Raw genomic sequence first — 123,141 nt, forward strand, 5'->3', positions numbered from 1 at the left:
ACGAGCGCCATCCGCCAGTAGCCCTGACGCACAACGAGTCGCGAGGGCCCGCCCAACGCTGCTTGCAGCTTTAATTTGTAGTTGGTTATTTGTCTGAGCCCGCTCCAGAAAGAAACCGAGTTATTAGCTGAAAACTGTTGTTGGAGTTTCTCAGTGTACAGTTTTATTAGCATCTCTCACCGCCTTGCTAAACCTGTATTTTGACTCATTAAACCAGTTCCTGTCTCCGCTCCTAAACGCTTATTTATAGAATTACTGTTACATCGTTACACAAGCCACTGTTAATGTAAAAGTAATGGTTTCACGGAAAAATTTAGCATTACACTGTTGTAGGCCTACCGTAGTTTTTTTATCTACTTTAGTTAGTCCAGTGGTTTCCAACCTAGGGTTCGGGTCCCCTCCAAAGCACAAGATAAATCTGAGGGGTCATAAGATGATTATTTAGGTAGAAACAAATACAAAATAATTTGTATTCATTGTTAGGACTTTTTCATAATTGTTGATATTTTGTGAAATACTGGATACCTTTAATCTCTTTGGTCTTTAAAAAGGTATAATAAATGAACTGCTGACAACTCAAAGACCTAAAACATGGCCCCAATGCAATGCTGCCTTTTTATAAGGGGTCACAATCCAAAAAGGTTTGAAACTACTGGTTTAATCCTTGTGTTGTCTTCCCGTCAACCTTGAAAAAAACCGTTTTTTACGCCCTTTTTTTTCACAGTTTGTTTTTGCTTTTTCCAATGTTTTAAATTGTAAAATTTTTCTTCTTTACATTTTCAGTGCATATTTCTACGTCCCATATTTTCTGATATAAAACTAAAATTGAAAACGGGTCAATTTGACCCTAGTCAACACAAGGGTTTTAATCATCTTTTTTTTTATCTGAAAAGTAAATAGTAGCCTAACTAGAGCTGTCAGGAAAATAGTTGCCTTTGAAGTGTAGTGGATAAGAAATATTAAGAAGCATAAAATGTAATTAATCAAGTACCTCAAAAATAGTATGCTACTTAGGTATAGTAGGCCTACTTGAGTAAATGTACTCTTTCCTGCTTGCAGACAGATGTGTTTTAACTTGATACAAAAATATACAGAAAAAATACATAAAAGCAAAAGAGAAGAAAAACATAAATGAAACAAAATAAATAGGCTAACACAAACATGCCAGGGTCAGCTAAAAATAAATAGAAAATAAATTAAGTAAAAACATTAAATAGGGAGCTCAATCTTACAGTTTCATAAACTTTCAATGTTTTTTTTGTTTTGTTGATGTAACAGTGGATGAGCACACACACATTCGTGTGTGGATGTGCGGGTCTTTGACAGGAGATGGGCGTTGCCCGTCCAGCCAAATGTCAGTAGCTTTCGCTGACACGCCTCCTAAAGGAAGACTTCCTCTCAAGCAAACTTGGGAATTTAACCATCCAGCAAAGGCCCGCCTTAAACGCCCACAAGTTCTGGTTTCATTCGCTCTGCCTCTGCCAATCAATTATATCCCAAGCGACGTCAGCAGCAGCACCACACACACACACACACCGGGGCTGAGCGAGTGGGTGACGAAGAGCAATCACCACCACCAGGAAAAAATACCAGGAGCGATAAAATGCACGGACTACAAGGGTGCATTTGACTGTCAGTTAGACGTTTGAGCATTTTCAGAGTTTGGTCCTGGCAAGGTCTTTTGGAGAACATTAGCTTAATACAATGAAGGTCCTCCTCTGTCAGGCCGAGCTTTCTGGTTTTTAGCCAGTTGGCTGTAATTCCAGGGATGGCTAGCTGAGCTAACTTAGCTAGCTAACAATTAGCCTGCCCATTTAGCTACACTGGGCAGTGGGTGCCTCCGTCTGCGAGAGGATAACTGCCCTGAGCGCAATTGTAAAGCGATATTTGGAGTCTGGTTGCTACAAGGGTTATCGTTATAGTCGAGTGCTAGAGACAGCGGGCTAGCCTATGTGTTTGTTCAGTAGATGGACAGTTTGACGGGCGCTCATTGTCACTGCGCGGGCGTACAGTGTTGGTTTCGGGGCGGCTAGCCTTGTACTCGGCCACCGGGCCACCAGCAGAGGGATTGTACTAATGTGGCAGCCAGTAGTCTCCCACTGTCTCTGGGACCCAAGTCGGTAGGTGTATTTTTTTTTTTTTTATGCTTTACCGAAACTAATGTCAGCTAAGTGCATCAAATAAAAATGGTTATTTACACCTTAGGTAGTCATCCAAGATGTTTGCGGACATGTTGCATTGCACATTTTCTGTGATCAGCTGTCAGTTCCTGTAGCCCGAGGACTCACAAAAGACTTTGACTGAGCTGTCACACATTTGACACTTGACAGCAGTTCATCAACCATCAACAAGAAGGCCAGATTCTGCAGCAAGCATTTCAAGCTCGATTATTGGCTGGATATAACTTGTTGGAAACGGACTGTTGCTCATTTATTTGATACTTTGTGTGAGGTGTAGCCCGGCGCCCCTTGTCAGACGGGCTTTTCAGCTCATGCGGTGATGACTTTAGACTCCATGATGGCTTGTTGCCTGAGTGAAGAGGCGAAGGAGTCCAAACGAATCAACTCTGAGATTGAGAAACAACTCCGGCGAGACAAGAGGGATGCAAGAAGGGAGCTGAAGCTTCTTCTGCTGGGTAAGCCTGCATGATCACAGACAGTTTCACCTTGGCATGGCTGGACACGTACACTTCTTCTCTAACCTCTTGATAGTAACAAAACCGATACTAATGGCTACTGATTTTGATTGTATTGTAAAGGTTTGCACAATGCAAAACACTGCACCCACAATTGCACAGGCCATATTACCCTGGTCACCACAGGATTTGTGTGTGATGTGATATGCAAATCAAATTTCAGATGGTGGTTCAATGTGTTTCCAGTCTTATGGGAGCCAGTAGTGGAAGCGCTAAGTGTAGCCATTGACCCAGGAAGCTTATTAATAAATGTATATAATTTTCTTTTACACAAAATGAAATTTACACCAACAAAACTGCCATCTTGGTTCAGAGAAGTTTACAGGAAAGGATGGGAAACAACTCCTCAGATTTTTGTCCCAGTCCTCTTGTTTCTCTTTTTCCACCAAAGTAAAAGTAAAAGCCACTTGACATTGACTGTCAGGTTGATGACTAAACTTATAAACAAGAAAAGTTAGAAAGTTAGACGAACACTCGCAAGATAACAGAGGCATGAGATTGTCTTCACTTCCTGATGACTCTTTTATTAGATTAGATTCAACTTTATTGTCATTGTGCAGTGTACAAAGTACGAAGACAGCAAAATGCAGTTTGCGTCCAACCAGAAGTGCAAAAAAAGTAGAAAAATGTAGTAAAAGTATAGACAGGTGGTGCATAGGCAGGACAAGAAATATATTGCAGTGTTATAAGAGCAGAATAAATATGGCTATGTAATATGAACAATGTATGAACAACATGTACAGATATGTGCAATGTAGTAGCAGTGACATTATACTAGTAGTAAGAATAATATAGATATATGCAGTGTATTAATATATATATATATATATATATATATATATATATATATATATTAATACACTGCATATATATATATATATATATATAAAAAAATTGAAAAACAGAATAAATATGGATATACTGAATGAACCATATAGACAGATATGTACAGTATGTACATCTATGTGCAGTGTGGTGACATTATAAGAGTAGTAAGAATAAGTGTATGCAGGATGAATAGTATGAAGAGCAGTAGAATAAGGCTATGTATAGGTGTAATTACAGTATGTACATCTGTAAAAAAACAGTATAGGTAGGGTAGTACAAATTGTCCGGGGGGGGGGCTTAGTAGGTTAAATTGTCACCGGGATTCAGAGCAAGAGTTCAGTAGGGTGACAGCCGCAGGAAAGAAGCTTCCTCTGAGCCTGCGGGTGCGGAGAGACCTGAGACGCCTCCTGGGCGGGAGTGGGGTGAATAGGCTGTGGTTGGGGTGAGAACAGGCTTTGATGATGCTGCGCGCCTTACGCAAAAATCGTAATGTGTAGTTGTGTTGGTTTGAGGGTATTTGACTTAATGTCATGTATGTGATGGTTATTCAGGCTTCATTTGTTATGGTTATGGTGTGCCTTTGCTACAGCTCACAAAACAATTAACCGACACACTACTGCATTAGAAAATAGGTTGTAACATTCTCCTGCTGTAAATCAACTCATTTCATTTACATTCATACAAATCTACATGGTTATCCTGTGAATTTAAAGGTGTTATGTGTTTGTTAGAAGTCAACTAGTTTCACTTTGCCAGACCTTCCTCCACCGCGGCGCTGCGGAGGAGGCCCTAGTCCACACAGCATTCCGGGATGGGAGAAAAACGTGCTCTGGTTTATTGGCATTTCTTTAAACCAATCACAAATGTCTTGGGTGGCACTAAGTGCCGTATGAAGCCACTGCAAAATAGCCTCTCGGGAAGGAACTAGTTTGGGTGGAACGTGTACGTTCAAAGGTTGTTTTAGTCGTGCAACAGAAAACTCAGACAGATAGTCTTGGACAGATAGTCTAGCTAGCTGTCTGGATTTACCCTGCAGAGATCTGAGAAAAGGTTAACCAGTCCTCCTAAATCGACTGGAGTTTAAAACACAACACAAAGGAAGCCCAAGGCAACGAATATCCAGCCTAAATGAGTGAAATCCGGCGGAATTTCCGTCAGCAATGGAGCAATCCCGGAAGTGAAAAGTCAAGGATATAGACTAGAAGGCAACTGACTTATTCTATATTACATAGATTAGTAAGTTAAAGCTTCTCACAATCAGCTGTCCACTAGAACTGCGAAGATTAATCGATTAGTTGTCAACTCTTAAATTAATCGCCAACTATATTAATAATTAGTCGGTTTGAGTAATTTTTTAAGACAAAAGTAAAAATTCTTTGATTCCATCTTCTTAAATGTGAATATTTTCTAGTTTCTTCTCTCCTCTGTGACAGTAAAGTTAATAGCTTTGAGTTGTGGACAAAACAAGACATTTGAGGGCGTGATCTTGGGCTTTTGGGTAACACTGATCCACATTTATCCCCATTTTCTGACATTTTAGAGACCAAACAACTAATCGAATAATCGAGAAAATAATCAACAGATTAATTGACGATGAAAATAATCGTTAGTTGCAGCCCTACTGTCAACAGTTTCCTTTTATTTCTGTAGTCGTCCACATTACTGCAGTTTTATCTGCCTGTAAAACGAGGCTTAAAAAAAGAACAAGTGTTGGGTTTTTAATTAAGTCTGTTAAAAGGGAGACTGCATTCACTCGGTGTCTGGTCTAGTAAAGGCCTTTTACTGAGGTGGCCCACTCTGGGAAATAACTGTTCTCCAGAGAATAGACTGTGCCATCCACACACTAAATTTCGTGTGCGTGCGTGCGTGCGTGCGTGCGTGTGTGTGTGTGTACATTATTTTGACAGTTATTTTGTTTATTTCACACTACAGTCAGCTAAATGACATGTAATGTACAGTTAAGTCCAATTTCAGTGTTGGCTACAAACAGCAGCACTAGCAAGGATTCAGTATCATGCTTTAAAGTACACACTTTAGTAACTCTGAAGTGACTGAATTCTCACTTTCTGGTTTTAAGGATGCTCTCACTCACATCTGCAGCAACTTTAAACTCTCAAAGGAATAGCAGCTTATAAGAAACAACTGTTCTTGACTGTTCTCAAACAATTATGAGTCGTATCATTGTCAGAACCTCAAGGGGGCTGTACTCGTTAAATGCTGAAAAAATAAACAATTGTTATAGCTTTGTTAACATAAGGAGATGTTCAAATTTTATTATCTAGTAGAGTAGTGGATGCCTATTAAGCTTAGAATATGACCACAATAGCTTTTCAGAAAGATCCATTAAGAAACCCTCTGTCCACAGCAACATTGTTAAATGGTTGTCAGTGGAACAACAACTAGCCTGGAGGTGGGACAAGATCTGATCTCCATAACTGGCCTTTACACTTAGCCACTTTATGTGTCTTGGGCCGACTGGAGAACTCGGGTAGTGGTTTCAGCAATCTAGCCAGATGTTTAAAAGGTGTAAATCCGTCCGTCTCTCCAGGATGCATCCATAATGTTTACTCTTTTCACCTTTTAACTACATCAGTAAGTGGTATGTGGAAGCTAAAATGAAACCGAAAACAACTGAAATTAGCTGTCGTTCTCCCTCTCTCATTAAAGCGGCTCAGTGGTTTCCAAACATATGGTCATCGAGCTGTTGTAGTGTTTGTCTAATTCCTGATCAGCGCTGTATGATCTGTATGGGCGAGAGCATGAGCTGTGTAGGTGAGGAAGTGGTGTGAGTAAGAAACTTTTGTCTCATTCGTACTTTATAAATGCATTTCATCTCTATGTTTTTTCAGACTGTGATTAGTTGCTAGCAAAACTGTTATTAAAAGTGAGAATGTGAGCTTTTTTTTTTTTTTTTTTTTTTAAATGTCTTTACATATTTTTGTGATGTGTATTTATTACATTTTATAGAAGTCTGTTCTGTGTTTAACTTGCGAGACAAATTTCCCCTTGGGTACAATACAATTAATGTTGAAAGTGCTCGTTATTTTTTCTTTTGGAGGTTTTAGCCATTACCATGCAGCCTCACGTGCCTCAAACCGCCGTCTGGACTGAAGTAGGAGCAAACGTGATTTGCACGTAACCTGGAAAACCATCAGATACCGATTTTATCAGTTGGGTTCTAGATACCACTAATCGTATCATATGAATAAGTCAGAGTTGGTTATGAATGTTGCTAACCACCAGTTCCTATGTCACCAAGACCTAATTAACCAGATATACGCTAAGCTATGTGCCTAATATAAAATAAGAGATATCAAACTGCTGGAATCTGTTGATATTTTGGTGTGATATGACATCTCCGCTTAACTGAATGCTGCGTGATATCGAAGCACTGCTTCTTGTAAAATGGCTAAAATAATTAATTGTTGGCAACACACAAAAGCATCTGTTGATTCAGTTGGCAAACATTGATAAGAAATGTAAGTGTTGGCGGAAAAAAAACTGTTATTGTCCTTCTTTTCCTGTGCACAGATGAGATGCAGTGATGGTGACTCATTGAAAGAGATTGATTTGGATGACATCCTTTTTCCATCCGTACAACCTTTTTTCTTTTTTTTTTTTTCTTTTTTATAAAAAATGCTAAAGTACAAATTGCAGGAGTCATTTTTGTTTCAGCTTGTGGTGGGAGTCTGCTGTCACATTATTTAAGCTTGTGTGAAAAGGATCTAAGAACTATGTAGCTACAGTGTGAGTTATAGTGCACTCTGGTTGTCTCACCTTATTTGCAACCTATTATGGACCTCTTTGATCCTTTTTATAGACCTTCATGCATAGTGTAGCTTTTTATTATGTTTTTTGGGTGCATATCTCGTTGAGTCTTTTCTCTACAGTGGCTTGTGACTTCCTATATCCACTGTTGTATTTCATATTTTTGTCACTAATAGGGAAAAGAAACTAACAAAAAGTTTTGGGATGTGCTCAATAATTTGCTGCTGGTAGAGCAGAAACATTGCAGCTGTAACCAAATATTTCTATCCTAGAAATCTAGACGCACCCTAGTGGCAGCAAATTTATTTTGCAGCCAGGGGGGTCTAGGCACTCTCCATTGACTTGCGAGCTGGAAAAACCAAACTCTGGTCAGGCCAATCACATCGTGTATAGAGTTGGTGGGCGGGGCTTATGGCTGCCGCTGGGAACAGTGGTCTTTTGGAAGACTTGGAGTTAAGCTTTTCTTTGAGAAAAGAACAGTACAGAATTCATTCTTAAAAATGGCAGATGTGTTCGCAGTTTTGCCGACCGGATACAGCAAAAGTTTAATCTATCAACTAGCTTTGCTACCTTGTCTCGTTGCTCTGCCAACATCTCGATGTGGGTCTGGCTTCTCAGGCTAAAATATTTCAGTTTTCAGCTGGAAATATTCAACCTTGCTGTTGCTTACATTTGTTGATTACGATGTTCTAAATTGCATAGGAAGCTAGGAACCATTTTATGTAAAGGGTTACAGTTTGGTTTGATGCACTGTGAAATACTTATCTGCGACCTATAAGGAGCATTGCTGGGTTTGTATGATGTTGTAAGCGGAGGCAATTATTCCAGCTGTTTATCAGCGACAGGCTGGCTTTACTCAGTGGTGCGGTTAGCTAGTGCATGGTAGACATGCTGGCTGAGGAACAGCCAGGGTCAGAGGAGTGCTCTGCTGCCTGCTCTGTAGCTAATGAAAGTCACAAGTAATTAAATGTACAGCCAGAGCCTAGGGAGCTTCAGTAACAACACCAGTTTGTGAGCTGTCTACAGGAAATTGGACCTTTTTTTTTTTTTCAAAATGTGGAAATGGCTGTTTTTGTTAGTGCAACCGTGTCATGCTGCTAATGTTGATTTTCAATAGTTTAGTATCTTCACTAACTGAAATTGGCAGATGACCCTTAAGTGTACAGGGGATTTCCTGTGCAATGGCATGTCCATTTCGTTACCCCCTGATCTTGAATTTGATCTTTTGTCTTTATGACAATATATTTTCATGTTCTTGTGATACAGTTTTCTCAGCATTATGTCATTCCAAGTTATTCTATTATAAAAAAAAAAAATGTCATGTCATAACCATCAAAAAGCTTGTTGTGATGACAAATAAGATAGTTATAGAAAAGTTCATGAAGTGCGTTGTGGCAGTGTGCAAACATTGACTCGAGGCAGTGACTGTAACTTTTAAATGTGGATCCACTGTTGACTGAAGGTCAAGTAATTCATATGGATGAAAAACCTGTAAAACGTGTACTGCACAAATACTACTTATTTTTTCTTCTGTGAAAGTGTGTTCCTATTGTACATAAGGAACATGTGACTTGTATCAGCAGGGCTCCAGACTAACTTTTTTTCACTAGGAGCACAGTGGTCCCCAACTGAAAATTTTAGGGGCACAACCAGAAAATTTAGGGGCACACACCGTAAATCAACATGCTAACCAAATATTCACATTTCTACTAATTTCCACTGTATTACTAATAAATACTTTGATAGATGCAGAAATTACAATGTGCTGTTTCAAATTCAGTGACACTTTTGAAGATGCAACATATAAGGTAAACTGACAGCCCCATTGCTGTCGTGACAGTAAAAAAAATATATAATATATATAAATTGTATATTATGTTTTTTTTTTTCATCATGACAGTTTTTAATTGCTCTTTAATGTTTCATGTAAAGCCCTTTGCATTGCCTTGTTGCTGAAAGGTGCTGTAAATAAAGTTGCCTTGCCAGCAACAGCACCGCGACCGCTTTCGGCTCGCCATTAATATCAAACGCTGTCTGCGTGAAGTTATGAAAAACTGTAACTACACTTGAAACCACTTTATCGGCATTTACGTGACTCGCAGTGACTTCAACAAAACTGCAGAGCCGACGTAGTTTGCATCGTCTGCAGCTCTGCGTGTGTGTGAGTGTGTGTGTTTGTGTCAGAGCTCTGCTCTCTGTCAATATCCTCTCTGTCAATGTCAAAAAAGAGGACAGATAAGCTTGCGCGCTCTCAGGTACCGAAATTTCAGCGTTTTAATGTGTAAAAAAAAAAAAAAAGGCAAATTTACTGATCGCACAATTTTGGTCGCAAAATGCGACCATTTGGTCACAGTCTGGAGCCCTGATCAGTTGTGGTTCCTACATGTAATAACAGAAAGTCACACTTTTTTTTTTTGAGTAATGCATTTTCGTCTAAAATGGTCAAGTCAGCATTGTGTCATTGAGGACCAGTCTCTGACAAATTGATTGCCAGACAAATGCAGAGTATCACAGCGGAGGTTGTTGCCTGGGATTAAGACCACCAATGCTAATGTCCAAAATATAACAAAAAGAGCAAAAGATCATATCGCCCAGCAAAAAGCCATATATTTAATGCCTAGACCATGGATTTTTAAAGTCACTGTGAGTCCCCTCAGACAAAATCGAGACACCTGCACCCCCCAACAATCCCCCAAAACCAGTGATGCCAGTAACGCGTTACTGTAATCTGACCACTTTTCTCAGTAACGAGTAATCTAACGCGTTACTATTTCCAAACCAGTAATCAGATTAAAGTTACTTATCCAAGTCACTGTGCGTTACCATTTTTGTCATTTCCCTTAGTAAAAATATATATTTTTGCTTTCTTCTTGCGTCTCGGGGAGTGAAGTCACGTATGCGACAAGTCACGTTTCAGCATGTGGACAGTTCACGTGTACCACGCAGCGACACAAACGTAAACAACAATGGAGGGACGAGAGAGATGCGCGTTTTCTAGCTGGAAATACAGTCACTATTTTGAGTTTGTCAGTTAAAGATGGCAATATTAAGGTTCGTTGTACACTCCTGCTGGTGGCGACAAAGTGCTATCTAGCTACAAAAACACTACGTCAAATTTGAAGAAACATTTGGAGTCGCAGCACTGCAGTCAAACTTACAGAGCAAGTCCCAGCAGGTGGTGCGAAGCAGAGAGAAGGAGGTCCCCCACCACCCAAACAACAAAAGCTGGACTTCAGTGCAAAACCAGTAAGTGGGGGAGAGTTGAAGAAGTTGGTCGGGCAGTATGTTGTAGAGGAAATACTGCCCTTAAACACAGTTGACTCGCTCTCTTTCGTGCCATAATCAGTCCTTCCAGAAAAACGCAGAGTTTTTTTGTGATTGTTGCGGGCAAAAATCCTTGATTATGCGGCACGTTTTCTTAAAAAATGCGATGGAATATGCGGGATATTTATGCAATTTTATGCGACGAAATTGCAGGAACTTGCAAAAAATGCGGGAACTTGCAAAAATTGCGGTTTGATGAAATAGTGATTCGCCCAACACCCTGCTTTTTTTAAACTTAATTTCCAAAAATTGTTTACAGATATTCAGTCATTGCAATAAGTTAAAAAAATAAGATACAACAATACATACAAATAATATAATATTAAAGTAAAAATAAAAGTAAGTCTAAACAGAGAAATAAAAGATACAAAAGAGACAGACTTTCAAAAATCGTTAATAATATAGACAGCAGGAGCACTTAAACAAAGAAATTTCAGATAATATCAGATATTAAGATAGCTTTCTTATCGGATACCAACTTAAGAGACTCGAAGTACATGTCAAATTCAACCTCCAACACCCTGCTTTTCGAATATGTTCACTCAGAGCCATATCACTCTGATCCATGTGTTCACGTCGCGTAATTACGTCACTTCATAACGTTCCCATGGCAACAGGGGAAAATGGCTGCTCTTGTGTGAAGTAAACGCAACATTTTTTCAACTTTCTGCTAAGATATCATATGTGACTTTTTTGCAACGAAAATGCGGGGATTATGAAATCATGCAAGCACCGCATATTTTGCGCGGAAATCGGCAATTTATGCGGCGAAAGTGCGGCATATTTGAAAAAATGCGGCCCCCGCATGAATATGCGGACTTTGGCTGATTATGCATTGAATTATGCGATCGCATAATTGCGTTTTTCTGGAGGGACTGCATAATAAACAAGATCCTACTACTGGCAATGCCGAGCTGCCTCACAGTAAACCGGTTGTCATTTTTATGTTGAGGCTGTGGGGGTGTTATCGGCAGTTGCTGAATGTAACTAATAAAGTAACTTGTAATCTAACTTCGTTACTTTTAAAATCAAGTAATCTGTAAAGTAACTAAATTACTTTTAAAATCAAGTAATCTGTAAAGTAACAAAGTTACTTTTTCAAAGTAACTGGCAACACTGCCCAAAACATAGACGTAGTCCTGCTGATTGTAATGACGCTTTTTACTCTGCTGCTTCTTCTTTTTCAGTGTATATTGAGTGTTAAAGGTCCCATGGCATGAAGATTTCACTTTGAGTTTTTTTAACACTAATATGAGTTCCCCCAGCCTGCCTATGGTCCCCAATTGGCTAGAAATGGTGATAGGTGTAAACCGAGCCCTGGGTATCCTGCTCTGCCTTTGAGAAAATGAAAGCTCAGATGGGCCGATCTGCTCCTTATGAGGTCATAAGGAGCAAGGTTGCCTCCCCTTTCTCTGCTTTGCCCACCCAGAGAATTTGGCCCACCCATGAGAGAGAGACATCAGGGGCGTTTCCCAATATGTGTTCTTCTATTGTCTTGTGTGCTTGTGTCCCTGTGAAACGTCATCTCGTGTTGCCAAAGTACTGTCCCAATACACAAGTTCGCATTTCGCCAAGAACAGTTAAAATTCCCGGATGTATTCTTGACACGCCCATTTACCGAGGATACGTCGGTTGGTAACTTGTATGAACTTCGCAGCACCTGTATCCCAACATTCATTTCGGCATTCAATAATGGTTGGATTTCCAGTACATAGACAGCCCAAACAACTTATTCATCACTAAATTCACTTCTGAGAACATTTTAGGCGAGAAATGAACGGTTTATATTTCTAATATAGGCAGTCTTGCGAAAATCTTTGCCGAATTGACAATTTGCTCCAAAGTTTTCGGAGTTTTTGGAGCTCCATAAAATGACGCAGCCGCCAACTTGCTCCTGCCGGGGCCGCTTGCTCGCCGCTCGGACAGTCACACTCGGGGATCCCGCTGTAAGACGGAGTTCTTTTAGACCGGTCCCGTAAATAAGAGGCTTTTATTTCACCGTTTCGGATCGTTTGTTTAAATATCACAACACATGTGGTTAACTGTCTTTTCGGAGTTAAACTCAACACACACACACACACACACACACACACACACACACACACACACACACACACACACACACACACACACACACACACACACACACACACACACACACACACACACACACACACACACACACACACACACACACACACACGCGCAGCAGGCAGAGGAGAGATATAGCTACCATAGATAGACTGTATATTATTAGTCTATGAGATATACCCGTTTCTTTTCGGGAGACTTGTTTAAATTATGCCATAGGCTATGGCCTACATTATATTTTGTATTTTGGTGCATTTGTTTTCTGATTTATTAGAAGTTGAGTTTCAGTCTTTATGATAAATGAACAGTTGTACATAAAGTGGTAACATGCTATGGCATGTTATGTAGACTAAAGGGGAGACACCAACCTTTATAATTTGAATTTCTAATTTCCATCTCCCTGGGCATATACAGTGCACTACAATAATATAGAAATGATAATTCCACATAACACTAATAGGAACACATAGGACACACCAGTGCATATGCCTATTTATTTGTTTAATTTAAACTGACTTAAACTTATATGCTAATAATAGTAGGGATCACGTTCCACTCTTTTGAGTGTTTGAGCTAAACCATAAACAATAAAATTAAAGCTCAATTAGTTTTATTTTTCAATATTATTGCAATAGTTGTAGCATTATGAGGTTTTCTTGTCCGGAGATTGTTTTAATACAAAGTGGTTATATTGTTGTGGTTTTTATTTCTAGCTGGTATTTTGGAGCCTTGCAGGTAGCCTCTGTGCTGGGAGTGTTGAGCAATAACAGGAAGAACGCATCGTCTCAAACTGTTAACAGCGTTTTTTGTGCTTGTGAACTTGCGAGTTAATTCTTCCAAGAACAACCAGCAAGAATGTTCTCCCCAAGAACACAAGTCCGTACTTTGCATTCTTGGTATTGAGAAATGCCCTATGGCTTTCAAACGAGAAAAGTGGAATTTGGTCAAGGCCACACCCCCACCCTCCACCTTGCCCCCCCCCTCTCTCCTCCTCAATAGCTACAGACACAGAAATGGCATGTTCTGAGGAAAGCTCATTGTGGGACTGGCTCCAATGGCTGTAATTCTGCACCAAGGCTGAATTTTGGGAAAGAGACTTCAGATACAGTATTAGGGGACCACTAAGGTCTATATAAAAGCATCCAAAGAGCACCATGTCATCAGACCTTTTAAGTGGACACTCTCATTCATGGGCTCTCTCAGTTTCACAATGTTTAGCCTATATACACATGCAACGTTCCACTTCCGGGATAGCTCCGGCGCCAACGGAAATTCCGTCCCCATTCAGACATATGTCCATTACCTTCCGCTTTCTTTGTGTTGGCATTTTAAACTCCGGTCGATTTATGAGGACTATGGTTAACTGCTCCTCAGATCTCTGCAGGGTAAATCGAGACAGCTAGCTAGACTATCTGTCCAATCTGAGTTTTCTGTTGCATGACTACAGCGCTTCGTGCCACCCAAGACATTTGTGATTGGTTTAAAGAAACGCCAATAAACCAGAGCATGTTTTTCTCCCATCCCTGAACTCTGTGTGGACTTGCCAGACCCTCCTCTGCAGTGCTGTGGAGGAAGGTCTGGCAATGCGGGACTGTGTTATGTTCAACGCTCCTCCACTTAGCGACTGCTGAGTCAAGTGTAACACCTACTGATGAAATTCGTTATACCTGTCCGGTGTTTGGCTTAAAACCAAACCAGTTTCAAAATCTTTACACCGCCACCTACAGAACAACAACACAAATATCAACACAATGTCAGACTGATCATTCAGCTCCCGTCGGTCCAAAAAGTGCCTTGGAACACACAGAAGCGAAGCCAACTTGAGCATACGTTCTGCTGTAATGTATTGTATTGTTGCCCAAAAAATGAAAACCGGAAATGACAAACGCATCACGTGGGTCTGGCTTCTCCCGAATTTCAAAGCCGACCATAATGGCGGCTCGTTCGGAATACGATCTCATATATACTATTACGAAAATAGTTCACAGTTTTTCTGAAAATGTTTTAAGCGAGAAATAGGCGATACAGTTGCTGAATCTGTCTGTTTTTTTTGATCGACAAAGGTCAGCTTGAAAGATTTTTGTCAGAATTTTTTGTCATTTCCAAGTGTTTTAACATAAGTGCACTGATTCGCTAGTCAAGGGCTAGCACTCCACCAATCAGATTGGTCATTGAGTCCAACTGCCCACTGGCCGATTCAACAAGTCAAATCGGCCCAAATTAAAGCCGACGACGGCACAGACCACAAACCGACTCGAGTCACCGACCTCGCAAGACTGTCCGACGGCCGATAATCGTGTTGGTGTGTCAGAGCCTTTAAACAGACATTTTCATTCGGAATGTTTCCACAAAATACAACAATACAATACAGAATATTCCTTAGTATAAAAAAATGTTGAGTGCATTTAAACGCAGTATTGTAAAAGTTGACATATTTACCAGAGATACAAAATATTTTACTATTGAATTCCAGAATGTATGAAACACAACTATGACCTATCACCTTAAAAGGTTCATATGGCCAACTTGGTAGCAAACTGTTGCCTATTTACACATCTAGCAGATACATAAGGGCAGAAATATGTGTCACTAGAAACTGAATTTGAAGCATTTACATTTAAATTTGAATTGCTCAACGTAAATAATTGCATTAAAAACTGATTTTGAATCCCATAGTTTTGAATTTGTATTGTTTACCTTGAATAATTGCATTGCATGATTTTGAAATGGAGTGTATTAGTATTGCATTGTCAGCTCTATCTCCACAGTTGCTCTTACCAGTGTACCTCTTCTATAGCAATCTCACCAATCGTTCCCAAAATGTCCCGGTTAGATAGTAAATGCCGTAAACATATTCTATGTAAATCTTTACAATCAATCACCAAAAGAACCAAGCGGGTCTGCTTTGTTGCACGATCCAAATTTTCTTAAAAACTTGCCATTTACAGTTGCCTGGATGTCAGGCTTTATCCTAGAAATGTATTTCCGTTGATCCAGACTAAATTCCAATAAACTTGAAACTGTATGTTATACAATAACATTTAATTCAGTTGCTCTAAAACTGTGTTTGATCCTCACTGAAAATTCAACTCTCTATAACTTCCACATTCAGTTCTCACAATTCAAATTCAGCTCTTGCAATTCAATTTCAGTTTACTGAGACACCCATCCGGTTGTGGAGAAATAGCAATCGAGTGCAGATTCACAGAACCATGGCCCGTGTACGTTTATCAGACCACAGATGAGACAAGAATTAGCCCGCTAGCGCACTCTGTGGTCCCTCTGCCTCACTCCCCACTGCAAAGAGACTATTTCACCAGGAGTTAAGCGGGCGGCAGCTCCGGAGACTGACCTTCAGTTAGCAGCTGTAGCAACTCAAATTCAGATCTAGTTTTGTCGTTCACCTTTTCAAACGTGGTTACCTAGTTTCTTCTCATGCCTACCTGGGTATTAAACGCGATGAACGACGGCAGAGAGAGGGCACACTATCAGCGGTTATGAGCTGGATTCAAATCCCCGACATAAGGAGCACATACTGTACACCTGAACAAGCTAAGGTCTGGGGCCTTAGCTCGCACAAGATATTTACCTGTACTCCTAATTGAAATGGGAGTCAGGAGTGTGTGTGTGTGTGTGTGTGTGTGTGTGTGTGTGTGTGTGTGTGTGTGTGTGTGTGTGTGTGTGTGTGTGTGTGTGTGTGTGTGTGTGTGTGTGTGTGTGTGTGTGTGTGTGTGTGTACACACACACTCTTCATCTGTCAATGTACACTCAAACAGGTCGCTAGTATCTAGGTTAATGAGTGTTTGTTTTTTGGCAACGCCCAAGGATGTATCATGCATGGAGCCTACCTACGCCTATTATGGTTTCTCTTAGTAAGTCTTTCAGTAAGCCAAGCAGATAAGCTCTGTGTTGGCCATATTTATTTGGATCTGTTAGCTGCTGCCAAGGTAACTGCCGGCATGGCAGAGTTTTGTAAAAACAACAAATTTGCAGACCGTACAGATGAACAACCCACACACAGAAAGGATAAAATGACACAAAAGAGATGTGTGAGAGTGTGTGTATGTACAGTGACATTGTGTGCCATCATACGGCTGCCTCACAGGGCTGCCCTGTGATACCCCAGCTATCCTCATAGACATAATAGCACTGCTGAAGGCATAGTTGGCAGATGCCTACCTGTATTCTTACTCCCACAACTGTATGTCTATTACAGCACTGACTTACTCTCAGCCAAGGTTGATAATGCTAATCATCACCCACATGAGCCTATTTCCCAGAAATCTCAAATTGCTAGACTCATGCAGCCTGACCTGGCATTCTGGTGTTACTGTGCCAACTAACTGCGAGTTCGTTTAGCCAACTGGTTTATTTTGGTTTATGTTGAAATAGTTTTTTATCTACCATGAAAGTCACATGCATTTCAGTTATGTTGCACTTAGCAATAAATTGTGTCTAAACCGATCAAACCCTTTCAACCTGGCTGTACTATCTATCATCGGGATACTGAATGTGTTTTCCTTTCGCAGTTCAATAAATTACAGCCAGGACATCTCTATATTTCTTGACCCAATATGACTTGTGTATCACCTTTTTCCTGTCAACATGAAGCATTGAAATTGGTGGTCTAACATTGTATTTATGCAGTGGGCATTAGGTCATTATAGTTGCTTGTAGGCTTTGCTGTCATATTTAATTTAATGTAAATACTTTGGGTTTTTTGACTGCTTGTCAGACAAAATAAACTTTAAAAACTAAACTATGACATGTTAAAAAATAGCGAAAAAAAAGCCATTTACAATTCCTCCGTAACGCACTGTGAAGTCTTTAATTTGCATGTATTGTTCAACCAATATTCTGTATCATATACAGTGCCCTCCACAATTACTGGCACCCCTGTTTAAGATGGGTTCATGGACTTCTAAAAATTCTCCTTTATTTTTAAACAACATAGAACTCAAATGCAAAAAAAGAGAAAAATCCAACCTTTTATTTAAGTACATTACTTTGGTGGTAAAAAAAAAAATCGCATTTAGAAAAAGAAAACTTGAAATCATGTGTCCCACAATTATTGGCATTCCTGATGTTAATACTTTGTACAACCCCCTTTTGCCAACAAGACAGCACTTAATCTCCTTCTATAACATTTCACAAGATTGGAGAACACAGAGAGAGGGATCTTTGACCATTCTTCTTTGCACAATCTTTCTAGATCATCCAGAGTCCTGGGTCCTCTCTCATGCACTCTCCTCTTTAGCTCACCCCACAGGTTTTGATTGGGTTGAGGTCTGGGGACTGAGATGGCCATGGGAGGACCTTGAGTTTGTGACTGCTGAACCATTTTTGTGTAGATTTTGCCACATGTTTAGGATCATTATCCTGCTGAAAGACCCAGTGACGACCCATCTTCAGCTTTCTGGCAGAGGCCATCAGGTTTTTATTTAAAATGTCCTGGTAGTTCAAAGCATTCATAATGCCATGCACCCTAACAAGGTTCCCAGGGCCTTTGGAAGAGAAACAGCCCCAAAGCATCACAGATCCTCCACCATACTTCACGGTGGTGAAGGTGCTTTCGGCATACTCATCTTTTGTTTTACGCCAGACCCACTTAGAGTGTTTGTTGCCAAAAAGCTCAATCTTAGTCTCATCTGACCAAAGCACACGATCCCAGTTGAAGTCGCAGTGCCGCTTAGCAAACTCCAGTTTACGTTTGTGAGTGTTAGTGAGAAAAGGCTTTTTCCTTGCATGCCTCCCAAACAGCTTGTTGGCATGTAGAGAGCGTCTGATGGTTTTTTTTGAGACTTCGTGACACCAAGATGCCACTCTTTGATGCAATTCTGTGACAGTGAGCTTAGGACTTTTTTTTTACTTCTCTTACCATCCTCCTCACTGTGCGTTGTGGCAAGATAAACTTGGGACGTCTTCCAGCCTTGTTTGTCACTGTTCCAGTTGTTTTAAACTTCTTAATGATTCCTCTGACTGTAGATACAGGCAAGTTAAGGCGAGTGGCTATTTTCTTGTAGCCATTGCCTGACTTATGAAGGTCGACACACATCTGCCTTACTTGAATTGTGTGTTCTCTTGTCTTTGCCATGTTGACAAATGGGTAAGAGAATTAGGACTCTGTGTCACGTCATATTTATACCCCAGGGAAACAGGAAGTCATGAATTCCTATTTAAAAGTTTCTAGATACCCTGACCAACTTTAGCAACTACAGAAAAATATATTTAAAAAAAATATTAATTACATTTTTCAGTGAAATTGTTAGGGGTTCCAATAATTGTGGGACACATGATTTCAAGTTTTTTTTTTTCTAAATGTGTGACTTTTTTTTTTTACCACCAAAGTAATGTACTTAAATAAAAGGTTGGATTTTTCTCTTTTTTTGCATTTGAGTTCTATGTTGTTTAAAAATAAAGGAGAATTTTTAGAAGTCCATGACCCCATCTTAAACAGGGGTGCCAGTAATTGTGGAGGGCACTGTATTGTAGGGGTGCACGATTCAGAAAATGTCATGATTCTGTATCGATTTTTAAGCTCAAGATTCGATTCAAGAACCCGATTTAAAAAAATAAATAAATAAAATAAATAAAAAAATAATAATAATAATAATAAAAGATTCACAGTATGTAAATGTAGTTACTTTTCCCCATGCTATTGCAGTAGACATACAATTTGCAAAAAAAACCAAAAATTCTAATTTGATTTTGGAATTCTATTACCGGTAATCGATTTTGAATTGGTAGAGCTTGAATCGCAATATGAATGTGAATTGTTTTTTTGTTTTTTGTTTTTGCACACCCGTAATATATTTTCATATATGACAAAATAAAATAAGCAAATCCTCACATTTGAGAAGCTGAAACCAGAGAATATTTGTCATTTTTGCTTGAGAAATGACTGAAACAATTAATAGATTATCTTAATAGTTGCTGATTAATTTTCACAACACACATACAGTATACCACGGCTTTTACAAGAGCACAAGACAGTAGTTTATGGTAATAATGTAGCCCTCTTTCACATAGGGAATCCAGCATATTGCCTGGTTTAGTTATCTGGGTATGGTAGTAGATTTCTCATGTATCCTTCATAATGTGTTGGGTTTGTTCCAATGTGACATTATGGCTCTTTATACATACGGCAGTGCTTGTGCGAGATTGGCATCTAGCTGGCAAGACAAGTCAGTGCAGTGTGTGGCTACACTAGCTCCATAGTTACTCCAGTTTCAAGCTGTTTTTCATAATTATATTGCTTCAATGACAAAGCAACTGCTACTATGCCATGAGCTATGAATAAGTCAAAAATGTGATGACTAACATTCTCTGCATCGCCTGATTGGTGTAAAACTTTCATACATAAGAATGCTGAAATATTTTGCATGGTTTATCTTGAACTGTATTTGTTCCCATAAGAGCATATGTAAAGTGCACTGTGGTCAGTATATTGGGTACACCTAGATAAAACTAATGCAGTCTTAAGGTTTAAGCTGTTTTAGAACTTTATGGTCATTTTGGGGGCTGTAATGCGTGTTGCTATTGTATTGCATTTAGGGCTTTGACTCCGAACTTCGTTATTTGAATATAATTCGAATATTTAAAAAAATATTAGGACGAACGAATATTAGGCAGCCCTTAATATTCAAACCTGTTATGGGCATTATTTTTTGTATTATGAATTTGAATTATGTGTTTGCTTGTAAACATTGTTTTCAATTCAGATTCCGAGGCTTTTTCACGCATTTCAAAATGTAACTACACGTCGCGGGGACACACGTCTCTCGGCTGTGGGTGGCATTTCCCCCAGACTCATTTCCTGGTTCTTTCTCCATAAACAACGTGAAATCAAGGAGAGGGTTAACTTTTCCTGCTACAGATTTCCCACCGTGGTCAGAAAGAACAGGGGAGACACTTTGTTTCTCTCGCTGTGACTCTAGAGTCGCTACTCACTCTGAAGCTACCGGTAATCACCGTCACTCTCTCACTCTATTACACACGCGCTGGCGCACAAGGGCCGTTACAGAGTCAACGCGAGCAACGCGAACAAGCAAGGCGAGCGAAGCGCGCCCTTTCATAGTCTAAACAGTGGACGCAAGTAGACCCAAGCGTCGCGGGCGATGTGTGAAATGCAATACACCGCCCACGCAACAGGGGGTAGCAGAGTGCTCCACGGTGTTCGGTCGGCAGAGCCAGACCCTCCCGGAGAGTGGCTCTTGTCAGGGAGCAGCTGGCTGGCTGACTTCTTTTTATCAGATGCTGGCGTGTTTCCCCACCAGTACAGTATGCTACGATTGGGTAGCACTGACCAATACATTGATAAAAGGTTGCTTAAACATGGTTTAGCAGGTTTTAAAAATATATAGATAAATTTGGGTCTCTCTCTCGCCTCTTGAGGAGGGCACACAGCATAGACTACACACAACGTTGATACATACCGAAAATAATGTGACTCAGTAGTCCTATGTTTGATGAAATTGCACAGATATGCTGATTCAATATTTTTAATGTACAATACGTGCAGTGTCGCCCCCACCGACAACGCATAGTATTGTGCGCATCGCGTATCAAAAACTGGGACGACACATTTGGCTACGCATCGACGCATAATGGCGGCCGAAGCGTAGCGATGCGTAGCCTTGCGGACGCGTATACGTACCGATGCGTAGACTCTGTAACGCCCCCAAGTATAAACATCAGACCACTTGCGTAGGCTACGGTGAAAGCACCGAACTTCCTGTCGAAAGTATACTGTTTGTGTTTGTGTCCAGGGTCTAACTTTTAATAATATTAACAATTTTAATAAAAAATTTTATTTTGACATTGGCTGATACGCTGCCCTCTGGTGGACAGAACATATACAACTTAAGTTTGATAAAAAATATAGGTCTTACTGAAGGCATGTAATGGTCAAAATATTATTAATAAATATTTGAATATATTTGAATATTAATAAACAAACGAACTTCGAATATGATTTTATTTTATTATTAAAAAACTTACTATAACAGTGTTACTCGCATGGCTCCCATTATCCTCCGTGACACGCTCTCTTCCACTTCGCCTGACAACTCTTCTCCAAAACAAACCGCTCTGAGATAACAGAGCCCAGCCCAGAGCTTCACTCACTCAAAGCAGATAGTATGTGTGAAATAAAAACAGGACACGTAATTTCACTGTGTGTAGTGTTTAACTACGCTAACTAACCGTGCGTTGTGAACCGCATGTAGTGATTTAAAAAAACAATCAACAGCTGTGTCTCAAAGACCGGGCAACAGCAGCCGGGACGTTGAGGATCCATGCGCGAGAGGTGATGGATAGTTCCAGTCACTTCGTCATGTATTCACTTCGTTGAAAGGAGAGAAAAAAGCCTCACTGATGTGAAGAACAGGACAGAGATACATATAGAAATGCTCTCTGCCTGCCAACGCTCCGGTAAGTTCACTCACCCCGTCTCTGCCCGGCGTGCCCCAGCACATGCAACGATGAAATGGCGATTTATTCCTTTTTAAATGTGAATAAACGACAGTTACACTCACCGCCAGCAAAGGCTCTTTCCGTTGTGATTGGTGGTATCTTGACAACTCCTACGGACTGTGTTGATGCGACTTGTACGTTACAGCCACTTAAACAGGACAGAGCAACACGGCGGATATATATAATTTTTTTTTTTTTTTAACGACTTAGTTAAGGCGGCAGGCGCATATTGTTAAAGCGCCCGCCTTAACTGCAAAGTGCTGAGGGAAACCCTGATGCTGTGAAAAATGCTGCAGATGAACATTATAGGTTTATAGAACTTAAAATCCTCTTAAACAAATGTTTATGCTCCATTGGTTTTAGTTGCTCTGACGTATAAGAAGGACTTGTGGATCTGTCCTGTGACATGTTGAATTTACATCTACAATTACTATTGTATGGAACAGTATTGTTTGCCTGTTTGTTTTATAACTATGTAAAAAAAAAAAAAAAAGGACTTGTGGTGTAAACCTGTACTGTAGCAGCCATCCCAACTATTTTTCCCCCCAAAGCTAGTCTACTGTATATGTATGCAGTCCTGAGCTTCTGTGCCTGGTAGATGAAAAATGGAGTTTCACAGTGTGGTACGAAGGCAAGACAGGTAGGTGTTTGTAGTTCTGCGCTGTTTGTCAGGCGGCTCTGTTGGTTGAGCAAACTGATGTTGACACACCCAGAGTTTCGGCAGCTATGTGGCAGTCAGACCTGTGAGAGACTGCCCAGTGCTTCTCATATCACCGCCTGTCTGGCTCGTTATTACAGATGCATATGGTCCTGTTAAAACCTTGTCATATCGCTCGATGTCTTCATTTATGTCTCAAGTCTATGGCAGAGGGTTGGTAGATGTGACACAAAGACAAATGTTTATTATTAAAAAGAAAAACTGTCGCTTGTTTTTTTGGATTGACTCTGAGACATACTAATGACCTGATCTTAATAAGCATAGCATATGAATAGCATAGAGTTGTAGCACTTGTTTTATCAATTGAGTGCCTGTTCGTGTGTGCATATGGAAATCTAACGGGTCTGGATACCTTAAAAAAAAATAAAAAAGCTTCAAAGTTCTTTTGTATGTTTACACAGCAACACAGCGGTGGGCAAGTTCCCAACTAGGTCTTGGACTAGGAAGAAGGAAGTGAAGTTGAAGACTGATCACAATTAGTTGAAGGGTTGCAAACTACAGCAAAACCTCTGTCCAGTGGGAAATACAGCTGTTCCAGTACACCTAGTTTTTTGAGTAAATGGGACCCAAACAGGCAAAAGGATTGAAATGACATCTAAATCCTTTAGAAGGTAAAGTATGCCAGGGATTTTTTTTTTTCTTTTTCTAAACTGGAATAGAGATCCTGTGCTTGCTGCCCCGCTCTCTCTTTCTCAATCTTTCTCTCAGCATAGATCTAGATGTGCTCTTATAGTGCACTTGCTCAACACAGACACATTATAAACATTCAAATGTAGCACAGGAAAGGCTCTGGTCCTCATTCTTCCCACCACCGTCATTAAGACAGTCTTTGAAGTAAGTAGATGAAGATATAGCTGTAAATGAGGTGACATGGATGGTTAATTGGGAGGTATCTAGCAAGGGGGTAAGCCTCTCTCCACAACGCGTACCGCCTATGGCGCCGTTAGCATTCAATTGACTGCCATTCATTTTGACGTCACCTTGACAGCAAATAACTTAACATGTGAAGACTTTATTTTTCCATTGTTTATTTCTAAACAAACACGACAATGTATAAAAGGCTCCATTACCTTGTACCTCACGTTATGGCTCCGTAGCAGACCTTTTTTGTAAAAATAGGCTAACTATTGTGTCATAACCACGCGACTTACTGTCGTATAGTAGAGCAATTACCGTATAGTACAGGAGAAGCTCGCAAGCAGTTTCAACTTACATTAGCTGTTTAAGTTTAATTACTAATGTTAACTAGCATTTTAGTTAGCAATAATTAGCCTGTGCCTATGTTATCTCCTTACATGTACCTACGCTCTCCGTCTCTGCAAGATTGGGAATGATTGAGATTTCTCTTGGCACAGCTACCAGAAGACTTACAACTTTCAGACGTCACATCTACGTCTTCAAGCTTAGTTGGAGGCTGCCCAGTAACGCTCAGCCATCACCGGAAAAGTGCTTCTGATTCACTTCACTGGTCTCCATTGAAATCTATGGGATCACTTGGTCCATGTCTTTAACAGTCTATGGTATCTAGTCGGTGCCTGGTGCACACTAGTCCATCTGCTTCATTTTGAACTAGGAGATGGATGTGTTTTTAATTTTAAGGTCCATTCAAGTTTTGTAAAGATGATGATGTGGGCCAAAGATATGTATCAGAAGCAGGATATTTTACAGTTTTAGAACAAATTTATAATTTTTAACAGACTCCACCACCATTTGTTCAGGTGTGTTATTTTGCGCCTGCAAATTGTTGTAAATAAACAAACCATGTATTAGCTGGAGAAATGGACAGAAAATTAAAAGCCTGCAACACAATACAAGAGCTGTGCAATAAATGTGGCGTGTGATGTGTAGAGCTGGGTACCGAACTTCTATACTTTTAGGCACCGACTGAATTGCCTCCATAGTATCGAGTATTGAAGAATGCTTTGTCGTTCAATACCTAATTTGAATACCTAAGGTAAATTTCACCAGCGTCAGTGAACCAAATAAGCATGCAGCGTTGTTCTACCAAGATCTAATAATGCTTGTGATTGGCTGTCTAGCGTTACACGTCGTAGAGGCACGCTGGAAAAACACGACAGCACACACTTGTATGTGTGTGCGGGCGAAAATAGCCACTAGACAGTCATTCGGTTCCTGTACAGTCAGACAGGCCTTCAGCACACCTTTCCCAACAATGAGCTGAAGTGGACATAGCTTCCTGTTTGATGTGCTTGGGGAAGTTTTAAGGAATCATTTACTTAGAGCTCCCTTGTCCTCCACTCTGTCACACTTTAAACCTCCTTCCTTTCACTCTGTCTCCTCAACTCTCTTTTGTTCTTTCCCCTTCAACGTGGATGCCAAACTCTGCTTCAAGTTATTACTCTTCATGTAAACCCCCGCTGAAATGTCTGCCGTGGCCTCCAGCTGGCCCGACCCAATGAAACGGATCTATTTCAACACATTTTTTTTCCTGTTCTTGTGAGTTAATGGTTATTTAGCAGAATGACTAATACCCCATTCAGTGCATGATGCGGGCAGAGTGACACAGTTCTCCCTCGGTTAACGGTCACGGCTGTGTGATTATCGGGCTTCTCCTCATCCTGCTTTCTCTGGCTTTGCTGTGTTGGGGATTTCAAAATTGTTCAAGGTCTCTGGTAAGCCTGAATGGGACTCAGCACCCTAATGTTGTGAAGCTTCTAATTTATCATCTTTTTATATGAACGCACAAATTCATGTGGATTTAGTCTTGCATGACTTTTGGCTATAACATGATCTACAATATTGTCAAATGGTTTTCAAAATGACATGATAATCCATTTTTACTGTGAGTTTCCAAATATGTGCATCAGTATTAGACCTCAGAGAGTAGTTTTAGTTATAAAGGTGAGCTCTACACCACGTCTTCTGGGATTATCTGAAGTTGGAGACTACAAAGACAAAGTTTGTAATTTGGTCATAAACAACAGAGTCTTATGCCGTTCCTTGAATTTGTCCGGAAATTTCGGCGTCGGTCCTTACTGACAGATGTTCCTGAATCGTCTTCTCTCCAGTTAGTCATTTTCGTTGGTGTCTTTGTGGGGTCGTCGTCTTCTTCTTCTCCCTCATTGTTTGTTTACTTCCAGTAGTGACAGCCACAACGTCATCAACACGCCCACTCGTTTGCTGTGAATTATCTGGACTACTGGCTGCATTAAATAATGCCCATTAAAACATTTGAATATTATAAGCATCTGAATACCTAACTGTGAATATATATACTGTGTACATATTTTATTTGAAAAGTATCTCTCTGAATTCATATGGCTGAAAATCCCCTCTTTTTAAAATGTCAGTAGTTGATTTAAAATTGTGCAATATCAATTCAGATAGAAAGTTCAAATATGCAGTATTCAGAGGAGAATAACATACTTATAAGATTCAGATTTGTTTTGTCCATTATTTGCTTTCATAACTTTAATTCCCATAGGCTGAGAGTAGAGGACTGGCTGAGGACGTTGTGGGGATTAAGAAATGCATGCTAAAGTTGCATGTTTGACTGGGCTCTGTGGAGACGTACTGAAGCCTATCAGCTGGTGCTTTCTGCCATGTATTTGAGTCCAGTACAGTAGTTGCCATGGGAACTAGCATTACCCCTCAGGAGTAGCTTCAGTGAATGTACAGTAGCTTGTCCGTGAGAAATGCTTCTGCTGGGTTTTCCAGTTAGTCACGAGAACAATGGGATCTGTTGAATTAAGCTGATCATGCCTGCAAGACATGCCCCCTCTTCTCTGGTTGTGTGTTTGTAAAATTAAAATACACACACACACACACACACACACACACACACACTCTAACAACATAGCTGATGTATCTATCCCATGTTAACCCTCATTTCTGTGCTTGGAAATGATGTAAGCAGAGAAAATGTACCCTTAGTATTTTTCTTTTCTTACTCCCTCACATCCCAGTAACACCACTCCCTTCTTTTCAGCTCTTTAGTCAATGAGAAAGTGAACTCTCCTGTGTCTTTAACAATTGCTATTTATGTCCCTCTCTCAAAGACATTCTCTGTCTGAAGGGAAAACTCCAGTGTTGACCTGCTTTCCACAGTGAACGATCCTGCCTGGTTAGAGGGCAGGGGGTGCTCAGGGCACTCCTTCACTCAACTGTGCTCCTCTGTCAGCGACACTCAAGCTTGACTCTCGTCATCCTTGGAAGACATTTCAGTTTTTTGCCTTGGGAATACCAGCTGTACTTCATCACACTAAGCACATTACATTATCTAATCAGCCACTGCAATTCTGCCTACACAATGTGGCTGTAAAAATGATCAGTGTCACTAGTGTTTTTTTGTTTGATTGCTTTGCACATTTCCTTTTTATTTTTTTAGAGGCTATAGACTACCTTGTGTCCCTTTCAGTGCACACTGTTTCACATCTGTCTTTGGATCTACTGATGGTTATGTCGGTCTCTCCGCTGTTTTGGTCCACCACTTTGGTCCAGACTGAAATATCTCAACACTTCCCAAGACGTTTTGTTTATATTCATGGTCCCCAGAGGATTAATCCTACTTGACCTTTCCTTCGAGCGACACCGTGAGAAGTGTCTTGACAACTGTTCAATGGATTGCCAAAATTTAAATTTGTTTATGACTAAAAATTTGTGGTGGATCTCGCGAATTAATTAAAACATGACGATATTTCTTGTCAAGGTAAACTATTGTCTCCAGTATCAGTACACAAGTGCAGAATTACGTCGGTACTACTGAGGGCTGATTAACATTAAATCAAGCGGTGCCAATTTTCGGTACCTGAGACTGCAGGTTTCACAGAGAGGCGGGCTCGGCTCTGAAACACAAACCCAGAGGTGCGGTGCAGATGTCGCCTCGCTGCTACTTTAAGTCACACTGAGTCACAGCAATGCCGGTAAAGCTGTCACAAATGTGGTTACATTTTTCAAAACTTCACGCAGACAGCGTTTGCTGCAATATAATATAATAGCAAGATCGCGTTGCACTTAACTTTACACTTCCGAGACAGACAGGTACAACAGTGTTCAGACTGACAGGCTGAGGTTGTAGGGCAAGGCAACTTTATTTCTATAGCACATTTCAGCAACAAGGCAATTCAACGTGCTTTACATAAAATATTAAAAGGCAATTAAAAACTGTCATGAAAATAAAACGGGCTCAAATAGAATAAGATACAAACACAAGAATAAAAGTTACAGTGCAGTGTAAGAAATTAATAATTATTGGATTTAACAGGTTGTAGGGAGGGGAGAGGGAGGTGTTTTATTTTGTGTGGTGTGTAAAATGTTCTAACTAATAAATAATAATGTTTTAGGTAAATGGGTTTGGAATTATTTTTACAACTGGGTCACTACCTGATGTGAGTCGAGTGCACATGTGAGTTGCGCATGCTCAGATTTAAATGGTTTACGGTATAACGCCAAGGGATCCGGATCCGGCAAACCGTTTTGGCTAACTATGATTGTTTGTTTGCTAACGTTAGCTCAAAACTCCAGTGACAGCCTTTGTTGTGTTTGATTGCTTACTTGTACCCAGCAGTGAAGGAACTTTGTTATGTAGGTCCATTTTTTTATTGTCTTGACATTACAGAAGTCTCTCGTTAGCAGGTTCTTGTAGGCTACTTCAGCCTCTAGCGAGGATCACAAACAAACATAGTAGTAGTTTTCTCACAAAGAATAACCTGGCAAACGTTATATCTGTATAACTTGAACAAGCCTCACAAGTTGTCCTTTGCGAAGCCCCCACACCTGTCGCAAAGTGACATCGGGTAGTGACCGTGAAATACGTTTTGTTATTACAGAGGGAAAGTACCGGAAAAATGTTGGGTACCGGCACTGAATTTCAGGTACCGGTAAAAATGTGAACGCTACACAACCCTACCCGCCACTTTTAAATCGTTTGTGTGGCAGCATTTTGGATTCCCAGTGGAAACGCCACAGTTCTTAGGTCTGAAGAGGTTAGTTGTACAGACGAGAAGCCATTTGAGTTTGTGGCAAAACCTTTCCTAGTGGTCGTTTTTCATTTTGTGAAATTGCGATATCTATTGAATAAAAGACTATTTTTCCAGTTATATGTTGTCATTGAAGTTTTCTTTAAAATAGTGTTAAAGGACAATTCCGGCGCAAAACGAACCTAGGGGTTATTAACTGATGTGTACCTACTCTGTCGCTCTCTGGGACATGTTTTCATGCTAATCAAATGAGTTTGGAGCTTTGACGAGGCTACCGCGGACCGCTGGTTATTTAGGGGACCCTCATTATGCTAACGTTATGGTGTGGTGATATTTTGAGCCTTTTTAGTGGTATTAAATAACAATTCAATGTGAGTGTCCCCATGCCCAAAATACTAGCATTGTAAGCTAACCAGCGGTCCGCGGTAGCCTCGTCAAAGCTCCAAACTCATTCGATTAGCATGAAAACATGTCCCAGAGAGCGACAGGGTAGGTACACATCAGTTAATAACCCCTAGGTTCATTTTGCGCCGGAATTGTCCTTTTAAAATCTCGTCTCGTACCCAATATCGTGTATCGTCTGGTCTCGTGAGCTGAGCGCCACACCCCTACTAAAAATACTTATGTACAAATGTAATACAAATGTTAGCATGCTAACACAATAAACTAAGATAGTAAACATGGTAAATATTAGACCTGCTAAGCGTCATTGTGAGAATGTTAGCATGGTGATGTTAGCATTTAGCATCTAGCATGGCTGTAGGCTCCTCCTAGTGTTGTTTCACCTGCCAGCGAGGAGCTTCAGTCGTGGGATGAAGCATGCACAAAGATTCATGTTGTAGATCCTGCGCTTAAACAGAGCCTACTGTTCTTTGCTCTTAAGGACTTGATATATACAGCAAAATAGACATGCACGCAGTTCTGTTAATGCTACATTGGGTGTAAGTGTTCACACACGTTTTTCAGCATATATGGAAAATGTAAGTCAAATAGGTTTTGTAAATGTTCAAACAACATACTATCAGCAATTTGAGGGGCATCACCATGCTATCTTTTATCTTGTGATGGGCACTTTATACATTTTAACACATAATTTAATATATTCATGATGAAAATAATTGTCAGGAGCAGCCCTAATTAAGATCAGTAGAACAAAGACAAGAGTGAAAGGTAGAAAACAGAGAATATGTGTAGCTAAAGCTGCAGTGACTCAGACTTGAATGTTGGGAGAAGTGAGATAGAGAGATGAGTGGTGGAGAGCTGGAGCAGGGTTGTTGAGGAAGAAAATGGTGGTGGAATGGGGGTGGAAAATAGGAGGATTGCTCTGGAGAGAGAGCTGCATAGTGAAACTGGAGATTGAGTTTGTGTTTTAGACCGCTACCTTCCCTTGTCTTTTGATTGTTCCTCTTTAGTTGATGACCACAGTGTACAAAACTCTGATGCTTTCATCCTGACTCTGGCATCCCCTAAGCCTGGAGTGGTAGTTTGAATATGTCCATATAAAGATACAGAATCTGCTGTGGAAGCTTTCTTGAAAAAGGTAGAGTGTAGAGGGAGTGTAGGGTAGATGGATATGTGGGGTTCTGTGTATTTCTTTCTCTGCACGTTCAAGCAAGTTTTCTTCTCTATGACTAGGTATTCCTGTGTGTTTATGCCAGTGTGCATATGCGTGGTCACTATGATACAAAATTGGACAAGTGAACTCAGTTTACCCGGCTCTTTGTTGAGCTGAGGTGAGCCGTGCAGCCCTCATGTGGTTACTCTGGGCTGCTCCACTTACCCAGACTGTCAGTCGGGCCTCTGTGGTAACCACAGCCAAAACAATGATTACATTACATTGTTACATTGCACATCTCAGGACACTCGAACCAAGATGACAACAGACAATGGCTAGTCCACAATTTGAAGAAACATTTGTCCATATACATTTTTTGCTTTACATTCTTATCTAGAATCCCTTTACACAGGGTTATGTAACTCGCATTTCTTGATCACCGAAACTGCATACAAACAATTTTAAGTAACACTTAAGGATACTTTGAGGTTGTTGTTTTTTTTTTTTTTAAATATGTACAGAATATTTTACTTTGTTAATGGAATAAAAAGGTAATTTAACGATAAGTGAACCAGAACCTGACACCATGTAGACGAATGACCAGTTCAGCTAAGCAGCCTGTACTGGTAAAACACAAACCCTGTGTTCCAATACCCATACTACTATACCATGTAGTATGCCAGAAAAAGATAGTATGTCCCAATACATAGTATGTCCAATTAGGTCTGTGTATTGGCAACACATATCACGATACATGGGTCAAGATTCAATATATTGCAATATATTTCGATACTGCGTAAGGCCATATTGGGATTTTTTTAAAGTATAATTTTAGAAAAATTAATATTTAAAAAAACAAAAAAACATGATGTTCATAAAAGTCAAATAAGTTTACTTTAGGTAAACAATTCAGTACACAGAAAATCAAACAGCAAATTTTTATATGCTAAAGTAGGCCAAAGTTCAGCCATAGCTACGTGGTTAGTTTCTAGCAAAAAGTCAGGCACTGCTAGGCACTGTTAGGCAAGGAAACTAGTGGTGTGTCACAGCATAGCCATCTAGCGGTAGGGGGTTTAAACACAACATAAACGTGAACCACTGTCTTACATGAAAATATATTTATTTTTTAATTAAAAAAAATCGATTTCCTTTTTAAAAATTGATACAGTATTGCGAAATAAAATATTGCAATACTCAAGTGTATAGATTTTTTTCTTAAACCCCTATGTTAATACATTATGCCACAAATACCAGGATGTCCTACTGCATCTGATTTTTGCAGTATGCAGGCTAGCATGCTTCTCTGACTATTCTGACCCACAATCCTTTGCGCAGCATATATGAGCATGAAAGTTCAAGCCGCAGTGTTAGGAAGAAGTACTATGTCCCAATTGTATGCATTCTGCATGCAGCAGTTTGTACTTTGCAAGGGCAGCTGCAATACATACTAAAAAAGTAAAAATAAAAAGTATGCGATTCGGAACTCAGCTAGAGGCTGAGTTGACATTGAGGTCTGGCCTGCTGCCTAGGGGCATGATGGTGTGGATTCCTTCACAGCCTTGTGTATCAGCAGCAGGTTGGAGGTGGATCGACAAGGCCAGCCTTTGGCAAAGATCGGCCAGTTTATTACCACAGAAATATGAGTTACATTAAAAGGCTACAATTTGACCAAATTAGTTTTGTTGACGTTGTTGAGAACAACTTACTCACTGTTTGTTTGCTCTTAAAAACACATTTGCTGACTACATTTATGTGAAAGAGCTCTTACATGATACCATCTATTGTATTTGTTGGACAAGGGTGGATGGATTACAGCTAATCTTTGGGTACTACTTTTGGGTGGTATTGACCCATTTTTTTAAACAAATGTCTGACTTGATTTCTTTTACACTTGCACTGTTAATTTTAGCATTTAGCAGGTTTCACATCAGACTCTAATTTTCCCAATTTATCTACACACAAGAATTATCACCACATCTCATTTCATTTTTTTCTTTTCGTTCCAGTTGTAGGTCAGTACTGTAGGATACTAAAACTTTCTGTCTTGTTCCCAGGTCATATCAAGGGTGGGAAGACAACTGTCGTACCTTTTCACACAGTCCGCAATTTCCTGCGTCCATTTTATGACCCGTTTTCAGTTGTCGCCTAACCCTCTGTATCTTCTTATCTTTATTTGCAGGTACTGGAGAGAGTGGCAAGAGCACCTTCATCAAGCAGATGAGGATAATCCATGGGTCAGGCTACACAGATGAGGATAAGAAGGGCTTCACCAAATTGGTCTACCAGAACATCTTCACCTCAATGCAGGCCATGATCCGTGCAACCGAGACCCTCAAGATCCCGTACAAGTACGACCAGAACAAGGTGTGTACTGTGTGTGTACTAAGAGTTGGGGTGAAAATATTGTGTATTGTGTGATGTGTAGTCTCGCTTTGCCAGACCTTCCTCCACAGCGCTGCGGAAGAGGATCTGGCTTGTCTACACAACATTCCGGGAGAAAAACGTGCTCTGGTTCATTGGCATTTCTTTAAACCAATCACAATCCTCTTCGGCGGCGCTAAGCACCGGACAGAGCCACGGTGCTGCTTCCAAATAGAGTCGGGAGGAAACTTGATTTCGTGGAACATGTGTACGTTCAAAAGTTGTTTTAGTTGTGCAAAAGAAAACTCAGTCTAGGTAGCTGTCTCAATTTACCCTGCAGAGACATGAGGAACAGTTAACCATAGTCTTCATAAATCCACGGAATTTAAAATTTCCAACACAAAGAAAGTGGCTGAAAAGAGTGAAATCTGGCGGAATTTCTGTCTGCAACGGAGCAATCCCGGAAGTGGAACGTTGTGTATATAGACTATGTGATGTGTTATTGAAATGCATATCCCCATCTAAATACTTGGTTATACTTCCTTGTTTGTGAGGCAAACAGTTATTGAAATGGTTAAAGACCCTGAAACTACTTATTTTCTCAATCAGTTTCTTACCATGAGTAATACCATCCTAGTACAGGAACACACTATTTTCTGCAGAAGTTGTGCAAACAGTTGGTTATTTCACATTTTAGATTTCTAAATTTCTTTATATTCTCTCTGATTTAATGGACGGGGCTCATTTAGAATAAGGTGATGTCCTGTACTTCAGGATTTAGAAATGTTGGATTTATATAAACATTTATATTCATAAAGACTATGTACATGCATGCACATGGACACACCCTTAAAATTATGCACATACACTATACATTATTGCTATGCATGAGGGAACATACACAAGTGCACACATACACATATGCAACACATGTTAGATGATGTAATTTGATGTAAAGATTTTTAGTTTATATAATCAGACACATTTCTCTAAGGGGACAATAAAGTATATCATATGTATAGGAATGCTGCTATTTATTATGTGCTCAAATAACTATTGTACTTTTGGTAATGATGATGATATGTCTATTTTGATTTTACCTTTTTTAAAGCAGAAAAGCCTTACCGGGGACAGGGGTCGCACGTTACCTTTGTTGCATTGTGGGAAATGTAGGCTCTAGGTTTGCAGCATCAGTTAGATTGTTGTTTTTTTGTTGTTGTTTTTTTACTGTTGTAACATTACTCTTTTGATGAATTTCCTCCAGATTAAATGATCTAACTGAGCTAGAGTATCAATGAAAAATTATAAATGTTAATAGTTAAACTCAAATAAATTCAATATAAATAAACTGCTGTTGTAGAGTGAACCGTGGCTTCTGATAATAACTCATCATTATAACTGAATCCAGGCCACGTGCTATGTATTCTAGAAAAGGGGAGTTTAAAAGTGGGGCTATGTATGTGGTAATTAAACTTCTAGAAATGTAGCACTTTCGCGGTAGAAATACATTGTATTCCGCTAGACTTTTTAGTCATATTTGACTAAGAAAGCACCTGACACCACCGACTTTGAAATTTGGAGGCCACCACTTACAATCCTCAATTACTAAATTGACATGTGCTTTTTTGTGTGTTACTTGTTACTCCTAGAATAATGCCCAGGTGGTACGGGAGGTGGACGTGGAGAAGATTTCATCATTCGAGCAGCCGTACACGAGTGCGATAAAGATGCTGTGGGCTGACCCTGGCATCCAGGAGGCCTATGATCGCAGGAGAGAGTACCAGCTCTCCGACTCAACCAAATAGTACGTCTATGATCTATTAATCTACTAGAATAATGATGATTTACTTTGTGTAGAAGCAGGATCACTTTGCAAACTGTGACCTCTAAGATATCTAATGCAAAGTGATGAAATGGGTAAACAACAGTTTCTATAGTATAGACATGAGGAATGAAATCACAGACACATTAAAAACTTGTCAATAGACCTTTTTCAGCAGTTTTCTACCTGCGGCAATATGCACTCGACCTGAGGAGAGTTCAATCAGATGGAGAGAGTCGGGGAAAAGGAGGATGTCTGTTGGCAGGTTTATAAACGACTGCTAATAATATCAGAGCTAATTCCAACCTGCATTAATCCATTTCAGATTAATATGGCTCCTTAAAAAGTTGAGTATTTTGGAGGGGGAATTAAAGCATGTTATATGCAAGTAGATGTATAAGATACTGCTGGCTATATGCATCTTTAAGTGTTTTGTAATTGTGTTGTGTTTTTGACAGAAAGCAATTGTTTGTGTCTGCTGTGTGGTCTCGTACTGTTGAGACTGGTGGTTTGCCCATCTATGTCATATGTTCCCCTCCCCTTCCACAGTTACCTTAACGATTTAGAACGAATAGCATCAGCTGGGTACGTGCCCACTCAGCAGGATGTGCTGCGGGTTCGAGTGCCTACCACTGGCATCATTGAGTACCCATTTGACCTGGAGAATATTATCTTCAGGTACTGGTGTCAAGTGCTTCCGATAACGTCACTGGTTGGCTAGCTGCTGGACAGTTGGTCAGCCAGCTGGAAACCGCCGATGCCGCTATCACCATCTACCCTGTGCTGCACAGCAGGGCTCAGCACTTTAACACATCCCTGATGGTACACTCTCAAAGACTGGCCCAAAGTATAGCCCCAACCCTCCTGTCAAGTCTAGAAAGGCAGTCATTTTTTATTTTCACCCACGCAGTGAAAGTTGGCCTCTTGAGTGCTAAATCATCTTCAAATTAAAAGTTCCTGCTTCCCTAAACCTTCACAGTGGGGAGGAGTGAGGGGGTGCAGAGGATAAGATTGAGGAATGTTTTGTCTTTGGGAGCTGGGCTGCCATCAAGGATGAAGCTAAATTTCTAAGAAAATATTTGGGGGTAGAGGTACAAATTGTCACCTAATACCCTCATAATTCTTGGGAATGGTTTTCTGTGGTTATATCTGGACTGATCCACTTGCTTTTGGAGGGGGTGGGTGTGTGGGTGCTGTATCTGCTGTTATGCTTCACTTTCTCCTTCCTCCCTCTTGCTGTCTTTGTTGTCCTTCCTGTCTCTAGCTATCTAAGTGATCTGGATCGTATTGCTGAACCGTCCTATCTACCAACCCAACAGGACGTGCTTAGGGTTCGAATCCCAACCACTGGGATCATAGAATACCCTTTCGACTTGCAAAGCATCATTTTCAGGTAGAAGAAGAACTAAAGTACTTTGACTAACCCCACTTCTGTTTTCATTTTAAAATCGAAAAGGCCATCTTAAGTCTGAATCAACATGTTTATATGTCACCTACAACAATGTTTTATTTCCCCATTCTGTCTGAAAATGTCCCTAATCCATTCTGTTATTTGCAGTATATGTAATGTGCAATGTTACAGTAGAATCTACCAGAGCTGAAATGAAGTCGTCGATCATTAAGGCCGTTTTTTTTACTTTAATAGTTTTTCTTTGTAGTACAGACACACAGCCTCCAGGACTTGGCACAGAGACAGTCTTAGGACCTGCCACCAATACGTAGAGCAGCTTCCCTTCCTCCCTCTCTTGCAAAAAAGAGAGAAGATGAGGAGATAGAGTTGGACCCAGGGAACAAGAGCGATTACAGAAGAGTGCGAATCGATAGGAAGCCATCATGTCAGCCCCCTCCTACGCTTGGCAAGGCTAGAAATAACTCTGCTTGCAATGAGGTTGTGCTGAAGAGGTTCCCAGCAGCCCTGCAGCAGCTAGCCGATAGGCTCTACTCTGCATAGCTGTGCTGCTGATGGTGAATCACTACACGCTCTCAATGACATCAATGTTGTGTTAAGAGCCCGAAAATACAAATATGAAGTGGGAATGAATGTAAGATGTAAGGTGTCAGGTTTTATTGGAAAAAGAGCATGATTATTGAGGTTTCTTAGTTTAGTGATTTATGAGAATGAGATGTCATACTTGATGCAGGATGAGATGTTCCTCAGGCTCAATAGTAAGAAGCACATGTGGCATTATACCGCCTCTGCTAGCGGTTGACAGGGCCGTGGCTGCAACAAGGAAGCCTTTCATGGACGCGCATCTCCATTAGGCTTGCTTCCTTCTCTTTTAATTGGCTTTTGAAGTCACAGAAAATGTAATTTCACTTGGCTTATCCACCATAGGAGAGCTTATCGTACTAAGTAGGTCACTCATCCTTGCTAGAGGAAAAAAGGAGGTTGTCTGATTATTTTAGGCTGGCACTTTGGAGGACTCCATTTATCAATGCCGTCCCCCCTCCTGGCAGACTCACTGACTGAGTTCACCTTTGGGTGGATGTGGGATCAAAGTTTCACTTTCTAGCTTTTGAATGATATTTAATAGAGACTTGAACTAACTCAACTGATGAGTACACTCAGTGTAATTCATTGTCTGAGTTTGTATTTCCGGTTGCGATTTAGTTAGTATATGGACAAATCCAACAATCTGACTCTTTCCCTTTCCGCCCTTTTAGATTTGTATCTAGCGGCATTAACTCTTCAGTCTATGTAATTGTTTTCCCTTTTCTTAGTTTTAACACTAATTAATTTAACACTTGAGGAGAAAACTAATCCAAACAAAAACGTGAACATTAAAACCAGTTAATCTAAAAGTCGATCCACGTCTCTTACCTCCGAATTAAAACCCATATATCAAGCCTTACAAGCTCATGTTTCAATTTCTTGCATTCTTTTAATGTTTGTTCCTTGATTTCCCTATTCTTTAATATTCAGTTTTTTCCCCACCCTTACTTTGAACCACTCCCCTTGTGGGGACCTCCTATCTGTTGCTCCTCTTATATTCCTCAAATTTAGCACCAGGCACTTCTAAACAATACAACATTTTTTTAAACTACTTTATATCTCCTGCATGGACTCTCTTGCATCTACTTTGCAGAAAAAGGAGAGAAGATGTTTGTAGAAGCATTGTTTGTACACACACACATCCTTGTAGTTATTTTAGTTCACCGTAGAGAAGTTTTGCTCTGTCCTCTCCGTGATTCACGCTGCAGATTCTGTGCTGTCGTTTCTTCTGTTTATATTCTCGGTGCAAAAGGGGTGTTTGGCTTGAACTACGGTAGACTCATTAGATGTTATGTTAAAGTAGTAGCCGAGCTGTAACAATTCCATTAATTGTCTCAGAAATAATTGCGATTCAAAAAATAATTGTCATCACTATTGGTAAAACTACGTGGCATAATTGTCAACACTGCTTCTTTTTTTACGTTAGTCCTCTGAAAAAAACAGTCTAACCAATAATTATAATTTGGCATATTAAAACAAGATCAACAATTACCATCAACAGTCATACACCTTAGGACCTTAGTTAATATTAGCAATTAATTGTTACGGGCCTAAGTAGTAGCAATAGTGAGACCACACTAGCCTTTAAATATATTGATTGGACACAAAGCTTAGTGAAAAAGGAAAACTTAGGTGACATTTTACAAGATGAACGCCTCTTTGCACAGATATATTTTCTACTTCAATCATATTCCTGTCTTCCTAAATCTTTGAGATAATGTTTGAAATGCTTACATTATGTGCCACTAATTCTGAGGTTAAACAAGACAAGATTTAGAGCTAATTGTCATTTCTTCTCTTTTATGTGATTCTTTCTGCCCTCTTGTTTGTCGGCGCTCCATCTCATCTCATCTTGTTCCAATCAGGATGGTGGATGTGGGGGGTCAGAGGTCCGAGAGGAGGAAGTGGATCCACTGCTTTGAGAACGTCACCTCCATCATGTTTCTGGTGGCGCTCAGCGAGTACGACCAGGTCCTGGTGGAATCGGACAACGAGGTAAGACGTCAACACAGAAATAGTTATGATTTCTGAATAGTTGACTGCATACACAACATTGTATCACACTATAGTCATAATGAGGCTTCAAGTCTTGTTGTATGTTAACATGCCATGCATCACAAGACTCTTTCTTTTCACTCTTCATGCTTCTTAAACAGGCTGTTGAATATCTAACAGCTGGAATGGGATATTTAAATTTAAATTGCAAGCATTCACATTATTGGACAATGAAATGTAGTTCATCTGGACACATTCACAGTTAGAGTTGCACTACTTCATATTTTTCTATTGACCATGATGACTGTGTAATGTGAAAGGTGTCTCTCTTAGTGAAGAACCTTGAGAGAATGATCAGCAGACTCTACACTTCCCCTCAGGGCTATGAAGTGTTTTAGCAAGTTTTCAGTTCATCTTGTGTGGTTTTACAGCCCGTAGCTTTAATGTTCTGGTTCATTCTCACGGCTCTTATCAACCTCATTTCCAGCAGCCGCGAGCAGATGTTTTCAGTGAATACTCAGATGTACTGTACATTAAAGCTACCTGCTCTGCAAACAGCTGACAGACAAAGTTGGTGACTAGCCGGTGAACATGGTGCAGCATTTTAGCAGCTAATGAGCCAGATGTTTATCTCAGGAGTTGGTGAAGACCAAAAGAGATAAAAGGAGAGTTACTTACATTGGTCAGATGGCCAGAAACACGACTTCAAATGAATGGTAATGTTGGTCTGTCTGCTGGATGTTTAAATAATAAACTAGTTGCTAACACGTTCACCTTATCAACTTTCTAATGTCAATGTTGTGTTCACAGCTTGTTAGTCTCTCACAACAAACAGAAAACAGGTCTTCTATCTCTTTGCTTCACAGTTGTCCATGTCATCGGCTCTGACTGTTCAGATAGAATTATCGCTAATAAAGCTAATGTGATCAACCATGGCCTCTGCTCCTCTCCTGACAATAAACCCCTTTTTTCGGACCTGGTCATATGACAACTGGGTTTCATAATCCAGACCCAGCTGCCAGCTTGACTCAATATATCTGCTGTACATCACTGCAGCTTCATGGTCAACACTATCAATTTTTGTCTACTCTGGCAACGGTTTGTGAAGGCACACATACTGTACTTTGTCTTCACTGGGCCTGCTCAGGTGTCTGACGTTATTGTACACACAAGAACAGGAATAGGTTTTCATTTTTGCAGGCTGCTGTTTATTTGCTTTTCCTGCTTGTAATGTGTCACCGGTGGTAGGCCCCACTGGACAATTTTAATGCTGTTGCTGAGCTCCGTTTCGGAGTCGAGGCTGGGCAGTGTTTAGGCATCCCAGTCTGCAGCTATTATCCTGTAGTGTTGACAGGCTTGAGACGGAGACTTTGACCCTTCAGACCGATCAGAGTCTGACGAGACTGTTTTGAAACATCTTTGATTTCATCGGGTCAAGTGTGGCCAGGATCATATTATGACTCACCAAGACTAAATTGTGGGAGTGATGCTGGCAAGGAATTTAGATCAGAAAGAGGAAGAATAGTCATGTTTGACAGGAGCTTTCAGCATTTAGTAGTTTACATGAGTAGGTTTCCAACTCCACTTGCTCCACTTTTTATGTTTGCTAGACAGTTTTATTTGGAGGAATAAATCTTATGTTGGAAATGTGCCTGGATGAATTAACATAACAGGGAAAGTCTTATACCATTTTCTGGGTTGTTTTGTCAATCTTGTGGGTTTCCTTAATGTTTCCCATCCGTTACTACAACCCCCTGTATTCACTGTAAATGCTGCATTACAACTGATGCCATTCAGCTACAGTCCATCACTATTAGCAAACTGTTTGTGTCAGAAAAAACACTTTGTCTGACAAATACAAACACAAAATGTCCAAATACAATCTAACAACGACTTGTGCATTCATGGAGGGTCACACGAAACAATGAGCGTATTGGCTTTGATCAGAGCTAAGCTACTGTATGCAACCAGTGTTAGCAACCATATAGTCTATATCTACGTTCCTGTGCCGCCTGAGGTTCCGCCAGATGTACCTCACCTCCCGCTTTCTTTGTGTTGGCATTCTAAACTCCGGTTGATTCGGGAAACATCCTCCGAGCTAGAACAGACAATCCAATCCTTTCTCTCTTTTTTTGTAGTATCCTCATCACACACTCTCCAGCCATTTTAATTTCAGAGCTAGCCTCCCTTTGCGCACACGTTCCACCAAAACCCTTCCCTTTTGTTTCTTTGTGTATTTGTCTTTGAGACACCCGGTTATGCTAAGTTAATATGCTATGTTAAGTGCAGAGACCCCTTTGCCCTTGCACCAAAAACAGAAGGCGACAAAGTTTATTGCACTGGAAATCACTCGGTTCTGTTGGTCATTGCTATTAGCTCTAAGTTTGATCAAATACAGATATAGGTAAATAGCCCCCCAGGAGGTTCTGTAGCAGCTAAAAACCAGAAAATAAGGGCTGTACTTTTCACATTCACAGACTCTCCAACAGTAATGTAACTGGCAGGTCTGTTCAGTGGTGGGGCTGCCAATTGAATGTTAACCCAAAAACATTTAGAGATGATCCTGAAAATCAAATGTGTATCTTGTAATATGGATTAACTGTAGCATCTGTCCATAGGCCAGAAATGATAAAACCTCTGTTTATTTATTGTGTTCACAGTGAACAATTTAAGAAGTCTCATATTCTGAATGCATGCTAACCTTTTGTTTCCCCCCCATTTCCTCTCTCTCTCTCTCTTTCTCTCTCTCTCTCTCTCTCTCTCTCTCTCTCTCTCTCTCTCTCTCTCTCTCTCTCTCTCTCTCTCTCTCTCTCTCTCTCAGAATCGTATGGAGGAGAGTAAAGCTCTTTTCAGGACCATCATCACATATCCATGGTTCCAAAACTCCTCCGTCATCCTCTTCCTCAACAAGAAGGACCTGCTGGAGGAGAAGATCATGTATTCTCACCTGGTTGACTACTTTCCAGAGTTTGATGGTGATTTGAGTTTTTCTGCCCTTCTACTTCAATAGACATCTTAATGACAACATACATTGTATATAGTCTGCCTATCCCTGGATGGTTGTGTAGTGTAGAACCATGCTGATAGCTGAGCTTCAGCATTGAATTCAACTCCAGGATTTATTTAATCAATTATCCATGTAGGTGAGAAGTTGAGCCATCGGTCAAGCTCTGTCAATAATGCTGTGGCTGTTTTTTCCAGTGTACTTTTAGCCAGTGACTGTTTTTAAAGGTCCTTTACTGTTGTGAACATCAAACTGGCTGCTGGCTATCCCAATATCATTTGCACACACAGGCAGTAATGTCTCACTTATATTCTTGATTGTACAGTGACACCCTGTGGTTATACAGCTGTACTACAGTGCAAACTGATACTTGACTGAACATGGCAGTTGAAAGTTGTTGTTTTTTTTCTAAAAATATGTTAATATTTGTTAACCCATACTGAGAAATGCTGAAATGAAATACTGATAAAATGACACAAAAGAACATTAAAGGTTAAATGATGCTAAGGTGATGCTCAAATAGCAGCTAAACATATTGGTCTGTTCTTCTCCCAGGCCCCCAGCGGGATGCCCAAGCAGGTCGGGAGTTCATCTTGAAGATGTTTGTGGACTTGAACCCAGACAGTGACAAGATCATCTACTCCCATTTCACATGCGCCACCGACACAGAGAACATCCGCTTCGTCTTTGCCGCCGTCAAAGACACCATCCTGCAGCTCAACCTCAAAGAATACAACCTGGTGTAAAAAGAGAAATGAGAGAGAGAGAGAGTGAGAGAGAGTGAGAGCAAGAGTCCTGCAGCTACACACACACACACACACACACACACACACACACACACACACACACACACACACACTCACACACACATAATGCAGAGTCCACTTTTAGAAACACACACATCTGCATGAAACGCACTGCTGCTCAAAGAGTTAAGCATTGCCTCATACCAGACCAACACTATCGATGCTCTGTCCCTACAGTTCACTTAGCACCTGGTTTGCCCTTATTTTAAAAGAATGGTTATCTGTTTCGTGGCTCTAAAAGTTGCTCCTCTTGTGCAAATATAGATATAACACTCCCTCCATTCGTTCCCCTCTCTTGAGGTTTCAGTCTGCTCCGGGGCTCCACTTGGTCCTCGTTCGAGCTTGGGCGTTGCTTACATTTTTTTTTGTCTTCTTTACACTACAGTATCACCAGTGCTTGTGTGTTCAAGGTGGGTAGAGGGCCTTCTCTGGATAAACTAAGCTTTTTCTTATTTAACCTGTGCATGCTATACACTACAGCACCAGGGCATGAGGCCAGGCTGCAGACCCTGGACTCTGCTTCTCTGCGAAGGGTAACTAGTTATGATTATAGGAATATATTATCAGGCAGTTCTGGGGTGCAGTAAGGTACTTTGTTCCCCTGGATCTTGAATTGTGATTTGATTTTTGTTAACCCTGCCCCAAATCAGAGCACAGAAGCTCTGTTGAATGTAAATCAAGTTTTCATGGGCTAGACAGAGATGACTACACGCTCTCTGCAGACCTTTAATATTTTTAGCTAGGTTAACTTCTTGGTTATATTATTACTGCTATTGTTCTCCAATTTAAAATTGAATTGAAGAGGACTACTCAAAGGAATGCAACGCTCCTCTTACACTGCCCCTCATTTTAAAGTGTCAACATACATCACGAAACAGAATTAAGAGACAACACTACCGATATTTACACACTTCATCTCTCGTTCAGTCATTTTGTATCACATCGCCAAATTAAAAGCACCTACGTTTGTTTCTGTAAATATAATTACTTTGCCAGTATCCTGTTCATCCCTTACCTGATTCAGATACTAACTAAGCCTATTAGAAAACTGGTATTGCCAAAATTAAGTGCTTAAATAATTAAGTGGATCATTCAGATGTTGATGGAATAACAACTCACTTTGTGTGAATGTCAACTGTTGAATGTCGGAATCAATCAATCAATGTATTAGTACAGTGATTTATTTTCTTTGTTCCCTTAGATGGTGCCAATAATCTTCCTGTGCACAATGTGTGAACGATAATACCAGATTAGTATAGTGCAATAGTCAGTTGTAGATGAAATAAAGTCTTTGCGCTGCCAGTTAGCTTAAGTCACAAGTTGGTCTAAATCATCCATATGGCTTCTCACCGTAATCGACTTTATTTTGCCATATTGTTTGGCTAACCTTTGATAAACTGTAATGAATTAGCAAGAGAGTAAATTGTTCTTTTTTGTATGTCTAATTTATCAGTCAGATCTACGTATGGTTGATACAGTAAATGAGACTTCCTCCCTAGTTTCAGCTCAAAGTTTTTCCAACCGAGGAGACAGGAGGAGATTTTATACTGCTGTAAAATATCCAAACTATTTTATGGACGCGTGTTCTATCTTTCTAATGATAATTCATATATTTAGTTGTTGCAGTTCTGTTTTGAGATGCTTGGCAATGGGGGAAAAAAAAAACACTGTTTCCATGTCGGGTTTGTGCTTTATGCAAATAGGAAAATGAAAACAGACAAAAAACTTAGTGGTTTAATATTTACTGTTCAAGGATGCTTGCTTTTTTTTTGTAATTTTTAAGGATATGTGTTGGCTATTGGTACCAATCCCATATCGTGTCTCTTGCCTGGTAGTTGTTTAAATATTCCATTAAGCTGAACGTTGATAGATGGCTATTATTGTCTTCACAATGTAATTCAGGTAAGTTTTCATAACTTTTTCATCACAAGGGCTACTACTAGCAGCTTTGGTAGAAATGAAAGGACTCCACGGATGGCATAGAGCAAAAGGTGCAATTAATAAACGAGGAGGGGGGGGGGGGCTATGAATCAAGAGTGTGTTGACATCCTGTTGAAAGTGATGGCCGCAGGTTCAGTGAGGGAGGAATGCAGCAGTCCAGAGGCTTCATGACATTCCAGAGGGAGGTCTGGTGGCTGTTTGGCTCTTTTGTTCACTATCTTGCTCCCTTTAGAGGAGGAGAATGGCTAACGTCAAAAGAAGTGGGGTTTCCCAAGGTGCAATAGCACATTTTTAGTGTCCTGTCTATCGCTAATCTAACCATCCTTTTAACGCTTATATAAATGATGTGCTGATCTTCTTGGCTTTATAATATTTTCCACTATGTGGCTATGCATATTTGGTTTATCTTCTCATTGGTAGTGTTTCCATGTTTGGCATTGGCTGTGTTGGAGTCAGAAAAAGGGGAGTGCTTAGGACATTTTGACCTTTTTGTGCACATTGAAAGAGCTGGAAGGGTCGGAATTAAACATCAAAGAAATGATTACGGATCCTGCTGTACTCCCTTAGTGTCTCAAACTGTTTGCCAAAAGGTTTACAATTAAAAAGAGATCTTATTTTCTACAGAAAAGCTGTATGATCTTCTGAGTTTTAGGGGAATTCACTCACCTTGTGTATTACTTGGCCTTGATTTTAGTCACATGCACCCAGTAAGAGTAATCTTCACATCTCTGGGGCAAGTGTGTACATTGTGTTGATAAAGCCATTATCTTGTGTGTTTCGTGCATCCTAAAACACTTAATGAAGGGACATGTATATGTATGCTAAGTGCCATGATTTTATATGAGTTGAAACAATATCAGAGATGTTGCAAAGCTCTGACTGACAATTCAAGTTATTTGGGCTGAGATCTTGTTTTTCATGTATTGGTAGTGGGTTGATCTTTGGTGCTTCAGCCAACATTTAAAGGCCTTTGCTTGACGGTTTGGTGATGATTTTCACACTCGCTAACACAAGTGAATTTTTTTAGTGTCCGAATACAGTACACTTTTTAGTTTGAAATGATAGGAGCTTATGTATTATATAATATATGGATGAATAAACTAGCTGACAGACTTTACCCGAGCTTGTAAAGGAGTATTGTGTTCTGCTTCACTGCTGGGATAACATGGCAATGTCTATTTGTTTTTAAAATCCTCCGATTCTATCCATTTCCCTGAACTGTGGCTTCCAACCTTAAGGGTAGGTGTGTTACCTTCCATTTCTTATAGATGAGATGTTGTGCAGCAAATGGACTTGAATGGACTGCTATGAGGATGATACACAAAATGAAGGTGACCAGTGTTGGCATGAAGTTGTACTCTTTAAAAACTTGATTGCATCAGTGTTTACATGCTGACTATAAGTGCACTTCATGCCTTGTCTGGTTAGCCCCTCACATCCGCATGACCAACACAGAAAAAGTTACATGGTTACACTACCAGTGATTAGAGCCAACAGCAGAGCTGGGTCATTTATTTCAAAATCCTTCCCACTGATTTGTACTCTATTTGCTTTATTCAGTGTAGAATGCATTGTGGAGAAGATTTGTACGACAATCCAGTACAAAACACTGTGCCAAACAAAATCAATCAGCCACAGAAAAGATAAGAAAAGAAAAATTCACAATTTGTCGTAACCTGTCCCAGAGATCTGTGGTTAAAAAAAAAAAGCAGCTTTTGTCATTATGGTGTATTTTTTTTCTCTCCAAATGAAGCTTGTTTGTTAAGCCGCAGTATTAATGTATTTATTGAAAGACTTGCCAAGTGAAGGTACTGAAATGGCCATTATAATATTTTGCTGGTTATAATCGCGAGTAAATGAATGAATATGCTGTGTGTTTACATGTCTGCCATTCTCCGCTCTCTCCTTTTTTCCCTTACTTGATTGGACTGTGTATTCTTTCCCTGGGTCGAAGGCACTGAAACTGCACCACTGCAATGGGCCTGCATTCATGCAACTTAGATGTCCGTTCAGCCGCGCTCATTGGTACTCTGAGGTGTGTGTGTGCGTGTGTATGTGTACACTTTTGATGGCTATTGTTTATGCTTGAGATCCATTCTGATTAGAGGGATGGACTTACGGTAATATTAAAAGCTATGTTTGCATCTTTTATTTTGTTTCTTTTGTAAGGTTGACACACCTTAACACATGTATTAAGGACCACTTAAGATGACACTTTTTTTTTTTTTTTTAAAAGAGTTCAAATAAACTAGTAGTAGTGGTGTACAAATTGAAAGTAATGTATTTTTGTTTGATTTTTTTTCTTCTTTTTTTTTTAAGTATACCAAATGTAAATTATGTACAATAAGTGTGCCAATCCCCTTTCTTTGTAAAGCCCGACTCTTAACAAGTGCCAATGTTGTGAAAATAAAGGGGCCTGTGAATTTCATGGTCCAGTTTTTAAAACAAATAAACACTTAAGTATGTGATTAACTAAAAAAAGGACAATTTTATTCTATATTTAAGATTAACGATAAACTGCTGTTTTTAAGATAAATGTAATTTTAATTGCATGTTTGTCAGGTTAGGGAGGGGGTGGGTGGGTGAGATACTGTATTCATGCAACGCCCTAGTGAAAAGGGTCCTAATGGTTATTGATTTACAGTATTTTAGCCATATTTCTCTTTTGTATGTTTCATTTCAACCACTGTTGCCTGAACCTCATTCAAACATGAAAATGATTTTCATAGCCTTCTCCTTTAAATGTTTTAAATTGGAATAAAATATGTTCCTATACTCTCTTATTGCATCCTTGTACATTTCCTTTGCAGTGAGAATTGGTTTTCTTACATATTGTGATTAAAGGATCATTTCACTTTTTATGTCCACTACTACAAGTTGTGAATGCTTTGAGCAACTGCCACAATTTTTCAGACCACTTGAATGCTTTAGATTACATTTCCCTACCTTCCAGTTAGTTGTTGGGTTTCCATTCATTTCAGTACAATGTTATTAAGATAAAGACTATTATCATGCAACATCTACAGGTGTAATTTGTATTAAATGGACTAAAACATGCACAATACTGGTTTGTTTTCCTGTAACAGCTAATGCTGTGACTGTCTACAGTCCTACTGGCTTGTAAATGAATGTGAACATCAATGAAGTTGTCATCACTGACGGAAAACCATACTCAAGTTACAGGAGTAGACAGAATAAGGTAAACATGTATTGGACAAGTTTGTGAAGCAACTTGAATCAAAAAAAGTTAAATTGTTTCAACAAAAATTCGTTAATTCTTTTTTTTTTTTTTTGAAGATCTGGCATTCATTGTTTTGATATGAATTTCCAAAGCAACACGAGGCAATAACCAGGATAATCATACACAGACATGAGAGAGGTTCTCAGTATTTCTAAAATTCTGGTAAAGGAAAAACTAAATGACAGTCTGCAATAATTAGTTGTTTTTTTTAAAGAATAGCATGTTTTGTCAGAACATTTTTGTGAGAGGTTACCTGAAGCATAATAGGCTTGAACAGCTAAAAACTGTGAAATTGTATTTATTTGTGTACGTATATTTACCTTCATATGTATGCATGTATAATATTAATTATTGTTAATGTTATTACTGTAGTGGCTTGAGCCCGTGCGTATTGTCCAGTGCACTGATGTGACCATATCGTCCCTCCAGTGACTGGGACAGTGGTGAGCTGTCCACATGAGGCGCTAGTTGCCCAGACATCAGCCGGCTGATGAGGTAGATCTGCGGCGTGTAGATCTGCGCGGCACCACGGCGGTCACCGCTCATCTAGCCGCTTTGTTTCTGTGTGGGGGCGTTCAGCAGCACAGCAGCGTCGCGTCTACCCACAGCTCCAGGAATGGACTGACTTTCTAGCTTCACCACCACTGACAAACCCACTCTGTTTCTTCACGACTCCTCGGATAAACGTTCAGAGTTTAACTCAAGCCTGGGATCATTTTTAATTTGACGTCGATTAGCCGTCTGAGCGACAGCACAGGTTGTCTTTTCACTCGCGCGACTTATTTGTAGCCGCTGGACGAAACTGGATTGAACTTAAACGAACCCGCAGACATTTTGTTATTTCTGAGAATTATAGCGTTTTTTTTTTCTCTCTCTCTCTCTCTCTTACTTTTTCATCAGTCGCAGCTGGTCGAAGCGAGCGAACTGAAAGCTTTAAAGGACCGCCACAAGGCGAAGGAAGAAACCATTACCCTCTCTGCTCGCCCACTAAATCCAGACACCTCTGTGTTCATATCGTTTTTTAATTTACCACGCGTTAAAGGCGGAAGGCTCGCAACTGCGATGGATCATTTTGACTGACAGCTTCTGAAGAATTAGCTAGCTTAGCCAGTGAGGAACCAGCGCTGGTGGTGGTTTCCTGTTTACAGACGCAGTAAATACGGGCTCGGGACAGGTAACCGTTACAGCTGAATGGTCTTGCATCACCCAGACAAGACAGCGACTGTTTTACCTCGCGAACGACGGCAAAGTGCATCACTTATATTCGGCTTAATTTTGGAGTGGGGGTTGCTGGCTACCGTTAGCTAGCTAGTCATCCTGCTACCGCTGGACAGCTCCTGTGTACGGCAGGGCTAACGTTAGCTTTGGACAAAGGACCAACGCAAGGAAAAATATAAACACAGGGCACTCAGTCGATCGTGTTTGGGAAGGAAAGCAACAAACAAGGAATTGACATGATGTTTCCACAATCAAGACACTCAGTAAGTGGTTTTTAATTTGACATTTGTTCAGAATTTAGGTACTTGCTCTACAGTAAGCGCCAACTGATTTACGAAAGCAGGTTGGTCAGGTAGGGAAATTATACATGCAACTTGTTTTTTTTTTTTTTTGGCAGCATATTTTAATTTAAATAGATTTATCATAAGAAACAGGTTTCGTTTTGGCAGTAATAACGTTGGTGGTTTATAACTACAGTGTTTAGTTCTGGCAAGTTCTGCAGAAGATGTGTATTTGGGGATTTTATATAGACCCCATGGGAGAGAAAGCCTTTTGTATTTTGAATTTAAACTTATTCCAGATGATGGCATCCTCCAAATCAAACAACTCTAATGAAAGATGTCATATTTCACAACCATATGATTTTTTTTTTTTTTTAAATACAACCTTGTGTCAGTGTATTTAGTTTGGCTGCATTTTCCAAAATTCCAAAACCAGATATTTATTTTCATGGCTTTGGCTGTAGTCAAAATCAAAGTGGTGTCGTCACTGTCATGTATGGTTGGTTGAACCACTCAAAACTCCATGTACACTATTATGTGCAGGTGGCTGTTTTGTGACTGTAAAAGTGCACATCTCTGGTCCTCCAAATCTCAAGTTTCCATGGTAACAGAAACTAAGTCCAGGGCATGTATTCATCAGTGATGAGGGCTCTGAGCCCATTGGTCAAACATTTATGTTAAGTGACTGGCAGAATTGTGTTACTTGTCACTGTTGACATATCCAGTTGTGTCAGTACTGCTTTGGAGCGGTGGTACTTTTAGCCAAGGGTAAAACAAATTGTGTTTGTGTTTGGGACCCAGACTCAAATTCAGTTTCAATTTTATTTATAGTATCAATTCATAACAAGAGTTATCTCAAGACACTTTACAGATAGAGTAGGTCTAGACCCCACACTATAATTTACAAAGACCCAACAATTCCAGTAATTCCCCCAAGAGCAAGCATTCAGTGTGACAGTGGCGAGGAAAAACTCCCTCTCAGGAAGAAACCTCGGACAGACCCAGGCTCTTGGTAGGCGGTGTGTGACGATGCCGGTTGGGGGTGTGATGAACAGTGGCAAATAATAGTCACAATAAAGATAATGGTTCAGTGACTATAAATAATAACTGTAGTAGTTCATGGCATAGCAGGGCACTGCAGGGTGTCACAGGACGTAGCAGGGCATAGCAGGGTGTCACAGGACATAGCAGAGAACTGCAGGGTGTCACAGGACTTAGGTGGACGCAGCAGAGCGTAGCAGGTAGAGATGGCCCGATACCATTTTTTGCTTACCGATTCCGATACCTGAACTTGCGTATTGGCCGATATCGAGTACCGATCCGATACCAGTGTGTCATATATTTTATCATGTTTTAACAGCTGTATACTACTATCCCTGTATGGATGTGATATGATTTCTATCTTTGATGTCAGTCTGGCTCAGGTTAAACTCTTTGTGAAACCTGAACAAACACAAACAATGAATGCCCCAGAACTTTCTTTTATTATCCAGTTTGACAGTCAGTTATAACGGAAAAAGAACATAAATAAACTACTTTAACGTAGATTTTCTTTAGGGCTTTATTACGTGGTATCGGATCGGTGCATAAACTCCAGTACTTACCGATGCCAGCGTTTTAGGCAGTATCGGAGCCGATACCGATCCTCTTTAGTAGCCTGTGTAACAGAATAGAAGCCAACTCAACTGGTTTCTTATGGTGCCACAAGAAACCTGCTAGAAACTTAAATATGGCACCTCCTAGTTTTGGCTGCCATTTCATCTTTCCCTTGGAAGGGCAAATCTAACATAAGGCATTTGTGTCAATCCAGCACAGGTAAACACAACTGCGAGAAGACTGTTGTGTTGCCAGGGACTGTGCCCTCTGCTTCTCCCTGGCAACGTCTTGTTGCCACAGCTAGTTCTTTTACTGCTCAAAGCAGGAGAGTTGTTTGCTGAAGCTAGAACCTGAACGTCTTTTGTGACATGAATGGGTTTGCCCTTTGGCAGTCAGTCGGTGGCAGCCTGATTGTGGTGAGCCAGCTGATGTGTGTTCTCAGACTAGGGTAGCAGAATGTGAGGATTTGGGAACCTCTGGCCTGGGTTGTCAGATGAGTGAAATCCTGTATAAGCTGTGTGTCCTACCGAGTTTAACTTAAGTGTTTTGAAACTGATGATCTAAAAGGACGTTTGTTTTTTTTTCCAACCGCAAATCAAAAAACCTACTACAGTTTGGGCTTATTTCTCTGTAACTTATCCTCAATCAAATATCTGTCACTATATTAAATGCAATCTTATCACGGCTCCTTTTTAGATGAAAAGGGAAAACGCACAGTTGGGATACAAAAGACTTTAGGTGCTTTTCATATTTCAGTTCAGCACTGGCAATTTCATATTAGCAGTAACATGGTTTGAACAGTAAGAGTAGACTGTTTTTATTTTGGGCCCTGTCAGTATTCGCAATGTTTTGATTGTGGAGTATTTACCCACTGAATGAGGTGCGATGCAAAGTGAGGTTCTTTTCATTTTCAATTTGAAGTTATTGCCTCTCAAGTTATTGTGGGATAGCAAGTGAAAAAACATGGCACAAAGCTGGCCCACTAAGAGGAAACCTTTTAGGCTACGTCCACTTTTACTAGGTTTTTATTTTAAAACGAAGATCTCTGTCCTCACAGGCATTTTAGCACTGTTTTTTTTTTTTTTTTTTTTACTATTTTTGTCCATACTAACACACCTGAAAACACCTATCACAGACCACTCATGTACACAAATTGGCGCAAATCGCTTGAATAATAGCTTGCCTCTTGGGCATGCAGGCAGAAGTAGCATTATAAAATGCAGAATTTAACGGCACACCAGCTGCTAGCATTGCAAACAAGGTCAGAAATGTCTGTTATTCGTTATCCTTGTTGAATTAACCACAGGTAGTAAAGGCTAATGTTTGTTTACTTCCAGAAAAGGGTCACATGATAGGGGCGGGACAAATCAGGGAAGTAAACGTCGGGACTGAGCGAACATTTGTGTCTACGTCATCGTTTTCAAAGGTCTCCGTTTCTGCCCGTCTAGACTAAAACACAACAGAGTTTTCAAACTAAAACGGGGTCAGCAGCGTTTCCAAGTGTCTCCATTTAAGGGGATTTGGAAATGTTGGAGTAGTGTTGAAGCGAGGCGTAAACGTAGCAAGAAATATGCTACTTTTAAAACGAAGACGTAGCGGTGTGGATGTAGCCTCAGTCCTTGATTCTGTCCTCTGTTGTCCTGAGCCGTGCCCTCGATCATCGCAAAGGAGAGGACGGAGATGCTAGCGCGATCATAAATGACAGCAAAACATTGTAGAGAACTTTATTTTTTTTTTATTTTTCATTCAGCTAAGGCGCTGTGAAATAAGGCGCTGGTGGGCAAAACCCTGGACAGTAGAACCTGTCCTGGTGGGACGTAGTTCATTGGGTGTTTTTGGCAAGTAGAGCTCCCTCGTCTGTGTGCTAAAACCAAAATGTGTGTGTTCATCACAGTAATGACAGTATTGCAAAATCCATGTCGTGACAGAAAGTGACAAAACCGGTATACCATCCACCACTACTTTAAAGGCCCCCCTTCCTCTGGGTGAAGTGGCGAAGCAGTGGTCTCTTGATAGGGTGAGAACTCCATCACCTTCTCCAAGGTGAGAGCAGCTGGGCCACTCCTGCCTGCCTGCCTGCTAGACTATTTTTTTTTAATCCAATTGAGTGCCCTTATGCTGTTTGAATGGAGTATTAAGACCCAACACACAGGATTAAAAATGGACTTTGGGAATTTAGGATGTCTCTTCACTCGTTCTGCAGCTGCTTTAGCTGTAACCTGCTACAACAAGCCGTTTCCAAACCTCCACAAATACACCTGTGTACTAGAGCTGGGCGAGATGGAGAAAATCAAATATCGCGATTTTTTTTTTTTACCAAATCCCTCGATATTGATACTGCAACGATATCGTAGCGTTGACTATTGATGCTTTCACAAAATATTTACACAATGAGATTTTTGATAAATAATCATCAGTAATGTGGATATAATGACTAAGTGGGTAAAGGTAAATAATAGAACATTTACAGCAGTCTGGTAAGATCAGAAAATAACATCACTTTACAGTAATGCAGCCTTTAAAACCAGGAATCACTTACGCCATATTACGATATCCAAAATGTAAGATGATATGTAGTCCATCACGATATAATATCGATATATTGCCCAGCTCTACTGTGTACTCCCACTCCCACCCACCCACCACCCTTAACTGTGGCTTTAAACATAAATATACAGTGAACACACACACACACACACACATGCATGCACACACGTCTTCCCTCTTCAAATCCCCTTCCTCCTCCTCTGCTGCTGCTGCTGCTGCTGTCACAGGGGCCCGAGGATGGGGAGAATGTGTGACACCCATATCTATAGGAGTGTCAAAGATAAGGAGGATGAGAGAGTAACAGCACTGCCTCATAATGACAGATCTTTCAAACTGACTCACTCAGCACCAAATCTGCTTTCCTTCCATTTTCCTTTGTTCTCTCTGTAGCAAACATTAGTGTTAGAGTTCCATATGATGTGAACAAAGCGGTACATACATACAGTACATTTCCACTCTGGGTATGCACAATCAAGGATCCTCTCATGTGTGATGCGTTTTAATTTAAGGCAGAGGAAGCTGTACGGGTGGTGGTGATGTGTGGTCTCACACTGCGTTAAAATAATGTTAAGGCGTTACCTTTGCCTGGACACTTTAGGCAATTTATTTTGGTAATGTGAAGTTGATGTGAAAGGGCCTTGTGGCTTTTAGCTGAACACTGGGGTCAGGCAATTTTTCCCCATTTGGATGGTGCTGCTTTTTTTTTTTTTTCTTTTCTTTTCAGAGATGCTCGTTGCGGGTTTACCGCCATCTTTCACAGTTTGACTTTTTGTTATATGGGAGAATATTGTTATAGGCATGCCAAGTGTAATACTTACCTTTTTTATAGATTTGCCAGGATTTGTAACTCTAAATCTAGCAAAATTGCAATATTGTTAAAATATGTGGGAAACAAAATTAATAAGTGATGATTTTGTTTTATTTCAGATAGTTGTCCCATTTAGACACAAAGAAGACCAAGGTTTAAAAAGGATTTATGTGTCTTTTTAGTCGATGGGTGCATTTTAATCCACCGTCACAGGTTACGGGCACAGTTCATTGGTTTAATAGGGAAAAGCCTCCTTTGATAGCGACACAGTGCCTGACCCAGTTGATAGCATTTGTCATATTGTTTGGGTGTTGATTAATCCTAATGCAGCTTCAACAAAGCTGGCCGTGGCGTCAAAGTGGAGCAACAGAAAGGCTTGGTGCCAAAGCCGGAGAGTAGCGCAAGTAATATGGAGGCAAAATCACTCCAGTCCCCTGAGCCCATGCTCCACTGTAGAGATGGCCACAGGTTGTATACACACACACACATAACACACACACACACACACAACACACACACACACACACACACACACACACACACACACACACTCCCTCCTCCTCCTGCTTGTCTCCCTTTATCATGCGTTTCCTCCCAGATCTGATGTAGTGGTGGGAGGGTCAGGGGCAGAGGGTGCACAGGCATTATTAAGCCCACTTGAATTAACAGGACAGCCCCCAGCCTTTCCTCTAAAGCCTCCAGCTGGGGGGAGCTTAATCCCCATGGTCCCCTGTCTCGCCCATTAAACAAACTCCCCCCACCCCGTGTGTGTGTGTGTGTGTGTGTGTGTGTGTGTGTGTGTGTGTGTGTGTGTGTGTGTGTGTGTGTGTGTGTGTGTGTGTGTGTGTGTGTGTGTGTGTGTGTGTGTGTGTGTGTGTGTGTGTGTGTGTGTGTTACTAGACATTGAAGCGTGCACACACAGAAGAAAGCATGAACATGGCATCGAACACACAAACATAAACTTTAGCTCTCTTCTCTGCTGGTTATTATTGCTCTATACGTGCATAGAAATAAAATGATTTTTCCCTTTCTCCAATCAACAGAAAGAACACACACAGAAAAATTCTTACCAGCTTCAAGAGTCTTATCTGCTTTTTGTATCTGGGGAACAAATTGAATGTGGGGCTTGACACACGCAGGCCAGCAGATGTCTGGGTCGTTAAGGTTAGGCCAGCTGATTAGCATGACAAACAGAGCCCCGCAGAGCCCCCAAACACCCCCACCCTGCAGGAGGCCCTGCTATTGAGTGGCCGAGTTGAAGCCATGGGTCACAGGTGATGTTGATTTTTGTGAAGGGCCACAGTGGATGATTGTCAAAATGCTTTGGGGTTGGTTGAAAGGGAGGGATGTAGACTGGTGCAGCCCTTCTCTTCTTGAACACACACTGACTTGGACTCAAGTAGGCAGAGTAGATACATTTGAATACACATTCAAACACTCTGACTTATACCCCCTTTATACAGCACACCCGTGCACCCTAGTATGCATGCACACTTTCTTTTAAATAGTTGTTTAGGCTTTTTATACCTTTTTATTAGATAGTGTCATCAGACAGAAGACCGGAAACATGGGGGGGAGAGAGATGCAACAAAGGTCTAACCGTGGTCGGCATCTTAAAGGAATACGCCACCGTTTGTTGAAAATGGGTTATTCACCGACCAAAGCAAAACCTAATTACTTCTTGTGGCCTGCTTATTCACAACAAGTACAAATAGCAATGCAGATTAAGACTACGCATTTTCCTAGGCACATATTGACTTGGCACTATATTGGGTGGAAGTAGGCTACAGCCGAAGCACTGCTACTCGGGCACAGAGATATCAAGCAGCAACTCTGAGTACAGGTCTAATAAGGGTCGATCTAGCCCGTAAAATAACCGTGCGTCATGTTTACAATAATCACTTACTCTGTGGACAGCTGTTTATTGGGTCCATTCAGCGGTTTTTCCAGTTGACGTTATCGCACCGAAAAAAAAGTCGAGGACTGCAGGATGGATCAATGCTGAGAAATCCGAAAAATAGCCAGCTAATATTCACGCCGATATGTTGACAGAAGTTGGGGGTTTTCAGGTGCTGCGTGATATCTCCGTGCCCGAGTAGCAGTGCTTCGGCTGTAGCCTACTTCCACCCAATAAAGTCCCAAAAAAAAAAAATCTATCTATCTCTTAGGCTATTTATTTCTTTTAACTTTCATTCACATGTGTTGCAGCTGTATTTAACGAACTGGTAAAGGAAACCATGTCTTTGCATTTTATTTTAATCACAATCTGTTTTAATAAAAGAGCTTGTGAAAAATGGCTTTGACTTAAAACTGAACATTTAGCCCACTTTGTAAAATAATACAGAGCTATATATTGTGTATTGCTATTCAGCGTTAACGGCGACGCGAGGAAAAATGTGGGTGCACCTAAATTTTGTGTTGGTGCACCTAAATAAAAAAAGCTAGGCGCACCAGTGCAACCAAGGCAAAAACTTAGTCTGGAGCCCTGCACATGAGCCAGCAGCATTTTCAAAATGTAATTAGTTTACAAAGCAAGCATGCTGAAGTGAGTTTGTCGGCCAGTGAGGATTCTTATGGTGTGGACACATGTAGCCGACGGGCGACCGTTGACAGAAAACCCCGTCGATATGATCAGTCGCGTCCCCGAGGTCCAAAAAACTGCCACAGAACCGACCAAAAAGACGAGAGGAGACGAGACGTAATACATCTCTATAACAGCAGGCGGCGCTAATCTGTAATGTTGCCCAATAAATGAAAACCGGCAGCTGATTGGACGAACGCGTCACATGGGTTAGTTTTCTCCGGAAATTCAGAGCCAGACTGTCATGGCGGCCGTTCAGAATACGATCTCATATTGTACTGAAATAGTTCACTGAAACATGTTTCTGAGAACATTTTAAGCGAGAAATAGGCCATGCAGTTGCTGAATCGGTCTTCATTTCAGCTCAACAAAGGTCAGTTTAAAAGATTTTCATCAGATTTTGAGAGACTGTAGTCGCCTCATCCCGCTCGTCATTTCCGGGTGAGTCCCGACTTCCCTGCCGCCGACCGAACATGTCAGGTCGGCCAAAATGAACGCCGACAGCCCCCCAGACGGACGACGGCACGGGACACACCGAACAGATTTGAGTCACTGACCTCGCCAGACCGTCCCACGGCCGATAATCGGCCTGATGTGTCCCGGCCTTTAGATTTAGATCATACTGACTCTGAGATGCTTCATATGACATCAACGTTATCAAATACATTCTCTTTAGAGAGCATTTTTGAAAAGGTGTGTGTTTGGTGCCACATATTACATAATTATACAGCCTCATGCGTGTTCATTAGTGTGAATACAGCTAAAGCAACACACACACACACTTTCTGTACCATCCCTTTGGAGTTTATAGCATACATTGGAGGAGCATCTGGCTTGATGGAAATACTGAATCAAGGTGACAGAAAACATGTCACCACTCTATGAATGATGCAGTCCCTGCTGTGCCAATCAGTTACAAAGCTTTCACCTTGTGGTAATTTATTGTATTGGACAGAAGTAACTGAAGATGAATCTGTATGGACTCTTTAAAAAATGTGCTCAGTAAATTGAATTTACAGAATAAAAGACCACATAAACAAGCCGTGGCATATTACATTACATTAGTCATGAGATTAAACATTCAGGGCTACCCCCTAAACATCGATGAAAACAAGATTGTTAAGTTGTATCTGTACCTCTTTGTCTGCTTGGGCTGCTTTGCCTTACATAAAGTACCGCAGCCAATTCACCAGAAAGAACGTGAATATGAATAAAAAACAGATGTCAACTGAGTCGTACCATGTTTTTGGTTTTGCTCAAGTCCGTGGGAGCTACTGATGTAAATATCGGTCTGTTTCTGAGGCATTTATGGACTTCTGTGTATGTGCAGTGTCGGAGTGTGTGCAAATTTGTGTGTGTGTTTGTGCGTCTGTGCATGACTGAAGGCTGTTGTGCGTGAAGAGAAAAAAGTAGAATGGTTATGAGTTTGTGCTTGTGTGTGTGTGTGTTTACGTGCACGTTCACACACGCAGTCAAGAGCTCATCGGGTGGTGTGTTTTTTTGGTTTTTTTTGTGTGGGAGTGAAGATGGTGGGGTGGATGGGTGGAGTGTAGTGGCTGCATCAGTATTCAGCAGTGGCTCCCTACGAGGAGTGTGTGGGAGGTGGGAAGGAGGGAGGGAGGTGGTTGTGGGTGGGGCGGCCCTTCCTCGGAGCAGAACGGTGCAATGGGCTGGAACAAAGCGGCTCGACGGGGGGCTGCCGGATTGGCCCTCCCTGGCCAGGGCCCCTAGACCTGCCAAAATGCAAGACACTGCACCAGTTTAGGCAAGGGAATTAGCTGCTCTGTTTGTGTGCCTAAAGGCTCTGACACACCGACCCGACGGCCGACTGTCGGCAGAAAAGGCAGACGGACTGATCAGTCGGCTCCCGTCTCTCAAAAAAAGTGCCACGGAACACACAGAAGCAACGCCGACTTGAGCGTACGTTCTGCGCGTGCGCGAGACATGGTACGTGTCCATTACAGCAGGTGCCGCTAATCTGTATTGTCGCCCCAAAAAATTAAAACCGGAAATGACGGAACATCACTCTAGACCTAGTAAACGCAGAGTACGCTGTCGTCAGTCACTGTTTTCATCAGAGAGTGTTGATAGTAGTCGAGAAGGATCGTTGTGGTCATTACTCGCTGCACGGAAGAAAATACGATGGCTAGTAATAAGAAGATACCGGCGTTGTCAGCTCTCGGGCTTCTTCTTGTGGAAGAAGCACTGATTCGCTAGTCAAGGGCTAGCACTCCACCAGTCAGATTGGTCATTGAGTCCGACTGCCCACTGGCCGATTCAACAAGTCAAATCGGCCAAAATGGACGGCTCCTCCGACTGACGACGGCGCGGAACACACCGAACAGACTCGAGTCACCGACCTTGCCGGACTGTCTGACGGCCGATAATCGGTTTGGTGTGTCAGAGCCTTAAGAGCAGTAAGGCCCAGACTGGAACAATGTGCCACCTCATCTCCACCAAGATCCTTCAGACACCACAAGGATTCGCAGCAAGGCAATAAAACCTCCCTCGTTCAGGAGGGGGAGATGGTGAGGACAGACTGCTGGTTTGTCCTACGAGACAGGACTGGTTTCTATCGAGTTGTATTCAGAATACATGTTGGCAGGTGTTGTCACCACCCTGCTGTGAGGGGAGGTCAGCGCCCCGCTAGTCCTGAGTGCAACCAGTCCCATCCTTTTTAAACATGCTTGACGGGACACTCGGTCAACTGTGCCACTCAGGCTAATGAAATGTTCTTATCGTAGTAAACGGGTATACAGACTGAAAATAGAACGGTGTTTAAAAAAGAAACACTCCGGGCTGCAGTGGTGTGGGCGTGTAGCGTGTTGCTGCAGGTAGACTACCAGTAAGTACACAAAAATGATCCAGGAAATCCATATTTAGTAATATATTGATTAGTTTGAAGGATTATCGGACACTCAAACAATGCACATTTCACACACGCATTTCCCAACAGGAACGTTACCATCAATCACTTTGTAGAGAGCAAGTGATTAATGGCTAGGGGTAATGGCTAGGGGTGGGAATCACCAGAGGCCTCACGATACGATATCATCACGATACTTATGTCACGATACAATATTATTGCGATTTTAAACATATTGCAATATTCTGCGATATATTGCAATTTATTACCTTTTTTCCAACTTCAAATTTTTCCCAGTTTCAAATGATGTCCCCAAAGGACAATTTTGTCAACATTTGTTTTATCTAAAAAGATACATTTCTCTGTTTGTTCATCTCACTTCAATTGTATTGCTGCAAAATGGCGATTGTCAAGCAGACAGACTGACCAACACATATATCATAAAAGATCGATACTTGGCGTCTGTGTATCGATACAGTATTGCCACGAAAAATATCGCGATACTATGCTGTATCGATTTTTTCCCCCACCCCTAGTAATGGCAGAATTACACTTTTCATGGTACAAAGTGTTCTTCCAGAAACGTGTACCTGCATTTATTTGGCCAATGCAGTGGGTTGCTGGATGAAATTACATTGCGTTGTCGCAAAAGTTTTGTCTTTTATAATTGTCGGCCACATTTGTAGGAGGGGTGAAAAGCCTGCTGTCAGAGAGAGGGGCGAGACGTGATAATCGTTCAAATATGGGGATAACCGCACACCCTTTGGGGCTTTCTGTTCTTAAAGGCAGTCATAGTGTTGCACCCGTTTGTACATACAAAAAGTGACAGAAGTAGTTAATAAAAAATAGAATGGCAAAGTTCTAATACTCTCTCACCTCTGCATTCCTGGTCATTTGCAGCGTGAAGTGGAATTGCTTTGTTGGGTTGTCGTTTTTCGAAAAGTTACAAAAAAGGTTGGACGCATTCGCCCAACTTCCTATGTATGAAAGGTGTAGGGGGAGGGGGCTTCAGACGCTGTTCAACCATCTGACAAGCACTTTTTTTGAAGCGCACTAAAGCCTTAACACGCAGTGTTGAAATTAATGAAAAATTTTTTTTTTTGGACACTGTTCTGTTTGTGTGAACGTGTGAAACCTGCTGACATTTCATTATAATGTAGCATAATATACGCAAAGATAAGATTGGGACTCGTACTCAAAATGAAACTGCTTGGATTGGAGTCGAGGGAAAAACTTTTAACATGCGCACACACCAGAACTTTAATGCTGGCGCCTCAGTTGAGCAGATGAAACAAGTTCCCTGTTGTCAGCCACATGCCGGCGCTCCAGCTTTCTACTTTCATTGACCACTTAATTGTCGCAAACTTTGGGACTAATCTTCCTTTCCTTCCTCCATGTCTTCCCTCCTTTGCTGGCTGTTGTAAGTAATAACCTTGGTTTTTACAAGCAGGCATCAATCATCTGCACAACCGTACTGGGTGTAATCTTAAAACCCTCCCTTCTGCGAGGCTGGCTTTAATCTCAGACATGGTCTCCAAACCCACAGCCCTGTCGGCCTCACCACTTTCCCCACTCTTGACAAATTGCCCATTTCCTTTGGCTTTGCAATCTCTGCACTATTTTTCCATGTGTGTCCGTGTCGTGCCTGCCCCCACCTTGGTGTGTGTGTGTGTGTGTGTGTGTGTGTGTGTGTGTGTGTGTGTGTGTGTGTATAAAGTCAAACACATTTTTATGCATCTCTTTCCAGGGCAGTGTGCCTTAAGTGTCATGTTTGTGTGTGTTTGTACTGCGCGCTTGGCTGGCCTTGCACAGGGGGTCAAGACAGTTCTGCAGAGTGGGGAGGGAGGCCGAGCCATGCCGAGCCTATGTTTGCAAGGGCACTTCACTCGAAGTGATAAAAGTAGAATAATCCCCTTTAAAGCAACTTAACGAGGGCAAATCCGTTGGGCTGCAAGGGGTGTGTGTGTGTGTGTGTGTGTGTGTGTGTGTGTGTGTGTGTGTGTGTGTGTGTGTGTGTGTGTGTGTGTGTGTGTGTGTGTGTGTGTGTGTGTGTGTGTGTGTGTGTGTGTGTGTGTGTGTGTGTGTGTGTGTGTGTGTGTGTGTGTAAGACTGCAGAAATGGGGGTAAGCCTTGGCTTGGTTCGTGAGAGATAATAATCAAAATCAAATTCCTGACCCAAACAGGATTAGGCTCTCCCCGCGGTCTAAAGCCCCTGTCCAGAGCGGCTGAAGACACAATCCTATTCCTCAGCCTCCTCACTAAACACACACACACACACTGAGCAGCTAACATAGCAAGGCGCACTTGGCCCAGACAGAGTTGGCCGGGGAGAGCTTGGATGTGGGCCAGTTAGCCCTGTCCCTCTCTCAGATCACTGGGCACATATGCTTTATTTCAAACCCTAATCTGGGATATTTAGATGGAATTGTTTGGTTGGAGCTATTCTTAGATGGAGGATGTGATCTTGTTTGGTGCTGGTGTATTAGCAAAAGGCTTAAGCCTTAAACGTCTGGCTTGGTGAATCATGTCATGATGGATTTTTGCTGAGAGGCTTGCCCACATGTTAAACACATACCCCACGTGTTGTATTCACCAATACACAGAGCCAGCCATAATTATCCCCTTCAGTAGGGTAGAGGAAATGGGCCCAGAAAATGGGAATATCTTTGGTTAGATTGCAAAAATGCATTACATCTTAACACCACTTTCTGTACCTTATTTTTTTTTTTTTTTTTTACAAAGGCATTTTTCTAAACCAAACAAATACTGCACTCACATCTAGGCTTTAATTTACCCTGTCATTTCTAATATCGCCACCAAACTCAAAAAAGCTAATGATTATTTTGCTTTCAACACAACGGCTTTCCCATCTTCTCAGTCGTTGCATTATCTTTTGAATAATAATGTCTGTGTCTGAGATGGACAGAGGAGGTGGATGGCTCAAATGGCATCCATTGGACTGTTGCTATGGAGCAAACCGACAGCCTGTCGTTGTGAAATAGGCCAACTGCTCGTCAGTGTGGATCTTCTGCATTCATTTAAAAGTGGGAGTGAGATAACATCCAGTCATTAGTGAGTGATTACAATGCCAAGGCCTCATCCCTGCCCCCAACACACACACAGACACACACACACACACACACACACTCACACACTCCAACTGATATGTAACCAGTCAGGCAGTGCTCCAGGAAATACAATCCCCACTCTGCTGCTACCCTCAGGCAGGATTTATACTGAGGAGGATGTTTTGCAATGCATCCTGCTGTTATTGTCTGTCTGTGTGTATTGTAATTGTGTGCTTGTGTGTCCAAATACTCTCCATATGTACTGTATTCATGGTTTGTTGGTGTGTCTAATCACTGGTGGTTTGTGTGTGTGAAGCCCCCCCACCCCCTTGTAATCTCCATCCCTTCTCATCGCCTTTGTCGACTGATCTATGGAGCAGAAACAGCCTTAGCCTGATTCTTATTTAAAATAGACATTATGTTTCACAGTAGATTTCACATGGATTGGACCAGATGATGAGTCCAGGAAGGTGTGTGTGTGTGTGTGTGGGGGGGGTGACGATGAGTGGGCTTTGGGTTGGTGGGGGTGGGGGGATGGGGGTGGGGCAGCAATTTCCTGAAACGATGAATCCCATTTATTCGCTGAAGACTGTCTCAATTGCCTCACCAGCGCACAAAGCTTTTTAATGCTTTAATTACGTCTCAAAGGAGCAGGGCAGAATCAAATTAGAGATTGTCCTACATTTAGGTGGTGTGTGTATGTGTGTGCGCTATGCAAATTTGGATGTGAGGGAGAGTGTGTGTGTGGGCTGTTGTATCCTTGCGTATGATTCATGGCAGTGAATATTTGTTCCTCTGGCAGACTAGCATCATACATAGAGGCTTATCACACCCCACACACAGATGCACACAAACGCACACCTATTCATTGTTAAGGCTCTCTGTTGTGCTCTAACACACACACATCTTTCTCTGTCACATTCACACTGTCTAGGCTATTCCTCTGTATCAAACAAAAGAGTATACACACACACACACACACACACACACACACACACACACACACACACACACACACACACACACACACACAGTATATTTTTTAACATTATGGGCATCCATCTGTCGTGGGCTCTCAGGCCCCCATAGAGCACCTTGTTTTGGTCACTGACAGAGAGAGGGATAATAAACATTGTTAGCTGTGTATATTGCATGGAGCCAGGACAAGCCTGCAAAGTCTGGTTGTGAAGTGGTAAACGTATCACGGCGGGACTGGGAGAATTGTCCTTCAAACTTGTGCACTTTGCAAGATGTTTTATCCACGATTTAGGCTGCTTAGTGATGACCTTGATTTAGAACGGTACGGTTTACTTAGTAACATTTATATCATTAGCAGAACAAAAACAAATTCATATAACTGTTGTAATACTACAGCTCAGTTGTGTGTGTTTTCTCCTAGGTTTAGCAGTTCTGTGTTTGAGTATTCTTAGTACTCTTAGCAGGGTCATGAGCTACCATGTACATTAACATCCCCTCCAGCCATGCTTTCAAATTATTGCCAGCTAGGCTTGGGCCGGTGTAAAAAATTTCAAACTGGTTTGATATAGGCCAAAAGCCAAATACTGGGCCGAACCGGTATACCGGATTTTACCACTAGGTGTCACACTTGTCTCAGCCGCTCGCGAGTGAGACAGGTGAGAGAGCCCGTAATAAGAGTGTAGACTCCAGACCACATGGTGGCGGTAATGCACCTCTAAGCCATGACTTTTTACCTGCAGTAAGGTTACAACCGAGACGGTTTAGTATCTTTGGTTATAATAACTTTTTGGTAAGTCGGAGTTTACTCTTTGCTTCGCCTTTTTCAGCTCACTTTAACTGTCTCGTATCATCTTGTCACTCAGTAAAAACCATGAACTTTCTAGTAACGTTAAAAAACGCTGTGCACCGTTCCCCCTCTCACTCATACTCCCACCGCTACTGAAATGTAATTTCCTTCACAGCGCTGCTCGGCTCGCTGTCAGACACTAGCGGCTCCATTAGATCGTTTATATACAAACATTACATACACATTATTACGCAATAACGTGCCTCTGCAAAATAGTTCTTGTGGAACGTGTGTACGTTCAAAAGTTGTTTTAGTCGTACAACAGAAAACTCAGATTGGACAGACTAGCTAGCTGTCTGGATTCCCCCTGCAGAGATCTGAGGAGCAGTTAACCATAGTCCTCATAAATCCACTGGAGTTGCCAACACAAAGAAAACGGAAGTTGAGAAACATCTGGCTGAAAATGAGGGTCATCCTGCGGATCTTCCAGGATCACCGGGGCAATCCCCTAAATTAATCGTCGACGATATAGACTGCCAGTTATTCAACAGCTTCAACAACTCTATTGCCAGCCATCAGCCTAATACGGCCACATTTTAATCAGTAAGTACATCCTTTTCGCTGTAGAGTTCTGAACCATGTTAGAAATGTCAGAAACATTTCAAGCAGAAGGTGAAGTGTGACGGTTATCTTGTTGCCCCAAGCAACCAGATTGCCAACTACTTTCTGTAGTCTGGTTGTAACCATTACACCCACATTAAAACATGCCCTGTTACCATTTCATTATATAACATGTTTGACCATACACACAGGTCTATCATCACTCCACTTTACCTAATTAAAAACAAAAGCTGATGGCCCGGTAGCCAGTTCTAAAAGTTATCGTGGGCCCTGTTAATGTTGTGGTTTCTAGAACTCCTCCCCAGGATATAAAGGTCTGTTGCCAACTATAATGATGACGCCTATAAAGACCATAACAAACTATGACAAAGAGTTGTTTTTCAGGAGTTCACACTGTCACGACCTCAGTGATAAGATCCCCAGAAAACAAAGCCATCACGGCAAATTTCCTTGATAAAAGAATTTCAAAAATGTTCTTGTTTTTTTTTCTCTGTCTGTCTTCTCTGTCTCCCCCTGTATTCCCTGTGGAACAGGATGCCCTACCTGGGGCTGTTGACTAAGAGAAACTTTGGTATTTTAAATGCTTGCATACTGCGCTACACAGGGAGGAAATTGGATCTAGGGCAAAAACTCTTGCCTCAGGCACAGGGGGTAACCTGTAGGCGCACACACACACACACACACACACACACACACACACACACACACACACACACACACACACACACAGTGTTAACCATTGCAGTGTGAGTTACATGGCTGCCTGTAGCTAAGTGCCTTGTGTTGACACAGGCTCTGTGTGGCTCAGACCCATATAGCCAAGCTGTTGTTTGCTGAGTTTGGTCCATGCCATACTGGCTGGAGAGATAATGGAAAAGGTTATTTTGCTTTACAGTTGAGGCCTCGGTCTCTGAGCAGCGGCTTGGTTTGTGTGGATTGGGAGTTTCTGTGTGTGGCGGCAGCATGATAATGTCAGCACTTCTCATGACATTTGAAAGTGTAATGGCTGAGGTCACTGTGCTAGTCCCTGTTTTGCGGGACTGTATTTTTTTTTTTTTTTTTTTTGTCTTGTCTGTCTCTTCCAGCCTAAATGCTTCTTTTAACATAATTTAAATATTTAATTTAATGTCCCAAGCAATATAATACCGTGAGTATATATGTTTATGCCGGGAGGCTTTAGTAAGAATTCATCCCTAACTCTTAACTATGTTATAGCTAGCACTGCCTACTGAGCCACAAAACAAAGAATAATTCAGGCTTTGAAGCGAAGCAGCCCATTTGTAGTTATAAATGAAGCTGAGCGACATGCCGTTGGGAGCAGGGTACAAAGCGTCAGGTCATTCCTAACAGCGGTGGGCTAGCTTCCCGTAAGTGCTGCAATCAGATTTCTGATGGTTTTTTATGCCGCCTCAATCGTAGTGGGAAAATGTCGATTTTTTTTTTTTTTTTTTCTTCTTCTTCTTTTTTTCTTTCCCCACCTGACCCATTATACAGCCTGCTGAGAAATAATGAGATTCTGTCCCTATTTGGGTTTGATGCTTGCTGTGCTCTAACACACAACCAGGCCATCCACCCGCTGCCTGGGGAATCTAGTGTGGATAGAATACAATAAGGGCTAATAGCAACATCCAGGCTAGGCGAAAGCACGATGATGTAGCTTCCTGTGTGAGGCCCAAAAAAATGTTTTGACATGACATGGATGTCATTTGGTGCACAGTTTTATCCAATATGCCTTTCAGTGAACATTCATAGTCTGGCAGGCCAAATTATGAAATGAATCTAGGTTAGTACTAGGTCACCAGGACCACATTGGACATCATGGCAATCATTACCAAAATAATCCGGTAATGATTATTTTCATTATGAATGAATGTCCGATCTGTTTTCTTGATTAATCAACAGTCAATACAATATCAGGAAAGTGTGAAAAGTGCTCACCATAATTTTCCAGAGACCAAGGTAACGTCTTCAGATGTGTTGTTTTGTCCAGCCAACAGTCCAAAACACAAAGACAGTCAGTTTACTACAATATAAAATCAATAACCACAGCAAATTGCAAGAGGCTGGAACCAGCAAATGTTTCAAATTTTTGTTTGGAAATTGACTAACAATATAAAAATTCTAGCCTTCTTCCTTTTTATTGGCTTATGGATGACCCGACTAATCGTTTAATCTCTATATCAATACACTTTGTATTTTTTTTTTTTCTTCAGTCTTGCAAGTTTATTTTTAACCTGCTCAGTTTGGCTTGGTTGTGTGAGGTATCCCCATTTCGGCCACACACCAGGTGCTGCTTTTGTTGTAGTCGTCCTTGTTGTGATGTTATGACACATCTGCTTGTCTAATTACTATTAGTAACTTGCATTATGTGGTAAGGTATCTCAGCTTGTCAACTTGTCAGGTATTTGATTCACTGTATTAGCCACAAACAAACATTCTCATTCTGTTTTTTAACTGTAAATGTTTCAACTGACTTTCAGTATAGTATACTATATATCGCCACCACTATTGAAATGTATATGTATAGTGATAGAAGATTTTACCCATCTCAACAGTACAAGCGCGTCTATGGATGAACAATTGAGTGTGATGACACAATGTGGCAATTTAAGAGACTATATATTTAAAGCCTAATCTTTTCAACACCTCAAAGGACTCGCCATGGTCTCACCCAAGTTTCCTATAATAATATTTATAAATGTGCGTTGCCATCATTATTTATACTTGCAAGATTTACTTGCATGAGCAAGTAGGTTTATGTATTGTCACCCAATTGGAATGTTGGAATAACACATTGGATTATAACTTTGACTCACTCATGCGTCATCCATCAATAGGCGGTTATGGCTCTCAATATATGCTTTTTGTTTGTAATGGCCGTGGGTAATAACTCTTAGGGCCCTATCTTGCACCCAGTGCAGCGCAGTGCAAAGCCTGATGCAAGTGTCTTTGCTAGATTAAGACCGACACCGTTGTCAACTTCCCGTCCAGCGCCCACGTCGTTTTAAATAGGAAATGCACCTGCGCCCATCTGTGTGCCCATGGGCGTTCTGGTCTTACAGGGAGGTGTGTTCAGGTGCATTTTTGGCATATTGCTACCTGGAGGCAGCGGAAAGGGATTGTGCCATTGACAAACAGAAACCTGTTCTAAAGTCAATAACACAGCATTTCATTGTTATTTTAACAGTGCATTAGTAACATGCGCCCAGGCTCGTGCACAGCACGCACACACTATGCTTGTTACACATGCAGCAGCAGCAGCAAACATGCAAAAGATTCAAAATAAAAATATTACAATGTGAAATAGTATTATATGATCTGCTCGCGCGCTTTCACTTTACGCACGAGCAGATCAATATCTTCCTGAAAAAGTCTCCTTCCTGCTTAGCAAATCCGCCATATAAAAGAAATGCGCCAAGGTACAAACGCGCCTGGCTTTTAAAGGGAATGGGAGATGACACTCTGATTGGTTTATTGCATGTTACGCCCAAAACACCTATGAATTATTAACACTAAGTACAACTCTTTTGAACCATGCGCCTGGCACACGGACCCTTTTTTCCGCGTTTAAACTAGCAAAAGTGGATTTGGACACGCCCTAAACGCACCTGCGCCAGGCACTTCACACCGTGCGCTTAGATCATTAGAATAGGGCCCTTAAGGTTGCTTCTGCACTGTACTGTAAAGACACTGCCAGAGCCAGACCAAGGACAGAAAGAGTCTGGATTATGTCTACGAAGGTTAAATAGGGGTGTGTCGACATCCATTTATGGCTAATTGTTAGGGGTGCACGATTCAGAAAATGTCACAGTTCGATTGACAGTATGTAAATGTAGTTACTTTTCCCATGTGATTGCAGTAGACCTACAAAAAAAGGAAAAAAAAGAAATGATTTTTGGAATTCTATGGATCGATTTTGAATCACGATTCGAATATGAATACATTTTTTTCCCCACCCCTACTAATTGCGTCTGTGTGTGGGTTAGGCTCGTGTGCAGATGCATATTTCACAGAGATTGAGATATGTAACAGAACAGTGCATACGCAGGGGTTTAAAAATTTGGTAGAAACAATGGGTATGAATGTTCCTGCCAGATTTTTCGGGTTTTATGCTTTTGGCCCCTTGTGTGTGGAAACATACTTGGCAACCAATTTCTTAGTAATGTCGTACCCGTTGGACTGCGTCAACTTGAAAACTGCTTGATTTCATGTTCATGTTTTTAATTAATTCTCTTCACTCTTTTAAAAAAAATAAAAATAATAATTCTTGTGTTTTTCTCTTTGGCAGGCTTCATCACAGCAGCTGAAATTCACAACCTCGGACTCCTGTGACAGGATCAAGGATGAGTTCCAGTTCCTCCAAGCACAATACCACAGGTGCAAACAGAAACGCACGCACGCACACACACACACACACACACACACACACACACACACACACACACACACACACACACACACACACACACACACACACACACACACACACACACACACAACACACACACACACACAAAGGAGAAGCAGTTACATACCACATCCTGATGAGTGCAGATCTTTGAAAAGAAAAAAAAGCATATCTCCAGGCTATACATGTTTCACTTAGTGTTTTTCTTTATTGAACACATTTTTGTAACCGTAGCCGCAATGTTAAACTGCAGATTTGAGCTACAATATCGCTGCCATAACTTGGCCATAAATGGGTTTTAATGTGAATGTATGGCCTTTTTACAACACATAATTTCACATAATGTTGTCACATACGCTTGGAAACTATCCCACTTTTTACTTTCCAGGTCTTTCCTCGGAAGTTCCCTGGAGGGAAATCTATAATTTGACACTAATTATAGATAAAATAGAGACCGTGTTCAGTTGGTACACTTCCAATTAATACATTCCTATTAGATGCTAAGATTCTGTAACTTATAGTCCGTGCACAGCAGATCAGATGAACATGGAAACGTGTGCATTTTGACTACAGGCAGGCACAAAATTCACCATGTATGAGTAGGCCTGTCACGATAACAAATTTTGCTGGACGATAAATTGTCCCAGAAATTATTGCGATAAACGATAATATTGTCGTTCCGAGACCATTTTCATCTAATATAATGATAATGGCATAATAATGCAGGTACACCTTTTCAAAGATCAATACACTTTTATTTCTAAAGAATATTTACACTGGAACTGGAAGACATTTTAAATATCCACATTATGTCTTTGATCTCCTTTTAGTATGTCGTCTTTCACGCTGAACATTAATTATTATAACATTAATATTATTTAAATTTAATATTTAGTGTTAAATGTAGTACAGAGTCTGTAGTCTATCACACAAATGAGGAATCCTGCAAACATGTGACAGCCAGTAGGCTATGAATTGCCTGGGAGAACATACGTGTCACAAACGGCAATTCCACAAATAAATTAAATCTATCTATATGGCTATCTGCGACACGGCGAGTAAATGTTTGTACCAAAATAGTTCTGTTTTTCAGTCTTCATTTTGGCGAAGGTGCGGCTTCTGCTCCTCTGCAGGTCGGAGCTTCGTTGTGTGTGTGTGTGTGTGTGTGTGTGTGTGTGTGTGTGTGTGTGTGTGTGTGTGGGGGCCACACACACGGACTGATAAGAGGGTTGACTCCTCGTTACGCTAAGGAACCAAGAGTGGTCCTCTAGTCTCTTTGGTAGAGAGAGACGAGAAAAACAAACAAGCATGCAAATGGAAATTATCGCGGCCGAAAACATTATCAAGCTCATTTTTTTTATCATGCGATTAATTGATTTATTGACTATCGTGACAGGCCTATGTATGAGGATTAAATGACTATACTTTGGTTTAAATCAAGCAGTTATTTCAAGGATTTCTGTGGACATCAATAGTTGCTTTTTTAACTCCACTAAAATAACAGTCTGAGAACTCTCACAGTCTCTATTTCCCCAATCTGTATCCCAAATTTTGTTTGTTTTCCCCCAAAAACTAAAGAAATTATTTTGAAATGATTAGGAAATAACAGTCGATGATGATAAAATGAAGACTGCCTTTGTTTCGCTATTCCAACTCCAACTCTACCACCACACTGCACGCTGAGGCAACATCCTTTATTGACTCATACCTAAATCAATCTCGTTTACCCTCGGCCATTGATCTCCCTTTACTGCTTAAATACCGCTACAGTGCCAGAAGTCTGAGGCACTTCAAAAGTGCCTAGTGCGACCTCAACTGATCTGTTTGATAGAAGTTATAAAGAGGGGGGACGCCACAGGGTCTGCGTTTCGGTGAGAGATCCTCTCTTTGTGGAAGTGGAGTGTTTGAAGCCTGCCTTCCTTCCTGAGGAGGTTGGTTTGTTCCTCTGTACCTGTTCTCCCAGAACCTTCCAGAGGCTTGCCTATGCCGGTTACAGAGACAGACAAAGGCAGATAAAAGCCTGGAAAATTGTGTGCAAAATCCCTGCTCAGGTCTGATCGCTCTTGTTTGTGGAGGATTCTGAGGCAGCAATAACACCCGGCGTGTCTTTTTCTTCGCCTTGTTGGTTTTTTAAATTCCCACAACGGTGAGCAGCACCGTTTAACCCTCTTCAGAGAGCCAGGGCACAGTTGAAAGAATACCTTTTTTGTCTGAGCATACAGAACATGCATACAGTGCCTATTGACTCAGGAGGGGGGCTGGGATGCGGTGGGGAGGTGGGGGGCTCGGTGAGCCACAGACGAGGCTTTGTAGCGCTTTGCTGCTGCGCCGTGCTTGTCTGTTGCTGAAGCCTTTAAAAGGCAAATGTACCGCAGGCGTTCCCTCGGGTATAGTAGAAGGCATTGTAGCTGTCTTCCTCTTCCCACCCCCCCCCCCTCCTCTTCTCCCACCTCTCCTCCCCTCCCCTCGTTCACATGCATAAATAGATCAGGGAATACATAAATCAAAATAAAGATGACAGCAGGAGCGATTTAGAGACGGAAGAATCGGCAATAAAACTCCATCAAATTGTCATTTGAGAGCAGCGGTGCAGGCCCGGGGGCTGCTGAGCACCAATCAGAGGAGGCACAAAGCCAATCCCAGGTAGGCTGGCAGCGGGGAGGCCTGTCGTCATGACAACCCGCCACACAGCCTACGCATGTACACAGGGATAGCAGCAAGGGTTTTATGTAGGAGGGAAGGGGAGCGTTTTGGATAAGTGGAGGCTGCTCATACACACAAGAATAGGTGGCAGAATAATGCCCTTCGCCCCCAACAAAGAAGCACATCCCCATCCCCCCATGACTGTTGATCAGGTTGGATACCTGTGGCGTGCCGTGGCATAAGCAACCGTGATCATCTTGTAAATTGGACTGACTGTGTTCCCATACAGTAGAACGCATTCTCACTTTGATTATGTATAGGGCCTCGTTCAAGCGCCTGTGACCTGCACATCTTCATCAACTAGTTCTGGCCTTTTCTGTTCTCTATTCCTTCCTCACATTATTGAAAGCTGATCCATATCTATATGTAGATGCAGCTTATATATTTAAAAATGAGTTAGCCTTCATATGCTAGCCCTGGTGACAGCCCTGAGTCAACAATTAGTGTTGTCGCTTTCCAGTAAAAGCCTTTTAGTGGTTTAGTGTTTCTGTTTCTCTAGATCCTTTTGCAAGTATGCATTAGATGTTTCTCAACATTCTCATGCCTACACGGTTATGTCCTGGTTTTTTAGCAGCAACAAGAACAGTTTGATGGAGATCAACAGAGATCAACGGGCAGTTAGCATCAGCTGTGATAGCCTCATTAATACCAGATAGAGTAATATATAAAGGTGTCACAATACTGTTTGCATCTCTGGTAAATGCAGTGTTATATACATTACAGCAGTAATATCTTAAAAACAATAACGTCGCCACTTATGTGTATCTGCTGTAATACTGTAAGGCAGAATAATTACAGCATGATTTGAGATTGTTAAAAGCTTTTTTACTTTAATGCTCTTTTTCTGAATAAATATTTCAAACAATAGTTTCTAAACTGGGTGGCATGGTGGGACTGTCAACATGCAGCAAGTTTAAATCCCTTGTGTTTTCTAAATGGAGCTTGGAGGGATTCCTGGGTTCTCCTGAGGAAATTGTCCCGTCAATGTGTATGTGTTTCATTAGCCCACAACATGTCCCCAATACATGCTAAATAGGCTCCAGTCCCTCTGTGAGGGTAGAAAATAGATGGATTAATTACTTCAGTATGCTCTGAAGAACAAATTAAAAAGAAATACTGATGTATAAAACATAAACATAACCATGAGCTCAACTCCTTTTTAAATATCAAATAAGATACTTAATAATATGTTTCAGAGTTATAATGACCATCAATAAACAAGGACACAACACCCAACCAAAACTGAAGTTAACAAGCTAACACTGCAGCTGCTGGGATAATTATAGAAGGAGCACAATACGGTGTGTGTGCATGAGCTCACATTATTGGCCCCGTGTAACACTGTTCAGTCTGCCAGTTAAGACTAACAGCGATGAAGATTCAGCCAGCGCTCGCTGTAATCGAGCTGTCATTCCTGCAGACAGCTAAGAAGAACATCCCAGCATAAATATACACACGCCATCAAACAGGTTTCAGACTTATCCTAAATCTGAAACTATCCACCGTGTGCCTGCGCATATCTTTATTTGATCTGAGTCTTATCCTGTCCTCAATCGGATGAGGCCTTCTGAGACTGGCACGTCTTAACTGGCTGCTTCAGTCATGAGGCATCGAGGGAATTTCCCCCCCCCCTCTGTCTTTTTCATTTGACGATCAGGGTGACTTGTTGACGCGTCCTCCTTTGTCCTGTCGCCTCGCGTGACATCAGCGCTGACATGATTACAGCTAATGGCTGTCGCAGGGACTGGGTCGCAGGAAACGCTCCCAACGCTATATTTAGACTTTTTACTCCACTGCGTCTTCTCTGATTTAGAAAGCAGACATTTTGGCTAGACACCATCTCTGGAGTTCAGTTTGACCTCCTCCTGTCACTTGCCACCTTGTCAAGCTCGGTGAAAAACGCTGCCACTGTGACTAGTAAAGGTGAGGAGGACGACGGCGGCAATGGTGATGATGAAGGCGGCGACGCTGATGAAAATGATAATGGTAGCCGAGATGATGACAATGGAGCTGGTGCTGACGATGATGAAGGTGGAAGGCAGTGATGAGGGTTGAAGTGATGATGAAAGTGATGACAGTGCCATTGGTGATGATGATGAAAGGGGAGGGGGGGTAGTAGTCACCTGGTGTCAGCACTTTAGAGGGAAGACTGTCGAGCTGACTAACAAGGTCTGACTCTCCTCTCCCTCTCTCCCCAGTTTGAAGCTTGAGTGTGACAAGTTGGCCAGTGAGAAGTCAGAGATGCAGCGCCATTATATCATGGTGAGTGAAGCCGTGTCTGTTTGTGTGTGTGTGTGTGTGTGTGTGTGTGTGTGTGTGTGTGTGTGTGTGTGTGTGTGTGTTGTGCGCCAGAGATGATGGTTTGTGTTATTTTGCAACAGTGTGTTAGAGATGTTAATGTTTATATGCAAATAAATGATTTACTGTTGTTCTTATGTTTTCACCCTCTCTCTTAATTAATACTCTTTCTTTCCTTCTACCCTCCCCCTTCCTCCACCACCTTCCCTTTGCAGTGCAATTGCTCTCTTATGTTTCTTTTCTTGCTGCTCATTTTAAAATGTCTCTCTTGAAGGTCATTCTGGTTTATTACAACTTAAATGCTATTTTCGTAGCTTTGACCGATCTGTTCAATGTACTCACAAGAGTTGCACACAATAAGAAAACTGCTGAGATCTTGCAATGAGGCGACGCTGCTGAACACAAGTCAGACTGAGCGGGAAACACAAGCTGTCAGACAATAATGCATGTTTTAAACAAATCCAAAAGGGTTAACCAATAGGGCTCACAACCAAAGTATGATTCTTGGTGTCACGATTCTCAGTTCTGGAAACTGATTATTGATTCAATTAATAGAAAAGAGATCACTCTTGCTTCAGTTCACTGTGTCAAACCATTCAATCGGGTTTTCACTGAATTGCAATATGAAAAAATAACTGGCATCCCAACGAACTGTCCTTGTCGCTGTCTGACTGAACAGACACAGCAGAGAAAAGGGTGTGGGAGTACGCAGCTTTTTTATTTAAAACGGTTCATAATAATTTGCAAGTATGTTACGGTCTTCTGCCTTTATGTGAATAATGAAGTGAAAGTGTAATTCCAGTGTTTCCTCCATGTTGATTTTACCGCGGCGGCCCGCCACGGTATCAGAAATGGGGCAGACGCACAACAGGGTTTACGCTATGTACACCGCGCACCGCCGCTCCTTCCGCTGTTTAGGAAAAGTTGTAATTACACGACTCTGCAGAGCCGTGCGCTCTACTGAACTCAAGCGAACTGTCATCCAATCTCTCTCCCCTTTAGGGTGAGCAACTGGAACAGTGACAGGACGTCATCACTCGCAAAGTCATGGCAACCAAATAAACAGGGCGAGTACTACTTGTCACTCAATCGCAGGCAAAGTGACAAACCGCGACGAAAGCCGCGACATGAAATCCGCACTCACGCGGGTCCCGTGAAATATTTACAGCTACAGTTTATTGGAAAATAGCATTGTGGACACTGAATTTGATGAATTTACTGTTTATCAGACCCCAGATGAGACAAGAAGCTAACGTTAGCAAAGGCTGCGGTGACGGTCCCTCTGACTCCCCGCTGCAGAACGCTGTATTCCTCCGACACGCTGTATTAACGTTACTGTTTTAAAACCATTTTCCAGGTTAGTGGACGACGAGTGCATATCGTTAAAAACCAACATGAAAAACGTAGCCTGTAATGTTCACCCAGCCTTTTGTTTTGTTGTTAAACTGTGTGTAAAATGAGCGGTGACGTTAAATCACCGGTTTCAGGTAGGGGCACCCTACGATACGGTCTATTTGTTGGATGTTTTCAAGGTAACGGTTGGTAGCTAACATTAGCAGATAAGCCCGTTGACAGCGACGTTATTGTTCATATTTTGCCACAATGTTTCTGACTGAAAGTGTGATGTGAGATGCTAAAAAGAAACTACACACTGTTTTCAGGTAACATTACTTTTTGACGTTTGTTTGTGTTGGAATTTTAAACTCTGGTCTGTTGCACGATTAAAACAACTTTTGAACGTGCACATGTTCCACCAAAACCAGTTCCTTCCTGAGGATATTTTGCGGCGGAGCTTAGGGCGCCCATGACGATTGTGATTGGTTTAAAGAAATGCCAATAAACCAGAGCCCGTTTTTCTCCCATCCCGGAATGCTGTGCGGACTAGCCAGACCCTCCTCCGCAGCGCTGTGGAGGAAGGTCTGGCAAAGTGAGACTATTTATGTTATAACTCCAGCCGTGGAGGACATCTTTTGTGTAACAAGGAAACTCATTGCCATTAATAACACGGGACGGGTGCAGATATTTAAAAATTGATCAGGCTAGGCAGTTGCCTCAATTAAAGATGGACTCTAGATGACTCCAGTGTCTGAAGGTCGCACTGTGCTCTCGTGATAGTTATGCCGAGACTGTCCGCCCGAGACAAAAAACGACAGCATCTGTTGTTTTTGCACAAATGCCCTAAACTTAACATTTGTTTATGTTCAAGTGACAAGGGCCTTTAGCAACCATAGTAATGATGACCGTTATCCATCAGGAACAAAGAAGGAAGCCAGGTGACGTTAATATAGAGCCACAAAGTCCACAGAGGGAAGAGGTTGGGGTGGATGGGTGGGCGAACAAAATGTGGGAGTTTGCCACAGGAGTCTGTGCTGGTCGTTTCCCTACCCTTAACCAAGTCGTTTTTGTGCTTAAACTTAACCGAACCTAACCTGAACCGTAGTGTTGTCTCCTAAAACTGAAGTATTTTTTCCAACCGTGACATTTTGTCTTTTGATTTAGAGGACTTGTTGGTTAAACCCAGAAAGGAGAAAATATAAAGTAATAAACGTTGTCTAAGAATCAATTTTTAGAACGTGTGAATTCATTTAGAATTGCTGAAGATGAGAACCACAATTTGATTGAGTTCTCAACAGTTAACTTGGTTAGGACAAGGGTATCATAACCAGCGTTAGCCAAAGCTACAAAAGTAAGCCCATGGTTGCAATAAAATTGGAATTGTCCTTGGTTATTCATTCCCTTTTTGTTTCTGGAGGAACTGTATGTGTGCTTTCTCTCTGCCCAACCCCCTTCATTTCCTCTCGCTCCCCCATCTCTCTCCACACATACACGTTCACACACACACACACACACACACACACACATAGATGCGCTTGCCCGCTCTCTGCTCCACCTCAGGGCTAATCTCATTGTTGCTGGCTATGGTTGTGTTGCCGTCTGATGTTTTGCCTCTAATTGATCCTCTGACTGGCTTTAATCTCATCTAATCTGTGCCGCCGCACTGCTCTCTCCACCATCAGCCAGCCAGCAGGCACACACACATGCACACACTCACATACACACTTCCGCTCTGTGTGTTTGAGGCAGGTGTGAGTGCATGCAATCTCACTCACACACACACACACAGACACTCATCGTCGGCCTGTTAGCCACTGTGCACACAGATAAATGGACACATTCGGACAGGAAAGCACAATTATTTAAACAGATGTAATGAAAAAATAATGACACCAATTTTCACAATTAAGTGTATTTTCTTTTGCATTTAGTATGTTTAATTGCTGTAAATTATCCAGATTAAGGTAATAGTTGAATTGAGTGTTTACATGGTTTGCAGAAACCCAGCTTCCCCAAGTTTACATGATTTCTTTGATGATCGGGTAAATGTCTGGCAGGATGTATGCTAGCCTACAGGCTGATATTATCAGTAAGGAAAGGAAAAAGAAGGGTTTTCATCATGGTTTGGTATTTTGTATTTTGTTTTTAGTGTACCGTAAAGTGTAAACTGCAGCTTTCCGCTGATTTGTTTTTGCCCAAAAAAGCATTTTTTCTGTGACTGATGGCCATAGTATGTGTTCTTTTAGCTTTTTAAGAGCACTGCTTTGCTTTCAGTTCACTCTGTGACCTAAAAGGTGCATGTGCCAAATAACAAAACACTGAGAGAAACCAGACAAAGCTGTAGCCTATATACATGCGAAGAAGGTTGATGGGAAGTCCAGCTCTGTCAGTCTTTTCTGTTCTGTGTAAGATTTAACCCAATCAATGTTGTAGCACCACCTCTTCACACCTGCGTGAAGCTGGCCCCCCATGTCATCCAAAAATTATTGAAAACACTGCTGTTCGTTTGTGCAGCACAAATCAGCACAAACTATTGAGACCATTTTGGGGAGATTCAGACATTAATGGGGGGCTGGGTGACCTATAAAGTGTTATAACTTAAAAAACATAGTAGCACAAATGTTTTTTTTTATCATTTTTGGATGACATGGGGGGCCATCTTCACGCATGTCCTCTTCACGCATGTATTATAAGCCCTAGCTTTTTCAACAAAGTTCAATATTCAATCTACTATGATCTGACCAAATTCAAAATTCACTGTATATAAGCGCAGCAGTCCACCCTGCTGTCACTGTAATCTATTGTTTGCCTTTTTGCTTAATCAGTAAACTTGCCAATTGTTTTCTTCATTATTATACAATGGAGGCAACAAGTGAGCTTTGCGAAACAAATAATTGCGGTACCAAACCATCTGAGAACTAATGTGTAGAAGCATTTTGGATTCAAAACCACAGATGTCAAAATTCGTGGATAAAGATGAGGCTGTTTGCTGCCTCTTTTAAAAAACGAAACTGCCTGCAGCATGGTTACCACGACAACAAATCTGTCACCTGTTAGGTTGTCACTCAGTGAGGCAGAGGAGGCAACACGAATGAATGAAACTATTCTGCAACGTATTTTACGATTAGGCTATGTTTTTTCCATCCGTATTTGGGAATGTGATAGTTGTGTGACGCAGCAGTATTAAACCAGCTTTTACTCTAGTTGTAACCAACAAGTGCTTTAGTTTAGGGTTGTCCAATCTTTGATTTTTTTATGTTACTTATATTGACCTCTGAAATACAAAGGGATTTTCCTCAGTCGAAACCGTCTTCAGATTCAGCTTAAGATGTTGCGATAGAATTGAACTATGAATGCAATATCCCTCCTCCTTCACTTGCACACCCCCTATGGACATGCACGCACAAACCGACACAACATGCACATACACGCGCACACTTCTCCATCAGTGGCAGGCCCAGCCTTGTATCCCCACAACAACCACCCCCTCCCCCCACTCCTTCTCTAATAGCATATCAGGTTGCCCCACTCCCCCGGCCAGCGGCAGCACCTCCATTTCCCCAGCGCTGTAATTACTTTAGGGAGCTTCCGCGTGGGCGCAAACAGCTACAGAGAAAAATAGTTTGTGTGTGCACGCACATTCACGTACAGGATGGTGTCCGTGTGAGGTTGAACAGAAAACAACAATGCTGTGCGTGCGTGCGTCGTGCGTGCGTGCGTGCGTGCGTGCGTGCGTGCGTGCGTGCGTGCGTGCGTGCGCGCGTGCGCACATTTATGTAGGAAAGATCTGTGTTGTTTATTTTCCAGTGACAGAGCCAGTCCCCCCTGCAGACAGAGTGGGTGATTAACAGGGTTGACGCCTAGAGGGTGGCCCTCTCATTAACACGGAGAGCGCGCGCGCACACACACACACACACACACACACACACACACACACACACACACACACACACACACACACACAACAGAGGCTCATTCTCTACTGTCGCCTTTTCTCTCTGTTCCTTTTTCTATTGATAGCTGTGTGTCTTCTCTTTGTTTGTGTGCATGCAGGTATGTTTTTGAGTGGGAATTCGTTGTATTAATTAAGATGTCAAAGATGTGTTGAGTTCAGGGTCTGTGTTGTGTTGTAGAATACTTTTGTTTATTTTCAGCCTTGGCTTTTATTACCTAGATTTTAGCTTAATGATTGAAAATCTTCAAAATATTTTGAGAATGCCAGCTGAAAAAGATAATTTTAGTCTTAATTTTAGTGTGCTACAAATCAGTTAGTCAAATCAGCTGTACAACACATGATTTTGGCACTCACAGTGAATGTTCCATAACGAAGTGTTAGCATGGAGTTCCATTGTAGAAGATTGGGGGGAACAGTTACTCATTGTATGTGTTGTCATAAGTTTTTCTTTTTGTCCTCCTCTCTCTTCCTTTCTAGTATTATGAGATGTCCTACGGGCTCAATATTGAGATGCACAAACAGGTGAGTCTACATTTAATCCTTTTTTTTAAATTTAAATCTTCTGTTTCAAAATCTTGGATGTGTTCCAGCTACCGTTCACTTAACATCGTCTATGCAAAAAAAATAAAAAAACATTAACGTCTAAAATAACTCCACTCACTTTGTTATTCTGTTAATGCAGACACAGCTGTGCATTCCCCCACTGTACACCTGCAGCTCACTGATTGGCAGGTGTGAATTATAGAGATAATCTCCCTTCACTTTGGGAGTGTTCAGAGACATTTGAATGATGTCACCTGAGGTTGTGTGTAGAAATCCAGGCTCCCAAAAGGGGTTAGCTTTTCTGCCGTTGACAAATCAGTTTCAGTTCACTGTATTCCACAGTAAAGGATGAGCATGGAAATGTAAGGAAGTGAATTTTAAAATGTCCACGTCTTGGCAAAGTTTAGTTTGTGGATATTAATGTGGCAACATAGCCTCAATTATATAGTAATACTTTCCCGCAGAAAACATAGGAGGAACCTCCCCCAAATCTTCAAATCCAGTTAAGACAATGCAGCAAGAATCAGTTGGCCATTTTGAAAAAGAAAAGAAAAGGCAGGGGAGGGGAGGGTGAGAAGCTGATATTTATACATCAGTTTGTGTGGCTGAAGCTGGGGGAGTAATTTATGCTCAGCCTGTAGGAGGGAGAGAGCGATGGGCCTCCTAAGGGCCAGCCCTTATCAGTGACCTCATCTGGTGCTGCCTGTCCCCACGCGCACACACGCACACACACACACACACACACACACACACACACACACACACACACACTGTCTTATGATTGACGGTGCACGCTGACAGCCATATTGGGAGAACAGAGTATGCTTTGACAAATGGACACACACACACACACACACACACACACACACACACACAAGTAGCAGCTTCCATGATTTAAAGACCTTCACATATATGCACCCACACAAACTGAGGTAGGAAGCACAATATGGCTGTGATGCACGCTGGAGACACACACACACACACACGTTACAAGCAGATACACACACACAATGTTACAAGCAGATACACACACACACACACACACACACACACACTGAGCCTTGTGTGTGCAGTTCATCCCACCCTTTTCCTTTATCTGACAGGGATGAAATTCACAGTAACAGTGTGGTTGCATGTTTGAGTGTGTGTGTTTTCAAATGTGTGCCTGTCCAGAAGTCATTGTGTGATATTGTACACTTGCTCATGCACTTTCCTATTGGCTGTCTGCTATTTTTGTGTGTGTGTGTGTGTGGGGGGGTTGCATGTCCCTCCCTATTAGTGCATATGCTCATATATTTCTGTGTGTTAGTGGCACGGGTTCATAAGCAATTGTGTGTTTCTGTTGATGTGTGCTCCTGTTATCCTGTGTGTGTGTGTGTGTGTTTTTGTGTGTGTGTGTGTGTGTGTGTGTGTGTGTGTGTGTGTGTGTGTGTGTGTGTGTGTGTGTGTGTGTGTGTGTGTGTGTGTGTGCACTTTCTTTGTGCACAGTATGAGTGGGTGCGGAGAATCTGTAGTTCCATTAGAGAGTTGAAATTGAAGGGGATGTGTGGAAACGAGTGTCGAGGAGCATTCATGTCTAGGCCTATTGTGCACAGCCAGTACCCCCTCCTCTGCTCCTCCTCCTCCCTTTCCACCTCTGTCTCTATTTCCATCTCTTTCTTTCTCTCTCACACTCTCACCCATTCAATTGCTCCCTCTTGATCACTCTGTCCCACTCAATTCACAAAATGCCTCTTCACTCTGTTCTCTCTCTCTCTCTCTCTCTCTCTCTCTCTCTCTCTCTCTCTCTCTTCTCTTTTCTCTTTTCTCTCATCTCTCTCTGTTTCTCTGTGTTTTGTCTTGGTGAGGAGAGGCAAGGTTGAGTTGTGGATTGAACTGGAAATATGTTGAATAAAGCCACATTGTTGCTGGGTCTCCCTTTGTCTTTCTATTGTTCTGTTTTCTTACCATGTTTTTCTTACTCTACGTTTAGTCTTGAAAGCGCATCCTGCCTGACGACATAACTCTTCATCTATGTTTTGGTTACGTACAGTGTAGCCGTTTTTCATTGTGTGTCACCCACTGTACATTATTCCCAATTCCCAACATATTCATCTCTGAGAGGACTTACAGTATGAGCCTGTTGGTTGAACTGTAGACGGCCTCCAGGCTGGTGACTCTTATAAGGTGTGACGGCGGAAGTATCTAGATCCTATAAATAAGTAAAAGTGATAGAGCTGAAATAATGTCCTTTAATCAAATGGTTGATTGATTTAAAATTAATCTGCAACTATTTTGATAATTGATTATCTGTCATTCAGCAAAAATGGCAAACATTCCCATGTTTTTTTCCCCCCAACTTCTCAATTGTGAGGATTTGCTGCTTTTCTTTGTCTTATGTGATTGTAGACTAAATATCTTTGGGTTTTGGACTATAGGAAATTTTAATGGCCTTTCTGACATTTTATAGAGCAATCGGGAAAATAATCGTCAGCTTTATATACTTCATCACAAGTGAAGTCCTGCATTCAGAAATATACTTAAAAAGTAAGTACAGTACAGAGTAAAAGTACAGAAGTATTATCAAAATTGTTTTACTTCATTATCAAAAGTACTCATGAGACAGAATGGACCCTGTTGTTATTATCTATTATGTTATTGAATTATATAACTGATGTGTTAACTTGTAAGCAGACGTTTTAATGTTGTAGCTGGTTGAGTTTGAGCTTATTTTAATTATTTTACAGTTGGGTAGCTTAATCTATACGAATGAATGTTTTTTTTTTTAAGCTCTCATATTTGTATGCAAAATATTGCAAAGTAACTAGCTACTAGAGTTGCTACGTAAATGTAGTGCAGTAAGTAGTACAATATTTCCTTCTGAAATGTAGTGCAGTAGAAAAAGTAAATACTCAGTTAATAATTAAGTATCTCAGAATTGTACTCAAGAACAGTACTTGAGTAAATGTACTTGATTACTTTCTACCAGTGCTTGTCAGATTTAGTGATGGGAAGGGGCTTTTTTAGGGTTTCAATCTTTTTTTAGGTATGTATAAAAATAATGAACAAGTATCATGTCCAGTTGTATTCCTGCCAGGAAGCAGTAGCCCAGGACACTCAAACAGTGAAGCTCATTCAGGGACAAAAGCAGGACACCCTGAGGAAGTCTGTGAAATGTTCGGTTTGGCTAGGCTGCCTTCCATGCTTCCATGAAACACATTTTTGTATCAGTGTTTGATTTTCCCCTTTGAGTCTACATTTTCAAATTACAAAATGTAAAGCTTATTTAAATTGGCAAAAAAACAGCAAAGACATCTCCAACAGCAATGTGTTTAGTCTGTTGCATTGTATTTGTCTAGTGTCTGAGCCCAGTTTTATTATTACGTATGTTTAATTTGCACACATACAGTGCTCTTGTCAGTGAATGTGGGCTCTAGTAGCACTTGAGGAACGCTAGAGAGAAGCAGAGTAAAATGTAAAGACGGGACAAAAGAGAGGAAGACAGATAAAAGCTAAGGGAGAGACACAGAGAGGAGGATAATGGAGAGCACAGATAAAAGAAGAAACAGAAGCCGGGTTGGTGGAAAAAAAAAAGAGCGAGAGAGACGCATAAAGGGCACTGAAAAAGACGAAGAGCCATAGTTAGCACGGAGCGAGTCCCGCAGAGACATTTTAGAGAGACATTTTAGAGATGTCGGGGAGTGTGTATGTGTTATGATGAGCGGATAGGAGTGAAGCGCTTGATGGGGAGCTGTGCTCTGCATGCCTAATGATTGTTAGGAGGGCCCCTCTCTCTTCATCGCGCCACGAATTAGGCTCTAACACAATTACTGCTGCTTTGCATATCTCAGACGGATTGGATGATTGGATGATTAGCAGCCAAATGTGATAATAGACCTGCATGTGAGAAAGATAGGGAATGTGCAATACAAGAAATAGGTGTGTGTGTGTGTGTGTGTGTGTGTGTGTGTGTGTGTGTGTGTGTGTGTGTGTGTGTGTGTGTGTGTGTGTGTGTGTGTGTGTGTGTGTGTGTGTGTGTGTGTGTGTGTGTGTGTGTGTGTGTGTGTGTGTGTGTGTGTGTGTGTGTGTGTGTGTGCGCGCGCATGCGCGCGCAGTAGTTTTGAGAAAAAGTATTAAGTACAAGCAACTTAATTAATGAGGTGAATAAAGAGGTGTGTGTGTGATGTAAGATATGTGTGCTCCAGTTTGGGAAGGTCATAGCAGATGTTTCCCATACCGATAAGAGTGTGGTTTGAATCAAGAGGGTTTAAAGGATAAGTCTGGTGATAAGCTATATTTTTATCTTTGTCAACAAATTCCATGAAAACACCAAACCCAACAATTAATTGAATCATTAATTTTATTACATACACTATGTGTGTGTTTAATACTGTGACATGTCAAAATGTCTAATGTGGAAAAAAGCCGTGAAATGTTGCACTCGGATCGGCATAGTCTTGGTGAGAGCACGAGTGGGGGCGGTTTCCACTCCTTTTTTTTTTTCTTTTTTTTTATTTGGCACACAAAAGGGCACATGCCGCTTATGCTGATTATCATCAGTTAAACAAATTCACGTGTACCAGCAGCAGCGTACAGAATAATAAACCCTTTTCACATGACTTGTTGTGGCTGAATGCAAATGGGGAAAAATGCACTGTCCTGTGTCTGACAAGGCTTGAAAGAGCTGCCGTTTGCACTACATTTTAGGGGTTTTCCCCCACCCTTGCTGCAACACAGCAATGTCATGCTGGCTAGCGATAATGATTCAACAAATCCAACCAGAGTGACGGAGTTGTCGATCAAACACAGTCTATTCACACCCACAAAGTCCTGAGACAAGGTCTAATCAGGCTAGACACCTGACTGGATGGACTAATGCCAGGTTCAGTCTACACAATAGTTTTGTCTGTTACGATGGTTAATGTGTCCGGTTAGACAAGTAGAGTTCGAAAATCTTGCCGTGACTTGGTCGGAAGGCATTAATCTGGTCAAAGGTCGCCGTCTTTCACCACCAACGTAATGTCATCGGGAAGGAGGTGCTAGGGACCGACTTTCAGGAACAAGAATGTACACAAACAATAGCCGTATGTATGATGCTGGCTGTCTTGTGTTCGGACAAGCCTAAAAAAAAAGAAAGCAAAAAAAAACGACTGACCTTTCTTCTGTTTCACAGTTCCACCCGCGGGACCAACAACATCTATGTTACAACAGTATGTTACACATGATTCCTCTTTCGCTTCGCCATGTTTACAGTTGAGGAGCACTCTGTGCTTCTATTGGTCAAAGTCACGGTTGTAAAAGGGAACACGCTGTGGAAGGCAAAACCTTTCTAACATGCTGGTCCTTATGTTGGGTGTGGTGTGGTCTTTTTATGGGATTTTGTTGGCAAAACCACTAATTTAGAGTGACTAATTTAGTATTACCCTTTAACTAAACGATCTCTCCTTCTGCAGGCTGAGATAGTGAAGAGATTGAACGGGATCTGCGCACAAGTCCTCCCCTACCTGTCTCAGGAGGTAAGCACACACACTGACACAAAGACGTCACTAACCCTCTGACCCTCAGCACTATTCCTTACATCCTGGAATGAGATCACCCTCATTCCCGCCTCATTACCTCTCCACCTCCATGACCCCTCGCTCAGCATCCCTCCTTCCTCTCCTCTCCTCTCCACTTCTCTCGTCCTGTCATTCATCATCACTAGCTTCCTGTGTTCCTTTCCAACTCACTTTCACCTTATTCCCTCCTCCCCCACTCTCCTCTGCCATAATCAATCTGTCCTCCTGGTTTTCCCCTCACCCGTCCTATTTGGCCTCCTCCTCCATCCACTCTTTTCCTTTTATACATGTTTGTGTGTGTCAGCGTAATAAATGGTTATGTGATTCAGATAAGCCACCAGGGCGTTGACCTCCACCCATTACAGCACACCAGCCAACCATCCATTCACCGGCTGTGTGTGTGTGTGTGTGTGTGTGTGTGTGTGTGTGTGTGTGTGTGTGTGTGTGTGGGGACTGGATAAATAGCTGAATGGCCAGAGGGGAGGGGGGGTGCATCACCAGAGAGGGTTGTCGGGTCTCTGTTGGGACTATTGATATTGATCTAACCTCTCCACCTCTCCCCCACCCAAACTCCCCTCTCCTTGTTTCTGTCTGGCTTTTATTGTCTCTCTCACCTTCCTTCCCTCGTCTTCACGCCCCGTCCTCACCCCCACCCCCACCCACCATCTCCAGCACCAGCAGCAGGTCCTGGCAGCCATAGAGAGAGCCAAGCAGGTCACCCCCCCAGAGATGAACTCCATCATAAGGGTATGATGTTCTATCCCTGCTTGAGGGTTTTATGATGACTAGAAAGCCCAACTATTGATCATCACTAATTCTATTGATTTCATTAATGTCCCTTATTTATTGGCTTGTAGTTTTTGAAATAGGTCAAGTCTATATTTTGAAATGAGTTGGAAAATTTAAGTTGTTTCTACTTATTAGCTGTAGTCATTAATTTAGTGGGATTTAAATGGGATTCCGCCCTACACTACATGGGCACCATTTTAAACTTTAGAATAGTAGGTGTAGCTAGCTGGCTAACAGCTGAATCAATATGGATGGGGCCTAAACTAGCTAGCTGTAATCCTTCATTTCTGTGACTTTAATGCAAGCCAGCTAGACTTTATCAATATAAGCCTTGTAGTGGCTAGCTAAGCTACTCCATCATTTTACCAGAGGTTTAGTATTAGCTAGCCGAGCCACTTCATCACTGTGATGCACGATTCAAAGAGGCGCCTTGCCTTTGTCTTTGTGTCTACTGCTTTAGATACAAAGGATATTTGCCTGTTTTATAGACTGGACCTGCTCTTCTCAGCACAGGGAGCCAAACAGTGTGGTCCATTTTCTGATGTATATCAATATCTTTCTTTATAAGCCCCTTATATCGTACTTTTATACATCATGCATACCTAAAAGGACATGGAGCATTTGAGCTCTGGGTCTGAATGTAAAGCAGAGCTGTTGACTTTGTAGGTGCAGCCTGTGCAAACGGGGGCTGTTGGATATAGTTTATGAGAAGTCAGTCAGGATTGTGATAAAATCAACCCACTGATGTGTCATGTCGTTGAGTGTGTGTACAACAGATAGTGATGTATAAAAGAACAGGCTTGGCAGTAACAATTTGTCTTTCTAAACGCTAAATTGAAACATTTTTATGTGTATATTTATGTGTTATAATGTGGACCATGTGTGGGAAAACGGGTTGCCATTTTTGTACAGCATTCTCCCGCCTTACTTGTTTTCTTGGGGCTATATAGATTGAAAATTGCATCTCTTATAAATAAGTTATGTGTGCTGCAGACTTTCCATCTCCTACAGAGGATGCATTTTAGCTATGATATGTGCCTTCCATCTATTCTATTGTGCCTGAGCTATTAGAGCTGTGCCTCAGGGGTTATATATAAAACATAATTTGCAACATATAATACGTCTGTGCCGTGCCGATGCTGCGTGTCCCCCAGTGATTTTTGTGTTTGGTCTATCTGCTGTGCCTAAGTTGTGTCTGGTTGTCTTCCATGTAGCAGCAGCTCCAGGCTCACCAGCTGTCTCAGCTCCAGGGCCTGGCCCTGCCCATGACCCCCCTGCCGCTGGGCCTGAGCCAGCCAACCCTCCCCGCCGTCACCACCTCCTCCGGCCTCTTCTCCCTCTCCTCCCTGCTGGCCTCCCAGGCCCAGCTGGCCAAGGAGGAGAAAGCTTCGCGTGACGGAGTTGACAGCCACCGCGAGGAGGACGGAGACAAGTCTGATTAGATGGTGTCCCCATTCAGCTCTGTTTTTGTCCAGAGACCTGAATCCCCAGATCTGAGCCCCCTTGGTCTACAGCCTCTCCCCTGGTCTCCCTCTCTATGACCTTAGCAACATGGGCTTCGATCCCATCACCACAGCTCCAGCTACAGGCCCCTAGCCAACTCTGGCACCCGCCCCTTATGTCAGACTAGTCCTGATCGCTTCATATTTACCATCCTTGGGTTGTTTGTTTATTCTCCCTTCTCTTATCACCATCACAGTGTCTCCTGTGTCTTTTCTCCAAATACAGTCTTTTTTTTTGTATGTGATTAAGCTTCAGTTATTTTGTTTCATTTTTTACACTTTCTTACTGCTTTCTATTTCTGTTCCTTCCTGCCTTCCTGTCGCTCTGTCTGTCAGTTCTTATTCCTGTTTTTTTTTTTTTCCCTCAATGCCTCTCTTCCTCCCACTCTGACCCACCTCTTGCCTCTGTTCTACAGTAAGCGTGTCCTTGTTATGCAGGACTGATCCTGAGACTCAACGCACTGTACTGTAGGTGTTAAAACAAGCTAAATGTTAAACACAGGGATTCTTTGGCAAGCTTTAATACTTGTCAGACACAACACAGGATTCCTACAAGCTTCATTTTCCCAAGAAAGAGAAGTGTGGAGAGTGGCAGAGATCAGTAGTGGTGATCGTTTTGGCAGTACAGATTGCATGCATTCATTCCAAGCTACAAGTTGGTTTTGAGTTTAAACGGTGGATTGCTATGGATCAGAGAAGTGTTTAAATAGTGCCCCGACTAAAGAGCGGAACATCCCAACGACACGTCCTAACCATAAACCAGCAGACGTGTTGTATTGAGAAGAAAATTTTAGAGATTTGTGTATACTCCTAAATTTATACTGAGAAAGGAAAAGCACCTTCTTAGAGCAAACTTCTTGCTGAGAGCTGTCAGATTAGAGAACAAACACACCTAACTAAGTAATCTCCTCCTCTCCCCCCCCTTCCCTCCCTCCCCCCTCCCCGTTTTGCAATCCTTGCCTGACCCTGTGAGTTACGCTACATAAATCCACCCAGCACCTTAACTGAAAGGCACCATTTTCTTCAGTAGTTAAATAAACAGAGATGTCGCTTGCCCCCCCACCACCTTTTGCATCTTTAATGTGCACTAATATTAGAGCAGGCACCGAGTGGGGAGAGTGTGCATGTTGTGTGTTTGACAGCAGAGGGCAGTGTGTATCTTCCAGAGCAAACAAGGACAGGACAAGTACAGGCTGTGTCACAAGAGGGAATGGCTTATTTATCCACTCTGTGTGTACAAACTTAATATACAGAGACTAGACTGGTGACATTAATCTCTGCATGCAGTCAGTCCCAGTCTCTGTCAGGATCCAGGTCTTGAGAACCATCTCATCTCAGCGTGACACAGAAACACAACTGGACCCGTGCTTTTGATCCTCTGATTCTCTGTAAATCCTGATTTAAATACTGTACATTTTGATTCACTGTACATATCCAGGCCTGTCACATATCCGACTCCCACTACATTACGCAGGCGCTTTAACACCTACGTGCAACGCTTAGTGGGAAGTCTCCACGACCTAACAAAATGATATCGGTGCAGATCACACGGATGAAGCGCAAGCGTTCTCCACAGCAGCTCCGATGAGTAAAAAAAACTCCCCCGCAGCTTCACAGGCCCTGTTTTCAATTAGCTTGTCTCATTAGGCCTCTCGTCAGGTGGAAGTTGGCTGGAACTATGCTGGGAATAATGGGATGTCGCCACACTCTGACTGCGTTTTGAAATCTCAGTGTCAGAATTTTAATAGCTCCCTCAAAAATTCCCCGGTGGCCCAGTGGTTAACACCCGTATCAAATAATCACTACATCCCCAGTTTGATTCTGGAAGTCTGTGCGACACAACAAAAACACAATATAGTCCATTTCATTTGGGTTTAATTACTTAACACTGAACGTGAGGCATCCATGTTCACAAGTCAGATATGTTAAAAACTTTCAGAAAAATTCTCCTCAGTCCTACTTACAACAACACTTAACACTATTTACAGGTTGTAAACTGTAAGCCCAATATGACACGAACGCGCCATAACCAGAACAGTGAAACCACTAGCAGTTTGAGGCAGATCCTATGTGTAAACACCTTTTTGTGGCTGGACTATGGACGTGTAGAGGCTTTGACGGGTCTAGTAGCAGCTTATTTATACAAGATGAGATGAAATTGAACATTGACCCCCTCTTTAGCGGCAAACCTACGTTTCTAGGAGAGGTTAGCCTCATTGGTGATCAGACCCACCTGACCGTGGCGCTGTCGATCCACACCGTTATTTTTTTATTTTTATTTTTATTTTTTGGTGCCGGCCTGTGTTTGTGCGAGTGTTAATTTGAAGACAGCGCGTCCATGAAGTTGTTTGATACCAAACCCACAGACACAGAGAGACACAGAACACACACACATGCCTTTTCTTAACCTCCTCTCTCTGATTTAACGGCTACACTGTAAGAATCAATTGATGTGAAATAAACAATACTTTGATTTGGAAAAACACCACTCAAAACGGTATTTGGCATGATGATGATGATGATAAAGCACATTGTATTGTGGAAGTCATTCAGAAAGCAAAAGTATACAAATTGCACGTTATGGCATTCAGAATAAAACCCTTAATGTGTTTAAAAGTTCAGATGACCTACTGTCTGTGACATTGGTGGGTAACTCCTTCGATGATGCCCGTTGTTGTGTATGTGCGTGAACACAAACGAGGTGTGTATAAACAGTTGTACAGGCTGTACATGTTCTTACTACAACTAAAGCTAACATGCTATTCTGCTTGTGAATTAAGCTGGCAGCACATCGTCCTCCCACACGCTGTATGTGTCTGGCTGCATACTATACTCGTCGTAGTGATTGGCAGAGCGTGTAGACAAAGCGACACACACACACACACACACAAACGCACACATCAATGCATGTTTGCGGGGAACCCGAGATTGATTTCTTTGTAGTGGAGACATTTTTTCAAAAGAATGTTTGGTCCAAACTTTGTGATCAATGCACTTGTTTTTTTTGTTGTTTTTTTTACCCTCTTCTCTGTTTTTAAATATTAATCGATATGAACTAGAACGAGAGTTACAAAGCTGACGTTATAAACATACAAATGAAATTCTATGTATTTGTTAAATGTAGTTGGAGGCGCTCGCCTCTGTATACAGTTATACATAGAAAGCTTTATGTGTATATAGCTGCATCTTTTCTTGTCTGTCCTGGATGATTTTTGTGCTATTGTGTTACAAAACTGATGTGACACCAGGGGGGAAACTGCAGTACGTTGACCTTTTGCCCTTTAACCCCTCCCTTCTTTTCTGCCCTCCCCCCCCCACCCCCCTTCCCCTTCACTCCCACGCCACATCCCACCTTCCCAACTTTTTGCCCCCATAGCGTGAAGCATTGTAAGCGTTTTGAGCTTTGTAAAGGTCTTTTTTTAAATACTTATTTTGTGCATAATGTAAAACCTAAAAGTGTGTACTTTGGCAAAAAAAAAAAAAATGTTTTGTGTCTGAAATCATAGCTTCATTGAAACAAAAAAAGGAACTATAAAAAAGTAAAACAAACATTTACTATAAATAATATGAAATGTTCTGCAGTAAGGAAGGACTTCTGGTGCCTTACAAATAAAGTCAATCAAATCATAACAAATGTTCCTGCTCTTCTGTGACTCTTTCTAAATGTCTCCATGTGCTTGGTGAGCAGAACGCCTTTACTGTAACTGAATTGCTGTAACTGAATAACTTCTCACATTTGACTGCTGTAACAGCGTTTATTTCCCTGTAAAGCACCTGTACACTTGTTTTAAGTCCCTCTGGTTACTGCAGGCAGTATGTTAGACCCTATCAGGGTGACCGTCCAAGCAGAAGGCCGTTTTTAAAGGTTTAAAGGTGAGCACTGCTGCCTCTGAATGTTTTAATCTGTTTGTCCAGCGTTCCAGACAGTCCAACTTCTCCAGTATTGCTTAAAACAACCAAATTTGTGTTGTCCCTCTGTCAACATTGTTTACTTGTAATATTTCTGATTGTTTTTAGTTTTAGAAAACGATGGGCCGTCATAGCAAACCTTTTTGGCAGCCAAATCTCCAATTTAGGATGATTTAGGATGTACAAGAAAGAGAGTATTCAAAATGGTCTTTCTCTGCATTTGCAACTGCATGATAACACATCCGTCCATCCGTTCATTAAACCTGCTTATCCTTTGCAGGATCAATAATAATAATCAAAAAATCTCAACCAAGTTGCAAGAAATTTTTGTAGCCAACTGAAAATGATTGGAGACCAAAGGCTGCCTGAAAGGTGGGAAAACAGTTAAATATTTCAAGAATGAAAAACAAACTGTTACACTTTACTTGAAGGTATCTACATAAGAGTAGGGTTGGGTATCGTTTGGGTTTTTTCTGGTACCAGTGCTAAAACGATACTTTTAAAACTGTGCCCGTGCCTGAACCGAAATATATTTATATAATATATTTATAATGTATATAATATGAAATATAAAAAAAGGAGCACAAAACGACAGTCGACAACAATAAAGAACGGCTCGTTTATTGCTAAGGCCATATGGTCACAATTAAATGATTGATTAATAATGTAATAACAATAACTTATAACAATGACTTATTTCACCAGTAAATTGCTGGTAAACAACAAAAACAAGCACCGGATGGGAAAAGGGTATTTTACAATAACTTTGAATGCACCACAAGGCTGGTGAGTTTCAAGTAAACGCACGGTCTGTGTTGTTTTTCCGACAACGGCAGCTGCGACAGCTAGGGCTGTTATGTCCCGGTGTTGGAATCCTCTACAGGGAACTCCAGTCACACTTTACACCGCTTAACGTAAGCGCTCAGCATTTTAACCGTTTGGTTTAATCCAGCTACTAGCTAACGGTAACGAAGCGCCCCGTGCAGCGATGCTTCCGAAAAACAAAAAAAAGTCAGGCACTGAAATTGTCGTTCTTATTCGGTCTCGTTACTACCGTTGACGTCGGAACCGGTGCCCTATTGGCACCGCGTTTCGGTAACCAACCCTACATAAGAGTGACATGACACTGTCATGAACGTGTCATAAACATTATAAACAAGTCATAAACGTTTATGACCTCACGCTTCTTTTAGTAAGTGTCATTCGGTTTTTGTCATGACAAGTTATGGGTAGGGTTAGGGTTCATGTGTCATGACTGTGCTATGACAGTGTCATGTCAGTGTCATGTGTTCATGACCGTGTCATGTCGCTTTTATGTAGATACCTTCAAGTAAAGTGTTACCAAACAAACTCATCAGAAGGACCTACAGCACCAGATGCTAGCCAGTTCGTGTGACGTGTGGCTTTGTTTAAGACCGAAATATGAATTCAAACAGGATCTGATGCCTTTTGACTACCTGAGGGGTTCTGTAGTTCACATCAGATCCACCAGGAGGAAGTGTTGGTTTACGCTTAACCAGCACCTGCACTCTGAGCAGCTAATTGCTCTGAGGTATTCTCACATGTGCTCCAGTGTTTGTGTGCCACATTCGAGAGGGAGTTTCCTGTTCCTTCGGCTGCGTTGATGAAGGTTTATCTTTTCAGCGCCGCATGTACCCAGAATTGATGTGACATCTCGGAAACGGTGAATCACAGCCTGTTTGGCACCTGCGCGTAATCCTCATTTAGATGCTCTGTCTATTAGTCCTGAGACATAACTTGGTGTGTTAAATTCACAGCTCATTCACACACACACACACACACACACGCACACGCACACACACTGATGATAGGCAGATTGATGCACATGCAGTGGATGTTTTTTTCTGTTTATTTGTGTGTCAATAACAGCACATCCTTCCTCCTTTATCTCCTCACTTTGTTTTTCTTCCCTTCTCCCTCACCCCCTTCTTCTGTTTGCCTTTCCCCTGTGTGTCCATGCAGGTGTGTGTGTGTGTGTGTGTGTGTGTGTGTGCTTGTTTGCGTGTGTGTGTGTGTGTCTGCGTGTGTGTGTGTGTGTGTGTGTGTGTGTGTGTGTGTGTGCGTGTGTGTGTGTGGAGATAGAAAAGAGAAAGGGAGGCTTGTGAAACCTCAGAGTTCCTGTGGTTGCAGCCCTCCTTCCTCCCTTCCTCCCTTCCTCTCTCTTTTGCTCTCCCTATAGACAGCTCTGGATCTGACACTTGAATAAATATGAAAGTGCCCTATTTTTTCTCTTTCTGTCTGAGGATTCACAAGCAGCAACGCAGAGGCAGCAAAGGGGAGGTTTTCGCTCATCCAGTCTTTTTCTATAGAGCACATCAGAGCCTGTGGAAAAAAAGATAAAGTGCCAGAATTGCACTCGAGATGTTTAATTAGTGGCACCTTAAAGGATAACGCTGACGATATTCTGTATTTTTCTTATTGTCAACAAATCCCATGAAAAGACCAAATCCGACTGACTGAATGAATTTATCCTACTAATAATTATTGCCTGACGTAGCTTTTCCCTCTATGCCATAGACATTCCCTGTTGTCGAAAAACTATTAAAAACACACCAGTGAGTCACACTGTTGACATGTTGCCTTTATTACAACAAGCACAGGCACTGTTAATTGAAGTCATACCCACATACACCGTCCTGCTGCTGCTGCAAATGGTCACTAAAGCACCAAATGTGTATAAATCTAAAAATAGTCCTCAATGTACTAATAACTAATGTTTGACTAACATTTGCTAAAAAAAACTAAACAAAAAAAAAACAGTGCCCAGCTCTTTTAGCAAATAACTTAAAAATAATAAATAAAGTTCATGTTTGTGACTCAGTTTTAAAGATTTGTGTCTCCTGTAAGAATGTATTTGCAGTACTTTTCCCACCATGCACTTCACACCACTCACCTGAAAGCTATGCTGTCGCCGCCGCCGCTGCTGCTGTTGTATGTAGCATTTAAAAAGCCTCCACCCTCAGCATCCACCTGTGTGCTCTGAATGAATCCAGTAGAAGTTGGTTGATTGAACTTCGTTTCAAAAGATCACAAGTTTTGGAAAGCACTTCTGTAAAAAAAAAAAAACTGCCTGAAAAAGTGTATGTGTATAGTCCTGATAGGAATGCACAGGGGGCTGAACTGGAGAACAGGCTTGTGTGTGTGTGTTTGTTTTTTTTTTTTTTTTTTTTTTTTTTTTTTTTTTTTTGTTTTTGTGTGTGTGTGTGTGTGTGTGTGTGTGTGTGTGTGTGTGTGTGTGTGTGTGTGTGTGTGTGTGTGTGTGTGTGTGTGATGATGGTGATGAGTCTGAGCAAAAAGAAGGAGACAGCGAGGTAGAGAGCGACAGAGAGCGAGAAGCGTCTTGATTAATCATGATTGACTCATTCAGAGCCCACTCGTCTTTTCCACCTCGCTCCCTCGATCCTGTTCTCCTTTATGGCTTGATTACGGAGACGTACTCTATCTCTCATTACCTCCCCTCCTCCATCCCTCACTCCTTTTCTCCATCTTTTCTCTTTCTCTACCCGTCTCTGCGCCGGGTTTATTCATCCGTCCCCGGGAAAGGAGGCTGTCAATCTCCGCCTGCCGCCTCTCCATCCTCTAACCCGCCTCACGTCCCTTCATCTATCCCCTCCATCCATCCATCTATTTCTCCCATCCATCACTGTCACTCTTTTTCCTCTCTTTCTCTCTCTGTCTCACCCATTCCTGCCACTCTGAGACTCTTTTATATATCCATTTTCTCTCTTTCTCCGTTCAAAGGCATCCTCTATTTATCTCCGTTCCCCCCTTTTTTCTCCTCTGCTCTCAGAGTGATCTGTCGTTCCCTGTGTGTCTGTCAGGGACACTTACATAAAGGGAAAAAAAGCAAACACACTGATTTTACTTGCTCTCTCTCTCCCTCTCTCCCTCTGTATGTCTGTATGTCTGTATGTCTGTCTGTCTGTCTGTCTCTGTGTCTCTCTCACTCTCTCTCTCTTTGCCTCAGCTGGAGGAGCAGTCAGTGTTGACACAACTCGGTCTAATACAGATGCTTCCAGAGATGCACCATGGGAAACCATCTCTTGGCCTGCTTTTCTAATCTTGTCTCCTCTTTGTGCAGTTTCTCATTACACACACACACACACACACACACACATGGGTGTGTATAATATATGTGTGGATATCGTATATGAGCGTTTGTGTGTGGGCATGCACATGCCTCTGTGAGCGTGTGTGTCCCAAAAAGAGGGATGAGAACTATTCAAACTTTAATGGAGTCATATGAGATACAAACAACCCCTCTCTCCCTTCTTCACTCCCTTGTCTGTCCTCTCCTTTGCTGACCTTCCTTGTCTCTCTCTCTCTCTCTCTCTGATATTTTCATCTTTTTTTTAAAAATAAATCGCCCTAACCTTCTGTTCCTCCTCTCTGTTCTCTCTCCTCTTTGCTCATTTGTTATTCTCTTCATTATTTCACCCCATTTCTCCCACTCCACCTTTTAAGTATTTATCTTTCATCTCCGTACCCGTCTTAATGTTTGACTCATAATGGCTCTCGCCTTATCTCCATTACTTACCGTCTATCTCTGTCGCTTGTTTCTGTCTCTGAATCTTTCTTGTTCTGCTGCCTAATGACTTTGCTTTCTTCAACCAATGCCTCATCACTTTCCTTTTCTTTCTTTTTTTTATCTTGGACATTGGCTTAGAACATCTTTTTACCAATCACTTGTCAATGAACCATTGAGCATGTGCATTTGAAGGAATCGTTTGAGAAAGCACAATTATTGTTGAATTAGGGGCCAGGACATGTTTAGCGTAGCTTAGCTTAGTGTGAAGATGAAAAACGAGAACAAACAGCTAGCCTCGCTGTCTTCAAAGTTAAAAACTACACCTCTAAAGTTGACTTTACACGATGTGTCTCTGTGTTTAACATAGTTCCAGTTCCAAATAGCTCCCCCTAAAACCACAAATTGTTGTTATTATTTTTCTGTTTATGTAAGTTAAACAAATTTATGCAGAGCTAGCTAACGCATTCCTACTCCAGCTCCGTAGTTAAAGGAAGTTGGGAATGGAAAATAAGCTTAAAGGCTTTCTTACTGAGAGTTAATGGAAAATGAAATATGAAGCAGACGTTTAGCTTAGAACAAAGACTGAAAAAAAAGTGAAACAGCTAGCCTGGCTCTGTCCAAAGGTAACAGAATCTACCAGTAGGCCTATCGGCAAAGCTTAAACAGATCAAACATATAAGGTGTGTTCTTCGGGTTTCAGAGGTGCTGCTTGGTGGACTTTGTTACAGTTTTGAGTCTTTATGCTAAGCTAAGTTAACCAGCTGCTGTCTTCAGCTTACTATTTAGCCTACCTTACAGACTTGAAGGTGGCATCAATCTTAAAGGTCCCATGACATGGTGCTCTTTGGATGCTTTTATATAGACCTTAGTGGTCCCCTAATACCAGGGCTCTCAAGTTTTGATCAGAGTGAGATTTTGGCGGCAGGGGTTTGGGTGGGGACGGCGGTCTGATCTGATAAATGACACATAAATTCGTACAAATATATATTTTTTTATTTAATTCAGCATTTCTTTGTGTGTGTGTGCGTGTGTCTGTGTGTATGCAATAATGAATACTATGCATTGTCTGGATAAAATATAATGAAATAGCCTAGGCCAAAGAATTTCACAATGGGGGCTGGGAGGTTGTGCGGTAAAAATAAAAGGAAAGAAAAAACTAAAAATATTCCAAATTATTATGGGTATTGTTATAAAAGTATTATGGGTAGGCCTATTATAAAATGGGTATCTTTATAAAAATATAAAACTGTCAGCCCTGCAGCCAATTCAACAAGTAGCTCTAATAATAATAATAATAATAATAATAGGTGCAAAAGCTACCCAGAGTTTCCTCTATGTTGATTTCTGCCGCCACAGTATCAGAAATGGGGCAGATGCACAACAGGGTTTCCGCTATGTAGCTATATGTAGTATATAAAGTCATAATTACACGACTCTACAGAGCCGTGTGCTCTACTGAACTCAAGCGAACTGTCATCCTCTCTCTCTCCCCTCAACTGGAACAGTGACAGGACGTCATCATTCGCGAAGTCATGGCAACCAAATAAACAATAGGGCGAGTACACTTGTCACTCAATCTTAGGCAAAGTCACAAACAGCGACGAAAGCCGCAACTTGAAATCCGCACTCACTCAGCTGGTGCGTGGCAGGGCCTTCTGAACTCTATGGGGAACTCCCTTCATTCCTCTACCTGTTCCACTGTTAAAAGAATAGCGGCGCAACTTGGTGGGCGTTACCCTGGTAATTTCTCTGACAGAAACCATCTTTAAGGAAAAATGTTTTTGACGTGTCCTTGGATTTTTTAGTTTGGCCGGGTAAAACAATCAATAGTCAAAGACTCCACAGAGTATTTCTAACGGACATGCGACATTGATATCAATCTTCTCGTCTGAAAGCAAATATGTTTATTTACCAAAATATATGAACTACTCCTTTAATCCCCTCTGTATAAAAAGCATGTAACGGTGCTCTAAAGTTATTTTTCTTGGTTTAACACATTACCTGTTTACTCCTTTGTCTTTTTTTCCCTTCCTATTTGATTTTCTTCTTTATTCCTTTTATCCCTTCTCTCCATCGCTCTCTCTCTCTCTCTCTCTCTGGTCTCGCTCACCCCCACTGTCTGTAATGTTTTTCAGTGTAGTGCCTTCTTGTGGTATTAGTGGCCTCATCCAGGGTGGCAAACACACATACTCATAGGCAACACTAACACACTCTGGCAGTCATACATGTGTATGCTATATGTGAGGATATGTGGATGCAGACACACACACACACACACACACACACACACACACACACACACACACACACACACACACACAGCAGTGGAGTAGACTCCCCATCGATGAAAGCAAAATTCATTTAGCAAGTGTCCTTGCGCTCTCTATTTCTCTCCTCTCTCTCTCCTGCTCTATTTGCAGCCTGTCACACAGCTCCTCATCCTCCTCCTCTGAAATCAGGTCTTCTTTTTCTCTTCTTCTATCTTTTGTATTTTCTCATGTTTTTCTTCTTTCACATTATCAGTCACTCTCTCTCTCTCTCTTGTCTATGTGTTTCTCAGTTCTATGAAACAATTCTTACTCAAACACACACATGCACTGTAAATAAATAGGTAGATAAACTGAGTGTAAAGGTCCACTCTTGACCTCAGAAAAAAACTGTACAGTATGTCCTTTCACTTACTGTAGATGTGGTTCAAAGCTCTATGAAAAAGCTAGTAAGTGGACCTTGAGTCAAGATAGCTGATATTACCTTACCTTGAGCACAGTACATTTTGCTTTTACAAATAAAACCACAGCTAAATATGATGTATTTATTAATGATGTGATTCTTGATGTTTTTATTCATTGATTTTCTTGATGTTTGTTTGCTCATTTTCCTTCATATATTTCCACTTGTTGTACCACCCGTTACTTGCCCTCTTTTTAAATATTTTTTTAATGAATTGGGTCTTGCTGCTTTAGTTGTACATGCAACAATTATTCAAAAACATCTCTGGTCCCTTTAAGTTGCTGTAATGGTATTTTTCTTATATATTTCCTAATATCTGACCAAGTGTCAACAACAACAACACTCCTCCTTTACATATCTCCAGTGTGGCTACAAAGTCTGACAGCTCATTTCTTTTCATCTGTAACAGCAAACCTCAGACTTTGACGGCAGTTGAGCATAATCAATGAGGTCAAAGCTCGTCAGTTGCTGCCAATATTTAACAATCATATAGGGAGAATTCATCATAGAGGAGGTGGATAATTTTTTTCCCCCTGACAGTAGCCACAAAATACCAAAACACAATATAACCACACGTAAATTTAGAAGAAAAAAAAAGGCCCTCCTGCGATAAATGCATGCCAGAACTTTGAAAATTGGCAGGAACCTCCTCACATGTTCTCTGGGTGTTATTGGGTGTAAGTTATTCTGTGAAACAATGAAAGTGCTAACTGAGTACACCAAAAAGTTCTTCCCAAAATAGCATCTGAAAGTCACAAAATGATATTGTTATAATTGTACATATTATCTGATCATAGTTACAGATTATATATATTATATATATTTGCTTTGCAGTTTTATGTGAAATTACAGATATAGCCTACTACAAATGTAAGTGTTTGTAAATGGGTATCTCTTCACTCTTCACACCTCTCTCTCTCTGTGTCTCTGTCTCCTGTCTCTGTCTCTCTGACAGGCCATCATCAGGGTTCTTCAGGCTTTGAAACAACCTGTTTTAGGACCCAAGGCCGGATAAATTGGTGTCGACTTTTAAATCACTTCTGAAACTCTCATTTAGGGATTGGATTATACATTAGCATCTTTCATTAATTCTTTTTTATTTATTTTTTTCTAGCTTTTCTGTATTGCTTCTATATTCCTTTCCTTCTTTTCTTCTGTTGTCAATTTAGGTTTTAATGTTAAAAAAAGTGCTTTGAATCTACAATGCTACCATACTACAACTAATTGCTGAATGCTTCATTAGAGCTTGGTTCATTTGTTAGCTTGTTTCCACCGGCTGCCAATAGCACCAAGCTGCCAATATCAAGCTGAAAACATAGTAAAGTATAAGAAAGGAAATCCTGTGAAAAACTGCAGCTGATATACAAATTGTACATAAAATGAGCTAGCATTCACACTGGCAGGTGAAGTGTTGTTGGCGTGTATGATATGTGTTGAAAGTTCACGGGTTCATGGCCGGGCCTGTCCCGTCTATCACTCCAGTCTCACACCCCGGGCATCCCTGGTCGGCCCTTATAGTTTCTTGGAAAGCACTTTCATCCTGATCCTCATCACTAATTCATCTGCTTACGACCTCCATCCATCAGCCCTAACTCAAGTATGAAAACACCTCGGGCTAACTCACTACAATAGTGAGCTGGCTTCCTCCTCACGACATGAAACTGACTCTGTTTCTTTTCTTTTTCTCTGATAACACCGGGAGAAAAATCTTCCTCCCTATCCCACTTTCCTCTTCCTCTTCGTCACCTGTCTCTCTGTTTCTGTCTCGTTTTTTTTGTTTTGTTTCCTGCCTCTTATATTTTCTGTTTGTGCTGTTCTTTTTTTCCTCCCTCTCTCTGCTTTTCCTTTCTAGCTCCATTTATCCAAGCTCTGTTCTAAAAGCAAGCATTACACTGAGTGCCAATGACAAGATAATGGTCTGCTTGTAGTTACTCTCCTGAACACAGTGTAACTGTTGCACAGGGATCAAGGTTACAAACTGCTGCTCATGCATTGGATACTTTAGTTGTGTTTTTTTTTTTTTTTCCACATCAGGTGACTTCTTTTCGATGTTTTTGAAAGAGTACTTTTTTTGCCGGCTATGGTTTGTGGGAACCATTCAAAGTCTTTTGTATGATTTTCTAAATACATGGTTGTCAAGCTGTAAAATGTAAGCTGTGCTCAATTGCTGAGATGCTGATTCTTCTGTGATACAGTGTTTTCAGCTGTCATCTGTTAAATGCTACCCAGTGGTAGCTTGCCAAGCCCACATCCCCACATCCCAACGCCCAATGCTAGCTGCCAGGCTTCAGGGATGTCAACGTCTGTCAGTCGGTCGGTCGGTTGATCCACCACATTGGTCAAGAATGAAATATCTCAACAGCTACCAGATGGATTGCCATGAAACTTTGTACAGACATCCACAAAGGATGAATCATATTGATCCTGGAGATCCTCTGACGTTTCCTCCAGGGTCACCATGAGGTTGACATTTCTGGTTTTGAGTGAGTCACCCTCAGGTTGAATAGTATATCTTTTGATCCCCTGACTTTTCATTAAGTGTCGTCATCTGGCCAATTGGTTGAGGCGCATGCCACACAACTGCAGGACCTTTGTTGCTGGTCATACATAATCCTATCTGTTGGCTTTTCTCTTATCCACGATATCCACCTACATGTCATGTTTAAACATTTTACACTTAAAAACATTTACACCAGCATTCCCTGCTGTGTTACAGCCATATGTCGGAACTAATCACTAAGTAAAAAAGGTGTTTGTTAAAATCTGATGAAAACTGAAATTAAAATCCTTCAAACACATGGAGTAAATTTAACAGCATACTGTTGTGTAAGGTTATGTTCAAAGGCTAGATTTGTAGTAATTTAAGAGAGAGAAGGGTACAAACACGTACCTGCAGCTCATATTTTTAAATCCAGGATAAAACAAATCCAAACCACTTATTTTGTATTTTTGTCAGCCCTTCATGTTACCTAAGTTGGCCTTTAAAGACCACAGTTTTAATGTGGGACTGACACAGGAACCTAAAATATATGAGTTGGTAGCATTCAGCTAGCTCTCTCTGGTTACCTGTGCAATCTATCATCAAGGATTGCATGTAGGTAGCTATTAAAATAAATCCCGTCTCCACAGCAAATCCTATGTCAGATGAATGACTCAGTTGTCAGTAGTGAGTATAGCAGGGTTTAGACATGGGATGAAGATGGAAAGCTACCTTTTTTTGAAAATGCTTAAATTTGGCTCTTGGTCTGTGTAAATGTCTACCTCCTTCATCTTTGCGTTTCTGCTTGTCTTTCCTCCTTTTTTCGCCCTTTTCATCACTCTTACCAACCCTCCTACTCCTTAGTCCTCTTCCATACCTTCCTTGTGTCCTTCACTTTTCACTCTTCCTCCTTTAATGTTTGTCATCGCCATCCCACCAGTCCTCCTTCCCTTCCTTCCTTCCTTTTCTTCCATCTCTTTGCTGCCTTCCCTCCTTCCTCTTCCTCCCTGCAGGCAGCCATATGCAGCGCTGTAAATGGCAGGGTGCTGGGTGGTTGTGATGTGGTCTGACAGTGGTATCTTTGCACTGCCACTGCGGTTCATTTTGCTTACCAGCTTGCTGCTTCAGCCCGTCTGGACCCGGTTGGCTGCCTGGCTGGCCGGTCTGATGGTTGACTGACTAACTGCTGCGTAATTGAGGCGGTAGAGCAAATGCATGCACACGCACACTACCACTACCACAAGCCTGTCATAAACTATCCTTGTGTGTCACTGGAGACCCAGGCCAGCCATCAGTGTCCCATTGCTGCTCTGTTTCTAGCTTAATGCCCCCTGTTGTCTAAATACTCAATACCACCAAACGCCATTTATCATCCGATAATTGTAACCTGCAGAAAGCTGGTCAGTGATAGAGCTGAGAATGATTAACGATGTGCGAAAAAAGAGACAGAAAGAAAGGAAATGAAACTATTATATCCAGAAAGTAAGTAAGTTAGTATAAGGGTTTTTTGGGGGTAAGATGGGGTGAAAAGTGCAGTAATAAAGTCATGTTGTGAGCTTAAACGTGTGTTTGTGCATGTGCGTTTCACCGTCTGCAAGGAGGTAAGAGAGAGAAACCGAGTCAGACAGAGAGGGAGAGAGGAAGAGGAAGCAGGAGGAGGGGTGCTGCCAGAGGGTGAATGTAGGAACATAGAGCAAGCTGTGTTGATTTGATTAAATTCAGTTCTGTTCTATTTGCAGGCCTAGTTACTCAGCTATATTTGTACAGTGCTGTCTGCTGAGTTTTAACAACACCGACACAGATCTCTGGGAGAACGGGAGACCTGGGATTAGGCTCTGAAAAGCACATTTAAAAAGTTTTTTGGGGGAGATTAGACCTGTTAGTCAGTTTATCCATTGCCACTGATACCAAAAAATACACGTTTGCTCTTGTGCTCAGTGCTCACACTGAAACACACATGATGTACTAAGAAAAGATAACTCCTGCACTCGTAGACATCACCAAGCCGAGGGTTAATATGTTGTTGCTCACCTGAAATTAGGGAAGACTTCTGAAAGGTAAAGACTTGTTTCCATTTCAATAAAAGTCTGTCTCAGCCCTTTGGCTGTGTTTGAGTTCAGTTGAGTTTAGTAAACCTTATTGCCTTTACAGAAATATTGTTATAAACTGCCTCTTCACTGTAGCCTGACAAGCCAGACCCACATCGAGATGTTGGGTCTGGGAACTCACCATTGACGGAGCTCAATCCGAGGGGCGGGATAAACGGTTGTCTTTCAAATTCCCTCTGCACGTAATAGGATAGCGCTACAACCAGGCAGAGCAACGAAGAAGGTAGCGAAGCTAGTTGATAGATTAAACTTTAAACTTTTGCCGTATTCGGTCGGCAAAACTCCGAACACATCTTCCTTTTTTAAGAATGACTTTTTACCCGTCTTCCCTGGATTCGTTTCAAGAATAGTTGCGTCCAAACGAATCCACTTGTAAATGACTCAATACGCTACTTCATATGCCAGGCCTATAGGCGGCGCTGTTTCTGCTACAGAAATTCACCAAAAAACGGAGGAGAAGAGCATAGTCACTTCCACTTCCCATCATAACATGACTAGCTAGATTATAACTTTCTCTACATCCGTGGACTATAATAACTTTCACCACTGCTCATTTTATAAAGGCCGCCTCAAGAAAACGTGTCTTTGTTTACGTTGTATAATGTGCTGTTGGATTGCTTTTTATTTCGCATGATTGCCGCGCGCTAACGTTCGCTAGCTCTAACATCGGCAGTCAAACAAACATCAATGATCCATGAATGATGTCTTTTTAATAATCTATACGTTTTTCTTGCAGTAGCCTTTCTACAATAAGCCGTGGTAAAAGTTACTATAATCCGTTCAAGGAGTTGATAAGCAGACAGATTAGCTAGCTAGTTGATAAATTGTCTACTTGCACTTTATAAACAGATAGCCATAGCAGCTAACGTTAACGTTACTTCGCTGCTGGAGCAGTCAGCTACTTTAGCGATGTTTAACGTTGGCTACATAACGTTATTTTGTGTAGAATCCAGAGGGAAGGGTCAGGGAGCAGAGACACAGTATTTAGATGAAGTGAGCTGGTTTGACCATGGAGATGGGACATGCTCGCTTAGCTTCACCGCGGGTTATTGTGCGGTCAGCGGCGTGGGAGAGGGTTTAAAGAGGGGTGTGGCGATGACATCATCAATACGGATTCGTATTCAGCATCCATACGAAGCCAAACGAGAGCCGTTTTCGGATTTTTTGACCCTGAGACCAGGTTTCAAAAAAGTGCGTTTTCAGGCAGTGCGTTTGCAGGATTCGTCTGGACGGTCGGCCCAAACGATGCAAAACGTGCGTTTGCACAAAAAAACGTTTCCGTGTGGATGGCCCCTAAGACTGTTTTTAGCAGCTGTTCCGCCTGCTATTTTCAAGTACCAGTTCTGTGAGTGACTGTGAGGGTCTCAGTCGGATTATCTACAATAAACTACTCATCCCACCACGTCTTAAAGGCAAAAGTGTGTACTGCTGTGCCTTACTCGAAGGTGGGGTGTAGAACCTGCCGTCATCATGGCCTCCTCCTGGTTGCATCACGCTGCATCCCTGATGAGCCTGGTATCACTAAATGGCGTATGAATAACACACCAATTTCTTAGGTCATTTTGCACGTTATCACAATGCATGTTTAGCTTTTCGTGTGTCATTTCACGCCATTTAGTCCATACTGACTTATAATGTGATGTTGTATTAAGAGCGAGAAAATCCATGGGTTGAGTCAAACAGACTCAGGACTTTGTTTGTGTCCTGTGTGAAACTATAAGTGAATGTTGACTGTTTTTAAATTGACTACTTAACTTACGTACGTAACATAATTTTTGTAACAAACAACTTATTTTAACCCAAACCAGGATCTTATTCTTTTCATAAACATAACCAAGTGGTTTTGTTTGAAGTTACAACATTAGCACGTGTTTAAAACACAGAATGAGAACTAGGAGTTAAATGACACATGAAAAGCTCAAAATGTGTTGACATGACACACAAAATGTCCTTAAAAGTGACATGCTATGTGGCCATGTTGGCTCAGTGGGTCGAGCAGGTGCACATATACTGAGAGGTTTATGCCTAGACGCAGAGGTCCAGCGTTCAAATCTGACCTGTGACAATTTTCTTGCATGTCTTCCCCTTTCTCACCTAGCTGTCCTGTCAAATAAAGGCGGAAAAGCCCAAACAATAATCTTTAAAAACAAAAAGTGACGTGCTATTTATAAACCTTCCCACAAGATCAAGTTTCTCTTTGTCTTTAGCATGGAATTGGGGGGCTGACAATTTCTCTAAACTTTCCGGAACACATTTTTATGCATCAATTGGCCAGGTGTCCAATGAAGAAAGGTGAGAAAATACTGTAAATGCTTTTGAGAGAAACGGTCCTTGTGCACCCTTATCCGCATTTTCTTGAACAATGGAAATACCAGAATCGTAGTGTGATGCAGCCATGAGGAGGCTATGACGGCCGGCTTTTCACTCCACCTTTGAGTGTAACCATCTTGCTTTGTATAACCTGGTTGGATGACACATTGTACAAATGAGTTTATTTCAAGCATCCTGAACCCTTTGTCTAACAAGCACTTTATTTGAAACATACTGAGGCCCTCACAGTCACTCATAGAATTGGTACCCAGAAACAAAAGCAGCTTCACGAGGTGAGAATCTGAGACATATTAGCTGGTAATGATGAGTGTTCGGAGTACAGTTAGTAGCCAGTCGATATCTAAGAGTTACACAATATCCTTCTGTGAGTACAACAACAAGCAATCATTTAGCTGAAGCACGCAGAGAGAACAGCAATGCAGCCAGGTGGTTGCCTGTTGTTGGAATGCACAATGTGCCAGTGAAATCAATGATGTCTTAATAGGACCAAATGCTTCCTGGTAGAGAGTTCAATAAGCAAATATTTCCTGAAAACAAATCCAATATCAGGCACAACAAATAAGAGATTTAAAAAAAAAAAAAATATTGCTTACCAACATAATTCAGTTGAGGGAGGTGAAAAACAATTGAATTTAGTTCAGTGTGGGATTCAAAGTTTCTCTGAATGTGTTTATGAATATGATAGATGGATGGAGCTTGGTGAGTCAGTGTGTCGATGTCGGTGAGTGTATAGCGCTCTGAGTCAATGTCTGGTGACAGCTTGGGAACAGTCAGCCAGCAAGCTTCAGTCCCACGGGACGCTCAGACTAGGTCACACACACACACACACACACGCACGCGCACACACTCACTCACACACAGAGCACAGACTGGCTTGATGCTCGCTCAATGTCACTTTGACATTTACTCTCTCAGGGAATGCTGCTGTCACTGAGGACGATGTGTCATAAAATGGAGGCAAATTCTTACAAGGTTACTCTGTAGTGTACACATACACAATAATAAAAATATGATACAAGTAGCCTAGCCATACTGTATATTGTAAGGTTTCATCTATGGATTGAATCTGGTGATTTCCAGTCCAAAGTTTACACCACTTTTAAGGTCTGTTAATAGTTTCCCTTTACAAAGTGATGGATGTGGAACATATTACACAACTGTTTTTAGTTGGATGTCTCATGTGTGCTGCCAGAAACTCATCAGACCGGACACACAGCATCGCTTTCTGTCAAAGTCACATGCACACGCACGCACGCACGCACGCACGCACACACACGTTCCCTTCCTGCCAGATGGTGTCATTTGGCCAGCAACCTTTCTCTGCTCCACTTGCCTACAAAAAAGTCTATCCTAACAATTTATTTAAATTTCAAAGGGTCACTTCACTCAAATTATTAGAACTATTCAGATCTCCCAAATGCCCTGTTTCTCTGGATAAATCCACAAACCTCTCTGTCAACAGTTAACTGACTTTCTTACAACTCGACTGATAACCTCTCACTCCTGCACTTCCCTTTACCTCCGACCACCTAGTTCTCCTCTATGTTCATGTTCTTTTTAGTACATATCTGTTAGCTCCCGATGTTGCCGTTTCCTTCTTTTACCCTGTCACGGATACGGTTGCCACGGAGAACAGGAAGGTCCGGAAGGAAACTAGGTTAGTGTTTGGGGAGGTAAGTTGTGTTTGAGTTTTATGGCTTGTTTGCATGGCGTGGAGCTGTCTTACATGGTTAGCGTTACTAATGTCACTGTTAAAATTGAGGGCTGTGGTGGAGATCCCAGCTGGAACGTTTTCCGTGTTCCTGAACTTAAGCATCACATGGCCCAGGCAATGTGCCGAGTTTGTTTGTGTGCGTATATTATGTGTGTAAAAATGTGTTTGATATGTGTGCTCCTTTGCCTGCAGTGACAAAGATCTGAGTTCATGTTTGTGTGTGTGCATGTGCATGTTTGTGCTTGCCTTTGTATATATGAAGTGCATTTATTTGTGTGTGTGTGTGTGTGTGTGTGTGTGTGTGTGTGTGTGTGTGTGTGTACCGGTGCGCTCATCACACATATGTGCAAGAGTTTGTGTGTATATGTGTAATCATTTATGTGTGCAGAAATGCATGACAGGGTATATCAAGGCGGTAGGCGCCACAAGTAGAAACAACAATATCGGATGTCTTAATCTCTCCCTCCATTCAGTTCAAAGCCGAACCGTAGCCGGAGAGCAAGAATGTTTCTGCACGAAACACAAATGCAAAAGGAAGCTGATAATAAGTATACAAGAGCTTCAGAACTGGCTAAAGGCTAAAACATGCTTCAGATGTTAGCATGGCTGTTTTTCTTTTATACTTGTATGTATACAACATGTCTGATGTTTACATTTTTTTTCTTCTCTGCAACAAACCTACCTTCTGACAGGATTTGCGTCAACCAATCAATATGCTTGACGCGCAGGACTGCACACGCGTGTTGCTGAGATTTGGAGGTGTGCACATCGGCTACTCTGCTAGCCTCTGCAAAGAAGGGGTTATGGGTAGCCATAGGTCAGCCTTCTCACTTCACGGAGCGTAATTCCACTTTAGGAGTCAAACTCAACTTTCAAGATGCCAGTGACACACTTAGGCCGAGGGACCACTTTATAATGAGGATGATCTTTTTCAGGGGGATGAAGGTGTTACATTGTCCTTTTTAGGTGTGAATGAGATGAGGCAGATTGGTTAAAACGCCATTCTAACCACAAAATTCAATCATTAACACTCAGCTTCACCCACAGCCGCAGTGTAGACCACATGAACTGTGATGATTGGGAGCAGAAACGTAGGCCTTTAACCCAGCATAGCTTGGGGGTCCGTGGGGTTTCAGTGAGATCGCTGTATGCAAGTCAGCTGAAAGGTCATGCGTGATACACTTGATTACTAGAAGACTTTTTATTCCAGAGCAGCGCCAAAAAAGAGAGCAAGTATCACAGCCTATTATCATAAAAATGCCTTTTTATATAGATCATTACAAAAACAAAACATCCTGCTGAACCACGTTATATATATTTTCAAATGTCAGTAATAAAACAACTGTAACACGTAAGCTCATGTAACCTCCATCCTAATCTGGGCACCGCGAACCAAGATAAAAAAAGGAGAGAAGACAGACAAATAAAATAAAAACTATTCTTGTTGTAAACAACTCTGAACACACAAAGCTGCAGTGGCTGATTAAATAAAGGAGAAATGAAGTAGAAATTGGGGCCGTAATGAGAACTGGGGCTCATATTCAGCTCCGTGTGAGGCTCTGGGTTTGTCCCGCCACTTGCTGCCAGTTTCCATTACCTAGCGCAGAGTCCGAACCCGCTCCACTTGGGTCTCAGAGTGCTCTGTTTGCTCAAATGGTCTTGGCACGCTAATGTGTAGTACACCTCACTCAACAAACACTGTGTCAGGGGAGCAGCCATGAAGTAATGTGTGTAATGGGGAGTTAGGATCACTTTGTTCATACGCAAGGAAAGCATGTATACTTTTCTCCCAGCTCCCCTTGCTCTTTGTAAATTGCTTCTAAATAAAAAAAACATCACACAGGAACAAAAAGTTGTTGTGGTTACTAACATTGGAATTTCATTACAAATAGCTCAAAGTCCAGAAGCATCTATACAAGAAAAAGCATCTCTGTCGTTCTTTTTCTCTACTCCATTGGTGACTTTAGACCCTTTTTAGGGGGGCTCATCTTGAGAGGAAGATGAAAATGTAAAATTCTAACTTTTTAATCTAGCACCATCATCAGGTCAAAATGTCTATTTGTCCAATACTTTAGTTTATGACCAAATACCTGTAAAAATGATGTCATTCCTTGCCGCCTCAGCTGTACTTTGTGTTCAGTGATAATAGCTGTGATAATAGCGATAAATGTTAGCATGCTAACATGCTAATGGTGAAACATTATACCTGCTTAACATCAGCATGTTCTACGTGCTCACGGAGCCGCTAGCATGACTGTTGGCCGTTCTATACATTTCGACACGGCTGGCCATCGCACACTTGATATGTCAAAATATTTACTCTCATTCAAAGTGAATTAAAAAAAATCTGGCTATGCAATAGAAATATAATATATAATTTTTGAATGATAACTAAGATTGATTACCTTTTTGATAAATCTTTGCTAATTAATAATTCAACATATAAAACATAGAATTCTCTAAGCAGTAAAAGTGGCTTTGGACATTGTCATACCTACTGTCACTTCCATGTACTGGATGCAAAAATAACCAACATTAGCTCAAATATTTACTGCCCCAATTAACTTCTGACTACTTTGTTCTTATCTTTTGTGGGAAAAGATTTAGTTTGAAGTGAAATAAGTCAATGTATTTGTAGGTGTTGAAAATGTACATAACTAACACTAATTATTCTTTTGAAAATGTTGTGAAATATTAATTCGACAGTTAGATGGATCTGGCAAAAGAAATCCCCGAGACGCTGATGAAAACGTCTCCAAAAAGAAGAAACACGGAGAAAAAATCAAAACAACAAAAATATGTTTCTCTGTATTGGTGTTTCTCCATATCACTCCAAAATCTAGCTCTTTCTTTGATTCCATATCTTTTAACAGACACACACATGCACACAGGACACACAGCTGCAGTGTGTTTAGTGTGTTTAGTGTCTGTGTGTGTGTGTTTGAGAGAGAGTGTGTGTGTGTGTGTGTGTGTGTGTGTGTGTGTGTGTGTGTGTGTGTGTGTGTGTGTGTGTGTGTGTGTGTGTAATGCATGCTTGCTCTGTAAGGCCACTTGAACAACAAGATATCCCCCAGGAATCTCCAAACATGGCATCATGAATTTTTCAACACTGACAACCGCCATCTGCACCTTGAACAGCGCGTACACACACACACACACACACACACACACACACACACACACACACACACACACACACACACACACACACACACACACACACAATAATCCAGTATTCCTCACACGCATACATGCATCTGCTCTCTTCAGTCTGTCTCACCTCTCTCTTCCTCTCTGCGTGTTTTGAACACTCTGCATCTGGTCACAGGAACCCTTGCCAGTACGTTTTACACTTACATAATGCATTTTATTGTCAAAATGTTTTAAAAGAGAGAGACAGGTAGACAAATGAGGAGGAAAAGTGATAAAACATAGTGAGGGTCGGAGGTAGAGAAATATATTGATATTCCTGTTTGATTAGTAATATTGATGAAGCCATTTTTCTTCCAGTCCAATGAGGCATAAACTCAAGAGTCGGGTAAAGAGTGTGAGTCTGAGAAATCGAGGGAAAGCATTTGGTATGCAGGATGTATGCAGAGATGAAAAACAAAACACAGCGCTTGTGCTGCTGCTGCTGCTGGATAAATGACCAGCTGTCACAAATACATGGATTTATTTGCCTGGTGTTAGTGGAAATAATCAAGATAAGAAAAACACAGAGGCACAAATGAAGTAGCACATGAGGTTACACACACACACACACACACACACACACACACACACACACACACACACACACACACACACACACACACACACACACACACACACACACTAAATGCGTTCTGCTTCATGCTGTTGACTTTGAAAACACGGGACTATTAACAAATGAAAAATGTAAATGCATCTTTGTGTGTTTAGGGGCTTGTGTGCGTGACATGACAACAAAGTAAGAATTAAATATTGTTATAAGCATTCAGGAGAGACAGAAGCAGAAAGAGAGATGATGATGATGATGATGATGATAATGAGGAGGAGGTATTTTATTCACTGCAGTCTGACTCAATCCCTATTAGTCACACAATTGGCTTGTGCCGAGCAGGCTGATCACAGCACATTCTACGACAGCCTGGAGGGACTGTACACACACACACACACACACACACACACACACACACACACACACACACACACACACACACACACACACACACATAAATTATGCACATAAAAATACACACAAATATACTCTACTGTACATACACACTTAGAATAGCTTGTGCTTTCAGACACACACCCATACACCAGCCTACCCACACAAGCATGGACACACACACACACACACACACACACACACACACACACACACACACACACACACACACACACACACACACACACACACACACACACACACACAAGGATACACTGTATGCACAGTTGCACACATATAAAGAAGCAGACCCTCCTCATATGGCGCATGTACTCTTACTAATATACTTAACACACAAATACTTACTCATAATACACAGTTCTACATGCACCATATATTCATTCAAACACACTCATCCATGCAAGCCCTTTACGTATGGTCTTTCCCTAACCACAGAACTAATCTAATTGTTGTTTTAATTGTTAGAACATAAAAATTAAAACCTTTTTTTCTGAATCGTCTGATATCAACAATTGTGTCTGGCAACACACAATCAGTTGGACTGAGGTCAGGCGATTGCGTTGGTCACTCAAGAACATAACAGTGTTTGTCCATAAAGAACTCATTGGCAGCTTCAGCTTCCTGTTCAGGATCGTTGTCCTAAAAAAGGTGTACTATGTATAAAAAAAAAATTTAAAAAAAAGGTATAAAGATAACTACAAGTCCTACGCTGTTCACTCAGTATGGATGGGAACTCATAGTCATAGTTTCATTTCAGATCCAATGTGCCTGAATACAGAGCCAAAACACCGTCAACACGAACATGCACAAGACTGACACAGTTCTTTCCTGCAGCCCGGAGCAGGAAACAAGTCGGATGAAGCTAATTGTGGAACAGAGTGTTACTGCACATGTCCCACATGTACAAACCCACTAGACGCGCAGCCAGGAAGTTGCAATGATCTTACAAAAACATACACAATCACACCCAGACACATCAAAGCACGCACGTACACACACACACACACACACACACACACACACACACACACACACACACACACACACACACACACACACACACACACACACACACACACAGCATAGCCAAATGTTTGCACTACAAGGTCAGAAGATCACGTGTGTTTGCAGGCGTTAAGGGACCTGTAACACACCGCAGGTACATACACATGGCAGTTTTATTTCCCCTGTGTGTGTGTGTGTGTGTTTGCCTGTATATATGTGTGTGTGTGTGCCTATGGTTGTTTTCTTCTAATGGTGTGTGTGTTTGCCAGTGTGTGAAAGACGTCTATTTATCCAGCATCAAACCAGACCAGAGTATATCCCGAGTCCCACATCATAGGGATAGGGTTTCTGACTCTGCCGTTTCCTATTACTACATGGATTAGTCAGGGCAGATCTGCAGATCATTTCACTGACTGTCCGCTGAGTGACAACTCTGTGTGTGTGTGTGTGTGTGTGTGTGTGTGTGTGTGTGTGTGTGTCTGTGTATGTGTGTGAAGAGGTCAGTTGGTGATAGATGTCTGTCCTCATCTTTCATTTCATACCCAAATACCATTTCATAAAACAGGACTGAACAGAACAAAGTATAAGACAACAGTAAAATAGAGATTTTTTTTTACTAATTAATCAATTTACTAGTTTTCCCCCACAGCTTTCCATCACATCTTAGTCTTCATCACCAGATGCGCTTGCTTGATCTCCTTGATCTGTCTTTTTGACTACCAGTTGATCAATGATGATAGGCAAACTCCATCCACTGATGAAGATGTTGAGATGTGGTTGAAAGGTCTGGATAAAGCTAGTAAGTGGACCTTGATTTGTCAAACTACTATTTCCAGGGGCGCTCGGTAGCTCACCTGGTTGAGCGCGCACCATGTACTATCGATTATTATTGATTTCACTCTGCACAATCAAACTACAGATTTTTTACTAGATTGTATATATAGCTTTTGAAAAAGTATCTTTGTCATTGAGCTTTTAAATGAAACTTTACAAACGAAACAACAAGAGAACTTTGATGCCATGCATGAGTTTGACATGATTACATCGTCTCAATTCTAACAGTCTAAAACAGCAATGATACATATCAGGTGTTGGTGCGAGACCTTTATTTTACAGTCAAAGAGAACAATCAGGGAAAACCCTTTTGCAGGAGAAGTAGATCCCTTCTCCATTAACAGCAGCCTCAATAGACCACGCGGACTCACTTCTTTGTGGGTCAAAAACACTCTGGCTTACTCTCCCCACCATCAAGGGGCACTCAACATGAATTACTGAGGAAGATGTAGCCTACTGTGGGTGAGACAGGTTGAGGAGGAGCAGGTATACGGAAAATGCCAATTACGTATTCATGCCCTGAACATCGCAGTCAGCGATGATCTCACTGTGCCCCAGCATGGATGTTTCCTTTAATACGTAGATACAGTCAGGACTTCTTTCCCCATCATGCATATTGCATCACACAGCCACACATTCATAAATATGACAGTATCCTTTTTGAGAGAAAAATACATGTACCTTGTCCATAAAGCTTTACGTCAGCCTTCCACACAAGTTAATACGTGACAGTGAGTAAAATGGGAGTCAGCAGGTTTTTATTTTTACTCTGCAGCAGCAGCAGCAGCAGCAGTGTTATAAAATGTGGTCTGTAAAGGGAGTTATCATGGTGGCGCGTGTTGAGACACCAAATATCACGATATCATCTTGAAATAAGATGCATGCAAGAGACAAAAAGTGCGTTACATATGCAGCACATGCTATGTACTTTTCCTGAAAGAAAGAAAGAAAGAAAGAAAGAAAGAAAGAAAGAAAGAAAAGAAAGATCTAAACAAACCAACATAACAGGAGTAAATTGACTGCAGTATTTCAAAGCAGAAACACAGACACTACAGGTGTATGTCACAGATGACTTCTCTTATATGCCTGCTGCAGGTTATGATTTATGTTGCTCCATATGCCTCATTAGAAGGCCACCCATTTACTTGGAATAAAGAAAATTGGCAAGAAAAAAAATCTTTAATTTCGAGCCGGACAGCCGGTCTCAGAAGTGAGGTGTTTACCCACCGTGTGTGAGTGTGTGTACTGTAGCCTGTGTTTGCGCAGTAGAAATAGCAGTATTGAAATTAACGGCAGAATTTACTGAGCATTTATGTAGCGTGACTGACAGCGTGCGTGCGCGCGCGTGAGTGAGTGTGCGCGTGTGTATGTGTGTGCGCGTGTGTGCAGAATAATTGGGACTTCAATGCCCACAATCCCCACAGACTCCTGAGCTCCCCTCCGCCTCCCCGCCTCCGCCCACACCCATTCAGCGGCAGGGTCGGTACGCGATTGGCCTGATTACCCCATGACATCAGGATCCAACGTGGGGTTCCCTTAGAACGATTGGTTAGAACGAGGCATCCTTGGGCCAATCAGAATGCAGAGACAGCCCTCAAACAAGGAAGAGCTTTTAAGGTGGAACCGAAGAGTTGCTGGTGTCCTTTCCCACAGTCTAAATTGAGATGTGTACGCTTTGAACTAGACTTTCCCTCGTCTTTATAGCGTTTTGTTGATGAGGACACGCTCAGTTACTTAACTGACAGGACATAAATGTCTCTAACGACCGTTGTTTTCTGGTTTAAAGGTTCATATTAATGTCAAAATGGTGGTGCTCTGGTTGACTTTATCTCGTGTGTTTTTGTTAATTCTTTCATCTATCACCCAGCTCAAAAGTCTTCATTCTGTAAGCTAGGTAGGCTAATTTAAGTAAGCTAACAATATAATAATGTGTTTTTGTAGCAGAGTTTAGTACAGGTTTTAGTAGCTTTGCCATTGTTAATAGGCTACAGTATTGCATAATCTTACACAGGAATAACGTTACTTACGCTCAGGATTTGAAGCCCCAGTAGGCCTACAGTAAGTAAAAATAGCCATTCTATGCATTCTCAAATAAATGTATTATGCATTACCCTTATGAAACTGCATAGTGTAGTTTAGTTTGTAGTTTGACCCTGTGGACCTCCTGGACCCTTCACAGTAGCTCCCATTCCTTCCTCCATTTGGTTACCTCTGTCCGAGGCAATGTGAGCTTAATAGTGCTCATATGAATACCTGACTGCTGACATAAACAACTGCTGCTATTCTGCTAGAAATGTTTACTACTGTTATAAGCTGATGTAATAAATACACATTGGTAGTCAGATAATATAATTTGGTTCTGCTCTTTAGGGCTTTGAAAGCTGACATTTTTAGTGTCTTCACTGTATATTACCCAGCAGCTGATTCTGCTCCTCTGTGTTGCAGATTTTGCTGACCGTCACGCCGAAGGTGCTGACTCTCCTCTGTGGATCCCCTCAGCCTGCATCCCTGAACTTCCTCATGTATCACAAAGGCAGAGGTCAGTAAAATGCACTCCTTTTGATGCTTTCAAAATCTAGAGACACTGAAGTTGCTAATTCCCTGCATCTCCTGGGAAAATTAAGTTTAAACTGGCCAATACATTTTTTTTCAGTTGTTCAACAGCAACTGTTTTTCCTTTTGATTGTTTAGAAAACATTTGCAATGGAAATCAAAAAGAGGGAGCTGAAGACAAACTTACACTGACTATTTTGTATGAGTAGGCTATGTGTTTTCCAAGTTTTCGCTATATCTAACCCCATGTAGGCCTATGTTGGTATGAAAAATGTAAATAAAAACATAATTTATTAATCAGATAACGTGACATATTTGCTTGTGAAAACATGCTATGGCTCAAGGTGGTATTATAAACACAAAATACAACGGCAGGCTTTGAACCGATATAACCTCTGGACAGTGTGGATGTCTGTCTTTGTGTTTGCATGTATGCCTGCCCATGTGTCTCTCTGAAACCCTGTGTGAGGAGTCGGGGGAATAATTACCTGCATGATCCATTCTAGACAATTAGATCATGCTGATTTGTACAATGGGCTACATGGGGAATGGTGGTGTTGTTGGTGAGGTCACCATTGAATGATGGTGTGTTTCTGTGAAAGAGAAAGCTGAACTGACTGTTAGCACTGTTGCCTCACAGCATGAAGGTCCTCGGTTTGAATCTCAGGCATCTTGTGCCTAGCTTTGTGACATTAGCAAGCATGTTCACTCCCTGTCTGTGAGGGTATCTTTCCATAGTCTGACAATATGCAGGACAGGTAACTCAGAAACTCTAGATTGCTGGTACTGTAGGTGTGATGGTACCTCTGGGCCAGTGTGTGCTGTGGTAGGCTCCAGCCCTGTGTGACCCTAACCAGGATAAGTGAAAATCTAAGTCAGATGGTGGTACTATTTTTGCAAATTAGGATGGCTTCTGACTCCACACTTGATTTACTGCGTCCCAAACTTTTTGAGTTTGAAACAACCCCGTTGATGCTGCAGAGCTCAAGGTATGGAGGTTTCATGGAGTGAGACAAGACGACCGAGGTTCAAACACTGAAAATAATGCAACTGAGAGCTCCTGTTACTGCTATTGACATATACGAAATGGACCAACAGATCCGTTGCAGGCCAGTGAAGGATATTAGAAGCACTTTTCCGGTGATGGCTGAGCATTACTGCGCAGCCTCCAACTGAGAGAGACAATGTAAATGTGACGTGAGCAACCTGTCTGAAAGTTGGAAGTCTTCTTCCAACTTTCAGTAGCTGTGCCAAGAGAAATATGACCCCTCAGTCACATTAGCTACAAGAGACAGAGACAAAGCGACAGGCTACCATTCATTTTCAATGGGAGTGGCCGTTTGCCAGCGACAAGCCACGATCTTGCCGCTGCCACGAGCAAGGCGGGGCCAAAATAGACAAGAAGTTTTTTTATGCAAATCCTGAGCAATGCGACAAAGCGAAGTAAAGGCCAATCGGAGTAAAGGTAGCGTGAGGGCAGCGTGATGTATGTCAGTGGCTCGAGTCGAAGAAAATAATTCAAGATGGCGGAAAACGCTTCAGGAAATCGTATTTATGTATATATCTGATATGTTTGGCATTTTATTTCATATATTTTGTTACTTTTATTGAGAAATAAATACTTTTAAATCCAAAAACATTGTTTTTGTGACTTAACAATACCTCTGAAGTAACTTTCAAGACGTGCTTGAAGGTAGCACCGGAGAATTTCTGTTTACATTTGCCAAGCAACCAGGGGTAGGCTAGGCACGCCCAGGAGCGCCCACAAGCGAGTGCGTGTCACTCTCTTTTGTAGCTAATGTGACTGTAGGGTCAGTCATTCCGAATCTTGCAGAGACGGAGAGCGTAGGCAAAGCCGGTCTACGGAAAGCCATTCCACTCCCTATTCAGCCCCATTGTACCGGATTTTGGTTGCAGTTCCACCAGAGTTCCACTGGGGGTGATCGCGGTCCAGTGCAAAATGAATGGGACTCTATGGAGCTAGACGGCTAAATTTGTCTCTTTCGCCTGATTGTCGTTGAGAAACCTCAGATTTGATTGTAGTTTTTGCAAGTTCAACATGGGTTATAGGTCGAAAGTTGAATGAACGAGTACTTATGTCCTTTAGTTTTCTTACAGGGTGAGTCGTTGTAGCCCATAACACGCTAGCATTCTGCTAATGAATGCTGATTGGTCAGTGAAGGAGTGATTACGATCGGAGATCCCGCTTGACGGCATCCGAAGCAGAGCCTGAATATCAGAGTGAATATTTCGGCGTGGTCTTTAAAACATTAGCAAACCTCTTTCTAGCACATGTATTGACAGGGAGAGCCTTACCTGTTAGCTGTGTTGTCGATGCCTCGAGAGAACAAAGGAAGCGACCGTATATGTGTATGACGTCATTGACATTTTAAAAGGCTTTTTAGAACAAAAAAGTGACTTTAAAAAAATCTAACACACAACAGTGTGTATTTTTTTAGCCTCCCCTTTCGAATGCAACATTCAAACTGCCTGCGACCTTCTCCTGTACTATACGGTAATTGCTCTACTATGCGACAGTAAGTCGCGTGGTTATGACACAATCGTTAGCCTATTTTTACAAAAACGTCTGCTACGGAGCCATAACGTGAGTTACAAGGTAATGGAGCCTTTTATACATTGTCATGTTTCTTTAGAAATAAACAATGGACAAATAGAGTCTTTAAACGCTTCAGACGTAAAGTTATTTGCTGTCAAAGTGGCGGCAAAATTAATGGCAGTCAATGGAATGCTAACGGGAGGTGATGGCTTGTTAGCATCAAAATGGCGCCCTAGGTGCTACGTGTTGCGGGGAGAAGCTTACCCCCTTGGTTACTGCCCTGTGGGTTGTTTATTATTTGTGTATTTTCTTAGTTTAGGACATAGACTGCATCTCTTTTGAAGCTGTCTGTAAAGGGACACTAACTAACTTTTGCTAAACAACGACCGCTATGGCCACTAGTGGTAATTCTAGGATAATGGTATATTGAATTTTCTTTGTTTTCTTAGATTGCTCTTTGTTAGTTACTATCACAAACAGGAACATGTCTCCTGTGTTTATGTTTACTTCTTGTTTTACTTTGGTGTTGAAGTCATTGAAATGTTTATTTGTGACATGCTAAAATGTAGTGGCACAAGTAGAAAAGAGTTGTAAAGTGAATTAAAGCTGCAAGCATTTATGTCAGCTGTCAGCATTTATGAAAGGGGGCGTGGCTTAAACATAGGAGGCGGGTCAAACCATCACCAATGAAGAAGGAAGTCTCTGCTGAGTTCAATTATACCTCACACAAGGGTCTACACCAAACGGGTCATTAGTTATAAAAGGGGGCGTGGCTAAAGCTTAGGGGGCAGGCCAATCCATCACCAATGAAGAAGGAAGTCTCTGCTGAGTTCAATTATACCTCACACAATGGTTTACATCAAACGGGTCATTAGTTATAAAAGGTGGGGTGGCTAAAGCTTAGGGGGCGGGTCAAACCATCACCAATTAAAAAGGAACTCTGTGCTGAGTTCATTGACACCTCACACAGGACTCTACCTTAAACGGTTCAAGTGTTATGAAACGGGACGTGGCCTGAGTAAGTGGGCGTAGTTAAAGTATAGGGGGCGGCTCAGTATCACATGTAGACCACACATTATAAGTTTCATGTAAATCGGATGATGTTTGTCATATAAGGCGCATTTCCTGTTGCCAGCGGGGGGCGCTATGACCAAAAGTCAATTTTGGCCTGTAGGTGTCCTCAGGCCTGGACCCTTGTCAATCGTGAGAAATTTCGGGCAGATACGACAACGTACACTCAAGTTAAAACAACTTCTTTATTCATCGCTAAACACTCAAAAGGCTGCCACACCACGCCCACACCGTCTGACGAAAAGTTTTTCTTTTAATAAAGTTCATCGTTAAGGTGTTGGGATGGTACAGATCAAGTTTGAAGTCCATCGGATGAAATCTCTAGGAGGAGTTCGTTAAAGTATAGCACCTTGACTTTTAGGCCTACTTCCTGTTGCCACTAGGGGGCGCTATGTCTTTAAGTAAATATCAGCCTTTATTTGTCCTCAGGGTTGGACTCTTATGAATCCTGAAAAGTTTTGAGCCAGTTGGACAACGTACACTCGAGTTACACCCACTTCCTGTTTCGGCGGCGAAGCGCACAAAATGGCTGCCCCGCCACGGCCACGCCATATGACAAAAAGTTTTTCTTTTAACAACTTTGAACTTTGAAATCAAAATGGCGGACTTCCTGTTGGGTTTATGGTATGGCTCTAATGAAGTTTTTTGTACATCTTGACATGATACATATGTGTACCAAGTTTCGTGAGTCTACGTTAAACGCACTGCAGGGGCTCAATTTTTTTAACTTTCTAGGGGGCGCTAGAGAGCCATTTTTGTGCGCCTATTATCGAAACCCTTAAAATACGTAAATTTTCACCAGACTTGATGCGACCGCCAAATTTGGTGAGTTTTTGAATATGTTAAGCCCCTCAAAAAGCCAATTCATTTGACGGGAAAAAGAAAAATAATTCCTTCAGTTTCAATAGGGCCTTCGCCGCTGTCGGCGCTCGGGCCCAAAAAATGTTTTACACAGCAGTATATTTCCACAGTAGTATAAGTTTGCTTACATTAGCCGCCATAAGCTATAGGTCATACCAGACCAAAAAAGGCTGTAGTAGCTAGAGCCCTACCGATAAAGGATTTTTAAGGCTGATATCGGTACAAATATTTGTTGATTTAAAAATCCGATATTCCGATATATCGGCCGATATATATTTAAAAAAAATAAATCCAGAAACGCATTACAAAACATAAACAGATTTCCCTAACATTAGTTATTTGTAGTTATTTATGAGTCCTCACTAAAATAATATGATAATGCAGTTTAAAAATAAACTTGTTTGTTGTATTGTCACAACAGAACAGAGGAACATCAAAATATATTAAAGTTCTGATAAATAAAATGTATAAAAATACTAACTTAAGATATGAAACTTATAGTCCTTTGAACAAAAAGACATTAACAAAAAAAAATCAAAGAGTGTTGCCAACAAGGACGTTGTAGTGCGCCCTCTGGTGGACAATCTATGCAACGCCAACACTCATAACATGGTTGAAGGGTGTTTCGTCTGTTTTTATTTTATTTTTTAAATATTCAATTATCGGCCATTAGAAATGCCGATACCGATAGTTTGGAAAATGCCTAATATCGCCCGATAATATCAGCCCGCCGATATATCGGTCGGACTCTAGTAGTGCCAAATCCTCTGGGTGTATTAAATTGAACAATGTTGTGTTTCATTACTTATAAATAGGTTGGGCATCGAGAACAGATTCCTACTTGGAATCGTTTCAAAAATTACGATTCCATCGGAATCGTTTCTTTATTGGAATCGTTTGGAGTCGTTTGGAGGATTTGGTTTCAAATCTGATCATGGGTTCCAAATTTAACATGCGCAAGTTTTGGTTTCCGTAGCGGCCAGGCGCTTGTTGTGTTGCAGCCATGGAACACAGTAAGCGGTGCTCTAGTGTGGCTTTATTTTACATTGAAAAAGCCCCGTCAAACTGCAACCCACCTTTGAATCAAAATAAAACTTTCCTCTTATTTGTGAAATAAGCACGTGACCCGTTTCAACTCCACCACTCAAAGAAACGTAATCGAGAATCGATAAGAACCGGAATCGAAATGAAGAATCGGAATTGGAATCAGAATCGTTAAAATCTAAACGATGCCCAACCCTGCTTATAAATGATTATTTTTTCATTTGTTAGAGAATAAATGTGCCATTACTTCTTTTGAATGTAGTAATAGAAGTAGCAGTATTGCTTTGAATCAAACAGAGGCATATTTGACATTTATCCCGTCAAATCAAGGAGGACACGGAGGATTAAAAAAAACATGATGGACTCTTCAGGAGAGGTAATTACTGTATCTCCTCATTTTTGTGTCCTCTTCGTCTCCAAAGCTGAACGTTGCTATGGTCAGCGGTGACGTAGAATGCATCACTCCAGCTTCTGTGTGCAAATGTCACCGGACTACACTTTTTTGTAAACATAGCCATACTAAGAAATACAGAGAGATTTTTCTGGAGCTGATAGGCTTAATTACCTTTGTATCAACACATCTGGCAATGGCTTGAATGTAACGGATGTTCATTAATATAAAATAGTAGCGCGCTATAGCTTTAATATAAATTACCTAACAGATCTTTGATCTATTAAATCAATAATAGAGTATAATAAACCACAGTAAAAAAAATAAAATAATCAACACTTACTCAACCTGCGTGCACCCCCACCCACAAATGATATTTTTATGGAAATGGACTCTTTAATCCTGCTTGCTGGGTAATAGCTTCAACCTGATTTTTATCGGTGATCTCATGCTGTTAATACAAGGCCTTCATCGCTGTTGTAATCGCAACGTCAAGACGATACAGTACTGTATGAATTATTTTTTCTACTATTGTCCACTACGTGTCTTCTCTTATGTGAGCACCAGATGAACCCAAATTATTCGTCCACTCAAAACAGCATAATGTACTTACCATCAGGTCAGATACAGGGTAAAAAAAACTAAAATTAGTCACAGTGCAAAATCAAACAAACAGCTGAGGTTTAATTTGTTAACATAAGTCAGCATTAGGTTTTCCCAAATGGATCTATAGTGTTTGTTAATATACTGCATTGGATAATAGTATGTGACCTTAATTGAGGCTTTGGGGCTGCCCTTTGGTTAACCCGCTTGTTATCAAATGCAGTTCCTGTCTTACTGGAAACCCTCCACGGA

At 41.5% G+C, this 123,141-nt stretch overlaps 2 protein-coding genes across 6 annotated transcripts; both read left to right on the top strand.

Moving 5' to 3' along the window:
• The first annotated feature begins 1,525 nt into the window (after nucleotides 1-1,525).
• LOC120565386 (guanine nucleotide-binding protein G(q) subunit alpha-like) lies at nucleotides 1,526-47,094 on the top strand. Of its 3 annotated transcripts, XM_039811184.1 has the most exons (8): nucleotides 1,526-2,120; nucleotides 2,206-2,635; nucleotides 32,572-32,756; nucleotides 34,403-34,557; nucleotides 35,840-35,968; nucleotides 38,434-38,563; nucleotides 41,385-41,538; nucleotides 42,123-42,313. In XM_039811184.1, exons 2-8 carry the CDS (start codon nucleotides 2,500-2,502, stop codon nucleotides 42,311-42,313), a joined length of 1,080 nt encoding a protein of 359 aa, XP_039667118.1. In that variant the 5' UTR covers nucleotides 1,526-2,120; nucleotides 2,206-2,499. The 3 variants fall into 3 exon arrangements, with proteins under 3 accessions (XP_039667118.1, XP_039667120.1, XP_039667121.1); XM_039811186.1 differs by lacking the exon at nucleotides 1,526-2,120 and having other exon boundaries at nucleotides 2,500-2,635; nucleotides 42,123-47,094; XM_039811187.1 differs by lacking the exons at nucleotides 1,526-2,120; nucleotides 35,840-35,968 and adding an exon at nucleotides 35,125-35,253 and having other exon boundaries at nucleotides 2,500-2,635.
• Nucleotides 47,095-48,109: 1,015 nt separating this feature from the next.
• On the top strand, nucleotides 48,110-91,606 carry tle5 (TLE family member 5, transcriptional modulator). 3 transcript variants are annotated; one of them, XM_039811018.1, is made up of 7 exons: nucleotides 48,113-49,036; nucleotides 69,195-69,283; nucleotides 74,216-74,279; nucleotides 80,083-80,127; nucleotides 85,581-85,643; nucleotides 86,358-86,432; nucleotides 87,689-91,606. In XM_039811018.1, the coding sequence occupies exons 1-7, from the start codon at nucleotides 49,010-49,012 to the stop codon at nucleotides 87,914-87,916; spliced, it is 591 nt and encodes a 196-aa protein (XP_039666952.1). In that variant the 5' UTR covers nucleotides 48,113-49,009; the 3' UTR covers nucleotides 87,917-91,606. The 3 variants fall into 3 exon arrangements, with proteins under 3 accessions (XP_039666954.1, XP_039666952.1, XP_039666953.1); XM_039811019.1 differs by having other exon boundaries at nucleotides 87,692-91,606; XM_039811020.1 differs by lacking the exon at nucleotides 86,358-86,432 and having other exon boundaries at nucleotides 48,110-49,036.
• The last annotated feature ends 31,535 nt before the right edge of the window (nucleotides 91,607-123,141 follow it).

This window comes from Perca fluviatilis, chromosome 9 (assembly GCF_010015445.1).
Source record: "Perca fluviatilis chromosome 9, GENO_Pfluv_1.0, whole genome shotgun sequence".
NCBI lineage: Eukaryota > Metazoa > Chordata > Actinopteri > Perciformes > Percidae > Perca > Perca fluviatilis.

Excerpts from the sequence above, each read along its gene's own strand:
- LOC120565386 (XM_039811184.1), top strand. The coding sequence starts at position 2,500 with ATGACTTTAGACTCCATGATGGCTTGTTGCCTGAGTGAAGAGGCGAAG. Across the intron at positions 38,564-41,384 it reads TGGTGGAATCGGACAACGAG|AATCGTATGGAGGAGAGTAA; the intron begins GTAAGACGTCAA and ends TCTCTCTCTCAG. Across the intron at positions 41,539-42,122 it reads CTACTTTCCAGAGTTTGATG|GCCCCCAGCGGGATGCCCAA; the intron begins GTGATTTGAGTT and ends TTCTTCTCCCAG.
- tle5 (XM_039811018.1), top strand. The coding sequence starts at position 49,010 with ATGATGTTTCCACAATCAAGACACTCA. Across the intron at positions 69,284-74,215 it reads CTCCAAGCACAATACCACAG|TTTGAAGCTTGAGTGTGACA; the intron begins GTGCAAACAGAA and ends CTCTCTCCCCAG. Across the intron at positions 86,433-87,688 it reads AGATGAACTCCATCATAAGG|CAGCAGCTCCAGGCTCACCA; the intron begins GTATGATGTTCT and ends TCTTCCATGTAG.